Below are 133,200 nucleotides of genomic sequence, written 5' to 3' on the forward strand. Positions count from 1 at the left end.
ACAAATCTGGGACAAAAATTCAGTTAACTCCAAAGGGTAACTGTCTTAATATGCATCCACCAACCCGTCACCCTGTGGCCTCCACTGCTAATTTTCTTGCAACAATTCCACGGGTTGTAGTGGCTCACTAGCACAAAACTGGTAAATGAATGTTAGCTGGTCTAAGAGATGTCACAGCTGCATGGTACCTTCAATATCAGTGGAGCAAAGGACAGTGGGCTGACTTTGGGCATCGAAAGAGCATTGTTAAAAGACCTGAAGGAACCTTAAAACTTTAAAACTTTTTGAACTCAGGAGACTAGGATTTTCCTCCCTACATGGATACACAGTCAAAGTTGAATTTACATTACCATACAAACTAACTCTGACTACAGATTAAGGAAGAGATGCGTGGGTTCATATCCTTGCATTTTTCTTGTGATGAAAAGCAACTATAAACTTAGCTTAAATGATTACTGTAGTCTTCCTGCTTTAATGTATCAGTGACTCTTCCCTGAAATTCAAAATATAAGTACCGATTAAAGACAGATCCTGTAAACATCAATACTGAAAAGTATCACATAACAGCATTCTTGTTTCATTTTTACTTTAGGGTTGTGTGCAGAATTTCTCATTATTTAAAAAATCCAATTAAAATAGAAATTAATAAGTAAATATCAGTAACTTAACTGTACAATCCTAAGAGATGCTACAAATATCTTCTAAGGTAAGAAATTTAGGGAAGATAATACTTCAAAGAACTAACCACAATAAGGTAAGAATTATGCTGTTAAGACACCTGAATAGCTTTAACTCTGCCTGAAGTGACGCCATGAGGGGAAAAGGTTGAAAAAAGGCCTGATATGTCCTAAAACATCACTTCATCTAATCTGGGATGATGTGACTAGTGTTGCTTAATCAGAGGCAAAATTTTTTTTTCCTATCTATCTGGGTGCCTTTGCTGTGTTCTTCTAATTTTAGCCTGTTGTATCTCATAAAAAGTAAGATTAAATTGGAACCACCCAGACACTATGCATAGTTTTGTAATGTTACAACAAGCTGAGAAAAATGGGAAAAGATCAAAGAACACACATGGCATGTGAGGAAACGCAAACATAGCTACTGATAGAGGATGCTTGCTAATGCATCTCTTCTACATTATTTAAAAATACATGGTCTCTTCATTTTTTTTTTTAATGTGTGAGGATCAACCTATAACATGGGGAAAAAGTCATACATGCTGCTTTAAGCCAGAAAAAACCACTTTTTAAATAAAAGAGAAGTGCCTGTAAAAGGATCTTGGACAGTATGCAGTTAAGGTAGAATCCAATCCTGTGAAGAGGCCAGCTTAGATGGAGGCTATGGGGAATTTAGTTCTGTATAAATCAGTCATGCTGAGTAACGTCACTTCCTCTGACCACTGTTTTCTCACCTGTAACATCTGAGTCAGCATGGGACTATTTGGTTTAAATAAGGTTTATTTAAAGTGTTTCCTCTCTAGAGGTTTGGTGATATTAGTCACCAAAATATATGTTCCTTTGGAAACTACTCCTATCACCTCTGTGCATATCTAAATACCAATTGAAGATGGTTGTGGAGAAACATCTTTGGGAACAAGCCCTTAATTAGCTCTCTTCTTCATTGGCAAATAACGGCCTACAGCTTTTAAACACATTTTTCTGGCAAGGAAAAAACATAGCTTATACCATGTTGTATGGGTACAATAATATATGAAATATACCTAAGAAAAATGCTTGTTTGGGACTCATCTTACATGAAAAGCAACTATGCATACTGATTCCACAAAGAATCACCTCGCTGACTTACACAACTGATTTTGAGGAAATCTCTTTAGGTAGTAAATATTAGTAATCAAGATGGAAATGTAAAAGTCCTAGTGCCAGACCTGTTTGTTTACTTCCTTGTTTTGGAGAAACGTCTGATACAATCGGAAGTGTTGGTATAACATTCAGTCACACACTGGCTTGTTCCAGCTGCTGGCAGTCAGTAATAGCAAGATACTGCTGTTTGTTATCACAATTAGACATATCTAGCACAGTAACAACTTTACCCTTGCATTTCTGCTTCCATACTTAATATTTTTAATAACTGAACAAAACTAGACTTCATGCAACAGAAAACAAACAAACCAACCAACCAGAAAGTCTTGAGTTAGTGATAGAACAGGATTAAGCATGGATTTGGGAGATACAAGTTTATTTCTGTTAAACAGCTGGCTCCATTTTATAGTATAGTCATTGATCTAATTGCAAAATTTTAAATTGTTGTCTAGATGTTTTCTTAGATGCATTCCAAGTTTTATCAGAAGAAAGAGAGTAAACACATTTTTGGTGGGTCTGGAAACTGAGGTAAAGAAAATACGGCAGCATTTAGAGAAAAAAAAAAGTAATGTTTGAAGAGAAGTGCTTTGGCTGCAACCCCCACCTAAAAAAGGAAAGAAGCAGCAGCAGTGTTTAGGGCTGCTAAGAGCCTCACCTGCCTGCATTTTCTGTGTTGCCCTGATGCAGCTGGCTGGTTCGAGAAGTAGCACTGTGATGCACCAAATGGTTTAGAAGATTAGTTACTGCTTCTTTGGCTTGCCTAAGAGCTCTTTCTGCATGGATGCTTCAAAGATTATTTGTTGTAATTCCTGGGTTCTTAGACGTATCTGTAACACAAAATGCACATTTTCTGCAGGAATATTCTCCCTGCACAGCCTCACCCCAGCTGCCAATCATCAAGTACTGCACTCATTCTTCTTTTCTTCTTCTTAATTTTCCTCACCAGAATGATGTTAAATCATTTCCTTTCAGTTCCTAGCATAGTTAAAACTTTAATTTACAGACTGAAATTGGTTAATAAATTAAAAAAAACCACGACCCAAAGCTTTTGAAAGCACTGAAAGTCTAATTCTTCTATCAATGATTCAGACTGAATGTGAAGATCGATCCTAGGATGAAGAACTGACAAAGATATGTATTCCTCCAGAAAACACATGTAATTCCCAGCTCTGGGAAGGTTGTGAGAAACTTACAGACTTGCAAGATACCCAGGAAAGATAAAAATGTCCTTGTTAAAAATGCTTTATATGGCCATATAATATGTAGCATGAGGGACTATAACTATGTTAAGTATTCAGGAATACGTAATCCTGTTTGTTTATGCTTACTTTCATTTGACTTATTCAGTAGAGGCTCTTCAAGTTCATGACCAAATATAAGATCAGAACCAAATAAATGGTTAACGTTTTCATTACAACAAAGCCAAACACAGAAGCTATGCAAGTTGTATACATTAAAAAGCACCAGTAGCTACGAAACTCAAATGCTTGAAACAAAATGGTAACCACCTCAAGAACAAAGCTACTGTAATGCACTGAAGCTGTTTTTACTGAGAAAGATGGAAAACAATACATTTTCAAATGTAAACTCATTACAGGGCTGGCACAGGGCTGATAAAAATTCAGCTTTGGAAGGATCTTTACAATATTTTAAAATACTTAGTAGTTCATAAGTCTCACTTTGTGACCACCACTTCTTGTAGCAACTCATTTAAGGCTGTGTGCCAGTCTGGGCTGATTTGTTAATTTTGTTAAAACTGGGTACAGTACAATGACAATGGTGATTGCCTCCTGTAAATCATCTCTAATTCAGCAGTGACAACATTAAAAGAGATTTAATCAATAGCATGAAAAAAGAAAATATTATTCTGTACAGAGTGTTCTGGTGTCTACCTACTAAATAAAGTGCTAGCCTACTTTCTGCTGGGAAAACCTCTTTTGAAGCTTAACATCAAAAGCAATTTTTAAGCTTAAACACCACCATACGGTTTCAATTCTTGCTTTCTAACAAGCATTTTAAAAAGCACAACTAAAATGCAACTGACAAACTTGAAAAATCTTTTGTGTTGTTCCACTTGAATGATCTAATGAGAAAATGGCTCAGTTCTGTTGTAGCTAATGAGGTATAACATCTTCACTGAACCTGAATATAAAACAGAGATTTCTCTAAAGATACAGTCTTAACATGCTTCTATTGCTTTACTCATTCTGCCATGTTTTTATTTAAGTGATGTCCAATGAATAAAAGCACAGGTCAGTTTTGAAATAAAACATTTACACATGAAATTACTCAATCCAAAAGTGCTTTGAACTCTGTATACAAGCACTGTGGCTTCAAGTGGGAAAATGTGTTTCACTAACTTACCAAGGTCCCTAGTCTGCAAACAGAGTTATTAATGTAGCCAGACAGGGATCTGTGATAACACATTTTTTGACAGATGAAGTTCTGAGTCAGAACGCAAGTGTACATGGATTTTAACCTATCTGGTTTCGGCAGTGACCTACTATCAATGTGAAGACTGAGATTTGGCAAAACAGTGAAGATACCACTAATATCAGTATCAAATAATAGCATTTATTCTGGTAGTACCTAGAAGCTAATAAACTGCTAAAGGACTTTATTTATACAATAAAATATTTATGCCAGGAAATTTATACAAGGATACAATATGGACATAACTCATAGCTGTGGGAAGCATAAGATAACAGCAAAGTGGTTAGATCCAGTGCAACAACTAGTATTTGCAGCTCAGCAACAGTTTAGATGTGGCTGGGCATAGTGACTGCTTCATGGCAGTAAAAAATTAAAGGAGACAATTGCAGTGGAATAACCTTGTGGTGTAGGTGTCTACTGGTAGTGCTTTTCATCTATAAAGCAAAGAGGTTGAGGAAAAGCTGGACAGGTTGATGAGGATGAGAGAATAAAACCAATCGTACTGTTGCTTCTCATCATCCTTAGTACTTACGTTTTAGATATGTAAAAGAACTGTTTCTGTGCTCCATCAATATGAAACTGAGATAGGAAGAGAGAACTGGCTTGCACAACACGAAGTGGGAACAGACTCTAGATCTCTTCATTGCTCTATTGATTCTTCTGGGGAAATCAATGGTTAAAATGCATACCGCAGTCTTTTGAGCTGGAAGGAAAGAATTCCGTTCATCAAACAAATCTCCAGAGAAGTTTCGCACTGTAATACAGAAAACACAGGTCTTCTGTGGGACAACAAACTCTTTCAGTCAGTGAGGTCTTAGTGATAAACAGAACCACAGAGACAATGAACCTTCTGTTCGTAGGAGACGTGCTGGGCTAGCCTCCTCTCTGACTCCTTGCTGTTATTGTTATTCTTCTATTTAGGATACCTAACAGTGAATCCTACTAAAAATCTCTGTTCCAGTGAATTTATACCGTAAAACAAGATGAGGCACACCCAATGAATGCAGACAGACTGACAGATGGGTGAGCACAAGAAAATAATGAGCAATAAAATTGGTCAGTGCGACAGACAATGGTCACAGCAGATGCCTAACTGTTGTGAAGCTTTCTTTTGGTTTCATAGTCAGTGAGAATTTCAGGGCAAGGTCTGGAGGAAAACAACAAGGTAGCTTGTCCAGGGAGCCCCTTCTCAACAAAAGGAGTAGCAAAGGTAGAAATATGGCAGTGAAAAAGGGGTGTTGATGACCAGTAACAGTGATCAGCTCATGGTATGCAATTGCATCTCAAGGCATTAGGAGATGACCTCACTCTCAAAAAGAAGCATGGGGATAGACAAGACTGAACCACAGTGATGGAGATAAGTACTTTGATGAGGAGGGACAGTGAGAGCTAACACAAAGCAACAGGTTTATGGGCAAAGCATTACATGAAGAATATTATTTGTGTTAAAGTATTTCCAATGGATATAGATGGGACAAGATAGTATATTTCAAGATAAGACAATATGATATTGCATTATCAAATTATAGTTGAAAATAATTATGAAAGTAACTATCAGCAAGAAGAGAAATTGTAATCAGGTGTCAAGAATTCCATTTACTGAGAAAAGATGGACAGAGAAGTTATAATGGTGAATACTGCACTTTGAAATTACAGTTTAAAACATTCACGCGGCATTGCTGTGATACTGCATTATATAGTAACATTATGAGGTAAGAGAATTAGGTTCCTCTGAAACTTTTATAAAAAATTATCAGACACAGATACCCTGTGAAAGTTGGGTACTTCTGAATATGCATGTTCTTGTTCTGCGTGGACATACTTGCATGACGCTGGTAGTGCATCTGCTTAACCTACGTATGAGGATTTGGTTCACAAATGTGTACCTGCAAATTTAATTTCTCCCCATGACCTCATTCTACCTGTAGCCTAGACCATCCAAAAGCTGTGTAACTGCACAGGAGTATGAACTGAGGGTGAACCGTGCTGGAAAAAAATGAGTGGATTTGCTACAGCATGGAACTTCAGGGTAAGTGTAAGTTACTACTGGGGGTAAATTTCACATTTCTGAACAATAAAATCTATGGTGTCATCTGTATCTATAGATAGATGAGCCTGAGACTCTAATGGGTCTTTTATAATTTTAAAATGTTTGGTTTGTATTGCAATTGCCTATCACAGGCAAGTCAATGAAGGTATCACAACACCCAAATAGTAGACATCTTCCTGGCAGGATTATAGAAAGAACCTGTTACAGGTTTTCACATTCATTAAATTCTGTGGTGAAGAAAGGGAGCAGATAGTATGTCTTTTATTTTTTCTGACTTTACAAAAGCTGAGATTGCTTCAGAAAGTCTATCTAGAAGGAAAAAAAAATAAATCTATTTTAATGCTATGATAACCACATTAGGCACCCATTACAGGTGACATGAATATTGTCCTTGGAATCTGAATAACATTTGCTTTACTTGTTCCAGGGGCTGGTAGTCAGCTCTCATCCTCTTTTCTGCATTTACTGGCAGTCAAAACACAAGCAATGAACAGTAGTTCCTGAGAGAACCCTGTGCGAAGAAAATACAAATTAACCCAGAAATGGGGTCCTTGTCCAAAAAGTCAATCTGATAGTAACTTGGCTACACTAGTAAATGTCTGAACCAAAGCATACACCAATGCTACTCTCCTAGAAACAGAATCCAAACTGTGCATAAATGACTATATTCCTCTGAGCAATGTTTTTCAACTTTAAGTGCCCATGAATAACTGACACTTTGTACTGACAAAGTGGCATGCTGCGGGCAAATTTATACCTTCCTCATCAAGTTAGCCCTGACCACGGCAGCTTCTCATGGCCTTCAGCACATACGAGGATTCGAGTGCACTGTGCGCCCTGCAGAGATGCGACTAGGAAACAGCCTTACAGAAGGCCAAGTGTTGAGATGCAGGCTGTGCTGCAGACAGAAAAGGCTAGCAATATTTTTGTATTTTAATATCCAATGTTACTGAAAATGACAGCTGATAAGTTATCTGAAGTGTGGATCATAGTGGCGGGTACTAACTGATGCTTACTAATACACTGTGAGATGTACTTCTTAATGCCACATTGTATAGGAGACAGCTGAGCCCACCACCTTGATCCCCTTCAGGAGAAAGTCTAGGCCTGCAGTTCTAAAGAAGGAAACCCTGGAATAGCGTTTCCCAAGAGGAATCCGTTTGGCTTTTTTCCTTGTGAAGAGCATGACTGTTCTTGCCATTACTAACATTCAGTTTGCTTGACATTCTCCTGCCATTTCATCATCCATTTCAGAAGCCAGTTTATTTCCAAATCTGTATAACCATTTGCAAGTTGGTTTAAAAAATGTCATAAGAGCAAAAATATTCTTTTGAGTCAACCACTGAAAACAGAGTGCATGACTTCACCATATGTATTGCTGCTCCAACATGCCCCTGCCTTCTCTCTTCCCTGTGTTTCTAGCTGTTGCTTTGCACCAGACACTGCAGGTTTATGGTAAGAGCAAGTTAAGGGGCATTTAGATCTTGGGCTTTCCACTTAATCTTCAAGTGTCTATTTATAAAAACACACTGTCTGAACTATATTTTCAACTGAAATATAGAAAGCCACATTTTTTCCTCAAAACTAACAATTAAAATATATTTTTGTTTCCAGTTATGATGCTACTTGAAAGCTTAGCAGTGCTAAGATACTTAAATACATGAAGCTGAGATCCTACAAACTTTATTCAAACACTTGGCCCCACTGAGTTCCACTTGTCCTTTTATGGTTACCAGGAAAGCCTTTTCTACTGTGTGAAAGTGTTAGCTGTTTTCTGTCCCATAGCTATGTATTCATAAAATCAGAAAGGCTAGAGTCTTCTTTACTGTGTTCTAAGAGTTTGTTCCCAGGGATAAAAAAGGCAAACCAACAGTACTACATTGAAAAAGAGAAGCATGTCTGGAAAAAAAGAAACCTGAAATTTCCCTTCAGGACTTTTTCAAGGGGTGATGTGCAAAACAACAAAAAAGATTGCTATTGAGCCATTTTAAAAATAAAATAAAGTATTTCAGAAATCCTTTAACATTCTTTGACCTTTCTTCACAGATTTGACCTGCTTTGGAATATTGAAAGGACAACCCATCACTGCAACATACTCATGCAAACACGTACATTTTAAATTTATCTTGCAGCACTATGAAGAACAGTATGCTGAAGAATGAGTGCCTTCTGACCACAGTATGGCACTGAGACAGGCAGAGTGAGGCAATGCGATCATCATGCATACTATGAAGTTTTCAACCTTAAAACAGTAATAGCAGATACTTAGGAATGACCTGGTTATGGAGAAATTCTTAATAGTTTTAATGATTATGAAGAGTAAATATTCAGTATATAAAGTGAAATACACATCTAATTTATTTAACAATGCAAACGAATATACTCACTGGATTTCCGTGTTTTGAGAGCACCTTAAGACTGGGAATAACTTGAAGTTTTTCTAGTTCAGATGATTCCTGTCCAAAAGTTAAAAAATACACCACATGTCAGGAGTTCTCAAAAATCTTGCAACTGGTATATATATTTTGGGGAAAATACTGGTAATTTTACTTACGCAAATCCATAGAAGAAAATGGGAATTTTGTCTGAAAAGACTCTGTCGTGGTTTAACCCCAGCTCGCAACTAAGCCCCACACAGCCACTTGCTCACCCCCCCCGGTGGGATGGGGGAGAGAATCGGCAAAGTAAAAGGGAAAAAAAACGTGGGTTGAAATAAAGACAGTTTAGTAAGTAAAGCAAAAGCTGCATAGGCAACCAAAGCAAAACAAGGAATTCCTTCACTCCTTCACATTGGCAGGCAGGTGTTCAGCCATCTCCAGGAAAGCAGGGCTCCATCACGCATAACGGTGACTTGGGAAGACAAACGTCACCACTCCAAATGTCCCCCCTTCCTTCTTCTTCCCCAGCTTTATATGTTGAGCATGACATCATATGGTATGGAATAGCCCTTTGGTCAGCTGGGGTCAGCTGTCCCAGCCGTGTCCCCTCCCAACTCCTTGTGCACCCCCAGCCCACTTGTTGTGGGGTGGGGTGAGGAGCAGAAAAGGCCTTGACTCTGTGTAAGCACTGCTCAGCAGTAACAAAATCATCCCTGTGTTACCAACACTGTTTTCAGCACAAATCCAAAACATAGCCCCATACTAGCTACTATGAAGAAAATTAACTCTATCCTAGCCAAAACCAGCACCTTCTTCATCCCTTATTCCATACTATTTGCATCATGCTCAGGTACCACACTATCCAATACAACCTCATTAACCACCACCGCCCTTCCCATCCTTTAATATAATACAGAGATATAATTCCCTGAGTCTATGGGCCACTGCTGTGAAATGTCTGTAAAATGTCCATAAATGTCCACAAAATGTCCACCGAGTTAATTTAGTCCATGACTTTGGGCTCCATCTGTTATGGTGGTCACTCAGGACAGGAGAGGTGGTGTGTTGCGTGGAGTTACTGGGCACCAATGCCCAGTCGGGTCGGGTCACTGCTGCACTTGCACTGCTTCTTGTAAGACTTGTCCCCCCATTGGTTCAGGTGGTTCCTGCTATAGTAATTCCCATAACATGTAACTCAAATCATGGGTTACAATGATTTAAAGGTATTTCCATTACAATCTCAACCCCTGGTCCCTTTGGGCCAAGTTATAGGGTTTAACATTGCAGTGAACTCCTCCCCTTGCTCCTTGCCTGGCTAGCAACACGGGGTTCCTGCTATAGTAACTCCCATAACATGCAACTCAAAGAAAAAATTACACACATATTAACAAGTCTGATCAGCTGGGTCTTGATTTGTTAAAGAACTATTTTTTAAAAAGTTATAATAATAATCTGCACACAGAATAACTTACTACTGCGTTGCCATCTAAGGCTTTGAGAGAGGGAAGATGGAATAACACAAATAGTTGGTAGTGACCTTTTTTCCAGACTATTCAGTTTCTACTCATGTCCAAAATTATCAGATTAGTTAAACCCTAAGTAGAAAAAAGCACAGGTCTATTAATATAACTTTAAAACATCCATATATAGGTGCATTCAGACTACTTTATTTTCAGCTCCTTCTTCAGCCGTCATCTGCATGACTCAAAACTAAGAAATCACTTAACAAAATCCAGATATCTTCATTTAGATTAATAGCACTTTTCAACACTCAAGCCACAAAGAAAGCCTTTAAAGTGAATGAAAACTATACCAACATTGCCTTAAAAGCCTTTGTGCTCTCACACAGTTTTACAGAGTCTGAACATAAATAGGAATCTGGGCCTCAGTCTCCAATTAGTATCTGAAGCCAGCCAACGAAGTTTATAATACATACATTAGCATTCCAGGTAAGCTGAAAAGAACTGGAACTGCTGCAGGGGTAATTGTTTGTTATTTAACATGAGTTGCAGAATTATTCCATGGATTGTAAACCTTGATTTAGCCTACCTGGTATAAGTGATGTTTATCTCTGCAACACATTTTGAGCCCAGTCCACCTGGAGGGTTCAGTACCTCCTTCTTAGGAGTGAATATCAATCTAAAAATGTTAGACTGGGGTTCTCATCAGTTCGGGTTCCACTGTAAAGATAGATGAATGCAACACCCACAGGCAGAACCTCCAATTATGTTTAAGTATAGTTTCCTCTGTACTTGAACAAGTGGGGGAACACTGTATTTCTAATGTAATAAAAAACAAATTAGTTTTGAAATAGTAAATATTTACCTTTAAATGATATATCTCTTGATTGGTATAAACAAAGTTATTACTTATATATAGCTTTATTAGGGAGTAAGTTTTCTTTTAACCAACTAAAGATATGATTCTGTTGTTCTCAATGGAAATGTAATGAGGATATGACAGATTTTCAAACACATGTCTTTTGAGGCTGATAAGGATTATTTACGCTATGTCTTGTAAATTTGGTGAGCTTTGAAATTCCTTGAAAAATAAACAAGATGCACTTAGCACAAAGTGAGCTGTAATAGAAAAAGGTGGCTGATACAGAAGGTACAACAAGTTACAAGTGACACAGTTTGTGTTAGTGGGTCCAGCTGTAACTAGATCAATGATCAATGATCATTAGATCAATTAGATCATTAAACATAAATAAATATGCACATTTTAATAAGAAATACTTATTTTGCTGGAACATAACTGTTCTGCCTCACTCCCTTTCTTCAGTTCTGCTAAAGACACACTCAGATTTTTGAAGATTTGAAAAACTCACTCTGTTGGCAGCGAGTAAAAACTCACCCTCTATAATATTTCACTAGAAAGAAACATTTCTACTGTGTCTCAGCTTAACAGCCTGCATTATCACTACCATGGTAAATATAGTACCATCTAGTGTTGAAATGTAGTTTTCATCTGAAGTGAGTTCTTCAAGGTTAAGACAAGAGTATATTCTGTCTATTTGTGTGAGATTGTTGTTGCTAAATGATGCCCATCTTAAATGCTCCAATATTTCCAAGTTGGAAATTTTGAAGAGTGTTGGTCATCCAGATTTAAGACAATGATCTGTAATAAAACTCAGTATTAGAATTGAAAGAAACCAACCAGTCGATTAATCTGTAAATTAATTCCACCTATTTATTCTGTGCTCAGTTTCTATGTCTACATTTCCTACTAATATCAATGGCAACTTCTTGGATGCAGGATGTGATATTTCCCCATTATGCAACAGAGCTACTCATCTTTAATACATTTCAAAAAACTTCAGCTTCTCCTCCAAAAACAAAAGCTCTACAATGTATGCCAGCTCCCAAATGTACCTTTGCAGCTGAAGCTATCTGAACATAGACATTTTTTCTTGTCTGCATTGGATCTTAGATAGTTTTGTTCAATTTAAATCCTTCTGCAATACATGATTATTTTATTGGCTAGTCTGCTTTACACATCCTCATTCTACAACAGGACTTTAATGGAAACAGGATTTCAGCCTAACACCAAGGCTGGATATTTAGTCTAGAAGAGGCTGAGTGCAAAGCCAGAGCAGAATTTATCCTAACTTTATAGTTCTTAATGCTTTTTATATACAAAACTAAGTACTCTTTTCTCTATATCATAGATAACAAATTCAGTAATTTTCTTGTTTGAAATATTCTTGAACAGAAACAAATATATGTCGATACCGAACATATTTTGCTGCCCAGGTTGTGAAACAACTTTCTTACACAGGATCTGACTTTAGACACCTGGCAGCAAGCTTCCTGTAAAGACAAGGCTGTCAGTGATCCAATCTATAACCTGTCTGTACGGCGATGACTCCTCCTTTCCGATAATACTACAGTATGCTAGCCAATCATTGCACAGTGGAGAAAAGAAAAGATCACAGAGTCCCAATCAAAAAAATTCAAATCGTATGGTAGGGGCCCAAAACATCCAGTATCATATCGAGATTGTATCTAAGACAATTATCACTTAAATATTCAGTGCCGTTAGACTGGCTTTGGTGATAACTAAAGAACATTTTTTTGCTATATTATTTTATTTCCCAAAGTATTTATCTTACCCTTTATGAATCCCTTCTCTCTGATGTCACAAAACTTATATGACATATGCTAAAGCATTAATTTTCCTGGCAATTTTTCTAAACATGAATTCCCTAATGCAGACAGAATGAAACGCTATGCTTATCAGCAGAAATGTGTTTTCCTCTAGCTATTCTATATTCTAACAACAAATTGAACTGACAGAGAAGCTTTTAACCTTTCATACTGAGCGGATTAACATGATTTCAGCTGATGGATCAGAACAGGTTAGGATGACCTTGGATCTTCCTCCACTGACTCTTGCAGCTTTTTGTTAGCTCAGTTTCCTAAGGAAACAAGGCTAATGGGATTGTGCTATCCATATCCATCTGCTAGCCTTACCACTAATTTTTAAACCTATTGGTGAGTTTCGGCCCTATCTGTCAGACAAGCACTACTCGACTTCCTACAAATTCTATGAAAATGAGCAGCTGAATTAGAGTTACAAACTGATGATCCCAGTGAAGGAAAGGCTGCAATATTGGCTCAGCCACAATGCCAGACACTAGAGGATCCAGGAGAGACCTGTTCTGCATGATCTGAGAAACTCTGAGACCTCACACCTGATTAGGCACTGGATAACCCAAAGAAGGCTCTTTCTTAAGGCAAACCAATTTCCTTCAGTCCTCCTGCTCATCAAGTCACTGCTTAATTAGTTTATAATTTTAGGTAGTCTTTCAAGGTGAGAGATAATGTTCAAAGGGTTATTCTCAATGTTTGCTGGTTTGAAATTAGACCTACTAGCTCTCTTCTTGCAATCTGTTTTTCATATTGGTATTTAGTAGAACTCTGTGAAATCTTAATCCTGCCTGATCACAAGAAATGGATTAGTATAGAGAGTTCAATATGCATGTGGCAAAGCTCATTTGGCTTTAGGCATGAAATATGCCTAAGCCTCTAAATCTTAGGGCAGGGTATATTTGAAGGGTCAGTATTATAAAACTGTGTTGCTATGTGCATTAGAGAATTTATGTTTATAGAATTTACTAGGAGAACTAATGTTTCAACATTATACTTCTGTGACATAAGAAAAAAGTTGGGTTCAAAATTGGCAGAATAAATAAGCTAAGCATAGCTACTGAATTTTCTAATGAAAAATTCTCAGGGCCAATCTCTACTGATCAGGGAGAGAATGCAAAGGAGCTGGCTGCAATTTCCTGAATCAGTCTGGTTCTGTCATTATCCTTGCCACCAGTGTCCTTGCTCTTTAAAAAATTGCTCAATATTCTTGCAGCTTCACTGACACTCTCCTTTGAAATACTTCCAGAGCATTTGGAATTCCTGGAATCCTTAAATGAAGCAAGTCGATTAAGGACTTTGTCTTGCCTTAGGAGGCAATTCTTTAAAAAACCAAGCAAGTATATCTCATGAGCATGTCCTTTATATAGCCTTGGTGTTTTAAAAAGGGCAATTTTCATATGCCAAAAGCAGTCACGAGCAAAATGAGTGACACAAAAACTTAAGCTAAAAAGTGTGAAGGCTAGTTAGGAGAGGTTTAAAGATGCAGAAGGTTAAACACTAAACACTTCATCATAACACCCTTTTTCATTTACAGTTAAAAAAATCTTCACCCTTTTAAGTTTACAGACTAAAGCAAATATTCATGAGCCCTACTGGATCAGGCCAAGGCCCTTTTATTCCACTACAGCAGAAGTGAATGAAAAATAGGAAAAATTATAGCAGTGAGAATAAAACAGTTGTTAGAAACACAGATTACTGAAAATGAAAGCTAAAAATGTCAATGAAAATTTGATGGCTAATATAATCAGAGATCATAATCAGGACCTAATGAAATTCAAGCAATGTTATAGGCTCAATCCTATCTTAAGGATTTTAAAATAGTCAATCAGAATACAGAAGAGAAAGATAGTTTCAATGCGTATTTTTCTCTGCCTTTGGGAAGAACCATGATGAGATGCTCATAATTTACATGGATTAAAAAATACTTTGTGTTTCGTTAATAACTAAGAAGAATGTAAAACTGGAACTACTCATGTTAACATTTTTGAAACAGGCATTTTTCAATCAAGGATATTAATGAACCAGTTGAAGAACTTTCTGAGCCACTCATCAATTCATTTATACAAATGATGGCATGCTTGGGAAGTTCTAGAAGGTTATGAACAAACTGAAGTTATAATATTATTGAAGATAAATAGGATGACTAGAATAGGTCAGTTAGCTTGATACCATCCTTAGGTATCACAGAAACGCTGATATGCAACACAGTAAACAATTACAAGTTAATGGCCTTATTAATAGATTCCAGTATGGTGCATAGGAAACAAACATTAATATTAAATTGCTTTTGAGGAAAATTTATATGTATTGATAAGATAGCTTCTGTCTGAAAATGTAATAAAAAAATAATGATATCCAAAAGTGAAGGTAACTCTTGTTAAATAGACAAAAACTGGTTAGAGGATGGATCTCAAAATCTAACTATAGAAAGAAAATCATCACTTTACAGAGTATTTTTATTGATGTTCTGCTCAAAATTCTTTTTCTCAATGCCCTAGTAAAAAAGAGCAGGAGTCCCTTCCTGGTGAATTAGGAGATGACATAAAGATGTTAGTAAGGTCAGCTATAAATTTTAAAATGACTAACATGGTGGGGCTATTTAAATAGCACATTTCTGCATAGAACAAATTGTAACAACAAAATTGTAACAAATTGTTACATAGCTAGGAACAGAGAAGATCACACACAATGAAAGACAGTATCTCAGGAACACTGAAAAGGACTAGAACTAATGATAGAAAACCAGATGTATATGAGCTTGCACTGTTGCCACAAGGACACACATGTCAGTTAATATTTAATCATTGGACTAGCAAGTAGGATTAGGCAAGTGGAATTATTTCTGGTTATGTCATTATCAGTCCAGTGCTGGAAGTTTCTGTATAGTTTTGTAGGGGGCCAGACATAAAAACCATGTGGACATTAATGAAACATGTTCAGTAAGGAACTAGAATAATGTCATGAGAAATGAAAAACCACTTTATAATGAGACACTTAAGAAGTTCAACCTAACTTAGTTTCTTTAGGATAAGATAAAGTGGGGTGATTTTGGCTAAATAAGGAAAAGACTTCTGGTCCTTTAGAACATCTGGTTTCACCAGAAAGAGACAAAATGAGACCCAATGGATTAAATTTGATAGTAGCCAAATTTGTATTAGAAACAAGATAGACATGACAGAGAGATAGGAGAGGCAGATTCACTGTTACTTGAAATCTTTAAACAAACACTAAGAGTGGGTTTCATACCAGCAAAACAGTATCAGCAACAGAGATATCTCCATCTGTGGTGGCTGGTTGGGCTTTCTGGTAGGATGCAATTCAATTCAACCTACAGTAACCTTCTAAACTGTTAGGTGACTGACGTCCCCAAACTATTTTTGTTTCTGCACTGTCTATAAAAGGAATGTAGGGTGGCTATTTCAAATGTGGTTATCTACACTGTAGATAAGCAAAGTTAGGTGAAATTAATCCTGATCTGAATGTTTTACTGTAAAATCTGCTGTAGCTCAAAGACATGGTATGAAACTGATGTAGAAATTACCATGTAATGTTTTCTTGCCTGCTTTATGCACAAAGTCAGTCTAGAGAATCTTACTAGTACCCCTTGGTCTTAAAAATTTATTAATGCTAAAAAGACAGTTGCACTGCAAAATAAGTAACTTAAATACCCTCTTCAGGGTAACCTGGACCTCCTATGAGGCATCTGGAAATGGCCATTCTCAGAGCTCAGGAACAAGGTGACTATTGGTTAGACTTGAATGTGTTCAGAAATATTTTTTAACCAAAAAGCATAAAACTTTTAACCTAAGACAACAAAAGAAAACTTTTACAAAGATTAATCTAAATGTTAACCTAAATACATTAAACAGCATCAGGCCTACCACTGAATACCAGTTATTACAATGCATCTATGAATCCACCTTCTTCTTGCAAATTTAAGACAGAATTTTGGTGCAAGGAAATACACTGAAAATGGGAGTTTTTTTCTTCATCAGTCCTAGAATATTCTAACAGACACCTGAGGGACAAAAAAAAGAAAATACTGCATTAAGTATATAACTAGATATACTATACATACTTCACAGCTTAGCATATAGTAAATGGCATTAAATCCTGCTGTTCTTGGAAGGAGAAGGTGATATATTAGTAGTCATAATAATTCATAGATCTAATAAGTTTAATAGTTTGCAGGACTTCCATAGATCTTGCACATATCAAGTTTTTAGAGTTTTCAGTACATAAAACAGAAGGCAGACCTCATTAAAATGCTCTGTATTAACTACAGTCTGTTTTCTGTGAAGATATTTATCCATTTTTTTGCAGAAGGACATGATCTTACTCAGCATGTGAGCAGACATAGTTTCATTGTGACTGTGCTGTGACCATATAAAAGTTGTGTTAGCATGATACTGAGTTCCAACCTATTCAGCCCATTGAGTGTGTTAGCTTAGAATCAGCCCAGGCTTCAGGAGTGCTTTGGGATATAGTCCAGAGCTTAAGTAGAACAAGTTTGTGCCCAGGGATTAGGAAGGATTGCTTCATATCTGCATATAAAATACTCTGAGACATTACCTACTGAAAAGACCTTAAGACAAGGGATTTGGCACTAGATACTTTAAAAAGCATGTAGAACTATTGGTTTACCCTGTTATTTTCCTCTCCATTGTTTCTATTTGGCAAAAATAGTTACTTTCTTGCATTCTGAATTCAGCAGAACTTGAACATGACTGTTTCCAAGATCATGCTAGAATATAATTTTTGGTACCAGCAAAGATCTTTGTAAGTGTTTATGAAATAATTTCTGACCTACTGCCAGAGACAAGGACAAAACTACCTTCACAAAAACCAGAAAATGAAATGTTCTTTAAAAAAACAACTGTTCCTTAAAAAACCACAACTATTCCTAAAGCTTTAGTTTTCCATAGCACTTGCTATAAATGACAACAAAACAGAACATCAAACCTGGGTCATCTTTGATCCTGCAATATATTGTAATGTTTTTGCAGCTTCTTCATTAGAAATCATGACTCCATCTAGGTTAGTGAGAGCCTTTAATTGGCCAATGACCCTCAGATGCAATGAGGTGGGCTTGAAGAAAGGAATGAAGTGTTACAATTTTTTAAAATTGCCAAAATAGTTTACATACAAGAGAGAGACTTGCATTTCCTCTCTGTTTAGCATACTGTCATCTCATGGATGTCAAGAGCTAGAGCTTTGCTATGATCTTCAACACAGCCACTGTGTCATCCCTGCTTACGTAGTTTGCTAGAAATACATGAGACAAGGTACCTTTGGGCCAGTTTTGATTGTCCTCATTTTATGTGACATTGATGGTAATAAACTGTTCTGGAGTCACATGGGCTAACTCAGAAGTTTACTAATCTTACGAAGCTCACTAAAATATAAGATGTATTAGTATATGTTTTTATATTTGAGGAGTTTCATTTATGATGTAGAAATATTACAAAAAACAAAGAAAGCTTCATAGGACACGTGAGAAATGTTCAAAGGATTTAGAGATGTCACCGAAACCTCAAGACATCACCATAAACCTATCCCATACATACAAAATATGTTAGACTGCATTCTAATTTAAAATCTAATACATGAAATGCACACTTCTCACACAATGAATAATAACGTCTGTCTTTGTGAATGGAATATAGATGTATTTTGACAGCCAAATACAATCACTTATGAGCTAGATGGTAGAACATCCTCTGAGAGGCAGTAAGGATTTTCTGCTTTGCTCTAAACTGAACTAACTAGACATTGTGGTTGGATGCCTAAGAAACTCTGGAGAGGCACAAGTTTAGTGATGTGTACTACTCAAGAGTTACCATGCTGACACACAAGAGCTGATAGCAAAGAGCATAGCAAAATTAAAAGTTTAATCTGATAAAAACCTAAGTAATAACAACGAAGAACCAGAGACCGAAACTGGTAGCTTTAATTATTTTTTATATCTTAGCATGTATTGAAAAGATTCATTGAAGCTTAATTGACAGGCCAAATAGACAAGGTAGCATCTTTTTGGAGGCTTCCTGGGTGTCTCAATGGAGTTCTGTTTCCAGTGTTGGTTTGTTGTTCAAATTATTTAAGAGAGGTGTTCTATTCAGATAGTGCTCTGTTTGCCTGACTTTGACTTGTACAAAATATTAAATTTAGTGTTAAATGGTAATTAAAAAAGCTTTTTAAGAGCCTTTCAATGCCTCAAATTCGTAAGGTTTAACTCTGCTGATTCTGACTGAGCCCTTTAAATATTGTTAAAATGTACTGATTCAAAGGGAATAAAGAACAGAGAGAAACATTTGTTCCAGAAGCTGGTTGGGCAATAGGAATGAATGAGAGTCAGTAACAGGGCTGAGTATTGGCTTTCTTGCCAAAGCTCCAGCCAACACAGCTGTGCTGCTGCAGACAGATACATGCAGTAACAGAGAGACTAACAGTGTATATGCACATTCCCAAGGCTAGGAACCGTCTCTGCTCCCACCCTTTAGTGCAGCTGAGACAGCAAAATTAAAGCCAGGGCTTGGGTTTTGATATTGGGCACAGGCCACCAATAAATTTAATTCTCAAGGGAAGCAAAAAAGAAAGGAATTATGCCTCGGAGATGTCTCTGAGCAAAAATGCCACACAGCTTATTCACTTGGTTAGGCTGTGACTACAAAAAGAAGTGAAGGCCCTGTGAGAACAAAGATGCCATAACATGATCATAAGGCTTCTTACATTGCAAGGGCCTTAGAATTAATAAGGTGCAGGACGAGATTTTAAGCCTTTATCACTGTGGTCATAGTTAGAATGCTTTCCCAGGAATTTTAAGCGCTGGTATGTACCTTACGCCATGAGTTGTGTGTGATGTCAAAACTGAGTAGGTTGGGAGTGTGTTTATGTAAGATGTTTATATCTTCCCTGGACTTTTTCAGCTGGTTCCAGCTCAGGTCGAAGAACTGCAGTTTGCTTAAGCCTCTAATGCCCTCAAGAGTGATCACATGGTTATGGCTTGCATCAAAATATTCCTGGTTGGGCTGCAAGAAAGTAGTCGTATGGCCAGAAGTGTCACAAAGGAAACTTTGGTTAAAGTAATTGGAGACATTTAATCTTTAAATAGACTTAATTGGATCCAGTGCCTGGGACTCCCCTTGCTCAGTATTGGGTCTGTTGAGGGAGACCTAGTGTGCTCCAGACATGTTACTCTATTTGTTAAAATGAAATGACCATTATAAAGGTCAGATGGATGATAAAGTGATATCACTGTAATATTGCGATTCAAATTGGAGACAATATCAACAGGCACCAAAATTGTGGGATGCTAATAATATCACAGTACTCATGATCCTAGTTTAGTCCCCCATTCTGTTCCCCTGTGTGAATCCTGGCCCAATCCTGTCTTGTGAGCACACCCCACAATGCAAGAATATTTATGCTAGTAAATGTTCCTTAAAAAAAGAATTAGAGCTTAATTTCTCACTAGGTCATAAATATTATTTAAGGAAGTAAATTCATTAAAGCTGATGATAAGCTTTTGAAGTGTTTTTAAGTCTAGAAATATCCTGCAGCTTGCTCAGGCTGTTCCCATTCAAATTCAAAACCTAGGCCAAAAGTAGAACAGAAATTACAATTTTACTGGACATGCAGCCAAATTCTATAATACTCCATGGCTGCCTTTAAAATGAAAAAGCTTCAACTGATGGAGTGCAAATACAAATACTATCCTACAGGTAAACCATACAAAGACTATAAAATGTCTAAATGTCAAACTAACATGAAATAGTGAAAAGGCAATAAAGGCTATGATGACTCTTTTTCATTTATTTTAAGACTATGTATTCTCTAACTTCTCCCTGAAATAGAAGTGACCTGGGTAAGATGGTGAGTCAGACAGTCAACTGGTTCACAGGAGAAGGGAACAGATGCCGCCGACACTAAGGAACTGGCAACTCTTCCATTATGAGAGAGCAGTACGGGAAGAGTGGAGCTGAGCAAAGACAGGCAACAGATACTAAGGAAAAGGCAAAGTGAGATGAGAATTGCTAGTATCTCACTGCAAACACAGATCACTGGAAAGATGTCACTTTGGTAAAATAACAAGAGAATTGTTACTCTCCTCTTTCTTAACATTGCCTCTAAATAAGACTTAGAAAAGAAAATGTTTATTTGAAACTGTAAAAAAAAAGGGATTGAAAACATAACCATCAAGTATAAGAAATAACACCATCTCACAAACTAGAGTTAAAAATGGGACAGTTCAGAAACGATGTCACTGTTTCATGTATCAGATATTTAGCAGGGCTACTTCATCAGAAAAGGTGGCTACTGAAGGTGCCACACAATAGTTATGCACATGAATGCAATGTCAGAATTATGCATATAAATGTCCACCTGAAGAAATGTTTTTCTATGCAGCTATTACAACACTATGTATTTCTGAAGCTAAAATCTGTAGCCTGCTACAGTTTTCATGTTTTTTTCCCTAGGCTACGTTCTTGTGATGTCAAATCTGACAAAAAAAAATATTTTCAAGAACAACTGGCATAATGGCATGAAGTCATGTATTTCATAAAATTCAAAAGAAAGTTTAGTTCATGTCCTATTTTCAGAGGCATTCTTCTCAAAACTGCTTTTCATTGAAATTACTTGTCCTTTACAGAATAGGAAATGCAATTAGGATTCAGCCCAATAATTGTAATTCACATTGTATAATAACTGATAGGCAGAGGAACACAAATTCTAGTGATGTTAAGTAAATGTAAGCAACATCAGAATCAAGCCCAAATGGAAGCCCTAATTTTTAACTTTTGTGTCATGGGCCAACCTGAATAAAAAATTAACAATTACATGATACATTTATTTTACTGAAAATTTGACAGCAATACCTCACCTGTACCTGACTAAATATTGGCCTTAGCCACTGAAAATATTGGGTTTTTTTTTCATTTAAGCAAGCAATCTGAGGCCTCACTTTTACTGTTGGTTCCATGTTCAAAACTTCATCATCATGTTTTAAATCATGAGACAGAATAAATCTTTCTGTGCTTCTGTTTCCCTCTTCCACAATTATATTGCATGTAGAAGACAGACACTGTTTTTTGAGCTATATAAAATAAAAGGCATTTGAAATTTGTAAACTTTCTAGTTTTTAATTAAATAATAAATTGAATACTGAGTGTAAAATGAGAGAAGTTCAATTAGGAATTTAATAGCAAACAAGCCAGGAAATAATCTTTCTGTAACAAAGATCTGCTAGAAACTGGGTTTAATCACCTCATCATCAAAGCACTGCATAATGATTTTGCTTGTAGGGGTTGTTGTGTACCATACAGAACTCTGGTTAGAGTCAAAAGAACTACACCTATGCACTGAAATTCTCAAAGTCCAAGAATCACAGTAGAGCAGCCTAACGCTGGACCATGGGACCAAGCAGACCTGACTCATCAGTGAATTCGACTCTCTCCTTCCTTTCGCCAGAGCTGAACATCCCACTTCCCCATACTCTCCTGTTTCTAACAGAGAGAGTAACTCAGAGTCTGAAGTAAACCCTTCTACCTTAGCAGCAAGTTATGAAGTTAGATGAGTGAAAAAGCAGCACTATGTGCTTGTAAAAATGAACAGAAGGAATCAAGGAAAAATTTGTTCAGAATACCAGCTGAGGAAGAAAATATATTTTCTTTTTTTTTTTTCTCAAAAGTGCACATCTCACAATTTAAATCAAACAACTAAAGATCATTTGTTCCTGCAAGACCCCATGAGATCCTTTGTACAGTCAATACTGTAAGTTTTACTTTGGATGGTACCCCAGAGAAAGTAGTTCTTAGTGAGAGAGGACTTAGTTTTCAGCTGCATTTCATTTAATCTGTTGAAACTGAGAGGATCTTTGCTTTCTTTGCTATGCTTTTTACAAATACAAAATAAGAGCCTCATCCAAATCTCACTACAATGAGTGGAAAGTTTCTCACTGACTTCCACAGAAGTTTTATCTGGCCCTGACAGAATGGACAGAAGAGAATCAACCTTCAACCCGGGCTTGTCAGGTCATGTTAGCAGAACAGAATTTAATTTTACCTACTTGTTTTTTTTCTCTTGATCTGTGAAATACAAAGCTTGCCTTCTAATATCACAGTAGGAAAAACAAAGTTCACACCAGTGTAACGTACTCAAACTCAGCAATGTATTCTGGCAGGGCCAGTTCATGGTCAAACACAAAGCACTCACAATGCCAATGGCTGCAGTCACAATTTCTCTGTTCCAAGGAAGCCCACATGTCTAAAGTGGAGGAAACAGGGTAGATATATTATTGTTTTTTATCTAAGTTTGGTATTAATTTCAGAATGTTAATGAGTAAAAGGTATCTCCTTCCATGAAGATGCATCAGTTTTATTCCTTTCTGCCATTAGACTTTCTTTGCCATACAGACTCACACAGGCTAATAAAGGAGTTTAACTTGGCTATCTAATACACCATGTACCATAAGCAACTGTCAGATTCCAGCATGAAGATCACAGCCTGCCAAAGACTAACTTAGATCTTGAAAGCATGGACAGCTCTCCTGCAGTGCTTTTATTGCTGCACTGTCCAAAACCACTCCATCATATTATGGTGTAATCACCTTCCAAATTAGCTTTAATTTCCTCCCTCCTAAGAAACCAGAAACAATCCCATCTCCTTTATAAAGAGACAGATGTTGCTCCCTGTTAGCATCTGAAAGTTTGGAGGGTATGTCAGAGTGAACAGGTAAAATTATTACTCAATTCCCACTCTGTTCTCTTGCAAAAAAATAGGGTAAACCAGAATCTATCACTCAGAGGATACATATGATACAGAGATTTAATCTGTTTACTTATAACAGTGTATTTCTCCACAGTACTCATTTTTATTTTGCTTAAAGATAAAGGCTGTGGATTTTAAGGGTGAAGATTTTGTCTGTGGTATATGCATATCGCTCTCTGCAACATTCCCTCAATTCCACTGTACAAACAGTGGGTATGAAACTGCATAAAGTAAGCTACTTTTAGTGTGGACTAATGGCTAAATAGCAGTGTGGCACAGCTTACTGTCACACTGTGAACTAAACAAGCGCAAATACTTTTTAAAGAAAGAGGAATCTTCTTGCTTGTTACTGCCTTTGAAAACATGCACTTCAGCTGAGCAGAGACTGTATTCTGAGGAATGAAACCTCTTGACACAACCCAAAGTCAAAGATGAGTTTAGAATACAAATGTTAATTTCACCTTAACTTTATGGTAACAAGTGCCTACAAATACATACCGTTGCCAGAAGTAGATGCATCATTTTCTAGGCATTTCCATGGCCTAAATACTGAATTAGCTTCTGGGTAGTTGACTTGATAGATGGATTCACTGCACAAGCTGGAGCACTGCGGGCAAGGAAAACTTTTGCAATTATTGCTTTCCCTAAGTGAGGGAGAAAAGACACTTAATGTTTCTAATTCTAGCTTGGAGGTGCAGATAGGATAATACAACAGTGATGCTTAATGTAATAACAAGCAGGCTACATCTTGGGCTGGCAAATGAATGCTCTAATATGTATGTAATACATATAAATAAAAATATGTATTTTATATATATTATGGTTCTGTTTTTATGTTTTTTATGAAAAAAAATATACTTTGTCTAAAAAGATTACACTGTCAAATTTAACATTTGTAGCCAGCTAATATTTAAAGCCAGTGAAATCAGAAATACAAGTAATTTCATAAACAGTGGAACCTGCAAGGCCAGGACTTTGGACTTGTGTCTTCCAACCTCTTTGTTCCATACTGCAGTAAATCCAGCTTCCTCAAGCTCCCTATGACACCAAGGCCAAGCAAAAGGTAGTATGTGCAGTTGCTAGTCTCAAGCTATATATATGCTGATGAACTTGCCAGAAGTCCATGCTGACTGCCCTGTTGGCTGATGCTAAATGAACCCTAGAAAAGATGAGAAATGTCTCTTTTCTTTGTGGGGAGGAGCAGAGGGAAGAGAGGTGTACTAATTTAGGTTAAGCCACATTTCTACAAAAATTGTAAACACTTAATTACCTTTAAGACTTTTTTTAAAGTCAATGGAAATTTGATCATTCCTAAGCCACTGCAATGACAGAGTCACACAGCACGACTGGTGTTTTTCCCTTCAATGCCCTGTCCTGGACACATTTGTGCCCAACATTTTTGTGCCTTTCCTCACTCATCTAGGAAAGATCAGACATATCTAAATATTTCTCACATGAGGACATCTCTCACAGATGCTTCAAACTCCTGTCTGCGGATTACTCCCAGTAGTCCAAGCCCTTTGTGGAGCTTTCTAATACACAGAAATGCCAGTGGGACAGATTTCAGCAAAGTTTCAGAGCTCCTTTCAAGGCTGTATATGCCATGTCATGGCCATCTACAGTATTTACAAAATGTTCTTTCTGTAACAGCAATTATACATGCCATCTAGCAAATATTTTACAAGATCTTTCCAAACTTTGAATTACCATGCTTGAATGACTTCTCAGGATCACTGCTGTTTTTGCCTTCTGCCTTAGCTTATTGTTTCAGAAACTCTGTTCCGGAACATTCACATATGCTGACTGTTACAGAGAAGAAAAGCTTTTTTTTCTGTCAGACTGCTGCAAAGATTAAAGCAAGGGCCAAGTATATTTGACTGAGACCATCCATTAAAAACGTAAACAAATTTAAGCAGCATGAAAATATAGCCATGAATTATGATAAGGGATGATAGGCAGGGAAAGCAAAGAATAAGAAAATAGTTTATGGTGTCATTATTCCAACAGAATGAGAGGTACAGACAAGAAAATCAGACTGCTAGCTCTGTGGGACAGAGCCCATCTTCCTGTATGCTTATACAGCATTTAACAAAAAGGAATCTCAGTGGGGCCTCTACAAACTAGCACGATATAAACAATATTAAAGCAAAACAGGACAATAGATACTGTATTTGCAAATACAATCTTGCCACCCAAAAATCTGCTCTCTTCTCAGACCAAAAACAGAAAGGCAGGTGTGCACAAGGCTGGAAAGAAGAAAAGGAGAGCAATGGGGACTAGAGAAGAGCAGCCCTGAATTAGTTTTCCTACTTTCTATTCTCTTCCTTCATAAGTCAGAATGAAAACTTCCCTTACCTGAATATTTCCATCCTTGGAGATATTCAAAAGCTGTCTGGACATGGTCCCGTGCAGCCTCCTGTAAGTGACCCTGCTTGATCAGGTGGGTTGGGCAAGGTGACCTCCAGAGGCCCCTTCCACCCTCAGCCATTCTGTGAGTCTGTGAAAATACCTCTTCTATTCATAAGTTCTTACTCAGTATGAAATAATATATTCCATCTGTCTGGCTATTTTACAGTCTGGAGATGGAAAGGGTCACTGGGACAGGACTTACAGTTTCTAGGGTTATGACTCATCTGACAACTAGGATCCATGCCAGAGGGACCCTATCTTTAGGGATAGGTATCTGGAGCTACCAGAGATAAATGGAGTAGGATTAAATTTAGGATTAATGACAAAGGAGGCAGTGCTTTAGAGTTAGGACGAGGCTTGCAAGCCAGGACCTGGGATGCTATATTACTAGACCTGACACTGAAAGAACTGAAACCCCATGCTATGCTTTGTGCTAGCACTGGTAGGAAGAACAAATTAATAGCAACATAATATTGTGTTCAGACAAATACAAATGAAAATTATAAAATAAATGGCTGAAGAAACCACTGAGCCAATCTGTTCCACAGGCAGTAAATACAGGTGCTGCAGCTGTTACTGTGGAAACTTCCAAACTAGTCCTGCATCAGTCCCCGCAAATTCTAGGCGGGGGGGCACTGATGAGAAATGGTGAGTGAGAACAGACAATTTGCAACAAAAAGAGAAAGGGCAAGGAAAGGACAAGAAGGTGATGAGAAAAACTGGAAAGCACTAATCATGCCTTTGCCACAGATGGCATAAAGATGTGAAGAATGAAGCAGAGGTAACACGAAGAAATATGATGAGAATGGGGGAAGAAAACAGAAGAAAGATGAAAAGAAAAATGATGAAAGGAGGGCGGAAAAGACAGCAGCACTTTTCTGCCTGCTCTCTTCTGTGCTATCCTTTACTAAACACCAGCATTCTTCTGTCCACAATGTAGCATACCATATGCACTTCCAGACCCTGGAACTATCCTCCGGCATTTGTAGCAGCTGCTTTTCCTTAACTGGCAATTCAGGGTTGCATACATAAGACAGAGATTCCATCTTTTTTTATTAAAAAACTGCAAAGAGAAGAAATAGGGAAAGACTCCAGGTTTTCATTATGCTGTTGCAAAAGCAGGCAAGAGACAAGAATAGGCATTCTGACCATATAAATGTTATACATTGCACAATATTTACTAAGGATAACAGACTATAATTAACAAATTCCATAATACTGATGTTCACAGTAATCATGAGATCACTTGCAAGACTTTTTTTTTTTTCCCTGCCTCTTTATAATCAGTAAGAGTAGTCTCCATGTTCTGTATTACATTAAAAAAAGAAATAATTTATTTGCCTCTGGAACCACAAGTCTTGTCTTTGCTGAAGATCCCTAGCAGGCAGGTAGCAATAGCATGGGAAGAAAGAGAATAGTACAATAAATGTTGACAGGAGATCCAGAACCTGACACATATACTACAAAACTGTTGATAACTTATTTTCTTCTTGAAATTCTTTTTCATAAGGATGTAATTTCTGGTGATTTACAACACTGCAGTTTGAGCATCAGCAGGTTAGTGTGAGGATTTGATTAATTATTGCTAGACTTCTCTGCCAAAATAAGCATCAGACCATGAGGTTTCAATTTAAGAACGGTGTTGGGCTGACAGTTGCTTCTCAGGGAAGCTGCATAAATTGCCTATCAGCAACTGGAATGGGCTCTAATACATATGAATGGAGCTGATCTGGCTTACCCATACTAGGAGCTAATACAATGAGATAGTTTTTCATACAACCTGGAAGGTATCCTACCAGTATAATAGAGAGTGCATTGGGGAGCTTCCCGAAAAGTGTTGTTTTCTACAGGTAATATGAAAAGAGCTCCTAAAATCATTAGCTCTGCCAATCTGACTTCCCTATGGGCCAAAAAAAGTGCTGGAAGTGGGTAGTTGAATTGTCTGATACAGATTACTATGTCAAATGATTTCAGGTAAAGCTATAAGTGAGGGTCATTTTGTGTTTCCAGCTTTAAGTGAAGAGTAGCAAGGGGTGAACAAATCTGTTTCATGTTGTACTGGAATGGACTAGAAGCTCAATAGTGGTGTTTCAGCTATGGGGGAAAATAACTTTTAGCTAAAGGCTTATAGGAAAAAATTTGGAAGTGGTACAATCCACAAGATAATCTCTGCCCACCTCTGAACGTTTCTCATGGCTATGCTGTTTCAGGGTCAAACCATACCCCACCCCCCAAACCCACAAGCAAACAAAAAAAACCCCCTAAACCCCCCCCCGCCCCAAACATGCTGAGCCATGTTACGCTATTAACTGAAATACTGCATCTCAGAATGGGCACACTTTGAATCCCAGGAAATGCATTTTGATTTTAGCAGCTAAAATGTCCTGACCTCAGAGAGTACCTGCTGTCCCTGAGGGAGATAAGATTTTGCTTTCAAGATTGAAAAGGTCTTCCAGCTCCCTCCAAGATCTCAGCTCTGATTTCTACACACAGAAATCACACATATATTTATATGTATAACATAAACTTTCATATACATATAAACATGTAGGAACCTGAACATATATAAGTCTATGGGACCTGATGAGATGCATCCCAGAGTCCTGAGGGAATTGGCTGATGTCGTTGCCAAACCACTCTCCATGATATTTGAAAAGTCATGGCAGTCAGGTGAAGTCCCTGGCGATTGGAAGAAGGGAAACATTGTGCCCATCTTTAAAAAGAGTAGAAAGCATAACCCTAGGAACTACCGACCTGTCAGCTTCACCTCTGTGCCTGGGAAGATCATGGAACAGATCCTCCTAGAAGCTATGCTAGAGCACATGGAGGACAGGGAGGTGATTCGAGACAGCCAGCATGGCTTCACCAAGGGCAAGTCCTGCCTGACCAACCTAGTGGCTTTCTACAAGGGAGTTACCACATCAGTGGACAAGGGAAAAGCAATGGATCTATCTGGACTTCTGTAAAGCCTTTGACACGGTCCCCCACAACATCCTTCTCTCTAAATTGGAGAGATACGGATTTGATGGGTGGACTGTTCACTGGATAAGGAATTGGTTGGATGGTTGCATCCAGAGGGTAGCAGTCAACAGCTCAATGTCCAGATGGAGATCAGTGATGAGTGGTGTCCCTCAGGGGTCCGTACTGGGACCAGGGCTGTTCAATATTTTCATCAATGACATAGACAGCGAGATCGAGTGCACCCTCAACAAGTTTGCAGATGACACCAAGCTGAGTGGTGCAGCTGACACGCCAGAAGGACGGGATGTCATCCAGAGGGACCTGGACAAGCTGGAGAAAAGGGCCTGTGTGAACCTCATGAGGTTCAACAAGGCCAAGCGCAGGGTCCTACACCTGGGTTGGGGCAATCCTCGGTTTCAACACAAGCTGGGGGATGAAGGGATCAAGAGCAGCCCTGTGGAAAAAGACTTTGGGGTACTGATGGACAAAGAGCTGTCCATGACCCAACAATGTGCGCTCGCAGCCCAGAAAGCCAACTATATCCTGGGCTGCATCAAAAGCAGCGTGGCCAGCAGGTCGAGGGAAGGGATTCTGCCCCTCTACTCTGCTCTGGTCAGACCCCACCTGCAGTACTGCGTCCAGCTCTGGAGCCCTCAGCACAGGAAAGACATGGAGCTGTTGGAGCGGATCCAGAGGAGGGACATGAAAATGCTCCGAGGGCTGGAGCACCTCTCCTACGAGGACAGGCTGAGAGAGTTGGGGCTGTTCAGCCTGGAGAAGAGAAGGCTGCGGGGAGACCTTATAGCAGCCTTCCAGTACTTAAAGGGGGCCTATAGGAAAGACGGGTACAGACTTTTTAGCAAGGCCTGTTGTGACAGGACAAGGAGCAATGGTTTTAAACTAAGGGAGGGCAGATTTAGACTGGATTTAAGAAAGAAATGTTTTACAATGAGGGTGGTGAGGCACTGGCCCAGGTTGCCCAGAGAGGCAGTGGAGGCCCCATCCCTGGAAACATTCAAGGTCCGGCTGGATGGGGCTCTGAGCAACATGATCTAGTTGAAGATGTCCCTGCTCTTGCAGGGGGTTGGACTAGATGACCTGTAAAGGTCCCTTCCAACCCAAAGTATTCTATGATTCTATGATGAAACATAGTCAATGCACATAAAAAGATGAAAAGCACTGTATTAACTGCACTAAAATTGTAACAATACAGTCACACATAAAGCCAGTGAACTGATCAGTATGCAAAGAAAGAAATGGATTCAATGGGGGTTGTCTCAGCTACAAGCACGCAACTGGGTGTCCCAAGACCATTGCTCCACTGGTGACGTGGTTCTACAAGCTGCTTTGGGCAGATGTGTCCCAGTGCTTACGACAAAGATCATGGCTGCATCACAAGTCTCAACTTGATTCTTGGAAGGCAGTTAAATAAATGAGTACAATCACACAAACTTCAAAGTTGAGACTTGCCCAGAAAAACTTGGGACCTACCTGCATGGATACAAATTCACCTTGTGACTGTCCTGATGTATGCATATGCTTCCCTGTGATACAGAAGAAATACAAATGCATATACATCTGAGTGGGATTTGTTTTGTTTCTGCATTGTTTATCTACTGCTGCTTTCCACTTTCAGAAATATGGCCACTGATAACAATATTTACTCTGTTTTCGTAACCATATTAGGAACAGATGAGGTAAGACCCAGATTCTAACAGCGAAAATCTGAACCAATTCTCATGCCTGGTATTTTCTACCAAGCTATGGACCTCTGAAGTCCAAGAACCAGTCATAGAAACACCAAGCATAGGGACTTTGGGGAACTTCAAGCCACCTCTCTCTGGGTAAAACTTTTTAATAATCCTAAATTATTTGATGCTTTGCAAAATGTTTCTGTTCTTATAATCACAAAGATGACTTTGTTCACAGGCCAGTGCTACACTAAATAGCTCTTAAAACTCAGGCACTTACTCTGCCACACCGAAAACTTCTTTTTACAGAAATATTTGAAACTTCTTAAATTTCAGCCTCAGAATTTGATTGTGCACTCTAAAGATGGGATTTATTTCCATTCCCATGATGCTGTATACTCAGAAGTCCCAGGTACAGAATCGTGACTAAATTATATAACAACAAGAACTAAACCTGTGTGCAGAAATGCACAGAGGAGAGCACTAAGTTAACAGTATTTTCTTCTTGTTTTGCACTTAATTTTTCAGTGCTATCTACATGATTTTCTTTTGTTTCCTATTCAGAAGAAAGAATCACAAGCAATACCTCTAACCTGTTTCATTTCATTATAACTTTGTTCTCTCAAGTGGAGACAAATAAATTTATCTTATTTTATTCAAATGCTGCATTTCAAGTTAGGCATCAAACATCAATGTCTAATCATATGTGATTCACTGTGTTCCTTTTCTCTATTTGCACTGTCATATTTAAAATCTGTTTAAATCCTTCTTCATTATGCAAATAAGCAGTTCCATTATACTAAGCACAATCATGCATAAAGCGAGCATGGTTTGCAAGAACCTACAAGCTTCTACAGTCAAACTTGAGAAAGAGGAGACAGTCCACTGGCCAGCCAGGAACCTGGGGGCAGAAGCTCACCTATTCCCTGTGGTACAGTCAAATCACTTAAAAAATATGTGGCCATTTTCTCTGTGTCTGACTAAGAAGACAATAAACTCCCGTACTTCCATTTGGTACTGTAAGATTCCTTAAAGATTATGGGGTAATCAGACACCTTAGAAAGAGAATCAACCTAGAAATGCAGTAGGTTCTCCAGTTTTTCAATCAATGGAAAGTTTTCTTAAAAAAAGAATATATAACAGTCAAATCCTTACTGCAACTCATAAAAATATTGGTGTTTCTCAAAAAGATTCTGTGCTAAGATTACTCATTCAAAAACCTTTGGTTTGGCTTTTATCCCTCCAAGAGTCATTTATTAATTTCTTCTTGCCAAGACAAAAAGATCCTTGGCCTGAGAAAGTGGCATTAAAAGGAAGCAGAATGCTATTTATAAACAACCTCAAATGGAACCTGTAAGTACAGAACTACCTGCAGCTCTAACAAACATCCCTGAACACAAAAAGAAGGCATACCTGAGGTGGACAAGCTTGGAGTACTCAAGCAGAAAACAGACCTTGAAATACTGCCAGTCTAAATTTGAATCTCTCCTCAACTAAACATCAAGGTTATTCATACAAAGGTTATGTAAGCAACTTCTAATGCTTCTTTACAAGTAAAGCTGTGTAGGAACTTAGAATAATCATTATCACTCTTGTTAAAAAGCAGTTGGATAGCTTGCTTGTTCTTTTATCTTCCTCTTTTAAAATCAAAGGCTTCATAAATAGGTAATAAAAAAATAAAGGCAACAACAACAAAAAAATCAGTCTTTGTGTGCTCAAACCTTCAGCCTAGTACACCACCAAGAGAAGGAGAAAGGAGAGAGTGTTTCCTTTCTTGTCAGTTATCTGCAAATGGAGTCTGTGGCGCACTGATGCTTCAAAATACTCCAGATCCTTGAAATAAATTTGTTTTGTTAAAAATTACTAACTTGGAATCATAAGAAACAGGTTCTAGTTTGAAGTATCTTTAAAAGTTTACTGTGGATTATTTGATAAAGCTTCTTCAAAGTGAATGTTTCCCACTATTTCCAATTCCATCAACAAGAATTGTACGAGCAAATTAAAACTTTTCTTCATTTCCACCGGGAAATCTTTTTAAATTCTGCCTGGAACAGCCTAACAGGACAAATTAACATAATTTTTATTTTTAATTTTTTTTAAGCAAAAAATTTAGACTAATGATTACAGAAAGACTTTTTTTTTTTTTTAAAATCTGAAAGACTACAACTGTGGACATACTGATCCTAATACCTGGATATACTGGTCCTATACTGATCCATAACACCAAGCTTCATCCACTTCACCCTCACCGTTGTTCCGTAATCATTAACTTAAATGAATCACCTCCTCAAGTAAGAGAAGGTCTTAGCTCACTCTTTAGTATTCATAATGATGTCAGTCCAAATTACAGCACTAATGAAACCATGCTGGACTTGGGTGCAGTGTGAGGCACTGGCATGAAATCAGTGGCAAGCAACAGCAACAAATTTCACAGTATGATTAAATTCTCCCACACTTCCATCAGTTGTTCCATCCTTGAGATGATTGCCAGTCTTTCCCTCTCTTTATTAACAAGCTTTAGAACAGTACTACTTCAGTATACTATTTCCACTCAAATGCAAAATCGAATTATTTGATTCTTTTCGGGCCTGATGCACTACAGATTCTTTGTACTACACTTGCAGATAGGAACAGTGTTCATTGGTCTTAGACACAAAAACAAAGCTAGAACCGGCCAGATGAATGGTATGCCTTAGCTGTCCTGCAGAATATCAGAGAGAGAACAGACAGCTTTCTACTCATCAGAAGAGGGCCATCCAATTCTCTGTTCATAAAAATTCTGTAGAATGAGCTTCAGACCCATGCTGGCATCCAACACTAGGTCTATGGCATCATTGATATCCTCCACATGCCCTATTATGAAGGATTCTCTGTGTGTAGAGAATCTCTTTGTGCTGGCCATTGACTTTAGAGTTAATTTGGCTCATGAAGTCCTAAGCTAGAATCAAGAATGACAAGAAAAAGAAGCCATTAAAATCATATTGGAATTACAGGGGGAAAAAACAACAAACAGAAACCAAAAAACCCACAGCACTTTGCTGGATCTCTACTGTTTAAAGGCCCAGAAAACTTTTCCAGCCACTGGTCCAATATAACTCCTCATCCCAGCTACTTTTGTTCAATCCTTTTCCTATTTCCTGAGATCACCAGTAATGGGAATGGCAGCATCTGTCTACTAGAAGCTGGCCTGGATCCAGTAATTCACACCACATAACAGCCACCACTTGAATGATATTTGCAATACTCCTAGTTTGGACCTTATAAAAAACAACTGTGAGAGAGGCTTCAAGTCCTGTTATTAATCTCCTAATCCCCAGCCACCATCATACCCAATTATTAATGTCTGAAAATATCAGAATACTGTTCCTGTACAATTCACTAAACATACTAATTCAGTTTTCTGTTCCAGAATGTTATTCGTTCCTCCAGTGCATTTATTTTTTGTAAGAACGACTTTTCAAGACATGTCTTTTCTCTACTTCATTATCATGAACTGACTTTTCAGTTTCCAGATTCTTACTCCTTAGAGATTTATTACTTGATGTTTTACCCAACACTTGCAGCTTGGCCAATTCACGTTCTAGCTGATAAAAAGACCCATTAGGATTCAAAAGCAAGAGGTTATGTTAAAGTATGGCAGGAAAATTATCTTATTTATGTTTCCTCAAAAGATAAGCCCTCTAGATGTGTACTAAAAAGCATACCTGAAAACATCAAAACAGAAAACTATTTTAATAAATACAAACTCTTGACTGTCAATAGAAAAAGCTGAATTACTTGGCCAAAGGGACAGCTCTGCTCTGAGCAACTGCTCTGTTGTATACTGGCTCATATCCCAGTCTTATTCATATCAATTAGACCATTGTTTCAACCAGGCAGGATGAATCCCTCAATGTGACTTCATTATGATGCAAGTCTCAGCAATAAAAAGAGAGTTAGAGGGTACAGTTAAAATGGAACTGCAGCTTTTCTTCAGACACCTAGGGGCAGGGATCATTTCTCTCCCCATGTTTGATTACTGTCTGGCATAGTACTTACTCTCTGCTTTGTGGAAGCAAAACTCTTTTTGCATTCTTTTTTAAGAGGTAAATCTTTAGGATCAATCAAGCCACTATGCAGCTGAGATTAGGTAAAGCAAGAGAATAAACTACTCATTCCTTTTGAATAATAAGCAAGGATTTGGCTCCCAAGTATAAAACTTCCATAAAACTCTTCTTAAAGAAAGCAACTTAGCTCACTCTGCCCACATACCCCAATGTGAATATTATTTAAAATATTCATGTATGCACTGATTATAGGCACTTCTGATAAAGAGATGAGGTGACTGAAGTGCATGTCTGCTTCCTAGATACTACCTGATCTACATATGGCAAGCAAAGAAGGAAGATATGACCATAAAGGCATGAGCCCGCGCTGGCAGAGTCCTTGGTCTGTGCACCCTTGATCAAAAGAATCTGTTGACTCTTGATCAAAGTACTTTTAAGGTGTCCTACTTACGTAATCAGTAATATTTTTTCAGTTATATTTGTATAGACATATGTGCAAAGAGCTCACTCAAAGTGCATTAGAGACCTACTAGGAATGTTTACAAACTGCTGTACAGAAAATCTGTGACACAGGTCTTCTACTTTTAGAATAACTGCAGTTGCAGTGATGCAACCACAGTCTGACTCTGATCCATTATGTTGTTTATAGTGTTCTTGAAGGAAGGGCAACAGACTAACCAGTTGGAAATCAGCCCCCACCCGCCCCAGTAACTGGAGAATTGGGTGAGAAAGAGCTTTCTAATCTGCAAAACACAGACCTTTCAGAAATGTTTATAGTATCAGCTAGAATAGACAATAACCATGATAATCTGGGAACTCAGCAGGAAGGTCCTCTGCAAACACCTGTACTGGATGAAGAAAAGAAGCAACTTGAAACTCAGTTTACCACATTAGGTGAGTATCTTACCTAGTCCACTGTTCTGGACTGGATCTCTAAGGCTTCCTTCTTGGTACAGTTCCATTTAAGAGCCCCTTGGTCAAAGCACTTACCTAAGGCTTGAGACACCAGATTCAAATAATTATGATCCTGGCAGAACTGAAACTGGAAATGGATCCCCTGCAGCACATTAAGTGTCCTAGAAACTTGGCTGTTGATTATTCTGAAGAATAATTAACACAAACAATGACATCATACATGTAATATATTAGTCTCAATTTCCACTCAAAGCGCAGGGATAGCATTTGGAAGATTTTTGTATTACAGAGAAAGATAGACCAAGAAAAATTAATAGATTCTCTAGTATTTGTTCAGAAATGCAGGCATGATTTACATTTCCATTTATAACCAAACAGGCTTGATTTAGATTTAAACTAAAAGCCCTTTATACAAAAGGCAGTGAAAAAGAAAAACAGATACATGCACAAATCGCACTGATACCTATTTTCTGTCATCTTTGACATGGCTACAGCAATAGAAAGGAATTTGAAGTAAGTAAAGATGAGCCCTAGGGAGTTTTGACACAGACTTTGGGATGATCAGGGCTGTGTATATTGGATATGACTTGGAACCATGCAAGTTGGTAGGAAATTTTTATTAGAATGAGAGAAAGATTAAACCATGTATATAAATCCTTGGTAGTAATCAGAACGCTCATGCTAGAAATGCCAGACTGATATCACCTTCCTATTTCTTCTATCAAATTTCCAGTGAGGTTGACCTCTTGCAAATTCTGCAGAGTATGTAAGCCCTGTGAATGTTACAAACAATAGAGTTTTAATCTAATATAGCACTGCAAACGCTGAAGAGCCTGTAGGCTAAGAGGCAGATCATTCAAATGTAAAAACAAATTTGACTGGAGTCTAAACAATGTTAGCCTCTGTTGTAAACTATAGCTTTCTTTTGACATGGAAAGAGAGAATGCATTTTGCCGAAAGGGAATTAGCTTGGAAAGCCTTTGTAAATGATACTGCAATGAAAATAAACCTAGTCTCCCAGCCTTAGTTTCACAGTTGTGCATGAGAAGCCTAACAGATCATGCCCCATGTCATGAGTACTCATTAGCTTTTGGCTGCAGCCCATGTCTTAGCCTCAGGGTATCATGAGAACTAAATCACTGATGTCAATCGTTTCTCTCCATGATGACACTGCAGTTCTTTGCAGTGAGATGCCACTAGTGTTTGTAGTGTCCTTGCTAATAAATAATCATTTCTGGAAACACTCTACTGCCTTTACACTTGTACTTTGTCAGCTGTCGTTTCTCAGTCTTCCCTTTCCTTCCCTATCAACATGCCCAGCTTTGATTTCTCTTTCTTCTTTTCTATGGCTTTGAAGGTTCACAGTGATCTGGTCTCATTCATCCCTATCAGCATCTCCTTCTGCTCTAACTACTTTTTTTAATCTTGGTATCAGTATCTCCCTCTGCCCTTTTTCATGTACTCTCCCAAGGGAAAATGGACTGAGCTGCAGCAATTCCGTCTCCCTGTTGGGGTGTGAAGAGTCAGGTAATTCAGAAAGCTACATGGTCTTTTGCTAGAAATGGACATCTACACATTTCTTCTCCCTTTACATGCCAAACTGCTAATCACAGAGCTCTCGTTGGTTCTAGGCTTGCCTCCAACTCAAAGGTTAGCATGAAGAGTACTCATTTTTGGGGGAAGGGGAGAAACCAATTTTTCATAAGAGCTAATTTGATATATGACAGCATGAGAAAAAGCCAGGATAAAACTTTTCCTGAACAGGAGTTAATTGCTCCAAGTTATAAAAAAATTAAAAATCCAAACACTAAAATAAAAATTAAATGGCAAACCTTTTACATAAGACTGAAGTGCAGACAAAAATCTGCAGTTATAAAAAACCCCTAAAATAATCTTTTCCCCAGCAAGAATCTCAGAGATCTTTGAAAATAAGTGATTTAGTTAACTCTGCATATGCAGAAAAGCTTGACAGCCAATTAGTTCCAAATAATGTTTCAGCCTTAATTCTTATAAACTGAACTTTAAAATTGTCCTTTCTGTTGTTCAATAATTCTAAAAGTTAGCCCTACTTATTAGACACATTTATATACCATACTATTAAAATACCATACATTAGACAAATTTGAAGAAAAGACATCATAACAAGGACACCAGACTCACCCCTATATTCTTGATCAGGTTATTATTCAACCAAAGTACACTCAGCTTTGTTAGGGCTTCCAGATTTTCAATCCTGGAAATTTCATTGCAGTAAAGATAAACCTTTTGCAAGTTTACACGTTTTTGTAGACCATCTATTTTCTGCAATAGAAGATGAGATATTACTTTTCAGCACTAAACAACAAAATGTCACTCTTTTTTGTCAAGATGCCATTAACTTGCACAGAAAATTATTAGGTAGTCTGAAATAATTTGAGACCACACCCCCTGTGCAGAATTCTACTGATTTAGAAAGCTTTTCAATTAAGCCAACAAAGAAAAAGTAGTAACACCTACAATGGTTCATGATAAATGATAATGTGTTTTTAAATACAGTATTATTTTCATTAAAATGTCTTCATTCTAACCAGCTTCCTGGAAAAGGTTTCAATGTAATTATTCTAGTTTAAAAAAAAATTGTTTCTAATGAGAGAGAAAAATCCAACAATAGGTTCTAAATTACAAAACGCTGTAATATGTAACAGATGTAACTTGATCCATATCTAAAATGGTATTTTTGGATACTTAAGTGAAGAAGTGCCAGATCCTGACTCCTTTGAATAGTGCCTTCTTCCTTGAACAGATGAAAGGAGTGTTTGTGAAAGAGTATGATTATCATTGTAAGGGACTGCAAATTGGCTAAAGTTGGCTAGAAAGAAAACTCATAGTTAACTTACCACTAAACAGCATTCAGCAATCCACAGCTCTTTCAGCAACAGGCAGTACTCTAGGTCTGAAATCTTTTGAATACCTTGTCCAATGAGAATGAGAGTAGTTATACTTGGGAAATATTTCATGCCTACAATTCTGGGATAGCCTGAGAAAAAACATCTCCAGTGCTGTTGGTTTTGTCCCTCTTGATCATCGTTCTCGTAAGACAATCCATTCCATGTGTACTGGAAATGAAATACAACTATTATTCTCTTTATGTCCATGCTGTAAAAAATGCATTACACAGTAGAATGTCTTACTGCCATTACAGTCAATTAGAAATAGCTGCTTAACATCAGTGTCTTTTAAAACTTCCTCTGCAGTAAAATGTGTTTGCAGTTTTGGCCACATTCAGTATATTGCAGTTAAGTAGCTTTCTTCTGCTCCCAAAGCAGATTTGCAAAGTATTACATGAGTGCTTCATATCACACCTCAGAATGCACCTTCAATTTAAAACCAAGTGATTTTCAATTATGCTGATTTTAATGAAAATTAAAAACTGGAAATCCATAACTTTATCTATAAGCTAGTACACATACACGCACATACATACATACATATATACATATGAGGATAGATGGTGCACTTTATCAGTCTTATAGTTTTCCACTTCTGGAGTAGTTGCATCAAGTAAATATAATAATAAAAGCTTTTGGCCAGGAAAAAATAAAAAGTTTACATGGAATATCATTAAGGGTGAGATTCAGTTTGAGATTAAAGCAATAGGTATCCACATGTGTGCCTCTTGCCTAAGCTCTCATGTTAGTCAGGATATTTAACCCATATAGCCAAAGGATCCTGGAGAGCCATTCAGATGACCAGACAGGAGGTGTTTACATTATTGACTTATTCTACAGGTTCCCTTGACTATATTGACTAAGAACGGGATTCAGAATATCCATTGCGATTTCAGAGACCTTAAAGTATCCTGCAGCAGCTGTCCAGTAGGGTGCAGTTTTCTGTATATCGTCCTAGATACGTGTGGAGTCTTAGATACCTTGAGGCAAGTAAAATGGCACTAGACAGCTATAGATCTATGCAGCTGAATCCTATCCTTGATTTCCGCTGGCTGTAATGAGAGCCAAAAAATGAAACATATGTGTAGACAACTACCTGTAGACACCTAAATGAAGGTGTCTTAAACTGGAATGGGACTCCATTTTAAAATTCTAACCAGTTCATAGTAGACAAAATTTCCACTATCTTAGTTAATCACCTGATTCTGCTCACAACTATCCATTGTCTACAAAAATGCAGGACTGAGTCAAAACTCCAAGATTTATTTTGACCAAATTTATATAACAAGCTTATTTCTGTTTCTGTATACGAATATTTCTGCAGGGCACTTCACAAGAAACAGAGACAAAGTAGGGAATTGTACCTTAAATGTAATTTACTCTGAAGATTCTCTCTCTCTCTCGTCTCATTTCTGCATCCTAACTACTAATGTGTTTCCCACAGTTCTGAAATGTTCAGATCACCACAAACTGTTATTAGCAAGCCCTATACCACCTTTGGGGCATTCCAGAATGGAGATGACCCTACAGATGGTACCTCTAGAGAAGCAAAAATAATTGTATATTCTAGCAAGGACATTGATATTTATAGAAGTACTGAGAGGAAAAAACCCAGTTTAAAATCAAAACCAAATGAATAACTTACCAGCTCCATAATTATTTCCTCAAGGTTCTGGTTTTGGTTATCACTTGCATCATCTCTTGAGTTCTCTGCAGTGACTGTTATTTCTTAGTATCTTCTTAGAAAAAGTACAGTAACATTATCACCTGTGTAGCCACCCACGTAATTCATAAGTCCCAGGATTTCCAAGAAGTTTGGAAAGAAGATCTAAATTCCTAACAGACTGAGTTCCAGAATCTGTATTTCTAATGGAATCAAAATGTAGATTACAACAGAAGAAAGCTGAAATTGCCTGGAATACTTAGACTTACTATGTTTTTAATTAACTTTTTTTAGATTCTAAAGGTCCAGAAAGTAGTATAGCATAAACTATTCTGACCATCTCTATAAGGAAGGGTGAGGAATTGCACCCACTTATCCTTGTATGGGACTCAGTAAATTGTATTTGCATAAAGATGTGTTAAAAATGAAGCTCATAATTCACCAAAAACCTCAATAAAAGCCCCTCTGTATGTATGAAAAAAAAATCAGAATACAATCGAGAGTATAAAATGTCTGCTACAACTTTTTTAAGTAATCACACAGCTGCTACTATTAGTCTTTAGCATTAGCAAACATTTCTTAGTATATAAGAGTATGATTGTTGCAGCAGCTTTTTTTTTTTCATTTGAAAGCACTTACACGGTATATTAACCACAGTATGCACAAACTACATCCTTAATATACCACATCCCCACTGCTTTTGAATTTCTGCCACAGTATTTAATGACACACAGCCCCTCTAGCGAGTAATTTAGGACAGGAAACGAAGAATGTATTTTTCCATTTACAACAGCTAAGGAAATTACATTAGATCTGAATTAGATTTGGGTGGATGCCTGCTCCTCTGGGCTCCATAGGGGAGCTCAGGGAATTGTTCTACCTCACCTAGAAGGGGCATGGCTTTGCCAGCATCTCTTCTGGAGCACTACCTCCATGGTCAGCTTGCATATAATACATTACCATAGAGTAATGCCACCTATTCGCCCACTGCGGCCTAGTCGAGGTCGCTGGGCTGGGCTGGGCTGGGCTGGGCTGGGCTGGGCTGGGCTGGGCTGGGCTGGGCTGGGCTGGGCTGGGCTGGGCCCCCAGAACAGCCCCTGACCCGCCCCCCACACCCCTGGCGCTGATGGCTGTGTATGGGTGACCGCCCCGCCCCGCCCACCGGCGGGCTGACAGCCAACCGGAGGCGAGTGTGTGATGAGGTGACCCCCTCCCATGGGCCAGGTGGGGCAGAACGGCAGCCAATTGGAGGCGTGTGTGTGAGGCGGGATAGGTGTCGTGTGCAGGGGCTGCAGCCATGGTGGTTACCCCAGTGAGAGGAGTCTGCAGGGGCAGGGGGACTGACACATCCCAGAGGGCTCAGCACCAGTAAGCCTAGTAAAATGGGCCTGTGGAAACTGGGTTCTTGTGCTCCTCAGCCGTGCTAGGCCAATGGTCTGGCAGCAAAACACTGGAGACCTTCCCCATCCCTTTGCCGGGCACCTGGCCCAGTGCTGGTGATTAATTTAACCTGCAATGACTTTTACTCTTGCTTTGTTAGTGTGTGGGGTGGTGGAGTGTAGCTGATAAGCTGGTTTGTGAAATGTCAAAAAAGAGGGTTAGAGAGTCTTATGCTGGCTCATGTATCTGCCTTGGTGAGGGAGGGTGTCATGTCTGTGCAGCAGTTTATCTTCAGGGGGCAATGTAAACTGACTGTGCCAAACTGCAGCACAGAAGCTTACTGTGGCTTAGGTAATATCAATTAGAAATGTGAGCATGAGATAAAACAGGCCATTCTTAAACCAAAACAGCCATGTTCACTGAGCCATTTGCACTGGATTAATTTTATCAATTTGAGAACAATTATAATTAAATCGCTGTTTATTTTTTTGCATGCAGTGAGACCAGCTGAATGTTTTCCAGTGGTAGGATTGCTCAGCAGAAAATTGGATCCTCACTGAAACAAATATCATCAAAGATGTCTGATTTGTGAGTAAGGAGGATAAATTTATTGAAAATTGCAAAGACTTCTGTTAAAGTCTGTGTATTAATATTTCTTAACATTTTTAATGGAGAAGGAGAAAATTGCTCAAGAGCTTCTGCAGTTCTACCAAGGCGGATCAATCTGTCTCATTACTTGCACTGCTTTTTCATGTCACCAGATGTCACTCCAAGTCCACATAAGGCAGACAGCTTCCGTTTATTTCTACGTGGTAAAAGGTGTTTTGGCTTCGTCTTCGACTTCCCTGTCCATAGGTGCTACATTTCACTTACCCAAAGACAAAAATATATATACCACTTCTTTTAGCAGAAGTCTGTAACAAGGTAAGTCTATGAGTCCAAATATGCTCTCTCAAATTAACATATTGTAACAAGTACATAGTGAAACAATTTGAAATTAAGAAGGGGATGTTAACACTCTGAAAATTGTGCACACTTTCTAATTCAAGGAAAAAAACCAAACCAATCATCTACTCTGAGCCTTCTCCAGAGAAATTTTATGCAATTTTGCTTAAGGGAAGGATGTTCTGTTCCCTTTATACTGCATCCTGCAAGAAAGACGGTCCTCTTTGGCAAATTACTCCTTTTCTTTTCTTTCTCATTGACAAAGACTCTTAGGGGCAACCTTCTCAGTAAATTAGCTTAGGCAGCTAGGCCAACTGATACCATTTTGTGACCTGTTTAATACTTTTTAAACAGTAATTGAATGATTAAGCATTAAAACTGGAGGTGGCATCCAAATTCAGATATTCACTGGTACTATGAGTAGCAAAATGCAACTGCTTTTGTTTCTGAGCATCTAATGGAATGACTCAGTATTGGCAGTGAGGAAAGCCAAATGATCTAATTTGGGTATAGGGATTTCTGTTTGACTGGAAAGCACTCCTCTCTTACCAGAAGGGAATTATTGTAAAAATCAACATTTATTGTGAAACGCTTTTGGCCCTTTCTAGGTGACTGAATCATCTCAGAGTGACCTGCTCTGTCAGCCTAAAATCTGTGTGCGTAATATCCTAATCTCTTCAACTGCAGCAAACATGCAGGGCAGCATTACAATATTAATCATTAACTCAGCTCATGAAGAGCTACATAATGTTACTGCTAGATAATCTTGTGTTGGTTTGTAAAGCCACTAAAATGTATATTTGCATGTACAGTATTTTGAAAACATCTAGCAGCAGTTGCTACGTTTCTCTTTTAATGTAAAGGATTTTCAAACCTATCTCAGACTGAATTAATCATTTCAAGTGTGTTATCTTTCACCTTCTGCTGTGGCACATTCTGCTCTAATTCTGCTAAAGCCTTTTAGTATAATTTGAAATCATTTCATAGCATAGTCAAAGCAACTGTTTAAGTGCTGGTGGTGCTTTGCTGCTGTATATTTACTTTTGGAATTGTCCTTGAAGTTTTGCTGACTACCGTAGAAACTTTTGAAATTGATGTTCATCAGATTCTCATGGATCACTGTGCATCATGGGCATGTGTTTCTGTCTCTGCCTTCCACTGATGTTGATATTTTTATAGGCTAGTAGACAATTTGGTTTCACTGGTACTGCTAAACAGTCATCATTGTATTTGTAGAAGGGTCTCCATCCTTAAAAAAATACTGTTTGTAATCTATGTGCAGCTTTTCGTCTGCTTCTGCTTTGTATCACTGGAATATTTCTGACTTCCACTGTGCCATTGATTAATCCAAGTGCTTCTGGTATCACCTCTGCAAACCAGTGCATATTTAGATGAAACGTCAGATTAAGTGGCAAGAAGCAGTCATGATGGACCTTGTGTAAATGTTTAAGAGAGATTACGTTTTAGAAACTAGGCTCTCTCTGCCTTAGTGTTAATGAAACTGTAAGCACTTTAGCTAGCTTTTAGTATCAGGTAAGATGTATGAGAGAGTTTTGGGGGTGTTTTTTCTAATAATTTTAGCAGTATAAATATTTTGATGTGAGACATGGATATGTCTTTGAAGTATTTAAAAGAATAGATTTCCCATTAAGCACCTGGGAAATGTCACCCCTTCAGCTGTGATTGGAAGCAGTTAGGCTAGCAGGATAAGCACGGACAATATTTGGAAACATGATCTAGTTATATTGGTGTCTCCACTTAATGATGCAGAGTCATTACTCCCACTGAGGTCAAGAAGAATATTGCTGAAACAAGACTGCGGAAGGCTTCTAGGGTTTGGCCCAGCAGTGGTGATGCATTAAGTCAGTTCACAAGAGTCCCATGAGCCATGGGCACAAATGTGGCAAGGGGAGAAGAGCACTTGCTTGCTTTTGGCACTGCCAAAAATAGATGTTCTTTGGGGAGCATTCTGGCATGTATCCCAAACTAGTTACAGCTTGACCTGCAGGATCAAATGGGATAAAAGTGTGTTGTATCAGGTATGTCACTAGCGACAGACAGTTGTCACAGACAATCCAGAATCATGACTTTAAATGCATATGCATTAGTGTTTTATCTAGAATAACCCCTGACTATCTGAGCTCTGGGTGGAAAAGGCTATTTCCCAGCAGCTCTGGGCTGCATCCTCATGCCAGAGAGTGTATGATGCAGAATGAATGTCAGTGCTGTGGAGCCCTGCTCTCTCTGCAGCTCACCTGATTTTACAGACAACTGTTCACTGTTTTTCTAAAGTAAATGAACTAAACAGAAGCATATGGATGAATATGTATGTCTGTGCTTTGTATTTTGCATGTTTTTAAATAATCTGAATTGCTGTATTTTCTCATTGCTTTGGATCACAGGCCATGAAAAACTGAGGCATGAACTCAGATGGGCACTGGGCACCTATATGAAATTCCCTGTGGAACAGGGCAAGCTGCTTCTTATATATCTGTCAATAACATGTAGGAAGGAAGACTTGAGTTATCTCGGATGACTTTGTCTTGGGGATAGCTGTTGAAAGTCTCCTGTAAGGAGACAAAAAACCCAAACCAAACCAATAAAACTTCATTAGTGCTTCTAAAAACAATAGATAAGGCATCACTTATAGAATGTTTTATTATTGCAGTAACTTCTTCAGCCAGCTCTGGACCGGATGTCATGCTAACAGACAGAAATGAGCTCAGCATTGATCTATAAATTAGCAGTTGCCTAGTGACTCATGATCCTGGCCCACTTGCCTTATGCAAACAAAAATAGCACTATGCAGTAATGGATATACGCCAATTTTTTGGTCACTGTCCCAGAGCTTACAGGAATCTTTGACATGAATTTTGACAGGGAGAGTAACTTGAAAGTGTCAATGAAAGCAGGGAATTGTTCAGAAACCACCAGCTAGCTACCCACAAAGGAATGTTACTATAAACACACTGCAAGGAAAAAAAAACCCACAAAAACAGTCTGGCCCAAAATATATGAAAATAAGTAATGTAGCATAAAATAGAATTTGCAGGGCACATATTAAATGGATTAGAAATTTGCTTAAAAGCAGATCTCAAAATGGGAAAAAATAATTTTCATGATGATTAATCAATTTAATGAAGCTATCTTATAGTTTTATTGGTCATTCAAATGGTTACATAGGTCTCTGCCAGTTAAATCTGCAGATGGCACAGGCTTGTTGAATAGTAAGTAATGAAGTTACACCTACAAAATTATTTGAATCACCTAATTAAATGGTCACAGTCCAGCAATATGTACTTCAATACAGCTAAATGCAAGCTGATACACTGGGGCTATATAAGCTACAGCTACACGATGAGAAACCCCATCTTGAAGTGCTCTGACTCACGAAAAGGATATAGGGTCATCATAACAAACTACTTCAGCCTGAGCTCCCACAGTAGTGCTCTAGTTAAATTAATCAACATGTTCTATGGGTTTATCAAGTAGATGAACACAGAGAATAAGACAGAGAAGGGATTTTTCTTTTGTATGCAGCACTGATAAAACATCTCCTGTAATGTTGTGTTCATTTAATGCGCCTTCACTCCACAGAATGAGGCCACAAACTTAGCCATGGACTGGAAACCAAACCTGTTGGTACACTGCTAACAGACCCTTACTGATGAATGGAAGGTTGAGACTGAACTGAATAGTAGTATACAGATAGCTATGGAAAATTACAGCTGATAGCAGAGGGCTTTTGAGTCTGACAGGGAAAGGCGCAACAATATTCAGCCAGTGAAATTTTAAGTTGAACAATGTATTGTAACATGCATGTAATGTGTTGTCAGCATTAGTGGGGAGGGGGTAGTGTTGTGTCAATGCTGAATTCTTCTGTACCATTAATCTCAGTGGGGTATGGGTTACGTTAGAAATCAGCACCTGTGGAACTTCATCCTCATATTTTCATGGACAATCTTGAAAAAGAAGTTGCAAGATTTGCTTTTTATTAATTTCAACTTTATCCTTCCTTGTAATCTATCAATAATATCCAAATCCATTAAGCTTTTTAAATTTTACAATCTATATTTTTCAATGCTTATGAATGGTAAAGTACGTAATTTCTCCAAGAGGGGGATCAAATTCTTCATGCTTTCTAAAGAGGATCTGCAGTTACAGGAATGTGAGTGTGCTTCTTGTCTTAGTGGTGAATATTTCCAATTTTTATAAGAGAACAAACTGTGCTTGCACCAGTACTTTGAAAAACATCACCTTTTTCTGTCTCCATCCTTTTTGTCTTTCTTTTCTCTCTATGCATCAAGGGCCTGAACAAGCTTCATTGAAAGAAAAGTAAATCTTCCATGGGACATGGTGTCATTACAGGCTCATGAAGTCACAAGGGAAGTAATTTTGGCTCTAATCTGCAGTCTGTGTGTATTCCTATAGCTCCACTGAATCCCATAGAATGTGCCTGCTGAAGGCCAGAACTGTTTTATCGTCATATTCTTGCCTGCTATTGGGTTTATTCTACACACAGGGCATTAAACCCAACCACCAGCGTAGGTGTGGAAGAATCATTTCAGTCTTATGAAGCATCCTTATGAATCATCTTTTCCCAGAGCCTGGTAACATTGAGATCAGGACCACTTGTTATGAAGTGGTAGGGAGAAGTAAACAACAATATTCAAGAGAGTTCTTGAGCATATTCTGCAGTCACACTGTAATGTCAGTCACCAGAGGTCTCTAGGAAATGTCAACCTCAAAAAGCACCACAGAAATAGCATTGGAACATTTCATCTAATATCTGGGGCAAAAGAATTGCACTTGAAAGCAACAATGAAATGCCGTGATGAGTTTTCACCTGCTTTTCTTTTCTTGCATTTTTCCATGGTGACTAGCATATCTCTTTGTCTCTGAGGCACAATGGAAATTGAAAACCTGCTGGACTGGAACAAGTGCAGTCAGCTTTCCAGGATGAAATAATACTTTAATTGGTCTGTCTGCATGGATGAGAAAGGGCCAAGCCCTATCATCCCAGTCTGAGAGATATGATGAGAAAAGCATCCTAGATCTGATATCAGCAGATCTTCCTGGAGCTATTAGTATCTTTTGAGGAGCTATTTGTATCTTTTGATGAAGAGACCTGGTAACGTAATTCGCAGAACAAGGATACTGTAAGACTTATGTATCAAAACATTGTTTTAAGCATGTAATGGACTTCCTACATAACCAGCTTAAGGAAATCTTAAAAAACTATTTTTCATTCTCTTGTATTTCTTTTTTTCATCAAACTTTTTTTTTCCTGAATCACAGAAACAAGACTAGCAAGCACCTTGAGAAGTCACCTAATTCACCCCTTTGCTCCAAGGCAGAATGGACTTTTTCCAAACCTTCCATGTGTACTGTTTCTGTAACCTGTTTTTAAAAGCCTCTGGTGATGGAAATTCTAAAACCAAAGTCTAATGGCAAATGTTAATCCCAATGAGCAGAGAAGGTTAGTGAGTGCAAGCGAAAATAGTGGTATGCTCAACGGCACTTTGATATTACATTACCTTTTAGAGTTTGCTGTAGGACCTGGAAGTTTCTAGGGCTCAGCTGACTATGTCAGGAGCTTCCATCATTTCTCTGAACTATTTGTACAAGTTTATATCCCTTTATGTTGCATAAGGAATACATTTCTTGTTCAGATTCCTGAACTGAAGATGGATAGCAGGAAATGGAATGAGTATGCTTTTGACTTATTATTGTGATAGAGGAGAAAACTCCCAATTTATAGTTTTGAACAGTTTAATGTATCACAAACCTCCAAAACATAAGTATCAAAAACCTCCAAAACATAAAGCCATTTTTAAAATCATCTAACAAGGAATCATATTTAGCTGTCACTAGGTTCCCACTGTAAAAAAAAAGTTGTAACACAGTCTAAAGGATTCAAAATTACAAAAATATAAAATTAATATTCTAAGTTAATATTCTGAATGAATAAGTTAATGAAACATCCTAAAGGCTGCTAAGCATTGTTATACTTTGGGCAAAGGAAGACTGAGAAATGATCAACTTGTATTACTATAAAACCGTTGTACTTTTCAAAGAAGGACTTAAGGCTCTCTGTTTGTGTTACAGTTAATGAAAAAAAAAAAGTGAAGAATTCCTGCCCAGTTCTGAGAACCACAATTGATGTAATTCTTTTGAAAAGATGCAGCAAAAATGTATCTTTAATTCTTCTTCTTGTATCTCCACAGGTAAAAATGTTCTAGGGCAAAAGATTATGTATGAGTTTCTGTTATGGAAGTGACTGTGCTCTGGCAGGTTGAGATACTGATATTGCCAAAGCAAAGGAGAATTTTGAGAAGCCCAAGTGACTGAGGCCATCTGAAATGTAGAATGACTCCATCAGTAGATGTGCCAGGCCTGTGGAGCCCCTGAGTATCAAGAGGCCTGACAATTGCCTTCAGTTGCTCTGGGAGAGGGATTATGATTTCAAAAGTGCAGCTGAAAGGCTGCACTCACATTTCTGGAAAATTATTTTAGCAATATAATGCAATATAATATACCAGTCTTTCTGAGCACAATATAGAAACTAGGTACTAGGGCTCAGGACACTCTATAATTTCATTTTTGGAGTGAAGAATGTGTCTTTCTCTGATGAGAAAAGTTTGATTCTATTGGTTCCGTGATATCTGATGTTGAAAATTTCATGTACACACCATTTCCAAGACCTTTATCTTACCACCTCTGTAATCATTTGTAAGAGTCACACCTAGACCTGGATCTCCTTGCTCTTTTAAATGCAACTGGAAAAAGAACAGGAAGTAAACATCACCACCAGCCCCCAACAAAAAGCAAAATAAAGCAAAAAAAAAAACCAACCCACAGAAGAAGCAAAAACCACACATAAGGGCCACATGGCCTAGTGCCAGTCAACATCCATTCCCAGAGTGGGATAAATCATGGGTGTGGGTCTCAGTAGAGAATTTCCAGTCAGTACAACCAAGAAGAGAATTTCTCCATTAGGAGAAGAAACACAAACACTGATAGCATCAGGTGCTTTGCTTCTTGCAGAAAAAGATGAAATGTGGCTCCCCAGAACGTTGATTGTAGTACTGCATCATATTCTTGACCACCTCTTGGGCCAGCTGTGATTCAAATTATTTCTTTTACTAAACTAAACTCCTCATAAGAAGCCTGCTAGAGTAACGGCAGCAAAGGCTGGGTTGCTATCTACAGCAACATACGCGTGAGCAGAAAAAGTTCTTTCTGGGATTAAGAGAGAGAGCAGACATAATGAAGACAGCTGATGAGACTTTGTCATGGTTTAGCCCCAGCCAGGAACTAAGCACCACGCAGCCGCCCGCTCACTCCCCCCTGGTGGGATGGGGGAGAGAATCAGAAGAGCAAAAGTAAGAAAACTCGAGGGATGAGATAAAAACAGTTTAATAGGTAAAGCAAAAGCCACGCACATAAGCAAAGCAAAGCAATTCATTCATTCACTACTTCCCATGGGCAGGCAGGTGTTCAGCCATCTCCAGGAAAGCAGGGCTCCATCACACGTAATGGTTACTTGGGAAGACAAATGCCATCACTCTAAATGTCCCCCCCTTCCTTCTTCTTCCCCAGCTTTATACACTGAGCATGACGTCATGTGGTATGGAATAGCCCTTTGGTCAGTTTGGATCAACTATCCTGGCTGTGTCCCCTCCCAACCTCCCGTGCACCCGGCAGAGCATGGGAAGCCGAAAAGCCCTTGACTAGGGCAGCAACAACTAAAACATCTCTGTATTATCAACACTGTTCTCAGCACAAATCCAAAACATAGCCCCACACCAGCCACTACAAAGAAAACTAACTCTATCTCAGCTGAAACCAGGACAGACTTGTTTCTTGGTTGTGCTTCCCACAGACCAAATTAATTCCAACAGATGAGTAAAAGATGGAAAGACATGCTAATTAGCAGCTTTTTTTTTTAATGAACCAGTTCTGTACTTCAGGGTCTAATGAGCCTTCTAGATAAGGCTTATGTTGTCTGTGCTTTCAGAGGCAAAGGTGGCCAAGTTTCTGTTTCTCCAAGGGTTATGTTCATGTATTTCAAATGCTTGAAGAGAACTGCTTCAGATTAATGAATATTTATTTATATGGTCCATACATACCCTTTAGGTGATGAGAGCCCTCTTTCTCTACAGTTCTGGGGAATTACACAGCACAATAGATTCTACAAAGACAGAGAAGGTAAAGTGAGCACAAAGGGTTGAAAGTCATGGATAAGACCATTATACCAGAGTGGTGGAGAACAGTCATGGTTGTGAGACAATAAACAGAGGCAGAACAGAACAGGAGGAGCCTGGGAGGAACCACAGTAAGAGGAGAAAAGCCAAGAGAAAGAGCCAAGATCTAATTTCTTTGCCTACAGTTTGTATGTTGAAGGAAGAAAACAGAAAATATTTAAAGGAGAACAAGGAAGAAAGGAAAAGAGAAATCTAGAGAAAAATATAAAAAAGAACTTAGCTAGTTAGATTAAATTGGCTATGAGGATAAGATAATTTTGTGGGAAATAACATGTGAGTAGTTGTTTGTATCACATCTCTAAATTTTGGGGAAAAAGATATGTGTGTGAAATAGTTGTGCTGGAAGAAATTGAGACCTAACACTCTGCTCTTCGCAGCCCAATGCACTGGGTTTACTACCATGACACATGTACTTTTACAAATTCAAAGCCATGCTAGTAAGTAATTTCTTCCCAATTTTTATGCTGCAATTTGTGATCAGTTAAGATGTTTGAAAACCATTAGGAAAACCATGAAGGAGGCTGAAATGCTAGTTCAGCGCCAAACTTGTACTAAATTTTGCATCAAGTCTGATTTCAGAAATACTCAGATATTTAAAGATAATGGGATGCTAAAATGTTCGCTGACTCATGACATCAATGAATAAAGCCACAGAGGAGGTGTATGGTACTGTACTCTAATGGTGGTAGCATGTAGTGAATAAAGCCTTAAGGACTGTCTTAGCATGTTTGGAAGACAAGCTCTGAGCCTCAAGACCACAAAAGTAGAGGACAGAGGTTAATTAATTTGTTACTGTTACTTGGCTTTGGTACTGGTCAACCACAAAGGATGCATTAAAAAGGCCACCCAACACCCCAGCAGCTTCTCGCAGTGTGACAGATCTAGGACTGTGCTGCCACAGAGGTAATAAAGACAGGGTCAAGCAGCAGCTTTTCTCTTCCAAAACTAGCTCACATTTCTAGGGAAATACTGAATAAAATAGAGGGGAAAGAATGAGAAAGATGTTAACTTTGGCGATGATAATGAAACTGTGCATATTGAACTAGCATCAGGTTAGACTGATTCTCTCTTGCCAGGCAGATTTGATTGCTTTTTAATAGAATTATAAAATGTAATGGAAAGAGGGAATCCAAAATCTGCCTTGTATTTGATGGAATGTGTATTTGAAACAGATACCTCTCAAAACAATTCAAGGGGATTTAGGTGGGGGGACTGTCACTGCCCAAGTGGTAACACCTGTACGAGATCTTATAATGAAACTGGCCATTGATCAAGTGAAGGAAAGTCTTCAGCTTTCAAGTAAAACAAAGAAACCTCAGCTTACTGTTTTGACAGATATTACTGAAAGTATAATATAGTGCTACCTCAATCAAATCACTTACAAAGAGCAAAGGAGTATGCAGACGAATACTGCTTCTGCTGCAGGGGAAGGAACGGCCATGCTGATTTTGCTACCCAGATATATCCTGTGAGAGGAAACATCAAACACAGTCCACACTGTCTTGATCTGTTCCACTTAAAGTTATGGCAAAATTAATCTGCCTGCATGACATGTGTCCCTGAGGATTATTTATGAGATTAGGGTGTGAGAGACAAACCAGAAATTGGTGATGTGTGGATGGGGAAGCAGCAAACAGTGTGCAACATGCTCCTAAATTCTGGTTCAATGGTTAAAACATTCACTGCTCACTGACTGCAGTGAGGTTTGGCGCTGGCAGTACTCTTGGCAAAACTAATTTCTTCTGCCTCTTTCTAATGCCTCTAGACTTCCAGTCACCAAAGGAGATATCAGAGGTCCAAGTTGGGTGGAAGCCAGGCAGAAAGCAACAGCTTCTTTTAGCATTAGTTTACACACCGTTCTTAGTCTCTAGTCTTCTGGGGTTGCAGCTGGATTCAAAAGATGGTTATGTGGGTTGGATCCTGTTGCCCCTCTGCCTACTGTTTCACCAGAAGAGGAGGAGATGGGCCAAAATTCTGTTAAGACAGTTATAAAAAATCCAGGCAGCCTCTCCAGTTTTTGGGACCTGCTTGCAAAGCTGCAAACCCTATTGTCCAGCCTCTCCCATAGGACCCAAGTATCACTAGACAGAATCAGTGAGAGGTGATCTTCACCCTTTTATGCAAAAGGAGTTCTGTCATACACCATGCCACCAGAGAAAGATGAATGCAGCCAGGGTCAGTTTAGCAGACATGGAGCTGCTCTATGCATGCCTGGGTTTAGGGTCTGTGTGATGTGTATCCTCGTTTGCTGTGCGTGTGTGATGTGGTCTCTCTACACAGTACGCAGTCCAGCCATGACATACCATTCCTTACTGTGCAGGAGCAATGGCTGTGGCATACCCAGAAGGATATTTCCATTGCTGGAAAGTCAGGGTCTGAAGCAGGCTGATGCCACCATGCTTCCTAAAGGTCAGAGTCTCCAAAACCAGAGGACACAAATTGCTAAAATTATCTCTGTCACAGCAAAGTGCTGGAGCATAGATTTGGTGCTGTGAGAAGAATTAGCAAGCTGGGCATGAGGGAGGGAAATGGGGGGAGGCTTAGTGAGCTGAGGGGCAGGAGAGGGGGAAATGATGGCTGAAAAGAGGGGGCACAGGAGGCATAGTGTTCAGCGGATGGATCCTCCTAGTAACGTTGAGGGGGAACGTGCTGGATATGTGCTGTTCAACATACTCATAAATGATGTGGAAAATGGAGAATGGTGATGTGGCAACGATTACAATTGATGCCGAATTAGTCAGGTTAGTAAAAACAAAAGCTATCTGCAAAGAGTTGCAAAAGGGACCTCATAAAATTTGAGCAACTGGATGGTGAAACAGTAGATGAAACTCCATGGTGATAACTGCAAACTGCTGCACATGAGGAGAAACAGCCGTGACTGCAGATATTCACTGATGAGCTGTAAATTAGCTGTCACATCTCAGGAAAAAAGATCTCCGAGTCATTGTGGATAATTCAATTGAAAATATCAGTTCCATGTTTGGGAGCAATGAAAAAAGCAGACAAAAAGTTAGAAACCACTGAAGGGGGAGACAACAAAACATCATACGGCAGCAGCAAATCTCCAGTGTACCCACATCTTACATCGTACAAGCAGTTTGGCCGCTTCCCAGTTCCTCCTTCACAAAAAAATTTTAAAATATAGCTAGAAAACGCTCAGGGAAGAGTACTTAACATGACCAGAAGTATGGGATAATTTCCATATGAGGAGAGCCTAAACAGAATTGCTCACCTTGGAAAGCAGATGACTAAATCACAGAGGTATATAAAATATGTATAAAACATGTATTTATATAAAAATATACAAAATATGCGACACAAGTGGCATGAAGATGTAAATAGGGAACAATAGCCATTATTCCTTTACTCTACAAGCACATCATGAAATTGTCAGGCAGGTTTAGAACAAACAAAAGGAAGTATTTCTTCAAGCAGCCTATAATTAAATTGTGGAACTCGTTGCTACAGGATGTCATGGAAGCTGAAAGCATAAATGAATTTAAAATGTGATTAGACTAATTTATGGATATACCTCCATCAAAGGTTGTTAAACAGAAGGATGCGGTTTCAGTATCTGACTCAGGGAAATCTTTCAGCAAAGATTGCAGGAACTCTGCAAGGATATATTGAGGAAGGAAGGCAGAGGATTTTCACTCCCTGTGAAAGGAAGTGATTTTCACTCCTGGTTTCCCTCTCTGTGTGCATTTTCTCTAATCAGCCGCAACTGGACCCTCTCAGAGACAGGATCCTGAGCAATCCTTTGGCTTGGCTCATTATGGCTCTTTATAATTCTTACTTTATTTCCTTTTTCCTTTCCCTTTAGCTGTCTTTAGTTTTTATAACCAAGCCATTGGATTTAGTGGACTCCCAGTAGCATAGCTGGCTGACCAGACTTTACCACCTTTTTGAGTCCTGGGAGTGTTGGACAGGTTACCCATGTCTTGTCTTAATGCTTAGCACCTGGCAAAATGGGGAGGTTTTTTAATTAGCTCCTGGGTACGTGAACCATAGAGTTTGTATTCCTTGATGCATCCCTGAAAAGTTTTTGAAGAGACTGCTAGGCAAGTGTGGGCAGTTGTCTGAGGTGCACAACAGACTGGAGTTACAGTTCTAATTACTGGTGGCGTGCTCCTGGAATGATCATGATAATGCACAGTGACAATAGCTAGTGAGTTAAGCTAGGCTGAAAAAATCTGTATTAGAGCTACTCCTCATAAATGAATTTCCATTATCTAAAAGAGCACTTAAAGGCACAATTATAAAATGTGTAAATGATCCAGCTCTGGAACAGGATGCAAACACCAATTGGGGGGGGGGGGAAGAGCAACCAGGAAATGGAATTTGGATATTAGTTTTAAAAAATGAGCTCTCTCTTGTAAACTGATACATCTGGGAATTGCTCTGCCCCTCCTCCTCCCCAAATTCCTATTCTCAATGGGAGGTAGAAATGTTAGTGGGTACATAGAAAAGCAGAGGTTAAGTGAACAGCAACAGGAAAATGAAATGACAGTGGTATATTGAAAGGGAAATAGGGATGGTCAATTTGATCTGCATATACAGAGGCATTATGTCATTAAGTCTCTTTTGATATAACTAGTAAATGCATGTCAACAGCACTGCAGCTAGTTTCAGAAGACTGTTAATAATAAAACCAGAACAAATTACACAAAGTTTAAAACCTGCAGCAAAATGAAAATAGGGAGTGACTTTTGGGAAGCTATCAATACATCAGCAAAGAAAACACCAGGGAGGGGGAAAAGTTGTTTAAGCTAAAGTACACTGTTGGCACAAGAACAAATGGCTGTAAACTGGACATGAATAAATTTAGGCTGGAAATTAGAAGACTTTGTCTAGCCCTAAGAGGAGTGAATTTTTGGAACAGCTTTCCAGTAGAAGTAAGAGGGACAGAACACTCTACCTTATTTTAAAATGACAGTGAACAGTTTATGTGATATTGTTGCCTGAAATAGAAAAGGACTGTGCCTGACAAGCCAGGAAGTCCCTTATATTTTTGTATTTTAAGCAATTCTATGTTATAAGATGAAGGTAGATTTGAGAATGTAAAAGTTTGAAGGGCAGAGGGAGAAGAAGTACTTCCTGAGAGTGAAGTTGTTATGCAATATTTACAGAAAAGAACTCATGGATGACTCACCATTTGAGTTGTCTAAAATAAGACTGAATAAAGCAGTAATCCAGGTACTTTCAAGATGTGCCCCGCAGTGACCAGTGTAATGAACAAGGCAATCTTAATTGGTCTGTCTTCATCATGAGTCATGTTACAGGGCCTTGAAGATTCAAAGCCCGGAGCCCACTGACAAAGATATGACACACAGGGAGATGGATTCTCTTTGGCAGCTGCTGAAAAGGAGGAAATAATGACCAGAAGTCATAGCTGTTGGGCTGGGGACTCCTATCTGCTCGCCTCAGCTTGCAGGCAAGTGGCGTCAGGTTTCCACGTTGTCGATACGAGCAGGGTCTGCATCCTGGAGAGAAGCCCCCAGGGAAGTATAAATTTCAAGAGGAGCTTCAGGACCAACATTTCCAGCTACATGGTTCAAAATGTCATGGAAGAACCTCAGATTCTGAGACCAGGTGGCTTCAAGAGAGTTCACATAACTAAGGCACTAACCATGTAAGTCAGTACTTAAAAGATCAGACCTCAGGTATAAGGGTTGGCCAATGCAGGCTACAAAATTGGCTTCTGATTTTAGTTTTATCTTTAAACAGCTTACTTCTCTCTGAAGATGACTTCTTTTGAATATTAAGCTGCCACCTAATCTTGTGTTTCACTTTGGGAAAACATGATGTTGAAAATGCTCAACAATCCCCTCTCCTCTTTCTTAGGCACGCAGGAGGGTCTTCTGTCATCTGAATGACAAACATAGCAGTGGGTTTTCTGTTTAGAGCTGCTGGAACATTGTTTTCCAGACCAATGGTGAAGGTGATGATATGGAGACTGGAACATGTGCAAGATACAGTAGGATGGAAGAACAGGTCAAAATGTTTTTCTCTTACAAGAACAGTCACTGGTGCTTAGCTTTAGTGCATCTTTGAAATAACAGACTGGATCTTTTGTAGCATATCACTTTGGAGCATATCGCATGTTTTAGAGAGTGTTGTTATTACACCAACAGGTAATGGCTTCACAGTGGTGTTTTTATTGAACTAGAAGAGATCTTTAACAGAGAATGAAGATACAAATTCTAACTTCATTGATTGTCTGTTTTAATGGAAAATAAGCCATAGTAAAAGCAGACATATTTGGGAAATTAAGTTCTCTGAATGAGTTTTCTGATTTTAATTAAAACTAAATTTTGATTCTTTACATTTTAAGGCTTGTTCCCATGTATGTCAGTAGAAGGTAATTTCATTGCCCTCAGAGAGATCTTTTAATCTATCCCCTTGACATTTGCATTCCTTGATTAAATGCACTGGGGGCATTTAGTATCTGACCATGCCCACTTACACAACAGATGTCAAGCAGTTTCCCTTTATTCTTAATATACAATCAAATTGCTAAAAGCATTGAAATTTTGGGCTCTGTCCAAGACTGACGGATGAATAATTAAAGTGAAAAAGACTTCAAGTTCTCACATTTCTTTTTCATGAACTCACTTGATGTAACTTTCAATACTGAGAATACCAGAGCTGGACAAAACGCTGTCGACAATACTTTCACCACTAAAAATACAGGTTCAGAATCATAAATTATCTCCTGCTGAACTGCTTCAGCTGGGAGGTGAAAATGCAAATCCAGAATCCAAACTACTATTTTGAGATAGTGTCATTTAAAACATTTAACTTTCACAGAAGTTATCATGTTAACCAAAACTATTTCAAAACTTATTTTATATAAAATAGTGAACATTTAAAGATGCAGAAAAAACCCATATATCCACCATTAATGAGCACAAAGGCAATTAAGCTAGTAGCTTAATACAGCTGCATGTAGGATATGCTAATAAAGTTCTGAGAATTCAGAAAAAAACAGAATCACAAATGATTCCTCTCTGTTCCCACAAGGCAAACGTCAAGCAGCCTCTTCACAGCTTTTAAGTTTTCAAGTCTATATTAAATCATGTGGTCACTTAAGTGTTCATCTCATTTTGATTTCTCACTCCTGGCTGGAGAGTCAGAGTTGCCAAGATTCCCCCCTTTTTCAGGAGCCTCTTTAGGAATGTCACAAGAATTGTGTATATGACACAGAAGAATAAATCATGTCTTCCAGGTTAATTTTGTCCAGAATGGTCTTGTGAAACCTGCTCTACTAACAGCTGAACAGAGACACTGCTGACCTGAAAAGCTTTCTATTAGCATCACAATCCTCCTTCCATTTGGAGTTAGCCTTTCTCATTCTGTCCTGGGAGCCCAGTTATCTAACTTTTTTCTTTTTCCCTAGGCCTATCTCCAGTTTGCTTTGTTGATTGGCGTCCTAGAGCTCACAAAGGTCCTGCTGCCCAGGCTAGATGACAGGATTATGGGAACATGCGGTCTTTCCACCACTTGAAGGCAGGGCGATCCTTAGGAAGGGTTGGTAAGACTTCCAAGTGTAAAGCAGACAAAATATTCAACTTGTTTCGCTTGCTTGAATTTTTCTCCCCAACTCTCCAAGCTGTGTGAAAGGCAAAAGCTCATTTCCTCTTACAGCATCTTTCACTGTCTCTTATCTATTTCTGTTTTCTTATCTATTTCTCTACCATGTTCAGCTGTAATGAGTTGATAAAAATTCAGATAAGGAAATTACAATGAATGGGACATTGTTTTTTTCTTGGGCACAATAAGGACAGATTCTTTAGGCCTTACTCTGGGAAACCTTCCCTGTAATGTTGCTTGCGAGTGGCAAAACCCACTTGGTTGTCACAGAGATGAGTTGTAACCTGTAGTTCTATTTTCATAAACATAATGTTGATGGCCAAAGTTGTACGTTGATGGATGCTATGAATTTTCCAAGGCAGTGACTCATGTTAGCATTTTGAGGAAGGTAACATTTTCTTCACAATCCAGCAGAGGGCCCTGGCTCTGATTTCACTTTTTTTTGGCAGAAGATGACTTTATACAATGGGGTTGTTCACGGGAAACCAGCAGAGCCCTGTTTTCAGTTCAGGTTTTGATTTTTGCAAAACTTAAGTTACATTAGGAAAAGAACATGCCACAAGTAATAAAACCAAGTAATCAGATGTATTTACTTATCTACCCACTCCACTGCAGAGAATAAAAATGATGATTTTAGGGATTATTTATATCAGGGATTAATCCTGCCTGGTTTTGCTTTTTCAGCACTGACATCAGCTAGAGTTTGGGGAATGTAGGCTTGTGTTCATTGCAAACATTTAATTCACAAAATAAAGCCACAGATGAGTAGAGCTGGTAAGAATTTGCAGGTTGTTCTTTCCAATTTGAATAATGTGATATACAGAATGCACTACAATGAGATTTTGAAATGTAAAGCAATAATGTTCCCTTTGAAGTGCTGATATCAAGTGCTAAATGGTATCTCAATTAAATGCAAAAACAAATCCCAACCCTGCAAATAGTATACAAAAACAGCTTCTTTGAAGTCAATGGGACTAATTACAAATATAAAATAGAGCCTGGTTCTACAGCACTTCTGTTAACTGGAGTTTAATTTCATGAATTTAATAAAAAATAGATTAAAGGTCTCAGAACAACTCTAGCTTGGCTTCACACTGGCAAAATGCAATCCCTGCCTGAGTCAGCCATCTGTGGGTCTCTAGCACCCAGTGCCTCAGAATTGTGTTTAACTTTGCACTGCAGAGCATTACAGCTCTTGTATCATAGATGAGGTGTGCAGGCACCAACTGGCAAGGGGTTCAATTCAGTATTATAGCCAAACTATTCAGTATTATAATACCTAACATTTAGGCAGGTAGAGCCACCTCAAAAGGGCAACTAGAGACATCCGTTATTTGCTGTCTATTTTGAGACAGAGTAGACATCCTCCAGGTTGATTGGGTATGAGCCAGCTAATGAACAGGCAACAGCCTCTTGCTCACATAGCTTCTCATAAGAAATATTTAAATGAATAATTAGAAATTTAGAGTTCTGAGCCTGATTTTGATTTATGAATTGGCCCCAGTGGCTGCTGTAAAGATGTCCTTGGTTCTCATTTGTATACAAAGCAAGAAAATTAGGTCTGTGGTATAAAAAATGGAGGAAAAGACAAGTATATTGCTCATTAGGGGAATATAAGTCCCAGCTATCAAGGTTACACTGAGGCAGCTGTTGCAACGTTCAGTTTTATCATATACAGACTTATCTGTCCTCAGACCTCTTACATTAAAGTTGATCTCTCAGGTTACCTATTAGCACCGTATCTTTAGATGAACCGGTGGCAGACATGTAGATATCCTCATAGCAACTATTAGAAGCATTGCTGATTACCTTCAGGTGGCAATGGCTTAGAGGTATCTCTGGGCACAAAGCATTGTGTCTGTGAAGAATGTGTTCCCTTTCACTGCAGTTTTGTCAATATTTGCATATTGCAGCAGTTCTGGGTCTTAGGGATGCCTCTCAGTTACAGTAAAAAGTGTAATCTCTCGTGTGTTTTAGAAGTGATTGCAGGTCTTCTCTCCATAGGCTGATTCTCTGTGCCATGCCAAATCCTAAATGAAAGCATATCAGGCCATTTCTGTTTCCTCCAGCATGTGAGCTGTAATCTTTAGCATCTATGAGTTTCCAGAGACATGCAAACGGTACATAATCAACACTCAGAGTCTGATAAATGCATGTACTATATCAGCATAAATCAGGACCCAAAGGCTAACCTCTAATGGACTTGCTGCGGAGCTGTGTAAGTGCACAGAGCACTCTGCGCACAAATACCTTCTGATGTAATGCAAGGGAATGAGAACTCATAAAGAAAACGGTTTCTGCTTCTCTGGCAGCTGGCTGTACCTTTTGGGTACCAACCAAACTATCCTATGATGGAAGCAATTCTGGCTAGACCTTTGTCTCACTTTCTTCAGCTTCTCCCAAAAGCATATCTGTGGATATTTTTATGGTAGTTAATTTTGTTTTACTTTTGCTGTTTTACCAGTATCAACGCCATTGCCCATATAAACTTCTGGCCACTGTATGATCTGTTCAGAGCTCACATAGACTGTCTTGTCTGATACTTTCTTTTCAGCTGGATCATTAACAGTGAAATTAAATAGCACCAGACCCTTTGGTGTCAGTCTGAACATTTTTCTCAGTGATGACTGGCCTCTGAAACTGCTCTGCCAGGGCTTGAAGAAGGAAGTCCTGTTCCATGCAGCTGGGAATCTCTGACAGGACAAATTCTAATGCTTCTTCTTTTAATAACTCTGGGCTGGGGTCCCAGGATGAGCGCTGTAAAAAGAGAAAAAGATTACTGTTCTGAAGATGCTTATGAACAACATTTGCAATAGCACGCAGAGATCCTGCTGCTGCATGGAGGATGTACTTGCAAATAATATCACTAGTTAAGATTGTGGATTCAGATGCAGACTCCTGGTCCAGTGTCCTCCAGGACAGGGAGTCATTTGAACAGACATATATTCTAGAGGTGAATGCAGAGCCTTTCAGACGTAGCACTTGGATGGCAATTCAGCTACCAAGCAGTGCTGAAACTAGGCCACTACTGAATGTATCTTGCATATGCAGAGCTCCCACCTACTCACCTGTCTACTCTGCTCAGCTCTCCTTCTGTACAGAGGGGTTGAAGCTGGGAAGAAGGGGGAAACAGGCTGTGTTCATCAGAGGCCTGGTGGGTTTTCTCCTCTCTGACACCTGATACACGCACATCCCATGGCTGTGCCTTCTCATGTGGTCAGCAGTTTGCTGTTTAAGCTCCTGTCACTGGATTTCCTTGTAGAACTCCCTTTTCAGAGAAACAGAGGTAATCCTCACTGCTCCTAGAGCGGCTGTTGATGTGGAGGGGGTGAAGGACAAAGCAGTCAGTCAGGCTTACCCAGGGAAGGCACCACCTTTAATCACATTTCATTACAACTGAAGGGCTAGAGATGCTGAAAGCTCTTGCATGATGTGGGAATTAAAGGGCCAGGCAGGGACTTCATATACTGCTGTGGTACAGCTATAGCCAGGCAGACCTCAGAGCAATGAACTGTCTGCTAAAGACTGTGGCTGTGAGCTTTGAAAGTGAAGGAAGGTTAAATTACACAATATGTAGTAAAAATGCTACTGTTTAGACTCTAGTATTTTTGAATTTGCACTTACTAGAGGCCGCAGTTGAACCAATCCCCTCATTTTACAGCATGTGTTAAGAGATGGCCCTCTCCAGGAGATCATTTTCTGAGCTGCACTTTTGGACTAGAGTACCTGTCTCATCTCTGCAGTCATTCATTACAAAGGAGAGTGCACCCTACACAGCTGTTTGTCCAGGAAGGCTGTTATTACACCCATACTCAAAATTCTGTCTTTCCTGGGCTTAACCAGTTTTGCTGTTGCTTTCCTGGCACTGGGATGCTTGTGCTTTCAGTAGCAAAATTGGACCTAAGACCCACTGGCTGATGCAGAAACTTATTCCAGGTTACAAAGCAGTGCTGGGATAGGAGCCTGTGTGGTGGGTCCCAGGAGTGCTGTGGGGGAAGTGGGGAGGTAGATGATGCCTTGAAGCTCTGCAGGAGGTTGGGGTAACTATTTCCAGACAAGCCTGAAGCATTGGCCTTGGCAGTTGTAGCAGTGGGAGGAGTAGATGAAAAGGACCTTGGAAAGGCTGCCTGGCCCTGCTTCATTGACAGACCTTGTGCAGCTGGAGAGGGAGAAGCTATGAAGACCAAAGGTCCAAGGGGCTCCCTCGAAGGACCACTGTGCAAGAACTGTTTGGTGGACTGAAAGATGACGGATGGCCTTTGCTGTGGGTAGAGCCACCACCACGGGTCAGCTTTTCTCTCAGGCCATTTGCCTTTCTGTAGTGACAGTTTTGAGTAGTTTGGCTTGCCCAGGAGGAGTCATTATTCTCACCAGGAATCCAGCCTTGCCTTGGGAATCCCAGTAGCTCTCTGTGCCTTGTAGGGCAGGCATGTGCCTGATTTACCCCACAGCACGGCTCCTGGGGTTTCTACCTGTCTGTGTCCGAATGAGATCTGATTGCATGCTGTGGAAGGAAATCTGTGCACGCTGGCCAGGCCAGTGCCATCATACACTCCCAGAGGTTTGCCTGTTTGGGGGAGAGGGTGTGAGACATGCATGGAAACCAGGTGGCCTGCAGTGCAGATGTGGTGAATTGAAAACCAGACAGTAGCTACTACAGTGCTTGAGTCTTTTCTATGGGGTAGGGAGAGGTTGTTTTAGCTATATTTGTTTTTGCAGTTATGTCAGAAGCCTCATTTCTCTTTTTGCTTTTCTTTTTCCTATTGCAGTTCATTTATTCTAAAACCTTAAGAATAAATCCTCAAGAAAGAGGAGATGATTTTTTTCTATTGCTGAATCGGTTGATATACCCTGCCAGGTCCTATGCTCTTTGCCGGTAATGTTACATCTGAGACCAAAAATCCCCTCAAGGTTCAAAGTCACTTTGGCCCAGCAGCATACATCAGCCCCAGAACACAAAGGGCTATAATGGAAAGAGAAGCAATTTGTGTGTATATGTTTTCAGACTTCATATATTCAGAGACTTATAATGTCCAAAGGGAAGAGCGAGAGAATTAAATACCAATGAGCAGAAATAGATGAGCCCTTCGCAAGTCAGTTTTCAACACAATACAATACAAACTACCGTGAGCTTTTGAAAATTCATTGAAAACAGAAAGAAATAATCTTTGTTCCTTTGTGCCGAGTATTACTTAAGCTCACACCTCTCTTAAGCACACACTTGATTAAATCTTCATCCAGCCTGATCTTCCTGCGGGAATCTTAAAAAAGCCTGTAAAATCTCTGGTGACGTAACCTTATACATGACAGCCTGGGTTGTGCCAGGTTCAAAGTTTTCTATACAAGCTTGCAAAATGGATTGATCAAGCTTTCTGAGTATCTGTCCTGTTGATTTTTTTTTCATTCACCCTGGCAAACCAAAGCTTTGCTATCAGAAATGTATGTACCACACCTGTGACAGTCAGTGGGAGCCCAGGATTTGTATCCAAGGTTTGAAATTGGACCTCTAGTTTCCCACCTGATTGTGTGGTGATGAGCAGGGCTGATTGTATTGCATGAGACTGTTCCAGGTCACCTGGGGACTCTACAGGAGCTGGTGAAATGAAGCCCTAGGTTGCACTACAATTGGGATCCCTGAAGCAAAAACCACTTTTTTGCTTCATTTATGTACTTGTCCTTGCTTGTCCCCATTTCTCTTCAATAAGCAGAGCACACAGTCCACACTCTTTCCTTTAAGTCTTTTACTATAGTTACACTGTCTGTGTTCACGCCAGCAACCCTCAGATGATGATAACCTTTTTGGACTGTAGAAATGAATCATTCCTAGCGTGTGTGCACACATTCTGATGATGCTGCATTATCGGAAGACCTTTGTGATTGCATATTGCTCACACAGCAAAGCTGTCAGGGGCTTGGTGCTCTTACAGGCCTTCTCCTGAGCCCTCCAGTCCATTACTGACCCACATAAATAGTATCATAGGGCCGCCCCAGAGAGTGATTGACACAAAAGAAAACCGGAGAGTCCGAACAAGGACATGTATTAAGCTCTACAGGAAGACATATTTTTGAAAACATACTGTATATCATTAATATTATTAATAGTAACTTTGAAGTCACCAGAATCTTGCCAGAATCATAATCAGACGATATACTGTGCACAACGTAGTATATGTCAAAGGGGGAAGTACAAATTAGGTAAATTTATCTATCTCCATTGCTCCTGAGGTGAGCTTTAGGTGTGGAATTTGGCAATACAAACTTGATGACTAAAATCATATGCTACTGAACTGCAGCAAACACTGTCCTATCTTGACATAAATAAAGAAAATCCAATGAGCCTGTGCATATAAGGCAGCTTGAGCACACTGGAGGGCATATTTTCACCACTGTTCCACGAAGATGTTAATGCTTACTTAATAAATGCTTTATGTGTGAGTTAAAGGAGAATCAGCGTTCACAATGAGGGGTTCGGCAGAGCTGCATGGTTCAGGCAGCTTTTTCCTCAATCAAAATCTTGAAGCTGGTGTCAAAGATAGATTTTCTGTCTATCTCAGGTGTCTTTGGAGCATGGATTACCTGGAAGTAACTCACAAGTAAAGCTGAATTTGATAGACTATGTTGTGTGACACTTACCTCTGTAATTGTTTTAACAAAGCAGTGGCTCAACAGGAGATTCCCTAGTAGTCTTTACCCTCTGGATAGCCATATTTCAGCCAAGTGGTTTGGAGCAGTTTTCTTGTTCTAGCCCAGATGGTCTTGCATGCTGTGTTAAAGCATATGTTGCCCTGAAAGTAAAATGACCTGTATAATAATTGCTGATCTTGAAATAGGGCGCAAAGCATAGAAAAGGTAGAAGTGGGGTTTATGTCATGGTTTTTCAGTAAGTAGGGAGCTCAAACCAAGAAAGAAGTTATTGGTGGTTAGGTCCACACTGTCTGTTGAGATCTACCTCAAGTAGTAACTCACCAACCTATACCACGAGTTTTCAAGCGTGGCTATCAGGGCAGGCAAAGCCTCAGAAGTCCATGGGACCTTGTGTGTACAAGTGCAGTTGATGATGGTGTGTCATGAATTACGTTTGCAGAAGCTGTTCCACAAGGCACCAGAGCTTACAGGGCAGATAGAAGGCAGTACACTCGGTTTGTAGCTACTTCTGAAGATTTTTTTCATGACAATATAGAAACAGTCATGTGGTTTCCCTTTTTAAAGCCAAATGTTGCTGGTCTGAGCCTACAGTATCTCCACAATGGAATTGTACCGTGCAACCCCAACCAGAATAACGTCTTACTCTTTAAAATCACCCTTGCTACTTAGAGCTTGAGACAGTGGATTTTATCTGAATTCACAGCAGTCACTTCACTTCCAGTGTGATTTGGCTGATCTTGAGCATGTTGCTCACACTGGCACCTTTGGCTGCAGACCTCCGAAAAGACACCCCTGTCCTTGGTCCACCCCACTGTGCTGAGGAGCCCATCTTTGAGGGGCCATGGGGAGCTGGGACTGAACAGCATGGACTCGGGCAGCAGCAGCATGGCTCCCAGAAACAGACTGGAGTGAGGATAAGGGTGGCGATTCCCTGAGAAGATAACAGAAATGGAAATGCTGGAGGCTACTTCTGAGGCTCTTCATCTTGCATTGTGAGCTTATCCTGAATTTCCTCCCCCCTTGCCTGGAGAGAGTAGAAACCTGTTAAGTTTTTAAACCCAAGCATAAGCATGCTGGAGCTGGAGGGGATCTGAAGCATGCCTAGGGATGCTGTGACATAAAGATCACAGCTGGAGATCTGTTGCTGCAACAGGCAACGAGCCAGATGGGGGTGAAGTCTTCTGGCTGGGGCAAGTACTCTGCACCTCGTAGTCTGACTTGTCACATCACAAGAGAGATGTCCTTCTGCAAGACAGTAAATTCCTTACTTTGACCTGTCAGTGCCAGAGCTCTATGCAATGCAGGAATGATCCCATACCATTTACCTGACTTTATTTCCTCATCTGTGGAAGGATGGTGAGGATACTGGTTCCCAGTGGACTTGGGGAAGCGTCACAGATCCTGCCCTGTACTTTCACCTTTGCTATATCTCATGCCACTGCTGCTCTCACTAACAGCAAGGATCCCTGAGAGTTCACACCGCCTCTGTAAGCAAGCAAACACAATGGCACACCAAAAAAAGGAAAGGAAAAAAAAAAAAGGCACACAGACACCTGCTGTGAGTTTATTTTGACAAGTGTCATTTAGATGCAATAAGCTGTGATCATCTCTCCGGCGTGGCTGCAAACAGAGAGAAGTCAACTGGGTAAACAAACCCAGGTGCTCGGGAGCAGAGCGCGGCTTCTTCCGCTGGGTTGGGGGGCTGGCGGAGAGAGGGGGGAACGGGCAGCTTTTAGGATGCGCTTGGCCGCGGGCTGTCTTTCCCCCTTCGCCAAGGCTGGAGGAGCCGGAGGAGCCGGAGGAGCCGGAGGAGCCGGCGGCGTTCCCGCGGCGGGCGCGTCGCTGTGCCGGGCTGCGGCGCTCTGTGGGGTGCGCGGGAGAGGAGGGGATGCGGCGGAGGGGGATGTGCGCTGTGTGGGGGACCGCAGGAGAGGAGAGGGAGGCGTGTGCCTGCCTGGAAGGGGGCATTTCTTCCCTTCTACACACAAGCCGATGCCTACCCTGCTGAAGCAGTTAAACGGGGAGAGCAGCAGCCAGGCTGGCAGATTCCTGCCCTGTGATATGCCAGCCACAGGGTGACGCAAGGGCTGGAAGGCTCCAACTAAACAAGCCATTTTCACCTGCGTAATAAGCGCTAGTGGAGATACAGCAACAGCAGCAGCAGCGGCTCCGAGCCCCCGCAGCCGGCCAGACTCCAGCGCGGCCGCAGCACCATCCAGCCCTCGGCGGCCACCGCAGCTTTTTCGGTGGCTTCCGCTGCAGCCTGAGAGCCGGAGACCAGCGGCCGCCTTGCAGGCAGCATGTCAGCCCCGCCGGACCCCCAGGACCTGCTGCTGGCGGGCACTGGGGCGCACTGGGCTGCGGACGGGGCGGACCAGTATGCAGCTGGGGCTCCGCTGCGGGATGGAGATGGGGCTCAGCAGCGGGAACAGCTGGTTTTCGGCTCCGCCAGGGAACACCCGCCCGTTGCCATGGCGACTGCATCCCCAGGTAAAAGGCGAGGGGTACCCAGGGATGCTCAACAAAGGGGCCCTGGCAGCAGCGTCTCCTGGTTGTCTCGTTCCCGTCCCTTCCCCCGTTCTTCTCGCAGCCTGGCTGCTTGGAAACATTACTAATGAGTTAGTGAGCGCATGTAGGAAAACAGAAAATAACAAGCTGTTGTGGCCTTTGCAAATAATCATTTTTGCTGATGTGGGGGAGGTGGGACGCAGGACCCAGCCAAGTTCCCTAAAGCTATTTGCAGTTTGCTAGGCACAGGACATCCAGACTTCAGTAAAATGTTAGAGGGCATTTGATTTCACCTGACTTGATCGGGCTCTGTCCTCATTTGTCGTACACCTGGACACATCTGGAGTGACAGATCTCAAAGGAGTTACTTTAGCTATTCCCCGTGCCCCTGGAATTCCTGCATGGCCCCTTATGTTATTTCAACATGTAGCTTTTAATGGAGTGCCTATTCTGAAGTGTTTGTATATTTTCTGCATGCTTTTGAGACACGTCCATTTAATCGTGGACTTTTTGGTTGCTGTGTTCTCCTCCCTTTGCTTTTTTAGGTGTATTTTACTTAAGGTGCATTTAGTTTAGCTAGAGTCTGCAGGTTCATTGATTTTCAGTTTACTTTAGAGATGTATTTGATTTCCCTTGGTTTAGGGTTCCTTTCTTTAGTGGGCATATTAATAGCAGGTGTATATCTATTAATGAACCCCAGAAGGCTTCAGCTTCCAGTAGCTCCTGGTAGAAATGTTTGGGGAAAAATGACTCTGTTTCCTTCTTGGTGACACTTCCCTACTTTCTTTCCCATTGCTGCCCATCAGAGAACGCAAATAACCAAACAATCCAGCCCTGGGGAAGCTGGTGGATCCCATCTAGATTCCTCTTCACTGGGAAGTAGATGTTTCCATTATACAGCCTGATAGCATTAAACTTGTCTTGACTAAGTTGAGGGTCAGGGCTTGGGATGGGAATCGGTCTCCGTTATGCAATAGCTGCAGGAGCATTAGGAACTGCGTTTTTGGGCTGAGTCCTTTCTAATCCCCTCCAATCAATCAGCACAAAGAGTAGCTGGCCAGAAAAAACACAGTCTGCGTGACTACGTGTATTATTCCACTGATACCCATCCGTCTGTTTTTTTCAGGGTCTGAGTGTGCATCTGTGTATGTGTGTGCTCTCAACATGGATGTTTCCCTGGTGCTTTTCTGTCTGCTTGATGCTACTGAGTTCAGTAGTAAAATGGGTTCTAACGCCCATCGGCTGATGTGGGAAATGTTTTGCTGTTTTGTAGCTTTAGGCAGGCAGCAAATCTGCTGATGTGCCGCTCATTCGCTGATCTGAGTGGTAGGTTGTGAAACGTGACTTTCTACTGGAGAGAGAGGCAGATGGCTTGTAATGTAAGGCTGTTCTAGGTGCGGGGGATGCGTGCGTGAAGAGGGGCAGGATTGGGGTCTCCAGGTAGGGCTGCCTCAACAGTATAATGACATGAAGGAGGGGGAAAGGACCTTGTGAATTTTTGTTGTTCACTGGTGGATAAAAATATGGCCATGCTGAATCTTAGCGTACAGAACAAAGAGGGGTGGTCTCTTAAATAGTGTAAACCCCCAATAACTTGAATGACTGTGATACTGCTTACATGTAATGAAAGCTTCTTCAGGCTTAACCTGATCTGTAGATTCAGGGTTATAGAACGCAGAATAGACAGAATGAAAGAAGGAAAGAAAAGAAAAAGGAAAAAGAAAGAAAGAAAAGGAAAAAGAGAAGGAAAGAAAATTTTCAGCTTTTGGAATCCTCTGCAAAGGGGCTTTAGACATGTTTATTTGCATGTGTCAAACTGTGGCAAGGTGGAGATAAAGTGAGCAATACAGACCTTTTTTGGTGTTTGCTAGCTGTGGATTGACAGCCTGTCAAATTAGCAATATCATAAGAGTCATAATGTGTTTTAAACATTGCCCATTTTGTTTTTCCTGTTTAATAAAGTAACTGTTGTGTGGTTGTGTGTGTGTCTAGCTGACCATGGCAGACAGAGCAGCATCCCAACCAGTGCAGTCCTGCACACGCAGTCTCCTTTTCTGTTTGTGGCTGCAGCACCTCTATTTCTGTTCCACATTACCTAGACAGCTACAGCTCCCGCTCCCTTCGCCGGGGGAAGTAAATTATTTCCCTGTTCTCTCTGTGTGACTAAATATTCTTAAGTTGCTGAATAAGAGCTCTGTCATATTGCTGAATATCTAAAACTGTCAAGTATTTCAGAAACTCTAATTCTCCTGCTCAGAGGGAGATTCCTGCGTGTTCCTAAGCTGTAGGAATGGACCCAGCGGGAGATACCTAGCTCCAGCAACTTACAACATTGCCATAAACTGTCATAAATTTACAGCACTCCCTATACAATGGGGCACCTGGGGACACTTTAGAAAAGGAACAATGCATCCAAACAAGAGTGAACTGGACGGTATGTTTTCCAGGTAGTTTCCCAACACATCCTGTATCTTCCTCCACACCTCTCAGACCACTCCTTTTTGTAACAAACATGGTTATGCTCTTTGAGGCAAGAGCAGGTTTTGGAGATTGAGAGATTATCCCACCATGAAAATAACTGAAAATAAATGGTGGGAATTTATCACAAGTTGTACAGAAGTTTTCTTCTACAACCTAAAAATTTGCAAACTTTCCCTGATCTTGGCTTTTGTTTTAAGTTTGAAAACCAGCCAGGGATTGTTGAAAGGTTCAGGAATATTTTCAAGCTGGCCGTGGGCCCGGCTTTGAGCCAAACTGGCCTTGTGTCAAAACCTTGTGAGTGGTTTCTGAATGATGAAAAGCAATGGATTTCACTCCCCGTTCTTCAGATCAACCAAAATCGGCAATGATTTGGACTGCAGAAAAAAATTCCCATGAGGAGTAGAAAGCTCAGAGATTTCTTAAGCAAAGTCGGGGCAATAAAGAGCTGCAGATCCCACATCCGCTTCTCCTCCTGCAGAGCTATGGTGAAGATCGACTCCAGTAGCTTTTGGGCAGAGACAAAGCAGTTTCTCTTGCTTTTATACTTGGCTCCCTGGGTTTTGCTGAAAATGTTTCTCTCCCTCAAATGGAGAGTTTCTTTTCTTCCCAAGGATGACTTTGGTTCAGGTTGAGAGGAGCTTGCAGGCAGCTCTTGCAAGGACTGGGGACTGAAGCAGTCCTGAAAGGCTGGTGAGCAGTTGCATGTTGGTGAAGAGAGCCCCATGTCACCCAACACACCATCTGGTCACAGATTCTGTTATTTATTTTTATATATCAACAGTGATTAAAATTCCTTGAAAAGAATTATTTCAAAAAATATTACACAGGCTACCAGGCATTCCCCAGGATAAATACATATGGTTTCCTTTAGAGAAATGGCAAAATGTAAGAATGGACTGTACCTCCAAAGTGCAGGTGTGTTTAGGGGGGAAAAAAGGCAGGAGCTCTTTCAAATGTTGATTCCTGTGTCAGGATCTGGGAAGCTGTATGCAGCTGTGCGCATTGGTGGATATCTGCAGGGTGATTTACAGGCAGCAGTGGTACATCCCTGTGTCCATGTAGCTGAGGTTGAGAGAGCTGCCAGTGAGCCCTGCCTGCTGGTACTCACGTCAGGATGCTCTTGGCCATAGTGGTCAGGACATCCCTTGCAACTGCCCCATTTCCAGCTGCCTCCAAAGACAGGTCACAGGTGGAGTCCAGCTGCCCAAAGGAGAGGTGGCCAGTTCCACAGGAGATGGCATTAACAACTAGGACATGTCTATGGGGACACCATGGGATGGCAAATATGGCCTATGGGAACCTTTCTGGAACAGCAGCCAGGGGCTGGTTGGGATCCCCCAGGGCACCTCAGTGGCACGTAAGTCCTATGATTATGGGACTGAATGGCACCCATGTGGTATGTGCCAGCGAGGCGAGGTGGGAAGGAGGGACTAGAAGCTGCTCGGATGAGGCAGATAAATTGAGGAGCAGCTTCTGCCTGCCAAGGAGCAGTGAGATACCAAATCCCAGGAGCACTTTGTGCTCTGATGAGTGTAGATGTAGCACACAAGACCATGAGTGGTCCTGGCTCCTGCTGCTTCATGATAAGGACAGACTGTCTAGGCTCAGTGCTTTTGGTAAAGACATTTTAAAAAAACCTTTCTAATTCATGTAGAGGTCGAGTTTGAAAATGTGTGCCATGTACCCACATGCTCTCACCACAAACTGACCCACCAAACCCCCCTGCCAGCAAGGGGCTGCAGGGAGGTGCTCCTAGTGTAAGCCTGTGTTTATACTGGTAACGTGTCACCTGTAAATCTCAATTTATTTGTTTCTCTCCAGTTACTGGAGAGGGTGAGTTACTGGTGGCTTTACACCTCAACATGAAAGAGGTTTTTGGTGGTTTTCAGGCAGCTGGAGAGCCCTGTGGTTCACCTGGGTGGAGAGAAGTGGGTATGAACGTGAGTGTCTGCACTGCTTGAGTTTGGCACTGACGCTTTTGGGGATGTCAGAGCACAACCAAATGCAGTAGGTTCCCCAAGGCAACTGGCTCAGCTGTTCTTTGTGGCCTTCCCACCCCTTTCCAAGTATTGCTGTAGCAAGAGCTCCCCCTCCCTAAGCATCCATGGCAGTGTACTGCTCAAGGCCACGTGCACTGTAAAGGCCAAGATCCAAAACCTGATTTTTCAAGTTGCTGTAGAAAGAGTCTTGATAGGGTGGATTCACTGACCTAAGCATATGCCACAGGGCAGCCTAGGCAGCTGTTTGGAAATACGTCCTCAACTGCCAGGCAGTCTTGCTCAGATTTAGCCAACTGAGGCCAGATTTAATCTCACTTTGGAAGAGCATATATTCATGCCAATTCTATTACTGACATTTTAGTCCTTCCTGATTTAGAGAATTGAATTTATCTTTTCTCTGGTCCCTGGATTAGTCCCTCAATACCTCTGACATACTGGTGGGAGTGAGGGTGATGGAGATCGTTTGGTGGAGGCTATCCCCATCCCTTGGGGTTTTGTGAGTGCAAGCAGATTTTGCAGAGAGGGACAGAAACACAGCGGATTTCTTCTTGGATCCTTCTGTTCCTGTAATTCTCATGAAGCTTGACAAAGTGGCCATTTCGTCACAGCCCACAGTCAGTCATCTAAAAAAAATTCCTGTTGAAATACCATCCTTCATTCCCACTTGGGTAAAGTAGGAGCAATGGCTCCTGTTGGGCTCCTCCAACAAGTGCTCTGCATCTGGGGGTGAAAGGTGCGATTGGAGGTGCATAAAATCTCCTGGTTTAAAATCTGTGCAGCAATGTAGTTCTCAACTCCATACAGACCAAGATGCATCTGTCTTTGCCCTGTTCCCCACAGGGATGCAGGTAGCTCCATCCCTGCTTTGACTTCCACACTGATGGATTTTCTTTAGCCTTCAGGGCTGCAAATGGGTTGAGGAAGAGGATGAGGCAGATGAAAGAGCGGAGTAGCACCAGGGAGGGTGTCTCACCTGCCTTATTTTAATCTTCATCACTTGGTAATGAAGTGTTTTATTTATAGGCAAGGAACTGAGGAGGAGAGGTTGGGGAGGAGGAGAACGGCATGGAGGGGAGAGGCTTTGGATGTCCCAGTTGCGGCAAGCATTGGGTTTTGCGTGTTGCAATACTCCCTGGGCTGTGAGTCTCCCCTGGGCTGGGTGGTTCGCTTATGTCTCACTGGCGTAAGGGTCCTGGGAGGCACATCTACCTCCTTTTTTCTGCAGCTCTGGAAATGTCATTCAATGACATGTCTTACACCTTATTTTGCCCCCCAAAAACTGTAGTGTGCAGTACATGCACACTCCGCATGAGCTCTCAGTCTGCCTGGGGACGGTGGCCCCAGCAAATACCTTGGTGCTGCCTCTGGCTCAGTCCTCCTGGAAAAGTTTGGGCAGATCCCATAGGTCTGTCTATCATGTCTTCACAGACTGTCCCATGAAAGGATGCTGGCCCAACTGCGTTGCCTGGATTGACCCGCAATGCTCAGGACTAGCGTTTGGCTCTGCTTTAGGCTCTGAGACCTGATTTGGCCCCAAGACCTAAGTATTTTGCGTGTGTGTGTTTTATCTCAAAGTTCCTGAGATACCCAAGGAGCTGTGCTGCAGATCCACATCAGCAACAGGGAATGGAGATTTTTAAGTGGGTGACTTCTTAGGAATTTACCTCACTTTCCCTCCTGAGTAGTCAGTACCTCTAAAATGGGCCCAGATATACTAAGCCTTTTTCATTTTTAGTGTGGCATTTATGTCCTTATGTCTGTTTTTCATGTTGTATTCTCTTACTGCCAGATCAGGGCTGCTTACAAAATTCTGGGGGTTCTTGTTTTTCTTGGGTTGTTTGTTGTTTTTTTAAAGAGAAAAGAAGGCCGTCACATAGCAAACCATGTTTCAAGTAATGAAGCATTATTTGTGATTAGTTTTCTAATTTAGGGAAAGTAAATATATGTGCTGCTGTAGACTTAGCATGATTCAGCACTCAGGAACACACCCCACATTTAGTATTCTTGTTTTTTAAGACAATTCTGATTTATGATCAGCCTATTCCTCTAAGAAACCCCATACCTTCAACAGTGAGAATAAATTCTTGCTACTCACCTGCAAGACAAGACTCGAAATAGAGGGGACCTTAATCACCTATTTCAGTCCTCCTTGTTTCAATAAAGTATTTAAGATCCTAATTATATGGAACATAAGGGCATTCTTAACTGCTTTAAAAAATTAGGATGGTCTTAAGCATATGCATAAAGGTGAGAATGTGTTTTGCTGAATTTAGGGATAAATGAAGTAGAAGGTATATCATGGATAAATTGGCTTTATTATCCATTAGACCAGACTGCTTCAGGTCACTTGTGTGTAAAATGGAGGCACCAGCACTTACCTCATTACAGCACTGTGAAAATTAACATTTAAAGACATTGAAAACTTGGAATGAAAATCATTATAATGTCGTTATTGTTTATTTTGATCTATTGTGTGTCCAGGTGAGACTAAAAATTGTTAGAAATGACTACAGCCTTCATAAGCCTGTCTCTTTCAAATATTAAGGTGTTATCTCATAAGCATTGGCTTTATACTTTAATATTCCTTAAAAGTGGGCTTTTCCATCTTTATTTAAATAACAGCTGCTAAAGAGTTCTTTGAATATTTCTTTCACTGCTGTAATGAGACGCCTGCCCTTGATACAGCCTCCAATTATCATGAGATCTCCTATCAGAAAAGATAGCTGGTTCTTCAGAGATTATTTCGACACAATTGCCATTAACAGCTGCAGCATTCCCAGCATCTCCTTCGTGTAGCAGTGACTCCCGTCCTGGATGCGGTGCTGCAGCGGGGAGTTTGCTTGGGTACAGGTGAGGACGAAGAGTGGGAGGATGCTCGCCGAAGGATGCTTTCTGCACCAGGGAGACTCTGCAGACCCGTGGAGTTATGTCAGCTCGAGGCTTTGCTGTGCCATTCAGGACGTGAATTCTGTCTTATTTTTCAGCAGTGCTGAATTTATTAACTGCAGCTGATTTATTGTTGGTAACTTTAAAGACATTGAAGGGCTTATTAACTGCAGCCAGTAAAAAGCAAATCTGTGGAGCAGCCTTGTCAGGCTGGAAACCTTCCTGCTCCCAGCCCCTGGGAATCTTGTGCTTCTCGTGTCTCTGAGGTTTTTTTCTGTGCAAATACCAGTCCATGTCTCGGGTGCACATGCGGGTGCCCCTGGGTGAGCCCCGTGGCCGAGGAGGAGGAACCGCGGCACCAGGGCACAGCCTCCGGCCATGGGGCCGGGCAGGAGCCTCTCGCTGCCAGTGCTGGCAGTGCTTTGTCTCCCGAACGCAGCCCCGGGTGGCTAACCCTCAACCCATCGTAGCACCCTTCATATACACATTGCAAAGCCACAAATGCAGAAGTTACAGATCTGAACGACATGCCCAACCTTTCCGTGCCTGCGCTGCATTAGTCACCAGCTGTATGACCAGACAGCCTAAAAATCCTCACCCTGGGCAGCCTCTGCAGCACAGCTGTGCAGAGAGGGGCTGCAGACAGCCTGAGCCAGCTGCAGACAGCCTGAGCTGTCAGAGTTTGTACAGATTTTCTTCTGCTGAGCCTGTCCCCTTACACACTGCTCCCAAAAGCACTCAGGGGCACCTGCAAAGGAATTGCTGGAGAGACAGGCTGCATTTATGGCTTGCAATCAGCAAGGGAGTTTTGCCATTTACAGGCCTAATCCTGCCCCCCAGCTTGGAGGCAGCAACACTGATGCAGGGAGGGTGCCTACACCCACCAAAACCAGCATTTTGCATGCCAGGGAGGTGGGGAGTCCCTCACCCCATGTAGGTCCTGACATGCACACAGCCAGCAGAGCATCTCTGCTTGGAAATGCTTTTAAATCCCAAGCTCATTGGCAGGCCAAAGGGCTAGATCCTGAGCAAAGCCTAAAAGTTGCTCTAAGTCTGCCACCACAGCGCAAGCGTTCACCCGTATTCGGGTCAGCTGCGCCCCCCTCCCTGCGCAAGGAACACGCACCAAGGCCACGGCTGGGGTGGGAGGTGAAAACCCGCAGCAGGCAGACCTGGGGAGCAGAGTGTCTCATTTCTGCTCTGATCTACTGAGCAGCATCCCCATGTGCTTTGTGGGAGGGTGCAATGAGGTTTCACAAGTACCATCTCTCCACTGACTACTGATGTATGGGAGGGTCTGAATTCCAGTAAGTCTTACTTAGGTCTTTCCCTTGATGTCCTTAATTTAGAGGCAGAAGAGATGCACTTGCTGCTCATGTGTGTAGGAAATGTTTTGCGTTTCAGGATATTTTCATTTCTGTTGACTTCAGCAATGAAGCACAATGCAACACGCTGGAAATTAAATGTGCACTTTAGCTGAACTGGAGGCTTAACTGCTCTGTGTGCAGGTGTAGCTGTATGGTATGAACAGTAATCATATGTTATTTGCAGACTGATTGTAGTAAAAAGGGAAATGCCTTCTCCTGCCGCTTATAAAAGTTATAAAAATGTGTATCCCAATTTTGCTCACCATTTTTTCATCTTCTGGTTAGTGCTCATCTCTGTCTTAGGATGTATCATGTTTGCCAGTTTGCTGGGTTTTTTTCCTTTTTATTACAAAGGTTTATATCTTCAGTAAACATCGTTGACCACATAGATGCTCTAAACTGCAATATTGCTATGCACTAAATTTTAATTGAGACAGTTGCCTTTGATGTGGGGCTGACCTAAAGCTGAGGCTGATTCCTCTCTTTTGCAGGTTTTGCAGTTCTTTAAAAAAGTCATAATGCAGCATTCATGTTGTTGCTGTTTTCTCTGCTGCTCTAGCTAAAGTATTGCTGTGGTTGAATATAGAATAGATTTCTCAGAACCTCCTGGTTATCCTGAAAGTCTGTGTGTATAATCTGTGATTCTCAGACCGTAATTAGTTTGTAGGAAAAGTGTTGGGCCCAAAGGCAAAGCTCCAAGATGATGTGTGAGAGTCAGGAGAAGTCCCAGAGGAGTCAACCTCCCCTGAACACATTGTTTATGAAAGAAAATAGGGTTTTGGATCCTCTATGCAGTAGTTTTCTTTATCGCTTTCACTAAGCAGAAATCCTTACATCAAAATGGCTGGGAAGTGGCATCTTGGTTACAGGCAAGATAGGATTTTTACATCGCTGAACAATTTGGAGTAGATCTTTAGTAGGTGGTATCTAATTCTCTACTTAAAAAGTTTCATGTGTGTTTAATGTGGGTACATTGCATACGGGATTGAAAAGTCAAGGAAGCGAATAGTTGTTCACATGCACAGATATGGAGTCACAGAGTAAAAACTGGGTTACTTTTACATGGGTGAAATAGGAACTCTGCCTTTGAAAATGCATACCTGTCTCTGCTGATGCCAAGAAAAAAGGACTGAATTTCCTGAAATTTAAATTTTTTGAGAAACTTGGCCATCAGACAAAAAAATTTTCCAGAAGAGATACATGGATTAAAATAATATTTTAAAAAATAGTGAAATCTTAGAAAGCAGTCTATATATTTTCAAATGATTCCCAAATCAATTCATATGTTTCAACTGATTTGGCTGGCGGCAGTGTTTAGAAGTCTGCCTTGTCTACATTTGGTTTTATAGTAGGACATTTATTCCAAATACACATAAATTCCATTTTAAGAGCACGAATTCTGGCCTGCAAAGTTCTCTATTGTATTTTAGAATTGCCATGTCACACACATTTTTTTTCTGTTTTTTTCTTCCTACTCTAAAAAATACCACTGGAGATTACGGTGGATCCTCTGAGCAGCTATCATAGTAAAAGCCAGTTGCCATTTTGGGAATTTTTTTTTCTTCAAAGTCTTTCTGACATTAGCCTTTATAATTCAGTTGCTTTATAGTTGAAGTTCAGGTCAGAGCTAAGGAGACAGGCTTGGGGATTTATGCTGTGTAAAATATATGCAATCTGCTCTCACTTTGAACGTGGTAAACAGACCGTGTATAATCCCTGGAATATTTGGTAGATCTGCTAGGCCATGAAGATGGCATTTGTAATATTTGTCTAGCTGCATGTATTTTTACATGGTTGTCCATCCCTATGCCATCCAAACTCTATTCAAAAGCAACCTGAGGAGACAGGGCTGAACAAAGAGTGAGACGAAAATATACCATTCCCAGTAGGAAATTTCAGAGTTTGGGCTTCTTTTTCCCCCCCTCTCTCTCTGCTGTTGCTCTTTAATGAATCGTTCTTCTAACCTACTTTAAATCGAGCATCTAGCATGCTAGATGTTTTGCAGATGAATCATACTGTGCAATGCACTTATGCATATCTGCTGTGCAAGTACATTGTCAGCTTGTATTTGATAACCTACCACCAAACAAGATTTTTTTTCTGGAAGCTTGGGATACTAGCATTGTCCTCCAAGTGAGAATAATGCAATCACTGTTAATAAATCAACCTAGGTCCGAGGATGTTTCACCACTTTCGCTGCCTCCTTGATTAGCATTATCCTCAGAGGTATAAATTAAAGAGGAAATATATAATCTGGGAAGCTTTCCAGCATCATCTTTGAAAATGTGAGCTCAATGCTTTGCTAAGATTTCTTTGCTGGAGGAATGCTAATAGCAATGCTGAAGATGTGCTCTGATTGCACCCTAAAGAGTAGGAAGACACACAGAATAGCTTTGTTTCTTTTTCCTTTGTCATCAAGATAATTTCTAATGCGATCTGCACAGGATGAATCTCGAACTGTTTTTACACAGTTCTGTGAACTGGTCCCAGAAGTGCAGCTTCGGTCGCTCCCTTTTCTACTACCTGTTCTCTTAGTCTGACATCTGCATAAAATATGTTACGTGTTTTCCCATCTCGGCCTGCAGATAATTGCTTGCATCTGTTAGCAGTGAGTGGACACGGTCCCTCTGCTATATCGGTCAAAGCCTGAGCTTCAGCAATAAGGATTTCAGGAATTTCTTCTGGCTGTTCCTACGAGGTGTCATCACAGCCGGGTGGTAACTCCTGACGCCTCCCTCCCCGCCAGTGGAAGAAAAATGTGCTGCAGAATGTGCTGATTTGCAAAAAATATTTCACAGGGAGGGTTTCATTTTAGCAAAGTTCCAGCTGTGCTAAATGAGCAGAAAAGGGATTTTTCAGCATATCAGCAACATCTCGGAAATAGCAATGCCACATCCTCCAGCACTTTCTTAGGAGTCAGTTTTCCCCTTCCCCTGCGCATAACCTGCTTGGGTCTTTGGTATTTATGGGAACTGGGAGCTTAGCAAGACTGTAGTACTTGGAGCCTTGCTTTATAACGTCTCTGTGTTTCTATTTGCTTTCTCTTGGCCAGCTCTCTGCCAGCATCATCCTTTGCTTTCCAAGAGATAGTGAAAAGTGCAGAATGCAAGACTAAGCTGATGTTCCTCAGGTTGCATTTTGGGGAGGCGTAAGGAAGCAGATACCTTTATTACTATTTTGCTGATGGGACAACTGATGCACAGTGGAGTGAGGGTCTTACAAATAGTCCCCAGCAGCTGCATTTGAACCAGGTCTGGGTCTGCTGAGGCCCAGGCAGTGCCAGGCTGCTCCAAAGGGCTCTTGGCTTCATCATCGTTGAGTCAGTTTGTGGGGTGTCTCAGGCTGAGACTCCAAAAAGTCATTCCTCTCTCCTGAAAAATGTAGGGCAGCTATTTTTACTCAGGTGCATGAAAATATTTTTTTTTCCCCACCTGTTTTTCACTTTTAAATTCATATTAAGAATCCTTAGTTATGTTTTGCAAAGGCATTCACCCTTCCAGCTGAACAACATAGAGGGAATACCATGTGTTATTTGCTGTCTCTACTGACATTGCTAAATTTGCTGAAGCAACGTGTTTCAACATTTCCAAACATTTTTCCTGTGGAGATTTCTCTTCCATAGAAAGGTTTTCTGTTTCCCCTTGATTTGAGATGAAAAGAAAATTGAAAATAATATGAAATTTTCCCACAGGACAGAATTTCTTTTGCAATAACTCCACTTCCAGCTGATGTCAGGAAAAACACAAACAACTGCAGACAGTATGCTTAATTTCAACCCTGTATTTACAACTTATTCTTTGCCATTGCTATCTGAAAAGCAATGACATCAACACACTTTACTCTCAGCTTGAAAATACCCATTAAATCCGAGAGCTAGTGCACTAGCAAGTAGGATTTGCTAGCACCTATTTAATGCACTCAACAGGAGTGTGACCTTGGTTCTCTGTCGCTGGTGAAAATGAAGTTGCCTCCTGGTCAGCCCATCTAATTGCTGCTGAACTATAATTTAAGCAGGTTCTTCTCCCTTTATGGCAGATGACTTTGCCACCACCATGGTGAAGAAGGCATGAAGCCATCAGCGTTCCCCAACCTAGCAGCTGCCCAGCGTCCTTGGATTCAAATAATTATATAGTGCTCTCTCCCTTACTCACTTAAAAATGTGACTTGCCTATTGGTGCCGAGCAAGGGAAGGAAAGCCAGTGAAGACAGCAAATCTGACTCTTTCTTCTTAGGCTTTATACAAGACAACTTCTTTTTTAAAAGCCCTCCCCTTCTCACCTTGTGTGAGCAGGAAAGCAATGCAGGCTCCTCCATGAATGGGAAGTGAAGTCTTTAGAAGCCGTCAGGTTCCCTTTCCTGACCCTGCACTTGGAGCTGCAATGACAACTGCTTCCTCAGCCTTGCTGTGCTGTGTGTTTTAACCAGCATTTTAGAAAAAACCAGACTTTTGCAGAAGTTTTCAACCAATTTCAGACCCATTTAGCTGGACGGCGGTAACTGCCAGCGCAGGTAAGATCCAAGGCTTCCCAGGAGTCCTCAGCTCCTGCCTGCACCCAGCACCAGGTGCCCCAGGCTTTTGTGCCCTTTAGAAACAAAAAAGCTAGATGTGAGCAAAACACGATGCTGCCTGCAGCATTTCTTGCTCAGGTTTCTGGTCACAACTGCTCTGCTGTGCCAGGTACAAGCCAGTTTCTGAGAAGATGGGTTAGAGGAGCTGGTTTCTAACCTTGTCTGACAGTTGAGAGGAAAAGGGGTGTTCACTCCTGGTGCTTGGGGCAAATAGCCAGGAGAAACAAGCTACACTAAAAGTCAGTGTAGGCACAAGGACAAAATTGTATAAATTGGACAGGAGCATTCAGGCTGGAGAGGAGAGGAAGTCAGGATGGAGAGAAAAACGAATAGCAAGAAGAAATCCAAACTACTCTCAAGAGGAGCCCAATCAGTTTATGGAGGGAATTAGGTAATGTGGTGCTTGTAGTGGTAGGGGGTTAAGCTTAGAAACTCAGCAGGTATCTGCCTCCTGCATTCATGAGCTCTGGAGACAGACTTTCCTAGCAAAACCATCTCCCCTGACCCTTTGTTTAGTTGGAGCTATTAACATTATTTCTCTTTTAAAAAGTTTTTGAATGCATTTTACTTTTTCAATTATTTCTTTTACTCAACTGGAAGAGCATAAAATCCTCATTCTTCAAGGCAGAGACAAATTTGTTCAGCCTTTCACCATGCAAGTATTACCTGGAGGAGTGCCGTGCCACAGCAGGACCCGGTGCGCTGGCTTCGCTCTCCAGGCCCTTGGAGACTGGCCGACCTCTCCCAGCTCCTACATCTTGCACTGAGAAACTACAAGGAAGACCATGAAAACTCAGAATGATCTTGGCCATCCGTATAGATGGTCTAAGTAAATAGGGGTTCACCAGGGACAGGGCATCTCAGCAGGAAGAGCCAACTTCATAAACACAGGATGGGAAGCCACAGATGAGTCCATCAGAGAAGGATTGGGGTATTGAGGGTCACAAGTCAAATGCAAGCCACCATAGCCTGCAGAGCTTGTGCTGTTTTGCTGTTGCTAAACAGCAGATGCCACACTGAGATATGGCAATGTGGGGTTTGTGTGCATGATGCAGCAAATGGCCTGGGGAGGAGCGTGGTGTCCAGTCTTGAGCACACCACTTTAGGAGCAATGCAGAAGGTCCAGAGGAGAGCAACCAGCATGAGCAGATGTCTGGGAAACATGATCTAGGACGGAAGATTGAAAGAACTAAGTTTGTTTAAGCTAAAGGAGAGAATCACTGGGGGAACAAGAACAGAACAAGAGCAGTCTTTAAGTACATGAAAGCCCAAGCAAAGAGCCTGAGTTAACCTGATCTCCAGGTGCATGGTGGGCAGGAATGGATGTGGCTTCAGTTGCAACGTTCGCGATTCAGATTAGTCATTTGGAAAAAACTTTTGGAGAATTTAGACATGTAGGATAGAGAAACACAGGTTGCTGGGGGAGGGTGTCTGCAGCTTCATTGCTGGAAAGCTGTACGGGCAGTGCAGAGGGACATTGCCCAGGTGCTGTAGGAAGCGTTGCTGCTGCCCGGGGCCAGGGATGGAGCTAGGTGATGTCTTTCAGGCCTTTCTGGCCCTATTTTTGGAGGAGTCTAGAAGCTGGGGTGATCGATGGCAGCAGGAAATAGAGTAATTTCTCCTTTTCCCATCTTAGTTTGGTGCCTGTCCTGTTCAAACCAGCAGCTTCTTCTGTTACCCTTTGAAAGTGCACACCAACCATGAGTCACAGAAAATTAGGAATGGCTGATATTTTTGTGTTTCAGTGGCTTTTGATCGTAATTATTTATTTCTTTTTAAGAAAAATAGCTTTTTGTTTGTTTTGCAGGAAAAGCCCTGCATTCCTTGGGAGGTGAATTGACTCCCGCAGAGAAACCTAAACATAGCATTCAATGGCTTAAGTTGGATGAACAGAGCAATCTTCAGCATAAAATATTAATAACAAGGATTTTTAATAAATGCAGGCTTGGCAGGAAGAAATTATAGAAGATGAAGCATGCAGTGATAGTTGGAGATTAAAAGCATAGTGCCTGCATCCAAAGAAGTAGGAAAGGGAAAAAGATACAGCAAGTACAGGCTTATTAATTTGATCTAATTAGTATTGTTAAGAACATTAAGGTAAATGGAAAATGGGAAAAATGCATCATTGATTTATAAATGTGGACTGTGAAGATAAACCTGATAGTTTACTTCAGTAAGATACTGATTGTTTTCTGACTGGGTTTCAGTGAAGAGTAAAACCCAGTACTACATGGAAAATTGCTGGCTGAGCTGGAGAAGGTGGAGGGCAATACAGCCATGGCACACCGCATGTTTGCTGAAAGGAAAAGGCTCAGGCGGCACGGGAGCTGCTGGTGGGGCTCCTCAGTCAGTCTTGGGGCCCGTCTTATTTAATACCTTTGTAAAATGTTTGGTACCAAAAGCCAGAGCAGGCTATGGGAGTATGCTGGGAGTTGGAGTGAGAGGCACCTGGAGCATCTTACAGGGGAAGCTGTCTGAGCTGGGCAGTTGTGAGCTGTAGAAATACACCCTGACACCCTACAAGGGTGAAAAGAGCTGTGTTTGTTGAGGTGTATCCTCTCTAGAGTGAGGTTGTAATGCCTTTGTACAAGTGCTGGTTCAGCTTCTGCTTTAACCTTGGGATCACCACTGTCATTCAGTGCCGTGGGTATCCCTGCACTGGTTATGTACAGAGTCACTATTGCCCTCTGACAAAATGGTGAAAGCAATAGGAGTGACATCAGAGAAAAAAAATTGAAATGGTAAATACTTGACACTTGGTTTTGACGTTTTCCAAAACAAAAATACATTTGCTTGGAAACAGTTTTAATTCGACAAAAAAAAAAAAAAAAGGGAAAAAAGTCCAGTTTTACTGAAATTACTTTTTCCAGCCAATTCTTTTCACTAAAATTTTCCTCCTCAAAGGATGAGTAAATAATCAATGAAAGTAGTTGTGAGAAATGTAGCACCTCTTCCCAGCTGTGTTAATATCAGTGAGTAAACAGTATTTCCTCAGACCAACTTGTGAGCCAAATTTGGAAATGATTCCCTTTATATTTGGGCTCTATGGACTGTTCATGAATATTTGAAATGTGAGCTGTACTGCTTAATTGTAGCCTCCTATGTGAGTCATGTGATTATTTAACGAGGATCCTTGATTGGAGGAATGGGCAAACACATCTTTTATACATACTTAATTGTGCCAATTTCAGTGCTTATTTTCTCTTGATGATGATACATACACATTTGTCATTGGCCTTGGCAAATGATTCTTTGCCAGAAAATCGTTTTGCAAGCATTGATGGAAAACGATATATGGATTTAGCTAATACAAAATCATTTAAATGTGTAATAGCCACTGAAAAATGTTTGCATCATCCCCTCTGGATCAAAATTAAGAAAATAACACTAAGATTCACTTGTGAGGTACATTTGGGTGCAGCATTGTATGCGTCCAGCTGTAGAAATTTTATTAGAATCATAGAATTGTGTAGGTTCGAAAAGACCTTTAAGAACATCAAGTCCAACTGTTAATTAGGTTATTAGGTGAAGTCAGAACCAGCTTCAGGAAAGGCCTATTTGATTGCTTTCTTAGCTCTGCTGTAAGTTGGAGGCTTGGGGTTTTCTTGCATTTCTTGTACGTTTAGGTTTCTCCTGGGCGTTAAGGTGGCTGTAATTCTCACCTCAGAAAGAGAGTGGGTGTTGGAGCTCCAATATAGCTGCTCCAGTGCCACATCTTCTGCTAGTCTCTGGGTCTCATCCTGCATGCAGCATTAATGGGGAATCACAAGGTCCGCAAAAGACCACCATGCGAGGAGACTGGTAGTTTTACCATTTGTGGTACACTGCTTGTTGCAACATTTTTTCATAAAAGTTTATTTATTAAGTTTGGTAAAAAAATACTTTATCTTTCCTGAAGATCTCATTACAGCATTCAGCTACGACGGAGTTCAGAAGAGCCTTCTCTGAAGTACCTTTTCATTGGATTTAAAGCTCTGTTTCATGAATCTAAAACACAACATATGTGATCTTCCTTCTGCTCAGCAGTAAAGGCTGCTGCTGTTGTAAGACAGAGTCAGTGAGTTGCCTGGATTGAAAAATAATCTCAATTTTTCACACTGTAAAGGTCCGTACAGCTGCAACAGTCCAGGATACCTGACCTACTTGATCTGTGAGGTTACAGATTTTTTTTACATGGTACAAAGGCGAGTTTATCTGTTTGGAAAGTGACTCCACAGGCACAACACACTCATTTTCTGTGCCAGCAGAGATTCCACCAAACATTGATGATTATTTTCCAATTCAAGTGAATTTTGTAAATTCGTCTTGGTGGCATGGATATTTCCAAAATTCCTTGGTCTATATGTTGGTTTAAGTTATTAACAAGCTGTCCTTTCAAACACCGCTGCCAAGCCAGCCACATCCCCTTGAACCACAAACATAATAAAAGGCAAATTATTTCCAAAAACACAATACTGTTTGTTGAATAGATTTCACTCACTGACCGAAGGAACGACAGATTAAGTAAGAAAAAAGGGAAAGAAATAACGGGCTTGGAAATCTGAAGCTGGGCATGGACAAACAAGAGGGGATTGTGGCAGTCCTTTAAGTATGCAGAAAACACACATTTGGGAAGAAAAAATGGAGAATGTTTAGGAAAACATCTGGAAGGAGCGGTGCCAGATGGTTGTTTCCTTTTTGATCGAACTAGTATTTTTCTTATAAAATATGAAGACCCAATTTTCACGTTTGTCAATATTTACAGATCTCAGTCTGTATGTAAGGAGGAAAATAAGGTCTCAAATAGAACTCTGTGCGTATTTAAAATAAGCTTGATATTCTGTGCTTTGCTGACTCAACCTAAATGGCCTGAGATTTTGAAGTGCTGGGAACGCCTAACTCCTTTTCCAGTTGCTGGCATCTGAGAATGCTACACCCCTATTACAGAAAGGATTTTATTAAGAGGAGCAAACTCCAGGCACCCGTGATTAGAAAATTTTAGCTTATGTTCCTACCACAGCAAAATCTTGCTGAGCTAGTAGCAGGGTGGCATTGACTGGATTCAGCTTTCTTAGTTTCTGCTTGTTGCTGGTGGTGCAGTGAAAGGTTTGCTGCTTGAGAGATTTGGGACCCTGTCTAATATTGCAGAGTGGGGAGAAGCTCAAAGAAATAAAAACAGGCAAAGAAGAGAAAGAGTGTATGAAAATTGGCCTGTGCTGAATATTTTGTTTTTAAAAGTTTTCAATTGCAAATATACACCTTCGCCCATCAACCTCTATGATAAGTCGAGGACAAAATCCACTTTTTAAATAGCTCCCTAGATTTTTGTTATATGGCTTTGGGATAACATTGTTTTCCACGCTTATAAGGGAACTTATCCATTTTATATAACCTTGAATAGCTCCAATTAGCAATGAATGTGTTTTCTACCAGATGTCTGGGTTTTCTTTCATAAATCTATGGTCTTATACTTCTAAGACATGCCATTGAAGCGGTGTTGAACTGTGGTTATTTTTTCATTTCATTGTATGCAAGATTGGGAAGAACTTCCATCCAGTTTGAAATTCAAATGCTGTGGTTTGAGTGGGACTAATAGTTAATGTCATTATGCCATGGGGCAAAAACGATTTCTGAGGAATCTGGAGAAGTTCTTCTGCCATTTTCCACCTGGGGCCTTTCCCTGAGGATCTCTGGAGGATATCCTGAGGATGCTCCAATTGAGCATCACCAAGGCATGCTTCCATCACCTTTGCAACACAAGATACTGCCACATTTCAAGGACCCCAGGTGCAACACCACCTGCTGAGAGCCTCATAATTTGGGGAGCTGGGAAGAGGATGTGGCATGGTTGTGGCTACACGACACCTGGGAGGGCTCCAGGCTCTGCTATCCTGTTCCAGCCCTGAGTCACCCTCCCCATCACACACCTGGTCCTGCCCTGTGGCATGTCCTTGGTGCCATGCAGATCACTGAAAGAAGGCCAAAAATCTATGTTACGGGACACGGAAAGCAAATCACTTCCTATAATGGGAGTGAATAGTATTAGAATTTTTAGAGTCTTTCTTAGGATTTTATTGGACTTTATTAATTTAAAATTCATTGGAATTTTGCTAGCATAATCTGAATAATGCATTTATTCACGCAAACATACATGTGTACATTGCAAACACATGGTGCAATTGCTTTGTCAGAATGATATGCAAAGCTTCTGGTGTTCTGGTGGTCAGTACGTTGAGCTGGAGTGAGCAGCATGGGCTGTATTAGCAAGAGCAAAGCAGTGAGTCAAGAGAAGAGATTATTCCCTCTATTCAGCCAAGGGTGGATAGACAGGAAAAATTGAGCAACCTGAGCTAGCTTTGAAATACCCCTGCTTTGAGCAGGGGTTGGACTGGAGACCTCCAGAGGTCCCTTCCAGCCTGATTTTTTCTGTGATACTATGACTTTTAAGTCTTGGCTGTATCACCTTTTTCTCTGCTGTGCTTCTGCCTAGTATTCCTGACCACTTCCACCTGTTTTCCTATTAGAAATATAAAGGTTATTAGGGCTATTTTAAAAGTTGGCTGCTGGCCCTCGAGGCACTTCTGCATCAACAAAGGGCTTGGGTTGCTTCTCAAACCCAGCTAGGTGTCTTGTTGCTCTGCTGAGTAAGTCCCTTCTCTCTTTCTGGTTCATGGATTGAATTAATGAATTAAAAATATATGTATTTCTGCAGGTCAGCCTGAGACAAGGAATTTTCAGTTTCCTCAGGAAAACAAAAAACAAACAAAAAGTTGTTTTTATTAAATCCCAGCTGTTCAATTCTCTCCCCGCCGATTCCTTTCACTTCACTTTGGAAACTATTTTCTATTTTTATGAAAAGTCAGCTTTGGCAAAAGACACTGTTTGAACATAAACAAATTGCAGTGCAGTTTGCCACAACCACTGTGCAGTAAATGCAAGCCTTTTCAACAGAATCTTTTTCCTTAGCTAAAATTATTGGCTGAATTTGGCAGAAACTTCCAAACATTGGGGTCGATCAAGTCTGAGCTTTTCACCAAATGAGCTATCAAGCCCCAAAATCTCACCAAAATCTTCAATTCTGGCTGTGCAGCAGGGAGATCCCGTATCCCATATTTGTGCTACAAACTCCATTTTTTAGCAGGGTAAAGCAGAGATTTGCACTGGTGAAGCTGCTACTGGTTTCAAGGATGAATAAGCTGGCATGGAGTGTTTTTTCTTGTTTTATTGGAGTGAAATGCTGGACTGAAGCTAAGGAGAAAGGTGAGGATGCAGGGATGAATTTTCTGTGAGGCAATTTGACCAGGCAACTGAAATGGGGACAGCCACAGTCCCAAGTGCTAATGTGTTCAAGACCTGTGCACATGTCTTTTTTCCAGTCTTTCTCCCTCTTTTCCCGATCCTCAGAGATGAGTAACGGTTGCCTCTTGGAGCTGGCACTCTTTGCCGGCAGCGTTTTTTGCGGATGGGTGGTGATAACAGAATAAGAGCAAGCTAGTGACAAAAGTGCTGATGTTTGCTCATGTGCTGTGTTATCATCTCACAGGTGGAAAACTTGATTAACACTTGAGAAATCTTGATTTGTCCAGAGGAAAAGCTGTTTGGCCACGAATCTGCCCTCTCTGAGTGTTACTCCAGTTGCACAGTGGTGGGACCCAGCTTGCACTGGCTGGTATGGACCAAGGCAAAGGGAGGAGAGCAAGTCTTCAGGGTTGCCACATCTCTTCGGCTGTGGGTTGGCTTGTTTATTTTCTGGTTTAATTTCCCTGAGCAATGTGCACTTCTCCTGCTGTTCTGCTCACCGTGGGGTCATTATGAGATTTTAGCAAGGCAGGAAAGAAAAAAGAAGCACCATTATCTATCTCAGCTAGCAGCTGCTTGCATGAGGGGAGCTGAGCGGGCGTGCTGGACCCCGAAGGTGCTGTGTGTGAGATGGTGTGATGCAGACTGTCCTTTCACCATCAAGTACTGACTTTGCATTCCTCAGGCCTTGACTAGCTCAGGAGAAACTCCCTCTGGCAAATGCTGTGACAAGCTGCAGAGTGTGATGTGGGGTGGATATTCCCAGGGAGCCTGGCACCAGCAGAAACGCTGCAGTGGGGATGCGAGTGCTGCAGATGATGTGGAGACACAAGCAGGATCTCCAGATAGAGAGAGAATGGGAAAGTGGAAAGAGAGATGTTACTGAGATGTAGGGGCAGTTGAGACCAGGCAGTAGCAAGCAGTGCACTATGGATGAGCCATCTGTCCATCCATCCTGGGCAGCGCCACACTCTGTGGAGGTGCCATCTTGGCCTTGTGAGCTGAGCTCCTGCAGTGCTCTGCCTCTCTGGACAAAATAAGCCTCTCAGCAGGACTGAGTAGCTGAGGCTTAATGCTGCACTGCTGTGGTGATGCAATGTATTCTTGGGCAATGCAGATGTGCCCAAGGACAAGCCGGACATTTTCCACCATCCAGTTTGCAAAGGGTGAATGGGTTTGAGAAGACAATCATCCTCCAACTTGTGATGGTAACTGGTCTATAGAAGGTTTGGGAAATAAGAGGACACTCATCAGGAGGTCCTGGTGTGGACGATTGCATGGAGATTGTAGGTCAAGCGGAGGATGGGAATGGCACACAAGGGTTTGTAGGACAGAGAGATGAAGGTATGCCAGAAACCTGTACTGCGCTTTGCTGTTGGTTTATAGAAGCTATGAGGTGTGCAGCCCTGCACATTTCATTCTTGAGTGCAGTCTTCCAGAAGTCAAGCTGTGCTCCTGAGCCTTAATTGCCTAAGTAACCTAATACAGTCTGCCCCAAACATAATCTGCTGTGCCATTTATCTGCACAAAATAGAGTATTTTCTAATGGCAGAAACTCCAGCAACCCTTAATTGGGTGGAGTAGAAGAAAACATGTATTTGAATCCTGAACAAAATATGAAGCCTATTGTTAAGCCCTAAATGTGTTTTGAAAGGAGGTTTAAATAAAGCAGAAATATTTACCACAGATATTTACCGCCTCTTTTCGCACAAAGCTGTATCTCTGTTGTTTCCTTTAGAAATCTCTGCTGGAGTTCCTCCAGTAAGACCAATGACATCCATAACATCTCTGCCACCCCCGCATGGGCCGTGCCTTGCTGTAAGTACCAAGGGTGACGTGGGGTGGCAGACCTAGACCCTTGGTCACTGGAAGCCAGCAGAGCTCCACTGAGATCTCTTCTCTGGTTCTTTGAGTTCAGGTGGGCCATGGATTTGCAAAGGTCTATTCCAAAAGCCTTCTCTGCCCCTAGCCTATCCTTGGGAAGGGTAGATCTGATCCCTCACAGTTTGCAGACTGTTGACTTTTCCCTACTACATTCCTATCTTGATTTTTCCAAGAAGATATTTGGCAATTGCTTGGAAGGCTTTTGGTCCCCCCTTCCTGTTTTCTTTGGATTGCAGGCATGGAAAACTGCACACACAATATGCAGTTAATAAATACTTTTATTAATTCACACTGTTTACGAGTTACTCTGTCTCCTGACCTGTCACAGCAGCCGATTAAGCTGGGGTTGACCTTTCTCTAATCTGCAAATTGAGAAATTTGTCTGCTATATCCCGTAGTTATGAAACTGGGATTATTCCAGCAAGGATAAAATCTGAAGGCTATCAACTGCTCTGGCTGAGCTTCTCACCAGCTGGGAGCAGGAATACATTTGCCCCTACTGTAAAATTAGCTGGGTGCATTGTGGGAGAGTGTTCACCATCTCTTTCAAAGGCTATGCTTAAAGCCAGAATGGTCTTTGTTTATGTTCTGAGTAGGACAATAAAGCCCCTGGCACCATGCTCTGTTACTGTAGGAGTTAATATGTGGTTTTGTATCCAGGCCATTTCCAAGGAGATGTGATGTTTGCAGGTCATCCCTAGCATCTGAGCTTGTCCTACTTGCAAGCAACCTTGCAATTCTGCTTCTGCTAGGGACTGTTACTTCATTGGGCTTGTTTTTTCCTCTCTTTTTCTCCTGAGCATCAGCTGGAGATCCCTTCATATGCTCCTGTAACTCCCCACATAGGAAGCGAGTCACAGGGTCCACGTCGGTGCCTTCCTGCCGGCTGGTGAAGCCCCAGTGTCAGACAGCCCTCTTCTCCACCAGCCCGTCACAGCCGGCCCCTTCTGACACCACGACAGTGTGTCTGAGATGCCTCCCTCTTCTCTCTTTTCCATCTGTCTCTTGGGGGAAAGCACAAAGAGCATCGTTATCTGCTGTGACAGGCAGGGTTATACAGAGGAGAGCTCCTCCTGGAAAGCAGATGGGACAAACTGAGAGTGGACAGGAAGATGCGCTAAACAAATCTGGACCAGCCAGTGCATTGGGCAGGTGGTAGGGAGGACACGTGTGCCAGGAATGGAAAGGTAACCACCATCCACAGGCCTGATTTTTGGCTGTTATAAACTGGTAAAGCTCCCATGCAGGAGATCTGGGAACTCAGGGACATTGTTGTATACTTCATATTTACTGCTATCTCTACTGAATGATAAAAAAACCCCCAGATCATCCTGTACAATGCTGTTTCCCTTATGGGAGTGGCTTCAGCTGAATACACATGCTGTTAAGTAGGATGTCAGGATTTCATCTGCAACTGTGAACAGTTTGTGTGGCCTCTCTGGCCCATCTGGACAGGCACCTGGGGCTCAAGAAGTAGTTAAATGGATCTGCAAGATAAACTAGGGAAAATCTTGAGGCCCTTGAGGCCTGTGAGCAAGTTTCAGAAATATTTCTGCTGCTTTCTTTGATCTGTTCAAAAGAGGAATTGGCTGCTGTTTCTGTGTTTGCAAATAAACTGTGGAAAGGTGCCTCCTCCAGAAGATATTGAACTGTGCAAGGGGTGCTCAAGCTGGGATGCTGAAATTGAGGGCAAAACCCCACTCCAGCAGGCAGAGCTGCACTCCCGGAGAAGGGTGATTTTCCTGACCCTCTCCCCTGTCCCTGCTCTTATGTGAAGCCAAGGAAAGTTCCGAGTTGGTACATGGCAGTGCCTTGTAGTATGCACAGTCACTGCCCTGGCAATCTCTGCAGGCATCAAAAACCATCCCTGTAAATACAGCAAGGGAATGTTTTCCCTGTCCATAATGGGGAAAGCTCCTGGAGGTGTTTGAAAACACATTATATTTGCCATAACTTTGTGTTGACATTTTCCACAACATTTTTCATGTTGTTTGCTCCCAGAAGCCCAAATCTCCAGGTATTTGCTGCTCAGAAAATGGAAATTCTTTGTTCTAGGGCTGCTGAAAGCACACAGAGACACACGGTGCAGGACAGGGAGAGGAAAGGGGGTTAGAAACCCCTCTCGGGACGGGGGACAGTCTTCCCAGAACAATTTCCATGTCATCAGATTGCAAGTTTTTTGTGTTTGGAAGGAGAAGCAAAAGGCTTTGACCCAATAAAAACTCTAAATCCAGCCTGCAATGGCTTCTTTTATTTTCTATGTTATTAGGTGCTTACCTCCATCCCTGTTAGACTGTGAGCACCTGATTAACAACCATTACGTGTCTGACTGCCCGTTACATGTCTGACTGCCTCTCCATCACTGTGATGCACAGGTAGGATACTGCAACAAGCAGACCTTGAAGGTCTGCTGGGGTTCAGCCCTTATTGCCCTGACCTGCTCTGGAGCCAAAGGGTTATAGCAGCCTCTAGAAACCCCTCAGCCTTCTGTGTCTCTCTTCATAAATAGCCAGGCATCTTAAGGCAGACAGGGAAGTCCTGCTGGGATGCTGCTATTTTTGCAGTCCTCTGGATTTGAAGCACTTGCTTTGCAGTTCCCCTTTTAAAGGACAAAAATGCTGATGAGCCTGAGATAAGGCTGGCCCTTGGCCATCCTCAGGAGCCCTGTCTGGTGTCAATCATAAAAATCTTGCAAGAAGGACTAACGTGGTCCAGGGCTGCTGCTCTCTGTGTGAATGGATCCGGTCTGCTCGCAGAGCCCAGACGTGAGTGTAGGTGCCTGCCTGTGTAGATGAGCCTGCAGTGTGGGCCACTAAAATTTATTCCCTGTGCACTGCTCCTGTTAAGGTTAATGGAAAGCTGTTCTTAAGGAAATTTTTTAAATACCTTTTTAAAGGGAGAAAATTTTAGATCAACTGGTTTTCATTGTCTTTTGGGCTGGTTTCCTGCCATTCAGTGTAAAGGGGTGTAGTCCCCGTGGGCTTATAATCCTGCTGACTTTAAAACATGCCCATTGTAGAGTTTGCCAGGGCAGGGGGAGTTATATGAGATAAGGACTCCATCAAACACAAAATCAGAACAGCTGATTATGAAACAAAGGGAGGATTTTTTTTCCACTCTTTTCAATTGAAAAAGTGTATTTTCCAGCAGCAGTTCTGCCAGATCCTCTGCAACTTGCAAGGAGATGAACAGCTGTAATAGAAAAGAGAACAGTGGAAATAAGTCTTATACTTTTGTTGTGGTTTTGCCCTCATTGTACCTTTTGACAGCCATTCTTGTTTTGGTGGGAGTTTCATTGCAGCTCAGGGGACTGTGCAGCAGGGCCAGGCTTTACTGTCCCGGCACTGCTTTCCTCCTCCACCAACTTCATTGCACGCTGCATCTTTGCAGGTGGCAGACCCCAGCTGCTGACTTTGTGTGGGCCAGGGGTTTCCAGAGATGCCTGAGATGTTTAACTAGCAGCTTTTCTAGGCAGCTGAGCATGCCAAGCACTTTGTTCACCTCCCTAGTGGCAAACATCCTCAACTGCCCTGCTGGAGGACGGAAAGGGAAGGCTCTGTGGGTCAAATCTGACCCCCCTGCCACCCTAGCCCAGGTCTGAGAGGACAGAAAATTTCCTGAACTGTTCAGAGCTGGTGAGTGGGCAGTGGCAGGCACAAGCATGAAGGTTTTGGGGTTGTCTGTGCTACACAGGGCACTTTCTGCTGTCAGGAGAGCATCATCCACGGGCAACGGTGCAGGGAAGTGAGGCCTCCATTTACCCATCAGGAGAGATCAGCCCAGCAGGCTTGCCTGTCTCAGCGAGACGGAGGGATGACCTCTGCATCTGCAGCTTGTGCAATATTTATGCAGCTGATCTGGTAAATGGCATGGTTTTTACTCTTTGGTAGGTGGATGAGTGCCCCTCAGTCCCTCAGCTGTCCCAGCCTGGTCCCTCCAGAGAGCTCTGTGGCTGCCTAAAGAGAGATTATGAAGCATCATTTCCACAGCCCTGTTCATATCAAGTAGGTTGCAGAGACCTCACACACAAGTAAGTGCTGGTTTGGGAACACACAGGTTAGCAATTTTGCAGCTTGATGAAACCTGTGGGGGCAAAGAGATACAACTGTTAGCTGAAACTGTGCAGCGAGCCTGCTTAACCACCAAGGAAGGAGGGATCCACTGTGAAGGGCAATGGCCGTTCCCTAAAGCAGAGGAAATACCAGAGAAAAGAGGAGAGTATGGCAATGAGGACAAAGCCTGATGCCTTTGCCTCCAAGCCGTGATCTGCAGTAGCCCACGATGGGCTCAGGACTGGGGTGTCCTTTGGGAGCCCAGGCCACTAGAGCCCCTGCCGTGCTGTCTGCCCTGCGGGGAGGAGGAGGAGGAAGAGTTCACTTCCTTTCAAGGTAGTGGGAGGTGTGGGGAGGCCCTTCTCCCAGGGGATGTCCCCCGAAGGTCTCCTTTCGCCAATGAAACATGCCTCTTGCGCTTCCCCTTTACTGTGCCGCACTGAAACCCCAGTTACATGTTAATGCTCAATTCCAGGCTGCTTTCTGCATCGGCGTCATCAGGAAATTAATCTCTGCCCCGTGCCAAATGTGGATGTGTGGGAGAGCCCCTGCCTTCATTCACTGGGCAGGGACTGAACTGCTAATTAGGAGTCCAGGCTGAGGCTGTCAGGACCACCCTGAAGGGAGATTTGGAGACATGCCTTGCATTAATTCTGGTGCTGTTAAAACCAGTGGAAGTAAGTACCTGAGCCTAACACAAGATACCTGTCTGCATCTTAATCTTGGAGCTAGGCGTCTGTTAATCTTGGACTAGGTTGCCTCTCCACCTCCTCCAAGATTTCCCTCTGTGCCGCTCTAGCATCTTGCAGGCTGCATCAAGCATGTTTGAAGCCAACTTTCACCCATGGAGAAGCTCTAGAGGATATTTGGTGGCAAGTAAAGTGGCACACAGAGACCATGCCCCTCCAAATGATGCCTTTAATGGTGCACTCTTAAGGGGAGTGCAAGGAAGCGTGCTGGAATTTTACTTCTGTTTATTGCTATTTGCCCATGTAAAAGAGCAACTATGGGCCACAAACCAGTGACAGGCATATGTATTTTCCCATTTTTTGCAACCTGGTTTCACATGGCAGCTATAGTACAGATTATGTTGCTACAATAACAAATTGTTGGAATGTATTGGATTCCAAACCTGCTTGGTAGTGACTTTCTCTGACAGAGGGAAGAGCCCCTTGTCAGCAGCACGTGGAGAAATTATGTTGGAGAGTTTCTCTCCAGCGAGCAGAGCCCTCCAAACCAGAACCCTTATGTAATTATGTGAGGTTTTTTGACTCCAGATCCTAAGAAACTCTCTCTTGAATAGTATGTTTCTTGCTAGTTCGTTCATCTGTGAATTTCCCTGGCAGGTAGCGTATAAATAGCTCTGAGGCACAAGCGATCCACGAGTTCTTTTCAGAATACAGTATTGAGTCATTTTAAAGCCTCCTACTGTAGCTCTTTTAAAGATGAACTCATTATTTTAAGTGTAAGATTTCTGCCCGAGAAAGAATGAGAAAATCCTGGCTTAAGTTGTCCTTCCAACAAAGTACCTTGTTTAAAAACCAATAAAGAATAAAATCACATGTGAGCTGGCCAGTGAAGTGAGCAGGCGACATCTGCTCATCCCTGCCGTGGGTTGTTCTGTTCATTACCGAGAGGCTATACTGCTTTCTAGAGCCAGGAATAGAAACCAGCATTCCTTATTCCCAGGAGCCCTTTGCCATGTAGGGCAGAGCAATCCAGCTGGATCCCTCCGGCCATCCTTTCTGCCTGACCCCAGATACCATTCGGCTTTCAGTAATTAGGGCAGAATTAGGGCAAGATCCCTAGGGACAGAGACTGCCGGAGCGGGGCTTGCACAGAGGGCAGAGCTCATCTATATATTGAGCTGAGCCTCCTTTCCCACCTGGAAATTTTGTCTGAAGGGAATTAGGGGATTTGATACACTTGTACGCACCTGGCATCCCAGCAGGTTATAGCAACACCTCTGTCATTGCCCCTGGATATCTAGAAATATCAGATATGTCTACAGTGCATATTCAGATAAATAACCTGCTGTTGGTGCACTGGGTATCCAAAGCTTCCACTAACAGAGGCTTAAAAACCAAAGCAAGTAGGAAAAACAAAAAGGGACCATTTCTCTAGCACCACTGCCCATGGAGTGCAGTGTTAGTTGCCTGAAGAACAATACAACATGGCCATGGTGCTGACTGCACACATTAGATGAATAACAGATTTCATTCAAACTGTAGGAGACCTCTTAAACAGACCAAAATGTAGTGACCTGCTACAGAAACTGCCTGAGACACTTCTTCCCTTGTGCAAAATACCACTACACTGCTCATGCATAAGTAGTTAAGGGCTGTTTCACACATGAGTTTTTGGTATGGATGTACCCCAGCACAGTTTTCAAGGGGTGAGTCAGGATTTACTTCCCCATTAAGTCAGACCAACATCCTTTTTTTTGGGGGGGACACACGAGACTCTGAGATTGTCTGTAAGTCTGAATTGGGATATGTGACCAGATTAAACCTGTGAAGGAAGTTTTAATAGGATACCTGAGTGGAATTTTCCTTTCTTTTGTCATCAAAACATGCCTGAGTGCCCTGCCCAGAGCAGCTATCTCCTTTGCTAGATGCATTGTGCACACATATATTGGAATTAGTACTGTGTCTTCAGTCCATTTTCCTGCAACGTGGCAGGGAAATTCTACCCTCGGCATGTAGTGCAGTAGTGGCCTGTCCCTCCGGTGGGGTCAGAGGAACATGGGCAAATCCTGTAAGCCATAAACATCTGTAACTTCTCTTAAAGCTCAAGGTGACAATTAAAAATAGCCATTTGATGCCTGCAACTTTTGATGCATCTTTACTGTGTGGTTCTGCTGACATGAGCCATGTGAGTCACACATACCATCAGCACTCTGCAGCTTCCCAGCGCACTTCTAGAAGTTCTTCTTGGGGCACTCCTGTCAATGCTCTTTCACTGCTACATCTGCTGTGAGCCCGGGACTGAGCCAGGGACCACAGAGCAGCAAGATGCAAAGGTGATATCCACAAGGACACAGTTTACCTGGGGCTCTTGGGCTGGGACTGACACCCTAAGTGGGAATAATCTGCTGAAGATCAGACACCCTGTGCTGTGCTACAGATGGACAATGACATGGTAAAGTCTCTAGTCTTAATGGCTGCTGACATTATGATAAAGTGAAGTATCAAAGTAAAAAAATGTTCCTTCTTAAGAACCAAGTGAATAGATTTGAATCCATCTATTATTGAAAAGGCAATAACCAATATGCTGTGGCGGGTGTCCTACAGAGACACCCTAATGCATTAGTGCATTGCTCCTTGGCTCAGGAGGTTACACAACTACAACTCATAGTTGCCTTCCTGGTGAGTTAAGGTATCCAGGATGGCTGAAAATACATTGGGAGTTGCCATGCATGACCGTGGGCACTTGGGATACAGCAGAGATGAGATGGAGGTGCGGGCAAATGAGCCTTCTCCACTTACTGCAGCAGCTTAATGTGAAGAGAGAAAAAATAAGAAAGCAAAGCTAAAGATCAGTTGCATTTTATGGATGGAGGATTACTGGTGGAAGGAAATGCTCCTTCATGGATTTAAATCAGAAGAAAACGTTAGAACATTTAATCTGACATCCTGCAGAACTCATGCTTAAAGATCTCATCTTATGGTGCTATGGCAAGGTCAAACTCACTCTGCTAGTAATTACCTTGGAAGTAAGTGTGTGTTTCTGTGCATGTCCATATTTGAAAGGGACGGGAAATAGAAGCAGCCTTTTAATTTCTTCCTAGCATTTGGTATATTTGAAATAAGCAACTCCTCCTATTTTGTATGGTTCTTCAACATTTTCATATGGATCGTAATTCACACGTGCTGCCTCTTCCCATAGCGGGTGTGGAAGTATCAAGGCTAACTGAATAAACAGATGGAGAAATTAAGTGGGGTGCCCAAAGCCACACACCTCTCCCAAAACCAGCCACAGCATGAGAGTTTGCAGTGCTGCATCGTGCGCAGGCTGCCTGACCTCATCCTTCTCTTCTGTAGCACGCACGAGAGTGAAAACACATGGAGACTTTTTATCAAGTCCTGTTCTGCTCTGTGGCTCAAAGCTGGAAAGGATTTCACAGTGCTTCTTTTAATCTTCTTTGACAACTTCTTTCTTTAAAAATAAAGCAGTTAGGACAGTGGGATAAAGCAGCACTCACAAGTGTTTGCTTAAGTTCTGATCAAGTGCTAGGTGGATCATCCAGACCCCAGTGCACCAATATGAAAGCGATGCTTCATTTCTACAGGGCTATTCCTTCATAATAGGGATATTTGTTATTCATAATCTGCTGCTGGTTATTCTCATCATCAGCTGAAGGAGACGACATCATGCGAGTTAATTGTTTAGTTCCACAGTGGCTAATGAGTAGTGTATATATTCCAAACTAACAATTTGCCATAGCTCCACAGGAGAGAGAGTATTAAGTGTTCAGTGACACCATGCAAATAATGAACGTATTTCTAGAAAGCAGAACTGAGGGACAATAAAAAGGCCCAGGTTTCTGGATGATTTATTCAGAACTAACAATATGATAGTAAAGGAGATCCAGATTAAAAACGTACATATGCCATTTGGGAACTCAAATGAAATTCGCAGCTTTTCAAAAGTTCAACCGTTTCACAGGTCCTATTGAAAACAGTGGGAGGACATCTGTGAAAGATGTGGCTGTTCAGTGTCTGGTTAAAAGCAATCCAGCCTTTTTGTCTGGCACTGGTGATACAGTTCCCTCCTAAGCAAATTTCTTGCGAATGTGTTTTCAGCAAGGCAGTGCTTGATTCTTATGTCCAGCCCTCAGAAAGCCACGGATCTCAGGTAGGCACACTCAGAAGATGTCTGTCTTATTATTACCTTATCTCGTTTATAACATCAATGAGGTCAAGGCACTATTGAGACTGGTACTCTGTGGACATGTGGTAAGAGAGATCCTTCCTTTGAGGTGCACATAACCAAAATAGTAAATGGTCCCAGTTACACTGACATGGCTTCTTTGTGTTCCCCATTTCTCTTTCAGTTTCTGCCTCTGTCTTTTCAAACTGTAGCCATTTGAGGCAAGACTATCTTCTTTGCTCAGCATTCAGCATACAGGAGTATAAGTCACTATGGGGACTCCTAGCGTTTATTGAAATTCAAATAATTAGTAATAATAGTACATGCACTGCAGTTAATGGATTGTGTGCTTGTGTGCAAGGCATATGTTTTTATAGACTTAAGGTACCATTGCACCAGATGTCCACCAGAGTGGCAGATTACATTTTTAAGAGCGTTTCTCTTTGGAAGGTATGGCTTGGAAGTCAGGCTTATCCATTTGACAAAAACTATTTTGAACCTATTTTGAGCACCCTGCACTTACATATCCTAAGAACAGTGTCGTGTGGAGACAGGTGAAGCTCTTATGTCCTGTTGGCACTGCATGAGACAATAAACCCACCTGCAATCCACGGTGGCCAAGCACAAGTGGGGAGCAGTTGTATCTCCTCACCTGGATCAGCAACAACAGTTGCTACTGCTCCACCTCTCCTTTTAGTGAGCACAACAGAGCCTTTGAAGAACTCTTGAAATTCCCACCTTGCTTTTTAGGAGACGGGCGAGGCTTTCCAGGCTGACTTTTTTAAAGGGTATCTCATTGTAATTGTCTGTTAAATCTAGATTATTAGAGGTGAGTTTCACTGACCCCTCAACACAGTGATCAAAGGATGTTAGCCACACTTGATGGGAATGACAGCCATTGACTTCAAGTAGAAGGATAAATGAATTAGTTGGGTGACTGCTTTCTTTCTTTCTTTTAAACACCCAAGCCAGAATCAATCCTTATAGTGACAAGGTTTAGTGTGCTAAATTCCCTTGGCATTACTAACTCGCTTTTTCTTTCCCTATCCTTAAAAAAAAACCCAAGCAGATATAGCTAATGCTGTGTCGCATCCCACGCACTCATGTTGCTCCTGCAGTCTGTTGCTTTTTCAGATTCACACACACATTTGCATTTGCAAGCGCCACTATTGCTTTGCAGTAAACACTGCTCATGCCTCTCTCCTAAGAGGATCCAGATGTCTTTCTCTCAGGATGGTGCATTTATTTTTAGATTTTTCTGCCCATTGCTGCATACAGTGGATGTTCTTTGCTTTTGCATATAAACCTTGGTCCTCATCACAGACATTGCATTTTGGGGTGAGGACAGTGATGGGGAGTGAAAGATATTTGTCTGCCAAAAAACAAGTTTTATTTTCATTATCCTGATTCCATTAGGTCCCCACAGGCAAGTCTATGCTGTGAGCACTTTTCCCGTACAGCTAACTGTGCTCTTTGATTGCACATGGTACGTGCAGGTATTTGCTGGCCTTTGGGAGCTGAATAAGAAAAGGATTTTATTTGTTCAGTAGCTGAAATGAAAAAAAAAAAAAGAAGACACTGAGCTTATTTTTTTTTCTAGCAAAGGAAGGAACAATCTGGATGAAGAAAGGGGTCAAACTCCTCTTGTTGGGAAAGAAGTGATGAGTGAATCCCAATCACCCTGCAGACTGGTGGAGTTCCCAGGGAGTGCAATGATCAGAATATCATCCTGTGAAGTTTCACTGCAAGTTCAGTGAGATCTGGAAAAAGGCGCATGGATTAGTAAATGCATTTACTTTTCTTTCCCCTTCAGCCCAATCTTTATGTCATTATTAACACCTCAAACTTGGCTGTCAGAGCTGTTTGCCAGAGTCATAACAGTGTTGCAGCCGTGATGGCCTGAGGATACACGAGGCAGAACTGGTAAGGACAGATAACAATCTAATGGACAGGCTAATATTGGTAGGGAAAACAGACACACTCTGAGGCACAAGTGCTTCCTCATGTCTCCTTCTGTTTGCCAGGGGCCCGTCTTCAGCATCATGGGCATTCAGAATGAGGATTAGTATCTTCAGGGCACAGGATAGGATAAAGGACCAACTGACCAGGGTAAAGGACCAGCTCGTCAAGCTCAGCTAAAGCCGAGAGTGTTCATTATAAGTGAGCAATTCTGTTGCATTCCTGGGGAGAAACTTTTTTTTTCACATGGCTTCTCAAATCAGATGGCTATTGGGAGCAGACTCACAAGCAGCCTCTCTTTCCCCTGTTTTGCTGTAGTAAAGGAAAGGAGAGGCTTTTTTAGCAATCAGTAGGCTTTTCCTAATCCTTCTAGCAGACGTGTGGGAACTGTATCTTCCTTAGCCCCACTGATGTGTGTCTTCATGGAGGTCTGGAGTTATCACAGAACAGTGGAAGGTCTAGCAAAACAGTAAAAACAACAGCATTATAAAAAAAGCCAGCTGAGTGGTGGCATTGTGCGTAGTCTGATGTATACTTGGATAGAGTTATAAATACATATTTGTGAATGTACCAGCATAATGCCTACTAAATGAGAGACATGAGTAAGGAGAAGATCAGGCCAAAAGATGGTTGCACAGTGGAGGCACTCAAGGACATCGGTTTCACACGAGACAACTGCAGAAAGGGAGAGAGAGAAAAGTATGCCCTTATTACTACATTGTTTGCTACATGCAGCCACATGCAAACCTCCAGTGAAAGCTCTGTGGAGCCATTAGGGTTATACATGATCCAGTCATTGCATGGGAAAAGGCTTTTTAACAACCTACCATGTGAATGGAAACGCCCCGTAGTACACCCTGCTATGCCCTGTGTGCTCTTTGATCCCAGCAGTATCAGAGGGACATGTCTCACCCCTCTTGCACTGCTTCTCTTGGCCCTGGCCCCCACACATGTCTCAGCGCTGGCCATGGGGTTGGCCATGCCACTAGCACATCTCCTGCCTGACTTGGACCCTCCGTCTCCTCTCTCCCTCTCTCCATAACTTCTCGCAGGATGGAAATCATCTATTGGAACTTGGTATTTTGCTGTCTTGTTTTAGAGGTGGATGGAGAGTGGAAACAAGAAGGTGATGTGATTTTTGATGATCTTCCACCCTTTTGTCTACTTTATAACCTTGACCTGCAGAAGCAGAGTTCTTGTAGGAGGAGACTGGGAGGACTACGATGTCCATTACCAGGCCTTTATCAAGGGGGGTTAGATTGACCTGTAATGCAGTGAGTTTTTATTTGGAAAATATTTATTGTCACTACCGAATGCCAGTGTTTTCCATCCTGCACAGGCAGTGACTCAGCTGGTTTCATGCATGTTGAAGATCAGGGGCTAAATGGGGATTGGATTTAGCATGTTCTGCTGTATCAGCTGTCAGCTGGTACGCATGGTTTCCATAAGCTCACAACTTACGAAAACATGTGCCTGGAGCTGGGCAGAGGATTCACATCTGATCCATCACTGGACTGTTAGTTTGCAGATGGGGATGTTGTTGAGGTAGTGTGGCTTTGGGTGAAGATTTATAACAGGACAAGTGCCAAAACTACCAAAATTGGGAGCTGAGGTTTTCAATGCATCACTTGTGGATGGACATGCTGACAGCCAAATACTTCAGCAGGTATACTGATCCCCTTCACTAAGTCCTGTCATCACTTGCTGAGCCAAAGCAGAGTGAGTTAACCTGCTGTGAATGGCTCTCTCCTACATACCCCCCCTTATTGCACATTGTACCTTAGCGACATACTCAGTATAGAGGAACATCTTCATGTCTTAAAATATGAAAGCTTTTGCCAGTGCAAAATGCCAAAGTCAGCGCTCTATCTACCACCCTAAGTTTTCTTTGAACTGGCCCATGCAGAAGAAATTTGCCCCGTTTCCCTGCACTAGAGCATCAGCACTCCCACTCATGCTGCATTTGGAGGGCAGACTCTGGGCCCCACAGGAAGGACCTGGGGGTGACAAGTAGCAAGGACAGGACTCTGGGCTCGTCCAAGCCATGCAAAGCCTTCTGCACTTACCAGGAGGAGCAGCTTCTTTAATGCCTGAAATGACTGGCTACAAAACTCACTCTTTCCCCTAACAGTTGCAGAGCACGGAAGTTTCAAAGCTAAAATTTGGAAACTAAAAAAGCATCTTAGATCCTTTTTTTTTTTTCCTTTCTTAAGTGGTATTGAGGATTACCACATTTGGTTACATAATAATTTCCCTCAGCCTGAGCTTTTTAGCAGTTAATTAGTCAGGGATTTGAAGGAAAAGATGTCTAAACTGTTGAATATTTGCTTACTGGTGAACAAATGTGCTCTATTTTTTGTAGCTGCTGTTCTAAAAGCCTCAAAAAATTTTCTTTTAAAAATTGGAAAAATCAGTTACATCATTTTTGGCTTTCATTTTCTATGTCTTTATTGAGTGACCACGGGTAGGGAGGGTATGAGAAGCTAATACATGGCTAGCAAGGAGAACACCAGTGCTAGTGCCAACAGGTTATGAAGAGCCTCTTCCACCCAGCCAAAGGGATTCAGGTACTTCTTTGTCTCAAACTGCTTTTCCCTCACTGCATGTCACAGGCAAAGCACTTTTGTAACCCTCAGTATGTCTCTGAAGTTGCTCAGAGCTGAGGAGTATGAGAGTTCTGCTTCACTCGGTGCCTGAGATCAAAACCATCCAGCTTGTTAACACTGGCCTCTGAGCCATATAACAACCTGCTCCAGCTGGGTAGCCAGAGGCTTTTAAAGCTGCTCTTTCCTAACAAGGTTTGTAAAACCTTTGACTGCTTCAAGATCTGCAGGTGAACAGTGCAATATAGAGGCTTGTTTGTTTACTAATGTCTCTCACCAAACCCCTCATCACAAGGAGAGGGAAAATCACTGGGATTCCGTGGCTCAGAGGGGAAACCCAATTGAGAGCTGAAAATAGATGTGCCCTGACATTATAGGTATCTATGGATATATTTTTAAAAGCATAGCTGCATTTTTTCAGCCCAGTATATACTCTGTTGAGATGTTCCCTATCCTTTGGAAGATATCTTCACTTCTTTCTCCATCCCTCTCCTTTCTCTATGCTAAAAAGGGTCATAGAGCATCTTTATCCCTAATACAGATATCACTGAAGGAGCATTTCCAACTTTACGGGCTTCCCTTCTTATTTTTGCCTTCAGACACCAGCTCACAGCAGTGTGATGAGTGGGTGCTAATTATGGAGAACTACATTTCAACAACAGAGCCTTACTGCTGGTGAATACAGAAAAATTGCTCATTAGAGCAGCATGGTATTTAGTCAGATTGGCTTCCCTAGATATTAACATTCTGGCATTAATGCAGACTGGCAGTGTAACACTTGAATAAAACGATCTCAAGATAATATACGCAGAAGGACTTGTACAATGGTTGTCCAGCCTGTGGGGTTTGCTTGGCATTTCTGCCAGGGGCTCCCACATGCTGCTTCTGAAAAAAAGCCCCATCCTTGGATTTCAGTAACTTACATAAACAATTTCTGGGTGTTTTTTTTAAGTAAGATGTACCTCACAGGGCATGGTGCATCACGCATGTGATTTATTTCACTGGAATGAAACATGCTGTGCTTGATTATTTTCCTAGACATCCAACTTTTAACCACGTTGTTTGGTATGACTATGCTGCGTCCATGATGCAGGTGGCATGGCTATCTGCTTGATGGCTCTCTGTGCACAGTGAGGTGTGTGCGATGTTGAAGCCATGCTGGAAAAGGCATTGTTTGTACCTGTTGCACAGAATAACATGATAAAGGAAGCTCAGCAAAAGCTCTTGTTTGAACACAAAAACACTCTGGAAGCTTTAGGTGCCTTGTTTTAATGCAGGGAGACTGTGGGTTGGCAGAAGACTTTAGCACCAAGGTTTTCCCGTGCAGTTTTATAAGCAGCAAATACAGAGGCTGCGGTTTAGGTTCACAATGCTGCAAGCAGAGGCGCCTTTGCTTGGATATGGCTCCCTGGTCCTCCCTCTGCAGCAGCAGGGACAACTCCAGCTTGGCTTCCTGCTTAGCTTTGCAGAGCTGCCCACATCTTTAAAGCTGCCCACATCTTTAAAGCTGTGTGGGGAGAGCCAGCAGCTCTGCTGGGTGCACGGGCTGGTGCCTGTGTCTGTGCAGCTGTATGAGCTGCCACTGCAGAAGCCATAGCCACAGGGAATTCCTCGATCCCACGTCCTACCCACTTCCACCTCTGAGCTTGCATCAGAAATAGCCGCTCCAGTGGGCTAAATGTAAGTGATATAAACATACACAGAAAGGACGTAACTGTTCAGTAGACAGCAGTGCTCATCTATCCACACATATGCCAGAGTTTCCTCTCCTGCAACCCTCTAGGCTCCCCTTTGACTTGGAACATCGGCTTTTGCTAATTAGCTCAGCTTTATCTAATTAGCACCCAAATAGGAGTGCCTCCCTCAGCTGTCTCTGAGCTTGCAAAGAGGCCAGAGGTAACAGTTTATGTGGAGGAGCCGGGGAGAGCTCTTTGTTGGTGTTTGCATGGTGTGTCCTCACCTCTGTGTGCTGGGAAGATGTATCACTGTGTCCTTGTACTGGTGTTACTCTGTTGGTTGACACAGAAGCTGGACAGTACCTGCATCAAATTGTTACTGTCTTGTCTAACCTGTTTCTTTCCTGTGAGTTTACTGTGTGTGTATTTTTTTTTTTTTAAATAATGGTCATGGTATTTTGCCCATAGTTTGCCTTGGGAAATAGAGTGTGTCCTACATCTGTATCTATTTTAAGACTCTGCTCTGTTGTCTACTACCAGCTGGGGACACAGCTAGAAGGAGCAATGGTTTCATGTTATAACAGGAAATACTGGATATTTCTAGGGAACCTGTAACTGTGAGATCCTATATGTGTTTATAACCCAGAATATTATGCTGTCAGGGATAGTACTCATCTCACCTGACTCTAGTATTTTAAAAGTTGGCATTCTGGCTTAACTTAATTGAATAAGATCTATTTGCAGACAATGGAGAATGAAGCACACACAGAAAGCAAATTATTCCAATATTTGTATTAAGTTACAAAGAATATTCTTTTCCTTTGTGTTAGTTCTGCTCAGACATTCTTGGGTTTTGGGGGACCAGTAAAGATTATGTTATCTTAACGATAAGAAAAATTCTTTTTGCTTAGTGCAAAGCAGTGAAAAGGAATTGGGATTTACCCCTCTAGAGGGTCTAGGCACTCTTCATGACTCTGCCTCTCTGCAGAAGTCAGCAGAGCCCAACAGAGCAATGATGTCTGTATGTTGCTGGATGCTTATGTTTGTAGGTAGCAAATATTGTTGTTTCAAGCCAAAGTGCATCTGTAGGGTTTCCTTTTTCCCAATGTTGTGCGACGGGGAGACTGAAGGGAGCTCTCAGTTCATTGCAGTAGGTGATGAATACCTGCAGTACAGTCACGTTAACCTTTATCGTATTGTAAGGGTCTGTGTGGGGTTCATACTTAGAGCTGGAACTGCTCAAGTCCTCCTGATTGGTGTAACCAAAGGAAGTTGTTTAATGGTGGTGTTGCACACCCATGTTCAGGTATGTGCTTGGTAAAGGTTGCTGTGAGTAAGAACTCATGCAGAGCAGATCAGTTCTGCTCTTACTAACAAAGTGCTCGCAGGACCTGGTTATTTACTGATGGAAACCTATTAATTTCAGTGGTCTGTCCAGATTAAAGTAGCTGAGGGTTACATGCATTTTCTCCAAAATTAAAACAGCCAGACAGAACCACTGCTTGTCAGAAAAACATGAGGATGAATTTCAGCTGGGTGGAAGCAAAGAAGATTTGGGAGCAGGAACACTTACAGATGCCTTTCTTACCATTGTGCATCTTGTGTTCATGCCTGTGAGGGTGTCTTAGCTCACAGCTGTCCAGCTCAAACACTGGATCATTATCATCCTGATTGCTTAATTGTGTTCCCACGTGTGGTTTTTTGGATGGGCTGATTAGCATGGTTTTAGCTAAATCCCAGTTTAAGAAGGAATGTGGGTCAGAACTGGTTCCAGATGGAAGTCCAGGGGTCTGGCTCCACCCTATGTGTTCACTGGCCGCATCCCAGAAGGCTTTATGCCCTCAGACTTGGACAGCCCAGGGTGCTCTCCTGCCACCACTCTGGGTGCACAGCCTTAGGTGAGGCACTTCACAAATGCCGTTCTGCTGCATGGTATGGTGCTTGTGTTCACGGATGTAACCAGAAAAGGTTAAACCCCGCCTCCTGCCAAAACCAACAAAAACTTTATGACCAGAGATGGGTCAAGAGGAATCCCAGGGCAAGTGCTGTGTGGTGTTTCTGGACTTGTTTCTTAGTGCTGTGGCCTGGGTGAAAAGAGTGACAAGAGTACATAAATATGACCCTTTAGCTCAAAGATGAGCAGCTACTTGGTAAACTTGGTATAAGCTGTTCTGTGGTTTAGGGTGGGTTTTCTCTAAAGTGCTTCTCTTTTGGTTAGACAGCTCTTTGCTTCACAAGAGCTGGATAGTTGGTGGGTCAGACCTGATTGTGAGAAACTGCAGTGTGAGATTGCTGCTCCAGTGCCAGGTCTAAAGGTCAAAAATGTCCCCCAGCCTCTTGCTCTTAGTTCAACCTGAATATCTGATGGCCTCAGCTGTTCCTCTGCCTACACTGATGGAGAAACCTGTCTTCCTGGATTTAAGCCAATGCACTGGAAATAGTGTAGAAGGATCATACTGGTTTTAGTGAGCTTGTCCTGCTGAGTAAAGAGGATAGAGGCTAGAGAGCAGTGCTACGAGTAGATTTGGACCAGGCAAGGTGATTTGGAGGGGAGGCAGACAATATTTGTATTGGTGTTGTCCTGTGCTGTATCAAGCTGGTTGTGAGTTAAAGAAAGTAACACCCCTGTGTCCGTCCGGCATGTGCCGTTCATGTATTACCAGCTAACACTCTGCTCTGAATGGTCTTTCACTGTGTTCAGTGATTCTTCTGTTTTTCCTCTCTGGGGAGGTCCAAAACCACTTGCAAACCTGAAGCTCACCTCTGAGATTGAAAAGGAGGAGAACTTTCTCAAACAGAGTTTTCCATCCACTTTAATATTTAAGAGGCAGCATAAAAGTTACAGTTTATGCAGTAGTACTGGGGAGTGAATTTTATATTGATTTAAAAATTAGTCATTTTTAGCTTACTGTTTTATGCATCAGAAATGGCCTTAGCTTCAGTAGGAATGCTGTATATTATTAATATATATCATTAACTTATTCTTGGCATTGGGCTAGTAAAAGCACTTAATTCATTGCACATCCCTGTCCTTAAAGTTGAACAAGTGAGATCTCAATAAAACTGTGATGGGTAGCAAAGCCATTTTGGAACAGAGCTGTGGTCCCACCCTGGTGTTCCTCAAATGCCTCTTCCTTTGGGGGTCACCTGCATCCCCAACTGGGTCAGCACAATAGCGGTGAGTCTGGAGGTGCTGAACTTGCTGGCTGGAAGCTGCAGGTCTGATTTTGGCACCCAGGCCACCTGCACAGAGGTTGTGGAAACCCAGATAGTTGCTAAAGCAGCTAATTTGGGTTGCAGAAAAGGGATGGGGTGGGAATCTCCCCTTGCCTGGGACATCAGTGCCTTACCCTCCTGTTCAGGAGGGCTGGGTACAACCCGCACCCCGGCGGGGTAAGTGCATGAGCCTGCGTGCAGCCAGTCAGAGATGAAAAGTGCTAGTGCTTCAGGCAGACCTCCAAGGCAAAGGACCTCAATTTCAGTCCCTGTTCATATGCTGGTTTATTTATAAGCTATTAAAGATGTATAAAGTGATTTTTTTTTTTTTTGGAGCAGGCAGTGGAGCATGTGTGTCTCTGTTTCCAAGTGCATGGTCGGTCTGACTGGTTACAGACTCCTGCTTGCTTTCCTGCATGCTTTTTTGTGTCAGATCCTCCTATGTTGGATGCTATAGTTGTTCCATTGGTATAAAAGTTGAACCTTTGTAGGACATGGTTTAGCTAAAGTGGTGAGCAACACAACATATAGTTTGTTTTGACCTACTTTTTTTTTTTGAACCTGCAAGGAAATGCATCCTGGTAAATCGCCACCCTTTCTGTGCAGGATGTTTCACATGACACTTTACACCAGAATTGGTGGTAGTTGTTGTATTCATGCTGACTGGAGATGGCTTGATCTCCTCTGCCAGCCTTGTGGGCAAGTGGCACTCACTAATTTAAGAGCATTATTGGTTCAACTTTTCCTTGCAAAAGAGCAGCAATTTCAGCAGTTGATGCATATTCCTTCCTTCTAAAATTATTTTTCTGTTCACAGCCTGCTTTCTTATGGCATCCTGAAAATTAGTTTCTCTTTCATTGGTTTGCAAATGCAATTAAAAGGAAAATGTAAACAGAGGACCTGCCACATCTGAAGAGTGTACTTGTTCTTCTCTGGCAGGAATGTATTTTACACAAATGTGTGGTATTGTAGCAAGGCTACCTTTAAAAAAAAAAAAAAAACCCAACAAAAAACACTTAATGGGCATCATGATTCTTCTGAGTTATTTGCTGAGGTCTGTTGTTGCACAGATACTGAGGTGTGACATCCGAGTTGAACTGATGGTGCTTTCAACTATCCTGTCCTTCTTGATGTTAGTTCAAGAAATACGACATCATGACAGATGGCATTGTTTTAAAGGCTTGAAGAATGCACTGTGCAAAATACTGATAAACCCTGAACCTTAGAAAAGGCATTTTGTAAATTGGTCTTTTAAAGTCTTTTCAGTTTGCTGCAGCATCCTTAGCATCACTTACGTCTGATATGACATCTAGAGAAGCACTGCAGATGCACAATTAGATATGACATCTAGAGAAGCACTGCAGATGTGCCATTGGGAACAGCCAACAACAGATCATTTTAAGCTCTTAGATATATGAGGGTGCATGAGGCAAATACAGGGTATTACCATCATGTGGTTTTATTGTTGTAAAAGCAATTGTAGTAAAAGTTATGGTAATCCCTGGCATTCTGCTCCAAAGCCCCTTGAAGTCTACATAACGGCTCCATTGAATTTTAGCAGCCTTTGAATCAGGTTCCCCATTGTAGGAGGGTACTGATCAAAACCTGGTGTTCCAAAGCTATCTTCAGAAATCTCTCTCACTGCTCTCTTCCTATTCTCCTTGCAGCTACAAACACTGACACAACCAGCATTTAGAAAGTTTTCTTAGATCTACTGATGAAAAGGACTGTCTAAGAGCTAGATATTATTATTCTGCCATCGTATGTCAGGTTAGTGGGTTACAAAGTCTGTGCTACAGTGAGGAGCTCACTGCCTTCGATGTCTATGTGAACCCATTCACCTCCACTTTTAAGATATGATGATGGAGCTTTCCTTTTGGGGGGCGGGGGGCAACCTGTTATAATCATTCTTTGACCAAGCTCAATAAACCCCTCTCTGTTGCTGCCGCTTTGTCTAAATGCAAGAGCAATGCCCAAAAAGAGGTTTTTACATTTTAAGACTTGCCTTTTTGAAGACCTTGGGTCTGTTCTGAACATGGTGCCGCAATAGATATGCGCAAACCCCCAGCAGTGTTTGCTCTGTGGCTGTAAGGAGTCCTCCTGCTGAGTGCAGCCACTTGTGCACGAGTGAAGGGATACATGGAAGGCACCCATTTTGTGGGGTGAGCAGTGACTTGAGATGGCCATTCACTTCCTTGATCTTCCAGTGTGGCTTTGGGCATGTCATTTAAATTTTCAGTCCATGGCTTCCCACCTGTAAAATGGGAGGAGTAACTACTTTCCTGGACTGGCCCTGTGCAGGATCACTCTCTCCAGCAAGGATGCTCTGCCCAGTGAGTGTATCACCAGATTGCTGGTGAGGAAGCAGATTGGAGACTGTCCCTGCTCTGACGTGCCTGGAGTGCTCCATTGCGTAGAAAAAGGGGATACAAACCTGCAGCACTGCCTCGTAGAGTTGCTACTTTCCACAAACCTGGCTGTGGTTCTCTGTATTGTGCAGTGCTTGAGCTGTTTGTGTGCAGCCTGATGGAGTGCATTGCTGTCTGTATTTCCTTCACTGAACAGAAGGCTGTTAGCTTTTTTTAACTGACTTTCTTGCTAATGTTGCCAGTGACTTGGTGACACCTAGAAATGCATTTTCCAATTTAATTGTTCTGACAAACCCCATTATTGGCTGATTGGGGAGCTCCCATCCTGCACTTAGCAGAGATGCAGCATCAATTCAGTGCGGGTCTTCCTGAGGCTGAATTAAAAGAGCAGTGTGCCTCTGCTCTCAAGCAGCAATTCCTCTCCTTGTTTAATAATGTCTATGGGAAAATACCCAGCACTGAGCATGGGCTTCCTGTCTGCTTTTGCACTGTTCAGATCCTCCCAGGGGGTCTTGTAGCTAGAATGTGTCTTTGTACCATTTCTGGGATAATTCCTGTAGAACCTTATTAATTCCTCCCCTGTTTTGTTCCTATAGGGGATGGAGGTGACCTGACTGAAAACTTTAGCTAAGTAGCAACAATTCAGACTGGCTTAACTGAATTTTCAGTTAGGTCTCAAATATGTGAATACCTGCAAAACTGGGATCTCCTTCCTAAAAATCGCTATGGGTAAAAATAGAGTTCGTAGCAGACCTTGGCTCTCAGTTTGCTGCAATCACGCAGCTGGGTGTGGAGAGCAGTTTAGGTATACAGGGAATGGCCTATGATCAGCTAAATACTGTGCTGAGGTGTGCCCCTACAGAGACACCTAAGCCTGTAGCATCTGCCTTTTTATGTTAGAGACCTGCTGGTTAGGTAGCTCTGCACAAAATATAACCCCAGCCTGTCTGCACCGCAAGCAGAGACCATGGGGGCTGCTGCTTTGGAGGACAGTGTAGATGAGATGATACTGTGAGTAGTTCTTTATTTACAGCTTCTCAGAGCACAGCAGACAGCATGTAATTACAGCAATTGGCTCTGATGTTAGAGAAAGAGAGGACAACCTTGTCGATCAGTGTGTCAGAAAGGCAAGAAAGTACATGTCTGATGGGCTCTAGAGAGAGGAGATGATGCTTTTGGAGAGGGAAGCAGGATGTATTTGTGTCTTGCTTTCATTACGTATGGAAGAGAAAATACTGCATTAATGGGAAGGTATTGAACAGCCACTAACTGAAGCTTTTTAAGCTGAAAGGATTAGGAAGAGAATTGGCTAAAGAGATTTTTGGGAATGGGGAACACTGAATTTGAACCCACTCTGGAACACAGAAGACAGAAAGGACTGGGGAGTAAAGCAAACATGGTGGTTGTACTTGTAAATGAAGCAGGATTCGCCTACAGTTGAACAGAGGGAGTGCTCTGCCAATCCATGGGGGAGGGCACAAACTTGCTCTGAATTTTTGCAGGTGATCCCTATCTCAGTCTCATCCTTAATCCTGTAGAGAAAGAAGAGCTGCCTCTGGTCTGGAGGCAGTTTTCATGGGTTCACATCCTGATGGCTGTGTTCCTGTGCTTAGCTGGTTTGCAGCTATTGCATTTAGCAGGTCTGTATTTGGCTGGCTGCTTCTGCAGGCTTTTTGTTTAGGATTTGTCAGCGGCAGGGGAGGTGTTGAACACAAAGACCCATGGATGCCTTGGAGTGTGACGTTAGTGGAAAACATGTCGATGGGCCTGGTGATCTCTGGAACATGAGGGCAGTGAAAATGGAAAAAAAAAAAAAAAGTTTGTATTGAGGGCTGCTAGGTGAAGAGGTAGCCAGAGGGCTGAGAGAACATGAAAGCAAGAAAGTTCTTTGGGAGGGCTGGGAACTGGAGAAGGAAGAGCCTGAGTAGGATTGATTTATAGGCAGTAAAGACCTCAGTTTAGCTCGTGAGTCACAGCTTTTTCTATTTGCTATGGCTTAGCAAAGCATGGGCTTGTATTTTTGCGACTCCTGTGTTTTATGTTAAACATGCAATTAAGACATCTGAGTAAGGACCTGTGGGCTCTGCAGAAGTAAGCAAGTTGGTGCAGATCAAGTCTACAGAGGTGGAAACTGCAGCACAAAGGTTGGAAGCCAGAGCAAGGCAACACAGGCTGAGGACTGCAGCCCATGTCCACCTGATCTTCCAGCCAGGGGTGCCACAAAACACCAAAGGCTTCCTGGGGTCTGAGCTTAGCATTTAGCCTGTTCTGAGTTAAAATAATCTTGATGGGGAAAATGGGCTTCAATTCCATGGTTTGAAGTGCTGAAATCCAGGGATGGTAATAAAATAGGCAGCACCCAGAAGATGAGGGTAGTGGGACAGGGAGCTTGCAATTAAGCCCAGAGCGTAGGTGCCCAGCGGAGCTGAGGGCCTGATTTCCAATCGCCTGTGCCCTGGATCTCATCAGGGTGCTGAAGTGACTCTCCTGGAGGTGGTCCAGGCTGCTTTAGTACCTCCTGAAGTCTGGGACATGAAAGCTGGCAAGAAACACAGCCCACAGCTTGCCAGTTATGGTAGCACACTGGGTGGTGGGAGACCCCAGCCAGCTGCTGTTGGCTTGGAGCTGGATAAGGGCTGGGGATCTTGTTGTGGGTGCTGGTGAAATACTGTTCAATATAATAGTTTATCCTGAGATGTATTTAACAAAATCTGGCTATAAATGTTACACTGATCCCCTTTGCCCTCTGATCCAAGTGGGATAGAAGGCAGCAGGGGTGGGCGAGTGTCTACAACCCCAGTGCAGCAGTGGATGGGCTCTCTGGATCTCCCAGGCATGCAGTGAAGGTGACCACACGTGATGTCCCCTTGGGGTGAATGTCCTGCTCTGAACCCCACAGAGGCATGTGGGTGCATGCAGCTCGCTTCAAGGGGCAGGGGCCAGACAGGCAGCCCCCACTGCTGCCTCTGCGCTGCGTCCTCCTTGCCCGAGAGCTAGCAAAGGCAACTTCTCCTCCGCATGCCTGGGGAGGTGATGCTGGGGTCGCTGGGCTGTTCCCTGCAAATTAGGCTTGTGGCTTTGCCAGAAATGACATCACTTGTTAGGCAGATTTCTTCATTAGGAAGCTTTCTAATCTCAGACATGAGTGATACAGAAACCCTCCCCACCCCCTGAGCACTGAGAAAGCTGAGCTGCATTGCCAGTCTCTGCAGTACGCTTTGCTTATTTATCATTCATGGCATCATGTTTGTTTTATGACAAATGAACTTAATCACGATTTTCACAGTGGAATACCCAGGATAACCATAGCTGCAGGTATAGAAAACCAAACTTAATTTAGAAAGGATATACAGAAGTAGTATAAGCAGCTGAAGAATTGAATTAATCTAATAAAAAGACTCAGCGATGTATAATTCTTCATGCTGGAACAATAGCCCTGTGAGATAGGATGGTGCTCAGATTCTGCATTAAACTTTTTTCTTGTATGCTTAATGCTGAACCAAATCATTATCATTATTTGTTGCTGAAAAGTGCATTTGGGTGTTCGGAATATTTTTTTTTCCCCAATGTTGCAAAGTGGAGGAGGGTAGGAATTGCAGATCATTTATTAATGCTCTGCTCCATTGTGGTCTTAATCTCAAACAGATGGGCCAGGATGCTCTGGCTAAAATTCAGTGTCAGCATGCTGACTTGCACAGAGCTTTCCTTTTCAAGTATGGTGATGCAGGGACTGGGCCAGGGCACTGAAGTGTCATGATCATCCAGAAATGTGATTCCAGCAATTTTAGAGGCTGAGAGTTAATCACTTCAGCTTGGGAGAGAAAGGGGTATGCATGTAGGTGTGTGTGCACACATATGCATGCATACATATGGATGTGCTTTGGAGTAGTTTGGTTTTGATTCTTTGATATGGTATTTACTGCGTGGCTGTGCTTGCCAGGGAAACTGATAACTGCTTGCTTGAACCTGACAGTGCTGTATGCTCCCAATTTCTGCACGATTTCTGACCCTTACCAGTATTTTTCTTCCTCTCATGATACCAGAGCAGAAATTGTGATGGTTGAACCAGGAAGAATAATGCTTCAGAAACTAACCTACTGCTATCAGTGTTTTTTCATGCTATTCCAGCCAAACAAAATAATGGTGTGAGCTGTCTCAACTGCACTAAAATGCATTTCTGTGTGTAGAAACATCATTAAAGAGTGGCTTAAAGTACATAGCACTAAAGAAGAATTTAGGACAGAAAATAGAAGAAAATTCCCAGAGCATGGCACCAGGCATCCTAGACTCTCCATGAGATTTAGTGTCAGGGGGTGGAGAGCTTTCCTTAGGAGACTAGAGACAGTAATTTGTTCAGTCTAGCAAAATGAGAGCTGCAAGGGAATGATTGCTTCCTATAAATATTTTCAAGGGGCAAAAGCCGATGCTGACAGAACTAATGGATGTAGGTTGGTGATGAATAAATTTAGACTGGAAATTTAGGAGACTCCTAAACACCAGAGCAGTCATATAATGGAACAGTTTTCTAATGGGTGTAAGGAGTCAAAAGTCAGATTGCTTTTTAAGACAGAGGCTGATGTCCTGAAAAGGGCCCTGTGACAGTGTTCACCATTGGGGAAGGGGATGACTCTGTTTAGTGATCCAAACATTCCCCACTTACAGCTTTACATTTTATTGAAAACTGGCTCCTTTGCTCATTAAGTGTCCTTAAAATGTGTTGGAAAGCAGCAGGCTGCTGTGTGACTGAGCAGCTTGGCTCCAAAAGTCTGACTCCTTGGTTTAAAGGTTTCGTAGCTGGAGATAAATAGGATGGCCTTGTCTCATTTGATAACCCCAAAAAGTGCAGTCGAGAAGCAAGGTCATGGAGATGCAAGTCACCGTGGGGCTGGAGAGGGCAGGAGCTTACAGTGTATCACCTTTTGGTGTGCAAGCCCTACCCCCTTGCGCATATGGGAGACATTTACCCTGCCTCCATTATCCCCTTTGGACAGGCTGCCATTCCCTTCCTGCAACATGGGTAACTCTGGACTCCTTCCAGGTGGTGATAGGAGATAGGTTTATTTTTGAGGGCTGAATTGCTAGTGAGCAGAAGGGACCTTCAGCCATTTCCAAGGCTGGCAGCAAGCCTCAGATCCGAGATATCAAGATTCTTTCTTTAGGTGCGGCATCAAGGCAGTCTGTTTGAAAGTCTGCAACAGAGATCTCTCCCACATCTCAAATCTGTAAGGGTTTTGTTTCTGTGTTGCCCATGCTCTGCATGGCTTTGCATGGGATGGATGACAGAGGAGTACCATGGCAGAGACTGATTCCCATCTGGACACCTGTGTATTCTCCACTTTCTGCGTATGCATGATCCACTGAATTCACCAAGAGCATGTTCCTCCAACCCTCAAACAGCACTTCTGCATCTTTACAGCCTCTGCTGCTGAGCCACAGCCTTGCCTGGAGTTTAGTGCTGCTGCCGCTGCATTTCCACCCAGCTTCACCCTCCTGACATCTCCCTGCATCTCTGGCCACAGCCCAGCTTGCTAACTTCTTTAAAGCCATCTCTGCTGCAGTCAGGACCTCTGCAGCTTCAATCCGAGAGACTTCGGGAATGGACCAGAGTTGGGAAACCTACCAATTTTTAAGCAAGAATCTGTATCTTCTGAAAGAGCAGTGAAGTGATTTGGGAGCCTCACATCAATTTAATGAGCATAAACTGTGCAGGCACTCAGACTCTGATGCACATTACTGATATTTTTAGTGTCTGGACTCTCAGGAGGATGCATCTCTGTCAGCCCAACTGCTATAAGAGGCAGTTGAGTAAAGTCAGATTGCAGATGGACAAAAGTCTTATTTTGTTTTTACCTCTCATGAAAGTGAAGCCTCCAGTGCCATCTTATAAAATGTATCAATGTCCTACTTCATACACTTCCAGGTGAATAAGGCTGCATAATTTAGGTAATCAGTAAAATATAGCAGACAAAGGGAAGGAATGTGTGGGTAAATGGATAATCAAATGATGGTTACGCGAGTACTGCCAAACCTTGTTTTATCTCCTGTGTCTTGGCTCGTGGGTGTCCCCAGCCATCTCCCAGGGAGGGGGACAGATGCTTTTCAAAGCAGGCTGGATGTACAGTATAGTATGGTCAACTTGCACATGGCCTGGAGTGGGTGCTGGAGGGGGAGGGACAGGTGATAGAAATGGCTTTGTGCATCTCCATGCGCTACTACTCCATGCAGAGTCACTCTCCCAGCATGGAGTTAGAGCAGCCTTGAGGCAGGGTAAAGTTATGTTAGCCTCAAGCAGCTCTAAGCAGAAGAAACTAGAGCTGATCTTTGGTCAGACTGAATCCCTGCCTGCCTTGTTGTCCTGCCCAAGAAGGGATCAGTGGCTTATAGGAGGAAGAACCCAGAAGTCTGTATAACTAGATAAATTGACCTCAGCTGATGCTTATAGTGAGGGGCAGAGCAGCTGTAATGTGCAGGGAATGGGACACAATAGCTTGTTTGACTGATTCAAGCACAGAGATGACACTGGAGGGAAGGCTTAGCCTTAAATCAGCACATTTCTGCCTTAAGCTAATCCCCTCCCTGCCCAGTGTTTCATGCTGCAGCTGTGTTAGCCAGCAATATTCCAGCTCTGCTGATAAGGATGGCAGCACAACAGTACAGAGCAAAGCCTCCTGCCTCCCTGCTCCCTCCAGCAGTGGGTCTGCTCCACCCAAGGTCCTCACACCTAACGTGGAACAAAAATGGCATCAAACTGGTGCTGCTGAACCTGTCACAGGCTACTGTCCAGCAGACTGGTGCAGAGGGCACAGGATGGCCATGCAAGAAGGAGCTGCCTTGGTCCAGGACATCAGGACATCAGCTCAGATATTGACCGTGTTCCTCTGTCTTCATGTACATAATGTTCCTCATGCCCTTTGCTGCTCCAGACTGGAAAAGGTCCTTCCCTGCAGGAAGGCAGATAAAATGTCGAAGCCATGCAGGGCTCGCGGCCACCACCTCTTCATTCACTCCCAAACATCCTCTTCTTCAGGGCTGTGTGCGCATCTGAGAATAGCTCCTTGCCACAGCCTCCTCTGCAGGAACAGAGTTATTTATTCATAGGCATTGGGTTTGCTCTGATAGTCTCTCTGAATTTGTTCTAAAAAGAGATTCGCCTTGTGCCTGGGAAGTGCCTGGCCCTTCCTCCAAAACGGAAGCGAGAAAAGCTCCTAGTGTGTTTTTGTACATGGTTAAAAATAGTGTCCCAGAAATGTATGATGGATAAACATGAATGAGGGAAGTGTAGGTCAAATGTAGTAACCTTCAGACTGTACATACAGACAGGTATGTGTGTCTATCCCAACACTTCTAAAACTTCTTCTGTTGCTTCTTACCCATTTCATACTTCAGTCTCTGCTTTCTTCTCTACCTCTATTGTCCTTTGTTCCCATCACTTTGTTTTAATTTTCTGCATCATTCTTCTTTCATTTAATTCTCACTCTGCCTCCCTCCCCCCCCCCATTAGTGTCCTTTTGCCCCTCTGCTTTCCACCCTGCTCCCACACACCCCATCTTTTCCCTCTCTCCCAATACCTCCCCCTGTTCTTAGCACTGAGCGCTTTTCCCTGTTCTCCCCCTTGTCTCTGCATCCTTTTTGCTTTGTTCCTCAGCTGTTTCCTACTCATCATCGCAAGCCAAAATATGCTGGGGATGCTCTGCCCATGTAGCCCCTGGGGCAGGCAGGTGCCAAAGATCACTGGTGCAGTTTAGCCACCTGGTACAGAGATGGCCAAAACCTACATGTGAGGTTAAAAGCTGACTTGAGAGCTAGCTGAAAGATGCAGAGACTGGGTAAACTGGGCTGGGGGATGAAGCGTGTTGCATTGAGGTGACCACCTCTCTCCCTCTTGAAGACTAATCTGACCTTGGTCTGCAGCTTGGGTGAGACCCACCTGGAGATACCTTGAGGTAGGTCCAGGCAGGAGATAGGGGCTCTTGATCCACAAAGGTGGGGGCCTGACCTGGGTTGCCAGCACAGCCTTCGGCTTGGGAACAGGATGGCAGCCAAGGGAGGTATTTCATTGCATCCTGGATGTGCAGATGGAAATATCTCACCAGAATGGTTGTTTACACTTGTCATCTTGGTCAAAAGCCGGCATAAAATCCTTAAGCCTTTTTCTGATGTATTTAAGTGGATGAAAACACTAAAAATGAAGAGTCTGCCCATATGTTGCGAGTGCCGTACAGTGACAGACCTGAATGTTTATCCACATGAAGTCCCTTTCACACTGAGAAACAGTGTTAAATGGCTTCAGGGTAAGTGGAAGTCAAGCTAGTAAGGGTATAAATAGCCTGTTGGAAATACTCTTCATGCAGTCTCCCATCCTCAACTTCCCTTATCTCTCCTCTTTCCAGTTTTTAAAGGAGGAAAACATTGGTTATTGTCTTCAGGCTATTTCAGATCAGGCTGGGAGCCATGTGGACCTCAGAAGCCCTCTTTGTGTTACAACCCCATGGCTGATGCGGACATCTGCTTGCCTCATGGGCAGTAAGAGATGCAGCACCTGAGACATGTGGCATTTGGATAAGAAGACATCAAATGCTATTTTAAGCTTCCTGAAATTCCTAATTTATTGTGGAAAGCCATTGCGTAATAAATTAGTTCTGCTGAAACCCAATTTTCCTCTTGGAAGAGGAGTTCAGTGGAAGAATGTAGTGACTTGGATTTTAGAGCAAGGTGCAGCCTGGTTCTTCCTCTGTCCAGTCCTCTCTGTCCATCCTCAGCCCTACACTAGCTTAATTTCATGTTTCCTAAGGAATGCGCACTGTTCTAACATTTAACATCAGGACAAAAATAATGATGGTTCTTCTTAGTAAAAGGGAAAAGTTCAGGAAGGTCTGCTGCAAAATTTAATCTCTGCAGGGTCATACTCTAAATTCTTGTGAACAATGGAGGGAAAAGGGGCTCAGATTTTCCTTGTTTGCTTGGGCTAACAAAAATACCTGTTGCCTGCATTTAAACTGGAGCATATTTTGATCATTCACTTCTGGAAAATGTGTAAGCAAGTTGCTGTGAAGAAGCAGCTTTAAACAGCAGCTGCTTTGAACAACCTGGGCCAGTTGGAAGTGGGGTGCACATTGCTTTTTGCACTCCACAGCTCAGTGCTGCAACTGATAGCACTGGGGAAAGATAAGGCATGGTTAACCCACTGCCCAGATCATTTGCTGTTGGGAGTTATGGGGAATGGAAAGCTGTGCAGGCAAAAATGGCTCTTACCCCTGCTGCACAACTCATTCCAGTATATGGGATTTTGGGACAGTGATTTCTAATAATACTCAATAGGATGTTACTATAGCAACTATACAATGTGGTGAATAATTTCATGGGCTCAAATCCAAAATGCTGGGAGCTAAGATGGGTCTGAGTGTGATTTAGGACTGCCTGTGAACCTTTGTCGTGTGGGTGCTATGCTGAGGTGGTTGGACTTGGGAAGAAGAAAAAAGATGCTTCTCTGACTCTGAAGGGAGCTGCAGCCTGTTAGGTTCAGCTGGGGTGGGGTAGGGAAAATGAAGGCCACCCTGCAGATTCCCTCTGCATGCACCATGTTGCGTGTGCTTCCATGAGGGACCCTGATGCACAGTGTTTCCCCTTGATATTCAAGTTTGCTGTAAACCAGATCTGACGTTTAGCTTCAGGTCAAATTAAATTGATTTGACCTAGAATGATTTTTATTGGTTTGTTTTCATGTTTCACTTAAAAAAAAAAAAAATTCATTAAAAAAAAAAAAAAAACCCTGTTACAGCTCGGTTCCAAGCAGAATTACTTCCCTTTAATTTTCTCTGTTGCCAAGCTGAAGAGTCTCTTATGTGCCCAGATTTCATCTGAAGTGCTAATGTACAAGAGGCAAAATTGGGCTATCAGCAGTGGTGCCAGAAAAAGACATCTGGAACCCCGTCCCAGGGCAGAGCTGGAGTTCTTTCCCTGCTAAGGCCCATCCAGATGTGCTGTAATGGGGAGACAGTATATGGGCACACCCTGTGCTCCCTGTTCCACTCCTCTGCCCTTTTCCATCAAGAAATACACCTTGACATGTAGCCTAATTTTATATCTTAACTTCAAGCCATCTCTCTTTTTTTCTCCCATCCTCTAAGACTGTGACTAATTTCCTCCCTTCACTTACACTGGTACCTTGAGAGTATTTATAGACTGTGATCCTGCTCTCCCCCTCCCTTCCCCCCTCCATATAATATAAATTTATCTCTGTTATTCCCTCCTCCAGACTGGTCCCAGGTGTCCTGCCCTCCAGCACTTATGCCACCAGCATCTTCTGTAGCTTCTTCACATCTTTCTGTGCTTTTCCTAAATGAAGAAAACAAACCACAAAAATACCTGGCTCCTGGTTCATCTGTACAGAGGATGAGGTACAGATAAATAGTGGGAGTGTCTTCTCCCTGCCCTGCCCATCACTGCATGGGACCTTCTTTGTTTTACATTGCAGGGTTAGTCCATGAGCTCTTATTTCTTTTGTTGTCTGTTCCTGGGCTGCCTCTTGCCTCCTTTCATGTCCTGCCTGGGTACTTAGTCATGCTCATTCTGCAGCACTGCATACACCCTTGCACTCAGGGCTTCTGCCCAAGGGGAATATGCTACATCCCTGAGCACAGTATCATCTGCTGATGCATTTACACTACCCTGGTTGAGGTTTTTAATGCAATGAATGATTAGTCAGTGCATGATACTGCATGTGAAGAACTCGCTCTAGGATATCTTAGTCTCAATTCCCTTGTTATCACTTTATGCACTTGACTGATTTCCTGTATGTATGTTATGAGTTGATTACCATTTCGGACTGAATGCCGAAAATACAAGAGAAAGTGAAATTTACCACACTCACTACTTTTCCTTCCCTTCCTAACACCAAGCTTATAGCTAAGAAGGCTATTAGATTTTTTTAATTATTTTTTTTAAGCACAACCTAATGCTTAATCTTAGCTAGTAGTCATGCTCTTCCAAATGCCCTCTGGCTCACTCACTGTGGTAGACTCTCAAAATGGGCTTTTCCCAGGGAACATATTGCTTCACTTGCCCTGAAGTTTTCTGGATGTCCCCTTCTGTCTTTGAAAAGCAGAAAAACTGCTTGCCATATTTGTTTTTTCTCTTTAGCCATGTTTATCATTTTGGCACAAATCTGTAGGTGAATCAGCAGTATCTGCAGAGATATCCTATCCAGAACTTTATCTAGAAGCTGCTTTGTTCTCAGATGAAGTGCTGTACCTGGTGTATCTGCTGGGATGGAAAGGTCCTTGTTCGTGATCATAGCTACAAGTCTGACTGTCATGTAGCTGTCTTCCAAAAGTAGCTCATGCTAGAGCCTGAAGCAGGAGAGCTGCTGTGGAGGTCATGTATTTATCCTGTCTCCCCAAGCAGGAGCACCTCTACTGATAGCATTTGAGAGTTACTTGTGTAACTACTCTTAAAAAAACCTTCAGTAGTTCAAGATCTGAAACCTCCCCGGGCTGAATAGGAAACTATTTCAGTGCTTTCTGCCTCTTCTAAGGTCAGAATGGCACCAAAGTCAGATATTTTTCAGGTTTGGAGTCTTGGATGTTTCACTGGGGGAAGGGACATTCTTTGGAGGTAAACAGACCTCCCTGTGACTGAAAAGCTAAGTTGCATTACAGCTTTTAACAGAAATCTTCCAGCAGATGTGGGTGAGGTGGTGATGTGCGATAACTGCTCCACAAGAACTGCTTCAGCAGCACCGTCTGCACACGGATGGGAGGTCAGGCAGAGGAGGAGTGCAAGGGGAGGGCTCTCTGCTCCTGCCTTTCACTGCAGCTTCCACAGTTACCTGACAGCTGACCCTTCCTGTGCGGCAGAGACTCTGGGAAGGCTGCACGAGGCATCATGATCTGGGTAATTATCCCCAGCTTTTCACTTGTGAAGCCAAACACCAGGCTGTGCTGCTGAATGCAGAGAGAAGCGCCTGTCAGAGAGGTTGGTCCTGGCGCTGCTGTCAAGCTGCTGCCCCCCTCCTGCTTTAATAACACACAACAATTCCAGCAAATGGTTGGTTTGAATCAAGGTTGCTCCACCACAACCTCAAAAGCTTTCTGTCGTGCAGCCTCTGCTGTCTTTAAATCTGCAGAAGACTGTGATTTAGCCACCAACTCTGACTGCAGGGAGCTGGGTCCCCTTGCAAACAGCAGATGCATGACTTTGCCTTGGCATTCCTCTGCTTTTCCAGAAAAGCTGTGATCGGCAGCTGCCTGCTCTAGAGCAAAGCAATTGCCCCTATCCCTGCTCTTCTGGCTGCAGCAGGACAGAAGACGGCCAGAGCCACAAATACCCATGTCCTAGGTTTCCTTATCCCATGAAACAGTGGGTGAGTCTGCAGTGCTGCCCATGGGGCTGCCTGCATGGTGTGCATGTATAGAAGGGAGAGGAGCTGCTCCTTTCCCCCCAGCTTGGGGGTATCCAGGAGTGAGGACCTTGTGGGTGACATCCAAGGTGTCTGTGAAAGGTGCCCAAAGAGAAGCCAGCCTGCTGACCAGGCCCCAGCTCACCGCAGAGGTCCCACCCTTGCAAGCCTTCAGGCTTTGCAAATGAAAAGAGGTGGAGAGCTGCTGAGTAAGGAAGGAGCAGGAGCTTCTCCTGGGCTTTCAGGGAGGGGGACAGTGCAACTAACCTGTGTTCCCTGAAATCTTAATTATGCCTCTGCTCAAAGTACAGCCTTTAGACTTGCTGGCTGGTCTCCTGGGTGGGCAAATATTTTTGGTGTCATGTATTCACAGTCAGGAGATGGAGTGGCTTGTAGTTGTATTGGTTCTTCACTAAAGTAGAGTGAAGGGTGGGATAAGTCTCTAAAAACATCCTTCAGGGAAGTGAGATGTCTGGGGAGGATTTTTCCTGTCTCTGCTTGGACTAAACTCATCTTTTTCAGGAGAAAAGACATAGTGGCAGGTAAATAAAGGAGAGACCTTGAAGGAAAGGACATTTATAGCATTAGTTACAGCACATATGGCCCGATCCTCCTTAAGCAGAAGCTGGGGCCAGCAGGTAGATGCTGATTTATGACTGCAGTGGCTCTGCCCCACATTCTGCACTACTTGGAGAGGTTTAACTTTTAATATACTTTTGAAAACTTTTTGATTGACTTTCAGATGCACCCTTGGTGCCCCCACCTTCCAGAAACAGAGGGAAATCACTTAACATGCAAGTAAACCAAATTAGTTCTTGGATCAGAGCCTGCTGCCACAGCAGAACCTCTGTTTTTCTTTTTTTTTCTTTTTTTGTTTTTTAAATCTTTTATGATGCTGCTCATATTTCCTCACTCCTCTTTGATCTTATATATTCTGGATCCTACTCAATGTTATACAGGGTCTTTTCTCCTAATGTTTCTATTGCTGCCAATAAAGGTGGTCACCAGGAGCCAGCATACGCTGGTCCTCTGGTCTTCCTGGTGCAAGTCATGTTGCGATGAGAAAACCTCGGGTGAAAAGAGAGTTAGATGGCGATTTTTGAGCTCTGTCTCTTTGCCTGCGTCAGCCTTGCGCCGTCGTGTCCTCTCTGACCTAGATTTCCCTGCTGTCCCTTGGGCATTAGATTTGATCCTGATTTGTGGCCAGTAATGACTTGTCTTCAGACTCTATTTGTTGGCTTCCAGGGCCTCGTACTTCCTTCCCTGGTGACAGTTTTATGCAGGTGTAACTCTAGTGCCTTTGGTGGAGTTGCTCCTGATTTACCCCAGCTCTCAGTGCCTGACAGCTGGTTTTCTCCCTGAATTACTGTGCCTGACACATCGCTGTAGGTGTTATGCATTGTCACAAAATTAATTTTCCTCTCGAGAGCCCTCAGTGATTTCAGCTGAACTTTGTTGCAATTGTCGCTCTGTCTCCCTGGAAGATTCATGTGGCTGGGGTGGCTTTGACCTTGGGGGATGGGGAGCCAAGCCCGAGTGCAAGGAGACCCTTTCTTCCCATTTTTCTCATGTTTTAATAGCTGGATTTCCATGAGATGTTGCAGTCAGATATGAGTGGCATAGAGAAAACTCGGCAGTCCCTCCAGATGTATATCAAACTCTTACTCAAAGACTTGTATTTCAGCAGAAGCCCTTCTCCAACACTGGCTTTTACCTCCCTGCTGCTGAGCCCTCTCTCCCCAGGTGCGGAAGAGCCTGAAGCTGTAGGGCAATGATTTCTGTCCTGGGTTTATCGCAGCATCAAAAGCAGCTGGCATTGGCATTTCTCTCTTTTCAAGGCTGAGTTTGAAACTGCAGCCGCACAGCTGTGGATTGCCTTACAGCAATCATGCAAAGCTGAATTTATAAGTAACTGGGACCCAGAAAAGGTGGATCTGGATGTGCAGGAGGTGCCTGTGGCAGAGCCCTGGGATGGAGGCTGGGCAGGGGAAGAGAGTGTTTCTGCAGAGGGTATTGAAAGACAACCTGGTCTGAGTTTGGAGAGTGACCGACTGTGTTGTAGCTGTCTGGGGGTAAAAACAGTGAATAGCTGAAGTTTCTAAATCATGTTTGAAATGGGATTTAGGTATTTTAGAACTTAAAGACAAATGAGACTCAGCCAAACGCATCCAGATTTTGTGAGATACTTTGGTGTCTAGTGCTCTAAAGGGAGTTGGGCCCCATTTCATGTCATTGGAAAGCATGATTTAGGTGCTAATACACTTAGTGCTTGGAGGAGTATTTTTGTTGTGGGATTCAGTGGAGTTTGATCATTCCAGGGGAAATGTGACTGCGGGAAAATAAGTGAAATAAGAATGAATTATTCTCATAAGTGGGGTTTAATTATCCTTAGCAAAGTGCATTTGAGAGCATTTTAGGCAGTACCTTAGTGACACTGAACCCTGCTTACCAGTCATGTTACTCCTGATGATACTATCACAGGAGTGAAAACCTGCTTTTTTTCTGAAGCAGATTTTTGTTAAAACTTACTAAATGGTATTTGTATCCTTTTCTGATAATTATGAAGATCTGCTGCAGCTACACTTCTAGCAGGAGCATTTGCAACTTCATGTGAGTTTTAAACTGTTGTGCTCCTCTCGAGGCACTTTTTTCAGTGTTCATGATTTTTCATGCTGTCTAGAGGGCTGTCACAGACCTTATACCAGGGTTTTACTGCCAGGTCAAATTGGAGCTCTCTGAGACCATTTATTGAAGCAGAAAGCCTGGAGGGCATGTGGGGGTGGGAACTGCTGAATCATTTACTATGGGTTCACTTTGCTTACCAGCTGGTTGGCTTTGGGGAACCTGTTGAGCATCCCCTGTCAGATGCGGTGAGCTCTGTGGATGTTCGTGGCAGCTGAGGATATTCAGCATCACCAAACCAAGCCCCACTCCTGTGTTTGACTTGGCTTGGTCTGGGGTGCATCTAGACACCCACAGTACCTATTCAGCAGCAGCAAAAAGGTGGACCCTGGTACCTTTTCAGAGCAGCGCTGGCAGGGAGATGATAGCTGTTGTGGTGCAGAGTCCGTGACAAAAAAAGGATGCTGTTAATAGCCTGCCGGGATGATGGTGCCAGCAGTGCAGTGCATCCTGCGTTCTCCAGAGTGGATCTGTTTTAATCTTATTAAAAGGTCATCAGTGTTTCCTACACATCCCTCCTGCAGACGGGGCTGTAGCACTCAGCAGCTGAGCCAGGGCCTGATTTGTGTCCATGTGGTGTTTGGAAGAAACCAAAAGTCAGCTGGGGCAACAGAAGAAGCCCCCAGGCAGGGTCTTGGGAAGCCACACAGAAGGACCATGCTTCTGTGTAACATGATGGTGACCTGACACCAGCTGCTGGGGGGAGTGTTTCAACGAGGGAGACCCAAACTGAAGCTCCCAAAAGTGTTAGGGCCTCCAGGGGCTGGATTCTGAAATCAATTTGTCCTCCCATCCAGCCTCTCTGCTTACTAGGAGGTGGTGAGTTGCTAAAGGATGCTCATACTCAGCAGCCAAGGCTTTTTGGGGGCTGGGATCCCCGCTCACCCCCACCCCCACATTTATTTAGCACACGGAGGAACAAAACGGGGATCCTTGGAGCTGGAAGCTGCAATGCCTGCTTGCACTAGGCAGCTAAAGCGCTGGGGCTGGAGGCTGTAGTTAACCCATATCCTCTGCAAATTGACTGGGAGGAGGGGTTTTATCAAAGCATATCATTAATTTGTCAGAATTTAGGACTTGCTTTCCATCTCAGGTGGGATGAATCAGATGTCACTCCAATGAAGTCAATGGAGTAACCGGAACGTAAAGAGAATTAAGTCTGTTTTTTCTGTGCCGTCCATTTGCTCTCCTACCCGTGCAGGAGACAGCACCTGCCTCTCTGCATGGCAGTGTTTCCTCTGGCTGCTGCGGGATCTCGAGGGGAAGGATGAATAACTTGCACAGCTGATGCACTGACTCACTCCTGTCCCCAGGAGCTAAGGCACAGAGCTGTCAGCTGCTCTGAGACAGCGGGAAGCAGCCTTCTTGCTGTTCCGAGTTTCCCCAACATGTTCAGGACCCATGCAGAGAACCAGGAGGAAATAATAATAGAATAAAAGCATGTATCCTTCAGATGCATCCAGTTTTCTTATAGCATCTATTGTGCAAATGAATCCCAAAATGGCTTTTGGAGTATGGCCATTCATGTTTGCGAATGCTTTGACTTGTGGAGTTAAATCTTTCCTGCAGTCAGGATCAGGAGAGTTCTGGAGGAGAAGAAGTTGCTAATCTGTAAAGTGGGTTTGCAAATCTAGAGCTAAAACAAAGAGCACCATCTCCTGGCAGCTGGGAATAGCTGGCACTGCTGCCAGGGATGCACGCCTAGTGTGGTTCTCTTGCAAGCAGCTTGCTTCTCTCTGCATCTAACCTATAGCATCTGGAGGTAGGATAGCTCAGGGCTGACAGCTGGCTTTGGCTATTGAGAAAGGCTAATCCAGGGGAGACTGAGAGCTGGTTTAGTGGTGTTATCTACAGCACGGTGATGCCTGCACTTGGCATGAGGGGTCTCAGCTGTTTGGGTTTCAAGCTCTACTTGAGTTGACACACAAGTGCTCAAGTACTTTTGAGGTTTGCATGGATATTAAAGTGTCTTGGATTAGAAAATTCGTGGAGAAGGGTCTTGCAAAATTGAGAGCATGGCTCCCCAGTGGTACACTCAAATATCCCTGGGGGTAGCCAGCCTACTTCGAAGTATTGTGTGATTTGGCATGGGGCTGAGAGATGCCTCTGCCACTTGTGCAAGCTGCCCTTGCTGCTGCTGGGAGTGGTACTAGCAAATCTGTTGAGCTTTCCTGAGGTTTGAGTTTGACTTGAAATCAAGCAGAGAGGAAGAAACAGCTTAGTCTGGATCTAAGAAGACAGGGTGTGCTTTGAATTTGGAGATAGACTTGGGACCGCTGGTCCATCTGCGTACTGTAAAGAGACATGGAAAAGTGATAAAACACTGAATATCTGTATAAAGATGTATATGACTACAGATGAGAACATAGTAAGGCAATATAATATGAGTTTTAAAAAGGGAGGTAACTGAGTTGGGAAACTAGAAAGAAACAATGAGACATCATGTATCAGGGTCAAAAGAATAGGAAGAAGTCTTTCCTTTTTTCCTCCTTTTTTAAGGATAAGTTAGGAATAAAAAGAAACCAAGGTCAAGCACAGGCTTTTTGCTAGTGGCTGATGACAAAATTGTAAATTTGGTACAGAAAAGGCAGGACTGTTTAATAGCTACTTTTGTTGGTTTTTTAGAAGAAAGCAGGAAGATGCATCTATCTGATGGTCATGAACGAATGATAAAAATGAAGGAGAGGCTGGAACGTAAGCTGCTGATGTGGGGCTAGGAAATATGGTCTGTACTGGTCATCAGAGAGAACCCCGAGCTGTGGTTTGATCTCCAGATACAGATGTTTAGGTGGTCGCAAGGTCTGGATAATGAGACTCTCCTGCATCACTGTCAGGTGTAATGGGATGCCATGATGGCTCCCTGGATTTAGACAGTCAGCCTTGCTATGAAATCAACCTTTCTAGGCGAGAGGGTAATTATAAAAGAAAAAGCTTGGCAAAGCGCTCAACTACCTCCTTGAACCTTTAAGACAATATAGGGTATCTTTTTAAGAGCCAGGCTTTAGTCTGAGTGCTGAAAGAAAGTCACTGCATATCCCTAAGCTCTGCGGTACCTTCAGGAGTCTTAGATCAGAGCAAAGTTGCTGTGCTGGAAAATGCTCGTCGCTCAGTTTTGGCCTCTGTTATCGAAAATCTCTGGATAACACCCAAAGGGCTGAGGTACTGGGAATGACATGTGGCCTGAGAGACTCTCTAGCATCTTTTGGGGCCAGTCAAACAAAAGTACTCCCCTTGTTCATGGGACTTTGCTCATTATTATCTCTAGTCCGTAAATTACTGCAGGTCAGGGACCATCCAAACAGGACAAGGTGGACCTTGTTGCCAGGAGGCTGTGATCTGTGTGGACACGGGAGAGAGCTGGGGAGACCCTGCTCCTGGGAGCTAGCAGCCCTGCAGCACTGAGGTAGCCGGTAGCGACCCCTGAGGCTCAATACCCAAAGCAAAAGTCAGAGCTAACTATTTAAAAGACTTGCAGGAATTTGCTGGAAGCGGCTTGCTCACACTACTCTGCTTTTTTCTGAAAAGGTTGCTGAAACCTTGATTCCTCCAGTTGCAACCAAAGATCCTTCCTCTTCTCAGTGCAGCTCCAGGCTGTAAAAATAGCATAATCTAATTAAAGATTAGTTTCCCCTCTCCTCTTCTGAAAAATTAATAATTCTGACGGAATCACTGACACAAAATAAATACTGAACCTCGCATTGCGAGGTTGCCAGCTGTTCTGCAGAACTGAAATTTCATGTCCTTCTGTGTCAGTCTATCTGTGCCATTGAAGGTCACTGGAGTTGCACGTGAAGATTAAGAAAGGCAGGTTAATGTGGAAACTGGTTATTGTATTGAAAATTGAACACAGTATTCTGAAGTGATCAGTTTTAAGAAGACTGAGCATACTCTAGTTGGGGAAAGAAAAAATTCAGTGTTATTTAAATTAATTATTTTTCTTGTCTATTATCCTCAGCTAACTTTTTGTTTCCTCTTCCAGTGTGCTGCAGCAGTTCAGCTTGCATTGATCCAAACTGGGCTTCAGCTGCCTTTCTTAAATTAAGAGTTACTCTGTATGGAACCAATGATTTCTAAATTATTTCCTGTGTCAATTGCTAAATAGCTCTAAATCCAACGCTGTAGGAGAGGATTTCTGGAGCATTCATTTACTTATTCTGAGGAAAAAACCCAGTAATTTTCAAATTTTTTTTTTCTTTACAGTTGATGAAAACACATGTAACTTGCTGAGCATCTCAGCTGTGCTCGAAATGATTGAATCAGACCCATTACTTCTTAGCTGGTCGCAGGAAGTGAAATTATTTCCCGAGGGCTCGTATTACAAGAAAGCATGACTGCTGCTCTGAGGCGCTGAATAGCTTTGCTTTACCTGAATTGGCAGGCAAGTTTTTGGGCACATTTGAGGGAAATCCAGATTTAAAAAAAACCAACCCTTTGTAACAAGGGTAAATTCAGATCTGATACTGCCATCCGTTACCAGTGCTATTCAAGACTTCTCCTTCCCACGGATATTGAACTAAATAAACTTAAAGTCAGAGAGGGCATTGCTTAATCACCAGGCTCTGAATACACCATTCTTCAGCAAAAACCTGCTCAGCTATTATAGGTTTCCATGTCTTTAATAGGCAGCCTAATAGCTGATAGATTCACACTTCCCAAATAAGAGGCAATTTTACCAATGGCTTTAAATCATTCCCTGTGGAAATAAGAGTTGCATTAAATCCTAGTAATTAGGCAATTTCAGCTGTCTTCAGTGCTTTTGACTCTGCCGTTGCCTTGAGAGTTGGGATCCCTCTGTGTCCTGCTAATGTGAACCCTCTCTCTGCTCACACGTGTGCATGGGCATGCGCAAACACCCTTTAACTTTTTGTCTCTCCCAGTAAGAAATGCATTTTCTGGTTTCATTGTTATTTGCAAAACCACTGCAGGACAAAAAAAAAGGTTTATGATCGACAGTGAGTCCATTTTAAATCAGCTCTTGTGTTAATATCTGCTACAGCATTAGTTATGTACTATTTGAAAATGTGAAGTGAAGTTTCTGTCGATGACTATTTCAGGGTTATTTTTTCTTTTGCTGATGAATAACATAAAGAATAGGATGATATTTTCCCAGGCTCTCTTTATCACAGTGTCTCTCCTGCGAGCTCTCCTGGCTTGCTAAAACTCCTGCTATGAGGCACCTGACACAAACGCATTAGAAACCCTTTCACTGCTCTATTGATCAGCATTACTAAGTGCTGCAAATGCATGTGCATCTGGCTCACATATACTGTGGACAAAGCAGAAATGAAAGCTGCAAACAGCATCCATGAATATTGGTTTGACGGCAACTTCAATCTCCTTTCACTATGTTTGTGCTCCCTCTTTACTAGCAATCGTGGAATGTTTGTAGAAATGGGTTTTTGCTCACTGATGGTGTTGTGATGGTGCATTTTTCATGAGCACCCAGAGCAGAAAGTATTGCACAGCCATCTTGAGCTGGTCCAAAGCCACTCAGAATCAATGGGATTTTTCCAGTGAATTCGGTGGACTTTGGATCAGGCCCAGGAGGCACTGAGAAATCATCTAATGAAAGAGCAGCCCTGCAACCCCATGATTTAGACAGCCACTCACCCAGCACAAATAGTAAATTACAAACAGCAGATACTGGCAGCAACAGGCATGAAGAGTCTGTAGTCAGCAATTCACAGCCTGAAATATATTGGCATAAAAAATGCATCCAATAATTCCAGCTAACCAACACATTTGTGAAAATCCAAGCCTGTTTATGGATACTTTTCAAAAAGGCAAGTTCAGCAAGAAAAATATTTGCAAGAAAAAGAATCTATCCCTTTTTTGCTTACTGATGATTTAGAAATATTTTTTGGGTATGAGCTGTCTGTGCGAGGCACTGGATGACCTCAGGTAGGACCTGATGTGGGTGCTGGGCAGCCCAGCTTAGCCCTTATTCTGCTTTTGTTTCACTGTGGTTTTCCGCTTAGGCTTCGTTCTCATGTACCTTTGCTGAGGAGACTGAGTCATTTGGAGCAGTGAGGATGAGAGCTGCCTGCAGTGAGTTGCAAAAGGATCTTGCAGCCTCGAGTGAGCTGGCAGGAAAATAGAAGGTGAAATTTAGAGTAGGTAAAAGTAAAGTTACATAGATAGAGAGGAAAAAATAAGTCCCAAATTCACATGAGTAGGAAAAAATCTCCACAGTGACCCTCACTACTCTGATACAAGATCTTGGCTTGATCATAAATATTTCTATGAAAAGTTCTATGCAGTGCTCCATAGCAGTGAGAAGAGCAAACTGAAGGCTGGGAATGCCTGGGAATGATGATAATGATAATTTTTCAGCTGCTAGCTACAGCACCCTTTGCTCTGTGCTCTCGTATGGCACAGGCAGCTGCCACGAATCCCCGGTCATGGGCTCTCAGGGTGTGGCGATAGAGCTGCTGTCAGCATCGTGTGTGCAGCAGCAGATTAGCCCTGAGGGCTGGCGGGGGACCAGCAGCACGCAAAGTCAGTGAGGTTGGACACACAGGAGCAGGTATTGTCGGTAGGCTGAAAAGCAAGGTGTGGCACTTTTGGGTTGCTTTTTCCCTATGCTACCAGGCTTCCCCTTGTAAAAGGAGCATGCTGTTCCCACCCAAAAGGTGGCCCAGGACAGAGAAGTTGCTTGCAAGTCACCATAGGACTGAGCAATGCAAAAATACAGATGAGGGAAATGGTCATTCTGCCTTTGTGCAGGGCTTGGTTGTGTGTGTAAAATCCAGCAAGGCTGTGCAGTAAAATAAAGCCTGCAGCTATGCACTGAACAGTGTTAAGAGGAAAAAAAATTGCTTCAGGGCTCACTAAATGAGCTGCACGTGCTTAATGCATGGAGGGCTGTGGGAAAAAATAGTTGTGACGGTATTTAGAGATGGTATCATTATATATGTGCAAGGAGAAAGAAAATAACTAAATGCAAGTAGCTCAGGAGCTTTCATGCTGACATTTTCCAGCTTCTAGCTTTGCAGCTGCAGCAACGTCCCTTTAATATTACTGTTGGGTTTGCATTGTGTGTGGTAGCCCAGGACACGGCACATGTGGAGCAGGTCAGGAGCCCCACATCCCTTGCAGGGTGATGAGCAGAGGTCGGAGAAAGCTGTCCAGCCTCTGCGATGCAGCATGCATCAGTGCACAAGCAGTTAACAGGCTACCACCCTCCTATAGGCACCAGCTCCTACAGACATTAGCTTTGTTCCTCTACATCCCTGTTCCCTCAGCCCCTATAAAAATTTGTCTTCCTGCCTCCCTCATGGAGGATCTTACTGTTTCTGTCGTCGAGCTGTGCTTTATATTAATGCTGCAAATAGAGAGTGGCCGTTGTTTGTAATTT

The 133,200-nt window shown here is 42.1% G+C and overlaps 1 protein-coding gene across 1 annotated transcript; it reads right to left on the reverse strand.

Moving 5' to 3' along the window:
* Window positions 1-2,471: 2,471 nt before the first annotated feature.
* On the reverse strand, window positions 2,472-67,346 carry LRRC9 (leucine rich repeat containing 9). The gene is given in 35 exon segments (XM_072865495.1): window positions 2,472-2,647; window positions 3,149-3,255; window positions 6,021-6,106; window positions 8,691-8,759; window positions 10,154-10,276; window positions 11,007-11,178; window positions 11,180-11,222; window positions 11,625-11,771; window positions 11,774-11,801; window positions 16,717-16,818; window positions 16,820-16,853; window positions 17,781-17,923; window positions 19,672-19,863; window positions 20,307-20,375; window positions 20,377-20,427; window positions 21,717-21,929; window positions 22,977-23,098; window positions 24,101-24,184; window positions 24,187-24,246; window positions 25,310-25,405; window positions 26,886-27,065; window positions 27,524-27,531; window positions 30,944-31,117; window positions 32,582-32,704; window positions 34,052-34,142; window positions 34,145-34,247; window positions 35,019-35,023; window positions 35,700-35,809; window positions 36,330-36,397; window positions 37,785-37,925; window positions 38,501-38,719; window positions 40,197-40,243; window positions 40,246-40,290; window positions 66,457-66,529; window positions 67,257-67,346. Coding segments are annotated over 35 exon segments (3,594 nt in total).
* Between the last annotated feature and the right edge of the window lie 65,854 nt (window positions 67,347-133,200).

Source organism: Ciconia boyciana, chromosome 6 (genome assembly GCF_034638445.1).
Source record: "Ciconia boyciana chromosome 6, ASM3463844v1, whole genome shotgun sequence".
In the NCBI taxonomy this organism is placed as follows: Eukaryota; Metazoa; Chordata; class Aves; order Ciconiiformes; family Ciconiidae; genus Ciconia; species Ciconia boyciana.